Here is a 126,428-nt window from a genome sequence, read left to right as displayed (position 1 = left end):
GGCAAAAGGAAGAGGGTGCTGTTCTGGGTGGCTGTGCTGCACTGTGACACTGAACGTCTAGGGAAGAATCAAAAGATAGGCTGGGATGCAGCGTGGCTGGCAGAGGGCTGGCCTACTGTGCACAAAGCACTGGTGCGATTCCCCCGTGGGACCAGCAAACTGGGTGTGGCAGAGTGCCTGAATCCCAGCATTCCAGTGATAGTACAAGGTCATCTTTTGATACATAGCAAGTTTGAGGCTAGCCTGGGCTACATAAGATCCTAGCTGGAAAAAACAAAAAACAAAAAAAACAAAAAAACATGAGAAACTTACCAAAGCAGCTTACAAACATTCTCTGGAAAGAATGTTAATACTGAAGCAGGTGGGTGGTACATACCTATAATCCTGGCAACAAGACCCCAGTTCAAAGTCAGCCTAGCCTACACAGGAAGTCTGTGTGTGGAGAAAACAGGCCTTTTTATTTTTTTGGCAAACTTGGTTCAAGAGTGTCATCATTAAACAAGTTAAGTGCTGGGCATTGCACAGATGCCCACTAGTGTTTTAGTGTGGGGCATTTACCATTGTGATTTACTAACCCAACCTCCACCAGCTAGTACAACATACGGTAAGGACTAGTTCTGCACATGTGCAGACAGCATGGGAGCTGCAGGTACTGTATAACCAACTCTAACTGAAGAAAGCCTTCAACAGACACTGATTTGGGTAAAAGCACAAAACTCAGCTTAGGCTGCACCCAACATTAAAGCTTAGCTCTTGGATGGCTAAGCAGGACTAGGGAGTCAACAGCAAATTGATATTTGATTTAGATATTTACTTGTATTTCCTCACAATGGAACCTCCATATGCACAAATTCATGGTCTAGGTAGATGGTAGAATTGCCCTGTCATCTTCTGTGAGGATCAGCTGGAAAGCTGTTTGAAAGCGTTCTAGTTTTGCTTCCTCAAGAAGCTCTCAAGTGAGCACAAGGAATCTGCTAGCACAGCTGGCTCTCCCAGCCAGTCCATACACTGCAGAGCAACTTGATGCCAATCAGCTTGGTTTTCTCAGTGGGGTCTGAAGCAGCCAAAGGACCGCTGGGTCCTTTAAAAAATGGTTGATAACCCTCCCTCCCTCAGGTTGTACCAAGACTCAAACCCTGGGCCTCCAGCATGCTAGACAAGTGGTCCATCATCGAGTCACATCTACAGGCCCCTTCCTCACTGTTCTGTTTAAACAGGCTATGCACCTTGCTCTACCAAATCTACAGCAAAGTATTGCAATTCCTTGCAGCAATAGGTTTACTGAGCAAGGTTAAGACTGGGCAGGGCGGGGCCTGCCTCTGATCCCAGCACTTGGGAAGTGGGTTTCAGGCCAACTAGGGTTACATAGTGAGATAATAGCTCAACAAAACAAAACACAAAAACCAAAAGCTGGGCTATCTGCAAATAACTAAATTCTGTTTCTAGCTTTGTACCGGTTATGTGGGCAGGGCATAGAGCACCCTTCGCTGAAAGCATTTATAAGAAAGGGGAGTTTTGGGGGTTGGGGATTTAGCTTTGGAAAAAAAAAGGGGGGGGGGTTTGACCATCACACTGTATGAGCAAGGCAATGTCCGCTCTAAACAAGGCTGCATTTAGAATTTGTCTGAAGTAGCTAATCAGGTTTTACATAAAAGCTCATACCAGCAGTTCTGAAGATAAATGAAAACACAAAGCCTTTATTAAACTGCAGATTGTGAATAAGCCCCGTGGGATGGGGTGTGTTTGCATAGAAGTGCAATTTATAAACTTTCAAGGTAAACAACTGACATCTTTGAAGACACTGTGAGCTTAGAAAAAGCTTCCAGGTGTGAAATTCACTCAGTTCTCCATCACTGGTGCCCAGTCACATGGCCTCAGGAAATGTCGAGATTTCATAAACCATTTGTATCAAATCTCTTTCTGGTAAATTCCTTAGTGCCTCTGCTGCGGTAACTAGACAAGACTGGAGAGTTGAGGACTCAGACCTCCAGCACCTCATGGGCATCTGCGTTGCTTAACACTGAAGGCAATGCTATCGGAGAAGAAAATAAACAGAGCTGGTTAGACACAGACCCACCGCACCACACTTCTAAGCATGTGTCTACAGGATATACTACCGGAGAAAAATGTTGACCCTAGTGGCCTTTCCCACTCTATGTCCAGAAACAACACTATGTATCTTTCCCCTTTAAACAATGCACACAAGAGCAGCACCTCTTAACCGTCAGGAAAATGTGGAGAGTCGCAGAATTGCTGGGCTTTCAATGACTTGAAATTCAGTGTAATGTAACAGAGGGAATCTTAAAAGCCAGAGACGGGCTGCAGGGATAGTTTAGCAGTTAAGAGCACTGACTACTCTTCCAAAGGTCCTGAGTTAGTTCAACTCCCAGCAACCACATGGTGGCTTGCAACCATTTATAGTGGGATCTGATGCCCTCTTCTGGTATAAAGGTGTACATGCAGATAAAACACTCATATACACAAATAAATTAATTTTTAAAAAAAAGCCAGACACCAGGGTTAGAGACTAAGTTTCACAATCAACTGCAGCTACATGTAAAAGGTTAAAGTGATCTAGAAACCCAAGGAAAGAGGAAGTGGAGTTTGCACTTCAGTTCAAGAATGAGGCTGACAACTCAGGTTTGGGTACTAAGTCCTAGGAGACAAGCACTGCAACCCACTGGGTACTGGCTGCAGCGTGCTTCTCCAAGCCCTCCCCCTCCCACCTAGGAACAAGCATTATGAGCCCTACCACCTCCACAGCATTTCTGACATCAAGGTCCTCCAGAGTACCTAACAGAGACCTTCTCCATCAAGCTGCAGGAACACAGTCCAGGGGGTGACAGTGACAGGAATTGAATGGAAACGTAAGTCCGGCTCAGACAACAACAACAAAATCATTTCCCTTTTAAAAAGACTGAAATGTGAAAATAAAACCACCAACTACCAATAAACATATTCACCACAACCACACAAGCTTGGAGAACCCTCCTGCTCTGTCCCCCAAAGTGGAGAATAGACTTAAGCCTCACCATGGCAGCCAGCTGCGGCCACCTCTCTCTTGCCTCTTGTAGACCAGGGATTAGAACAAACTCAGTAGATCACTTAAGCAGATGCCAAGGCCAAGCACATTCTCAAAAACAACGAAGCTCTGATTAGAGTGAAATGAACAAGGTTTAAATAACCAGGCCATCTTAAGCAGGCTTCCATGGAAAATCTGTGTCAGGTCTGAGCTATGAGCAATACTGAAGGGCATCCCCAAGTATGCTTGTCAACATTTGCTCCACCCAGGAACACTTTGACAAAAGGGCAGGAAACTACTCTGGAGCTCTTGAGGTTCAGAAGAGGCAAGAGATAATATTCCCAAGGACCCTGCTCCCAAATGTGCACTGCATCTTCTCAGTATTCCACTAGATAACTGCTACTTGATGGAAATTACAACAGTGACTGTGACACGTGACATCCCCACTCAAGCAGCCCTACAGAAGCCTTGGCTCACAAACTGCTTCCTGTGGATGGTGCTTTCTAATTAAGACTGTTTCAATAGCCAGGCAGAGGCGCACACCTTTAGTCCCAGAACTCCGGTGGCAGAGACAGGAGGATCTCTGAGTTCGAGGCCAGCCTGATCTACCCTGTCTCAAAACAACACAAAGATTGTCTTAGGGGCTTGGAGATCACCAAGATAACATTTCAGTATCTATCAGTGAAACTGGGGACATCTACTATCTTATTCTTAAAGTGAATTATAGAAGAACCAATTCTCTATGAACATTCTTCATTTCTGGGCAACACACAAAGACCAAGCAAACAGGATGAGAGACCAGAGCAGCTCCAAATGGCTCACCAGCCAAACTCCAGGACTGCAAAGAATAACCCAGGAACACATCATAGTGGTAATTTCTAGACGGTACTCTTTCAGCATATCACCACTCATCAGGAAGGTTACCCAAAGAACACACACCACAGCATCAGGGTCCTGCACTGCCCATTTCTACCTTTCTTCTGAATCTCTTGCCTTTCTGAAAGCCCCAAGTACTAGCCCAAAGGCTACTACACACAATTCATACTCACTATAACACTGCAGGGAAGGAGAAGAGAACAGAGGACACTGAATACTCCAGAGCAAAGAGTCCATTAAAGATGCCCTTCCCAAACAGAGCAGTCACACACACCTGTAGTGCTAGGGTCTTGGGTATGAGGCCAGCTGGACTACAGCCTGTCTTAACTTCCCAGTTAGAAAGTCTAACTCCTCCCCCCGGACAGCACACCCCCATGATCCATGGCATTATCCAGGAATATCTGGGATGATTCTCACAACCTAAACGAGAGAAACTCCCAATTTAAACCAAAGTAAGATACCCTCAAAACAGGACAAACACCATGTGGTCAACTGCTCAAGACGGGAGAGAATGCACAAAAAAACCAACACTCTAGGGCTGGAATGATGACACAGCAGTTATAAGAGTGCTTACTGCTCTGGCAGAGGACCCACGTTCAGTTCCCAGCACCCACACAAACAGCCGCCACTCTAGCTCCAGGGCATCCATCACGCTCTTCTGGTCTCTGTGGGCACCTGCACTTACACAGTACACATAAATTCAAGCAGGTACTCACATATGCACATAATCTTCTAAAAACATTTTAAAAATTGAAGATCCTATAGCTGAAAGCTAGACTTGAGAACTAAGTGTAGGCTCCTCAAACTGGGCACACTGCAACTCCAGTGAACAGAAACTTTCTTTCAGGATCCATTTACCCAGAGCACCTTGGGTAAATGCCTCTCCACCCTCTACAGAGTGGTATTTAAATGTTCCTTATGACAGACACACAAACACGACCACCACAGAATGTCACCACTGGGAGGCAGTCTTTGTAAAATTCCCAAGAATGCCAATGACTACTACTAATGATCCATGGGTATGGAAGGACCGACAGAATGATGAAGATACATTTCTGAGATAACTACAAAAATCTTCATCAGAAGTACTGAAATTCAAAAAAGACAGATGGGAACCAATACAAAGATAAAACATACAAAACAAATGAGCAGGCAAACTAAAAGTTCTTGAAAGTATTTTACTTCAGATTGAAAACTGAACAGCTTCCATACTGTTCATTCCAGATACACAGTATTCACGAATACAATGCTGGTCATCTGAGGAAATGGATACACACCTCAATTCTCCTTCATGCTTTTTCTTTTAGAAAGATACTGTTTACCAAAAAGAAACGTCAGCAGTACAGGAAAAACTATTTTCCCAATAAATTTACGAAAACCTAAGATTCCCAATGGAATCAAGATTATCTTCCCGCTACCACCACCTTAATATAATCACATGCTTATTGGACACTAATATTCCCACCTAAGAGTACATTGACTTTCAACAATGAGGGTGACTCTTTAAAAAAACTTCAGTGTGGTAAATGTAACACAGATCTCTGCAGGTGTTAAGTGTCTGAAATAGGCAGCTAATACTGGATTTAATATTATTTTATAAATAATTGTTCCCTTAGCAGTAAACATAAGTCTACACATTCACAAGCCCTACAAAATAAATACTGTGATTATGCACAATATGTTATGACAAACTAGTTTCAAAACAACAAAACTTCAACATCTTGATAAAAATTCTGATCAGAATAAAATGTGACTCTAAAATTTAAAACAGTCAAAATAATATCACATTTAAAATCTTCCACAGTTTACATAGTACTGTGAGTTTCCAGTTGTGGAACACATTTTCCCATTGTAAATTAAAATATGAACATATTAAAAATCGTTAATTTCAGCAATGACACTGGTTTTGGTCTTATTTTGTAGCATTATTCTCATTACAGAAAGTTGCACTAAGTGTCCATGAATGGTCTGATTGGTCTTCAGTATTTCATAAGTGTATATAAAAGAAATCCCTAAAAGCCAACAGTACTTCACACATACACATATAAAGGAATCTCATCTCGGAAATGGCCGTACTGAACAGAGCCACACACACTGATGCTAGACATGAGGGCTTTTTCACCTCCCAAAACCACTCTGATGACGAGCGCATACAATCCATTATGTTAACTACCCCACCTGAGTCTCAGACTCAGCAGGCGATGAGTAACAGGATTACACATTTGCACTCACAGCTGATCACAGTCAAAGTTACCGGATGATTAAAACAAGCCTGTGTTTACAAAGTTGAATTAAAGACAGCAATTCCATTAACAGAGAGGAGAAAGAATGGGATGACAGAAGTATTTGGTCTTAATAAGGCAATACAAAATCGATCCATTATCAAAGACCATTTAATTTTTAAAGATCGACAATACGAAAAGCATAAAGTGGAGTATAAGAAAATAGTTTTGTATAAGTGTGATTTAATTAAAGCTGTTTACAGTTACTCTCTCCCACAGCAGTAAGCATGGACTTAGAAAGGATGAGAGATGTCACAAGCACAGAGCACACAGGGTCAGAGGAGCCAGCATGCGAGGTCTGTGGCTAGAGGTCACACTGACAGGAACAGCCCAGGCCCAGGGTGGCCCTTCTGTTTCCTAGAGGAAGAAGAGGGGAGGGAAGAGACTGCGGAGGAAACACACACAGCCCTGCTACTGCCCAGTGCCCAGGAAGACAGCAGCACTTAGAAAAAGAAGAGCTGAGTTAATTCTCGGGGAGGACGAGAGAATGTTCAGTGTATACACAAAGTACATAGCACACTTTTGTCTTTTTTACAAAATAAAATAAACATCATTTGCCACCATAAACCTGTTCTTTAGAGAGGAAAGAATTTCGCAGCAGGTCACACGGGTTCAATGAAGTCATTTCAATGCTGAGGAAAACAAATTGAGGAACAGAGCTAATCACTTCCCTGCGTATGAGTGTTAGAATATGACAACTCAGATTATTCTTCAAACTAATCCTGAGAAAAAATCTGTTTACAATTCAAACAGTAATGTTATGTAAAAAGTATTAACAAATCCACTATTACAAATATCAATTTCCTATATGGTCTTCTATATATACACACAATAAAATGGCAAATATATGCAAAATTATTTTAAAAAAAAACATGCACAAATCACTTCCCCTCTTGGAATCTGACTTCCTATGAGATGCTCTTGTTGGCCTTCCCACCCATCTCCTTGAAACTGCTTTTGGTTCCTCTCACCCTCCCCACACTGAGTACTAGTCCCTATAACTCTGCATAAAGCCAATGAGAAATGTATTTATTTTACATTCAAGCTTTAAATCTTAAAGTGACCCTGTTGTAGCACACGACTTATCAAATAAGCAGCTTTTCCCCTTTCTGCTTGCTTTTTGTTTTTGCAGTTGTCAATCTTCATGATCCATTCCGTGGCGAGCTGGGAAAAAACGCAGTTGCTAAATCAACGTCTGAACAGTGTGAGGCTCCTGCCGTCCCAGGAGTCCCTGTGCAACTGTCCTGAGCACGAGATCACTGCACACAGAAGACAGTCCGTCGCACAGCGCCGACTACCTACAAAGGTCTGAGAGGGGCGCGTCCCTCTTGTGTTTCCTCTTTTTGCCATGGTAACACTGGGTATTGGATTTGCCTGGATGCTGTTTGCTTGCCATCAAGGCACCATGGCTTGTTTGGGCTGTACCTTGGAAGCCTTTGCTGGAAGAACGGAAGAGCCTTGCTGATCCATGCTGCAGAAGAAGAAAGCAGTGAGAAATACAGCACGGCTATACACTGGCAAACCCGAAGGCAGGGGCAGCACTCAAAACTAGAAATGGGCATGCACACCACTTACCACCTTTCTATCCCCCACCTCGTGTCTGCCAATTAGACAGCCTCACTGTCACCCTGGCTGGCCTGGAGCTTCCTCTGTAGTGCAGCTGGCCTCGAACTCTCAGAGCTCTGCCTGCCTCTACCTCCTACATGCTGGGATTAAAGGGGTGTGGCACCACTCTCAGCGACTACAGACTTTTTCAGAGGCTAGAAAAGGAGGTGAACTCTAAAGAAGAGACCACTAACTTCTCTTCCTGACAGCATGTGCACAACATGAAAGCTTCACCCAAGGGTCCTACCACTCACACCACATGCTAAGCTTCACTACCAGAAGAGGCTGTCAGACCTACACAGTTTACAGGCAGGTCAGGGGCAATGGCTGGCTGCTCCTTTTCTGTTCCCGATATCGGCCCGTGGCTTCCTACTGGCATTCTCTTGGACAGCCCTGTCACTACTCACTGCATCTGCATTTGCTGCCCATGCTAAGGCTGTGGATGTACAGTGGATTGGCAAGTCAAATCACAATGATGGGAACAGTCACCTCTTCCACCAAGAAGCCTTTGCTCAGGGTCCCTGCTACATCTGAGGATGAAGAGAGAACTTAACACCAGAGACCAGTATCAAAAGCTTCTTCCCTTTGCCTGATTCATTACTTATGGCTAATTAGTAATACCGTTAGGCGACTAAAAATACTTAAGAGTATCTCTGTGGCCTGTTTAAGTCAAAGCTAATGTTAATCAACTGAACCTGTCTCCCAGCTACCTGCTAATTAGCATAAGTAACAAGTATCAAATAAGAACAAAGGACATGCTGTTTCTAGGGATGTGGTAGACATTCCAAGCCAGTGGACTTCAAGCACAGCCATGAGGACCATTTATCAGCCTGCTCTATGTTTAGCTACACCCTCAGACCCAACACAAATTTTTTATGCTCAATTTGTAAAAGGGGGCTTGGCTGGCACCAAGGTCTTAAAAAGTCCTGCAAAGATCTATGTTACAACGGTGTCATAAAAGGAACCTCAGGATATCTGATCCTAGAAGAACTGTCATGCTTTGGAGGCAAATGACAAAATAGTTTGTTCTTAAAGAGATTTCTTTAAGATCATGGTAGCCACTGTTCACATGTAAGAAATTCTAACTATATGACATGTAATATATGCTAGACCTTTTCTAAGTGTTCTAAGCATTTTTTGTAATAATTAGCATTCATTAGAAATTTAAAAGACATACCATTTTTGTCATCATTTTATATATAAGGTAGGTAAAGAACTATTCTGTAGACGGTAACACTCTGCAGATGTAACACACAGAGGGGTTAAATGGAATGTTCAAGGCCCTAGGCCCATAGCTGATGAGTAGGAATTTAAATTCAGGCCATCAAAAAACCTGACCCCATGCTATCAAACAGAGTATATATCTTCTGCCTTGTTATGATTTCTGCTTTTTCCAATTGTATTTCATTGTTTGCTCTTATTAGGCAAGAATTAAATTTTAGTTAATTAGGATACGTTTATGTGGCTTTAAATCCATAGAAACACAACTGTTATCTGATCTGTCCACATTCATCAGGATATGTTAACAAGTGTTGATAAAATATGCTCTGTGAAATATGAGTGTTTAGTAAAGACATGAGAATGTGTGGGTCTGATGGAGCTCTCTGACACAGAAAGAAGCAATGCCCTGGGAATTTTCAGTTTATCAACTGCAGCATGTATGGACAGGATATCCATCCCTGTTACAAATAATGCTTCAATAAATAATCATTTTAAAATTAGGGGGCGGGGGAGAAATTCTACCTGTCTGACACTGACCACTAATAAGGACAAACACACAGTCTGCTCACCTGTGATTTGTTGGTGTTGTTGGGTGTGTTAGTGGTTTGGGTGCTCTGCATTTTCCCAACTGTCTGTGAGACCTCCAAGGAGACATCCTGTGAACCTACCCGACTGCCAGTAGGTGGACGGCAGAGCAGCTGTTTTGGGGTTTTGCATGGCGTTGCATCAGAATCCTAATACAAGTCACATGGGTTATATAAAGCAATATATTAGTAATTTTCATATTCAGTACTTACGCTGGGTACTCCAACTCAGGCCCTCTTGCTTGTTCAGCAAGCACTCTCCCACTAAGTCACTTCCCCAGTCCCTTCTCCAAACATCTGAATTGGCTGATTTTACCAAGGGCTTTTATTTATGGCCAAGTCACTGACCACATCTAGCTAATTTGTTAATCAATTGTGAATGGATCTACTTAAGTCCCAGTTGATGTGAGCTTTTATTTATAGTGAGTTACAGAACTATGGAAGACCACAATAAAGAGGGAGGGACTTAGGACCCAGGCATGGCCCCACCTAGCTTCTTCTTGACTGCTTTATGCTGGCACCCTCCCTGACAGTCACGTCGCAGCTCAGTCCCTCCTCCCCTCTTCTCAAGGTGCTCTTCCACCTCTTGAAGACTTCTACTACCTTCCGCTCTTCTGCCTCAAGTCTGTACCTTGCTGTACCTCTCCCAAAGAACCACTCCAGAACCCACAGACACAGGGAGAGCCTGCACACGAATACTCATAATTCCATAATGATATGCCACCATCCATCAACAATGTGAAATGATACCTTTCTTTTGCATTTTTTTCTTTGAGACATAGTCTTATTTAGCCCAGGCTGGTGGCCTCCAACTCACTATGCATTGGAAGATCTCTTTTAACTCCTACTCCTGATTCTCTTGCCTCTACCCTCCCTAGTACTGGGATTATGTGGTCTTGTACCACCAATGCAGTGCTGGGGACTGAACCCAGAGAGCATGTAAGTAAGCACTGTACCTCCAAGACCCTTACAGAACTTTTGCAATCACATATTAAAGTCAAATTTCAAAGAAAAGGCAAACCCACCTTAAACTTTAATTAAGTAGACTTAAAATGTTCTTTGATAAAACAACAACAACAACAAAAAACTACCAGGCAGTGGTGGCTTGTGCCTTTAGTCCCAGCACTTGGGAGGCAGAGCCAGGCGGATCTCTGTGAGTTCGAGGCCAGTCTGGTCTACAGAGTGAGATCCAGAACAGGCACCAAAACTACACAGAGAAACCCTGTCTACAAAAACAAAATAAACATAAAATGTAATTCACCACAATGCAGACAGAAAGTGGATTAGAGGTTAGAGGAGAGGCTACTAAGTACCATGGGTATTAGGTTTTGTTTTGTTTTCTGAGATAGCATCTCTCTACATAGCCCTGGCTGTCCTCAAATTCATAAAAATCTGACTGCCTCAGGCTCCCAAGTGCTGGGAATGGCAGCATGTGCCACCACACATGGCTAGACATATCCTTGAATTAAGAGTGAAAACTGCTGGGTGGTGGCACACACCTTTAATCCCAGCACTCGGGAGACAGAGGCAGGCGGATCTCTGTGAGTTCGAGGCCAGCCTGGGCTACAGAGTGAGTTCCAGGACAGCCAGGGCTATATTACACAGAGAAACCCTGTCTTGAAAAAACAAAAAACAAAAAACAAAAAACAAAAAAACCTACTAAACTGTAATTTAAAAAATATTTTAAGTGTGTGTGTGTGTGTGTGTGTGTGTGTATGCACACATGCATATCCCGAGAAGCCAGAAGAGGACCCTGACCCCTGGGAGCTGGAGTTACAGGCAGCTGTGAGCTGCTTGACATTGTTGCTGGGAACCCTGAGTTGTACTCTTATTAAATGGTGAACTTTCTGACAGGCAAATTTTACCAATTAAAAATCCACTTAGGAAGCTTAAAAACAAGCTTAAGAAGGTGAAAGAATGGCGGTGGCGCAGGCCGTTAGTCCCAGCACTCGGGAGGCAGAAGTGGGTTGGTTCGAGGCCAGCCTGGTCTGCACAGTGAGCTCCAAGACAATACTGAGAAACGCTGTTTCGATAGAAAAAAATAACAAAAAAGTGAAAGACGAAGAACAGAAAAAGGAGTGTTTTATGCTGAGCAATGGGAAACCCTGTTTTAGAAAAACAAAAAATAAAAAAGTAAAAAAAGAACTCCTACAGTAAAGTATGTTGTTAGAAAATCCTTTAACAAGGGTGCCCTCTGGGGGTGAGACTGGGGACTGCTGGCTATGAGGCATCTCCTGGAGCGATGGGGACATTTTCTATCTACTATTTCTGGGGAACACATGAGTATGGGTGATAACTTAGTGAGAATATGACTAAGATTCCCTTTGAAACAGACACAGAGAATAACCGAATAATCTACAGTTAGTAATGCACAACAGTGAGGCTCGGGTGAAGGACGACACCTGCGATCCTCTTTGAGATGGGTCAAGAAGATGCACGAATTAATGCACAGAGGGGAGGAATATGATAAGTAAACTTTTTTTTAAACTTTATTTTATGTGCACAGATGTGAGGGTGTCAGATCCCCCGGAACTGGAGTTACAGACAGCTTTGAGCTGCCATGTGGGTGCTGGGAACTGAACCCAGGTCCTCTGGAAGAGCATCCAGTGTTCCTAACTGCTGAGCCATCTCTCCAGCCATAATAAGTAAATGTTAATGGAGCATATAGTGGCTAAAGATGACACTAAAGTGCTTCTACTTTCACTATATTTTGAATTTTGTTTTGTTTTGGTTTTTTTTTTTGAGACAGTGTAGTTTTGGTGCCTGTCCTGGATCTCACTCTGTAGCCCAGGCTGGCCTGGCTCTGCCTCCCGAGTGCTTGGACTGAAGACATGCACCACCACTACCTGGCTGAATTTTCTTGTTAAAAAACATTGAGAAAAAGTCCAAGAGCAGAAGCTATTGAAATTTCCCCTGGTAGGAAGGGAGCAATCCTCGCCTCTGAGTAGTTAACCCTACACAGAATAGGCAAGGCATCCAAGTGCGGGCTGCATGTGTCACACTTACCACGTCACTAGAGCTGGACTGCGTGGCGGAGGAGGAGGACACTGGACCTGATGAAGAGTTTGAAGAGTGTTTACTAAGAGTTTCCGAGGCTTTACTTCTACATTTTCCAAGGGCTTCATTTTCTTCAGACAGATTATTATTACACTTATCTAACTGCTGAGTATCTACTATCAAGGGAACACCATTTCCTGAAAAAGTGGCAAAAGATTGGAAAACGTTTCTTCCCATTAAATACAACACAGAAAAAGCCCTAAGCCCCAGTCCATCATCAAGGAAAAGGTCTTACTCACCATTGCATGATGGCTCAGACCTATTCTGCAAGCCCCACTGTTTGGATATCCAATCTCTATACGTGGCGACTTCATCCGTCACTCTAATTATTCTACCTAATATGCTGCATGGGGTTGAAAAAACAGAACAGGTATGTACATTAACTTGAAGACAAGAAGTGCCAACCACTTTTGACACAACGGGCTGATCCGGGCTAGTCTTTTACCTCTCTGTTTCGTTGTTGGGATAGTACTTTGCAATCGGTGACACAGCATGACTCAATACCACATAGGCATAATCAAAGGCCTGTTTCACCTGCATGGCCCCATAGGAACTCCTGCCAACATCATTACCTTTAAAAGGAATGGATGCAGAGAGAAGTGAGCCTGGCTGGTTAGTATGAACAAATGCTGTGAGCCTTCGTCAGAAGAGCAAGGGCACTGTCTGCCTGTATACACGTTAGCCCAACTAGGATTCTCCTGTCACATATACAAACAGTTGGCTAGTCTCTCCACAAAAGAGAGCCAAGCTAACCTGAAAACAGTGGGGTGGGAAGGCTGCTGTTTGCTTAGTTTTGTTTGGTTGTTCTTTGTCTACATTAGCTATACACATACTTCCCACATCATAAGCAAATACATGTGACTCCTTTTAAGCCACCCCCAAAGCTAGCAAAGTACAGAAGGGTTACACAAAGTAGAGAAGCAGTCAGAGGAATAGAAATAAAGAGCAATCTCTTGGCACCTTTCTGCCCATGCTCACTGCTACCTAAGGACTTCAGGCTTACCTCCCTTAAAGCCTGGCTGACAACTGGCTGGAATAACAGCCCACAGGTGTGAGAGGCTACAAACCCACCCCCAAAGTAGATCCCTCTTCTACCTGGCTTTAAAGGGGTCAAGTGGATTCTATCCACAACTTATCTGGAAGTCCGCAAAGTGTCCCTCACACTGGGGCGTGTTTGTTTATTTAGTATGGTAAGAAAATATTTTGAACAAAAAGTTAAGTATAATTAGAAATCATCCATTTTTCTTTTTGGTTGTTTCAAGACAGGGTTTCTCTGTGTAGCTCTGGCTGTCCTCAAACTCAGAGATCCACCTGCCTCTGTCTCCCAAGGGCTGGGATTAAGAGTGCACCATCACTGCCTGGCTATGACGCCCTCCCTCTCTGAAGCCCATCCAGTCACCTAATCTCAATACCTGGTTGTAAAGGATCTTCAATATAAAGCATTGATGGCCGGTAGCCATCAAGCATATTTTTCTGTACTTCATCTTTGGCCACATAGGAACCACCATCCTTTATCCGGATGCCAGTCTTTAAGTAATTGAAGTGCCGTCCATATAATTCAAAAAACTCTATTAAGAGAACACCATAGTTTGTATTGGGGATGCACGCATCTTCCCTGGGATGTAACTAGAACAGAAAAAAGAGAGAAATTGTGTTTGATTTTTCTCTGTAGAATGAGGACAGGGATCTAAGTGAGATCCTAACTTCTATGAGCACTATTATTATCAAGTCTTTGGTTTACAATTCCAGTTGACAGCTTTGCTGCTATAGAAACCACACAATGCCCTATGGGTACAGACCTGGCAGATAAGGCTGAACATGAACCATATCAGGGAATTCAACTTACTCAGCAACCTTTGCCAAGCAGGCAAAACTAGGACTCTTATCCAAATAACATGTCTCAATTATAGCTGAAATTCCATGGCTGTCTGCTTTTAAAAATATTCTTATTTTTGGTGTGTGTGTTGTACACATGCATAGTAAGGACAGTAATTGATGAGAAGTCAACTTCCTAAACTTCCCATAATACCTATTTATTTACTAATTTATTTTGGTTTTTAGGGGACAAAAATCTCACTATGTAGCCCTTGGCTGTCCTGGAACTCACTCTATAGACCAGGCTGGCCTTGAACTCACAGATCCATCTGCCACTACTCCCGCCCAGCAGAGCTATTTTTTGGGTGATAGTGCTAGGGAATTAAACCCAGACTTTATACACAGTAGGCAAGTATATCATCACTGAGTCATATCCCTAACTCTTTTCTAGCGCTTTTTGAAACAGGGTGTCACTGTACTTGGAGGTCACTTACTGGGCTACACTGGCTGTATAAGGTATATATGTATATGTATGCACGGTCAACTGCATGTCCAAGTGCAGGTGCATGTAGGGGGTCAAAGGTCTGACATCAGCTGTCTTCCTTAATCACCTTCCATCTTATATTCCGACATAGGTCTTTCACTGAACCCAGAGCTTGCAAACTGGCTAGTCTAACTGGCCAGTCTGCTCCAGACAGCCTGGTATTTTTGGTTGTTATTGTTATTATATTAGCATTCCCTTACAGAAACCAGGGCAAATATTGCATGTTAACACACCCAGTGAGAAGTCTCATCCTCTCTGCTGGGAACATTTAAATACTAATTTGTAAATTATACAAAGGCATCCAGTTTAAAGAGAAGCATTCTAAAAAAATACTGATTTAAAATTCTCTCCCCAATGTCTCTGCAAGTACTTTATCTTTTTTTTTTCAGTGTACACTGGTATAGCACACCCATACAACTTACCTGAAGGAAACTGACTGCCATTAAAAAGAGACTATAAGAACCAATTCCACCTGTAAATACTTCATTAAGGTCCCTCTGTAATAAGAACTGTTTCAATACTAAAACCAAGTATGGCAATACAGGATATTTCTGAAAGAGAAACAAAATTACATTTTCAATGAATTCCTATATTATAATAACCCAAAGCATCACCAGGGCATAAAATGGTCCTTACATTACAAAATTTAGTAGATATACATAATAGATTCAATTTTCAAAGTAATCTTTCTAAGTAATGAAAGGCTTTCTCCTCATGGTGACATAAATAATAGCGGCCACATGCTCTCTGGACAGACACACAAACCAACTAACCAGATGACCACGATCACAGGACAGTCTCTTGTAAACAAAGGCCAAAGCCCCTAAACACTGAAGGCCCCTAAACCAGTAGGAAATTCAACAAACTGTCTGTAGGTGGCTCTCCACTGCACAGCAAGGTCCTCAATTCATCCTTCAGCAGCCCAGAGCACAAACAGTCTGGCCTGCATCATCCACAGGGACAGATCACTGCCCGGGCTTTTTCTTCCTCCCTCTTTACAGATGGGTGGGGCTCTCGGAGCAGACAAATCTGATAGTTCACACACATCTCCAGAACTCTGAATGTTCCAGGCAGAGAACATAACACTTCCCAGAGCTGGTGGCTGCAACTTTTCACATCATCTTCTATTGCTTGTTATTAAGCAAATGATGTTCAACACCGAGTTTCTTTTCATGAAAAGCTAGGCACATATACACAACCTTCCAGAAAGGGCCACTTGTGTTCTTCCTATCCTCTGTGTCCGTATAAGCCCGACAAGGAAAAGAAAGGAGGCAGTGCCCACCAGCCGAGAGCCATGGTGGACACAACTGTGACCCCGCACTCCTAGAGGTGGAGGGAGAAGGGCTACACGCTTGAGGCCAGCTGCAGAGTGAGACCCTACCTCAAAATAACACATACACAGAAGAAATAACTAGGCCTAGAGAACTGCTAAAGAGCTGTGAGTGCAGAGACCAGATCCCAACACTTTTAGCTCTGGGGAAGCAGCAGCAGCAGCTGTCTGGATACAGAAAATGTTCTTAAGATGATGCTGGCAACTTCTTTAGTATGGAGCCAATTGAAAGAAACTAGCATTACCTCAAGAGAAAATAACAAAAACTCACAGGCACCTCCTGACAAAGAATTTAGGATTAAAATTGAGAAAAGGCTCCCTAGGGAGGGTCTTAAGATGAACTTGGAGATTAAAAACAAACAAGAATCACCGTGTAGCACCATCTTAGCCCCCATGTCACTCAGCCTAAGGATCCAGAGCAGTGGTGGTCTTTAGAACTATCTACAACCTTTCATAAGCCCACTAACCAGAAACACAAGAAATTTGAAGAGCCATCTGTCAGCAGCAGGCACACATAGAGCCAAGCTGAGGACAGAGCACAGCAGACGCCCAAGACGAACTGAGGTTTCTTAAGAGCTTCACTACACAGACCCCATCAAGGCTCTGACCTTGGTAAAGTCTTTAATGAGGTCCGCTGCTCTCACGCCATTCTGGACATTAAAGCTGATATCAACTTTCACTTCAGTAAAAGAATCTGTTAATTTAATAATAGGAACCTAGAAAAAGAAGACAGAAAAGTTTAAAATAGTCTAACAAATTAAGTGATAAAATCAGGAGACAGAACGTTACAGCTAGGTCTGTGCTCTCTACCCTTCTCAGGAGACTACAAAAACACCAAGTGTTTTCAGGACCAAGCACCAGCCAACAGAGTGGGTGAAAGTGCTGGACATCAAACTGGATTCCCATGGCCCACAAAAAGAGAGAACTAACTCCACCAAGTTGTCCTCTGAACCCCACACTTAACACGGAATATGAATGTACATGTGTGGGAGCACACACACCGTAGATAAAAGTAATGAATAAACTAATAAAAAGTATTAAGTACAATGAATTTTGTTTAAAAAAAATTGGTTATATTTTTGAGACAGAGTCTCTTTAGGTAGTTCTGATTGTCTTGGAACTTCTGTGTAGATCAGGATGGCTTCAAAGTCAGAGAGATCCTCCTGCCCTGCCTCCTAAATGCTGGGATTAAAAGCATGTGACATTATGACTCACCTCAATAAAGTTTTAAGTAAAAAATATGATAATTAATGTATGGTTTTAAGACTTTTTTTAAAAAATTAGTTAATTTAGTTTTTTGAGACAGGGTTTCTCTGTGTAGCCCTGGCTGTCCTAGAACTCGCTCTGTAGACCAGGCTGGCCTTGAACTCACAGAGATCTGCCTGCCTCTGCCTCCTGAGTGCTGGGATTAAAGATGTGTGCCACTGAAGCACTATCCAGGCACTAGGAACTAGGAACTGGGTCTCTAAATCAACAGCTTTCCATCAAGAAAAACTAGAACAGTCAGGCAGTGGTGGCCGAACTCTGTGAGTTCAAGGCCAGCCTGGTCTACAGAGCAAGTTCCAGGACAGCCAAGGCTACACAGAGAGACCCTGTCTCAAAAAAAAGAAAAAAAGAAAAAGAAAAAAAGGAAAAACTAGAACAAGTATTCTGCTCTAAGAAAACCTAATATGCAAAATTTCAGAACTTTTTTATACATATGTCTGTTTCTAGCTGAGCTTCCATGGAACTCTTTAAAAGCCAGTCTATCTCTGTCTAAAGCATGACTTCAGAGGCTTGCAGAGATGTCTCAATGGGTAACAGCAGTTGCTCAGAAAACCTGAGTTTGGTTCCCAGCCCCCCCATATTGTGGCTTACAACTGCCTATAACTCAGCTTCAGAGGATCTGAGGCCATCTGCTGGCTTCCTCCCACACATGGCGCGCGCACACACACAAAAATAAAAATAATCTTTAAAAGAGGCCTTGATTCACAAGATACTAAATACAAAATAAGAGATTATCATCTTTTGTGTAACTAGGAGCTACTTAACAGAAACCTGTATTTTAAAAAATAATTTATTATTATTATTTTATTTTACATGCATTAGTGTTTTGCCTGCATGTATGACTGTGGGAGAGTGTCAGATTCCCTGGAACTGGAGTTACAGACAGTTGTGAGCTGCTATGTGGGTGCTGGGAATTGAACCCGGGTCCTCTGAAAGAACAACCAGTGCTCTTAACTGCTGAGCCATCTCTCCAGCTCCCAGAATCCTTTCTTTACTTACGTATTTTTATACTGAAGTCTTGACAGTATTATGCATGAAAAATTGGCTATTATTTCTGAAAGAAATGTATAGCCAGGACAAGTTACTTCACAGTCACTGTGACATTCACAAAATGACCCAGTGAGTCACATCCCAACTGTTCTAAGTAGACTGGAGTTTAAGTTTCTGGTGTAGGTACAAGACTTACACAGACACAACGCTAAGAACTTACCGTTGCTTTGTCTAGAACTTTCACGGAATCCTCGTCAGCGACTTTGTGTTTCCGAAGGGCTTCTTCCAGGGTCCAGAGAGGCAGGTTCTCCCATTTCCCAAACACCACAAGATCGATGTCACTGCATTGTAGTGACACATGTGAGGTTTGGAAGCGTCAACCAGTTCCCATTTTAGCTGACAATCACGCCTGGCAACTGCACGTTGTTGGCGCAGTGAGAACCCATTCCCTCTGTCTCTGATGGCAACGGGTTTCCAAAGAAAACAGGGAGAGGAGTGGAGGGTGTGGAGTTTAGCAACCCCCCCTCTCAGCTATTTCTCCGAACTCCGGCCTCGGGACATGGGTAATGTTGACAGAAACAAAACCTCCAACATAGTAGTATCAGCACGTTTTCCCACACAGCTTTCTCATATTAAACATGAGGTGTGTTGTCTCAATGAGAATGGAACTTAAAAATAAACATTAAATTATATAAAATCTAGGTACCAAGCTTGCTCCCAAAGTGTAAATATACACACACTCACTTCCGATCTCCCTGCTTTTGTACTTTTTCCATATCTAAATTATGATAACTGTTCTAATCATATATATGTGTGTTTATTTAATTTTCTGGCTGGCCTGAAACTTGCTATGTGGACCAGGCTGGCCTCAACTCTCAGGAGATTCACCTCCCAAATGCTGGGATTAAGGACACGTACCACCACACCTGGCCATACCCCCCCCCTTTTTTTTTTCCATTTTTCTTTATTGAGAAATTTTCTACTCACTCTACATATCTCACAGAACCCCCTCCTCCCTCTGGCCATACTTTCTAAAGGAGTAATTATTTTAGGTTTTGTAGAAGCTTAGAGCCTAAATAAGGAAAAATATTAATGAACTGTAATATTTTATGGGTTTTAGAAGCCAAAAATAGCCCTAGAAAGAAGAGATATGGCTAAGATCCAACCACTGTAACACGATAACACACTCTAAGTTGAGGGAAGGTAGACTATATATCCACAGGGACAAGGGGGGTGTTTGTAGCCAATGTATTAAACAAGCCTTCTTTAGAAGGTCTGAGATGAATGGAACAAGGGCTCTAAGTTAAATTCTGTGGTGGGATGCTGAGATCACAGACTGATTGAGTTCTTCATTTTAAAAAAAAAGATCCCTCCCCCCTCATAGCACGTGACAACCAGACATTTATCATAACCCCTGGGACCCAGGCTAAGTCATGGGTTACATACTCATCTGCAGGGCTATCCATGTTAAACTACGGAACTAACTGATTTCACTGCTACATGCTTTCTGCACATCCCAGCCTAGACAAATGGCTGCAAGGGAAATTCTACTGTAAGGCAATTCAAATCAAGTATAAAATGATGAATTTGTTCCTAAGTATTCCCTATTTTGCCAGGTGTGGTTGCATATATTTTAATTCCAGCACTCAGGATGCAGCCTGGCCTACATAGCAAGCTCCAGAATAGCCAGGACTATGTAAAGAGACCCTGTCTCCAAAAAATAATTAAGTAAATCCCCATTTCTAATCTGACACATTCAATAGACAAAGTATACAGCAATCCTTTCAAAGTTTCATAAAAATACTAACCTAGTAGGTAAATACAGGCCAGTTTTAAAACTTCCAAATATCTGGACCTGGAACAGGGAAGGAAAAAAAGAGAAGAGAAAAATATCACATTAAGGTGCCTATAAAGAAATGTATGTTCTGCCCTCTACTGGTGGATTTTTAAAACTGCAAGAGCGACCCCCTCCACTCCCTCCCAATCTAGGCTTTCTTAGAGTGGGGACACTGTGACTCACAGGCAGTCATTTAAAACATGGCGTACAATCTAGAATAGAGACCTTGAGGCCATCAAGATGGTTCAGGAGTTAAGGAGGCTTGCCAGGCAAGCCTGATCTCCAGAACCTATGTAAAGGTAGAGGAAAACCAACTCTAGAAAACTGTCCTCTGACCTCCACACATATGTCTAAGCATATAAATATATGCATATGTACACATTATACACTTCAATAATAACGAAAAAAGTTTAACATAGAGAAGTTTCAAAAGTAATGTTCCAGAGGCTAGCATTCCCTTACAAAACAAGGATGGTCACAAATCCTTAATTCTGTTCTCTCTGCAGGAGTCCTCTCATGAATTCAGAATGTTTCAGTTGCTGGCAATGTGCTGGTGTGTAGGCCAGCGCAACAGAATACCAGGAGCAGTCTCTGCAAGATCCTGACATGCAATCAACTGAGAAAAAAGTCCATCTCGGCCTACAGAGCACAGTGGAACCCAGGCAATTTTACACGTGTCTGTAAGTCCAGCCAAGGAAAATGTTAAACCATTCTGGTGAAAAAGAGCTGGGAACCTAAGCACATCGTTCCTATTTGTATGAACACAATTGCCTACCTTTGAAAGAAAAGATTAAAAGACCAGGGCATCTTAACCTGGGCAAATCACTCCTTGCTGTAGGCACTGTGTTGCTCACCGCACGTTTAGTGGCCTATCTACCCACTAGGTGTCAGGAGTGCTTACCAAATCCTGCCAGTCAGAGCCGGCTCACTGCTTATGCCCCAGGAACACAACCAGCAGGGGAGAAGCAACCACCTAGCTACTCAGTGAAACACCCACACCTCCCCTTTATTCTCTCCCTACTGCCTCACATGTGAGCCTGTCTTTTACCCTGGCTTCTCCTGTCACCCAAGGAGGATCTAACAAAACTAAGACACACAAAGTAATAGAGTTACTCTTTGAACACATAAGAATTCTAGAACAGACTTGCAAAGAAACCATAAAAAGTGAAGTATGGGTGCCAATAACGGGGGATAAACACATGCGGAGACCCAGGCAAAAATTCTGTTCAGTGACTGGGGCATCACGAGAAGTTGGCCAGGGGAAGAAAGAAATGCATGCTCACTCGCCTGCATTTGCCTGAGACAGTCAACTCAAGCAGCACAAGAAATGCCTTCTGCTATAAGCAAACTGCAATGTTTATACTGACAGGAGAGAATGAAGACAAAAGCGGGGCTTTCGGAACCCTCATCCAAGAACCAACTACCCTAATGAGTTAGAGATAGCTTTTCCTTACGTTAACCATCTAAACGGAGTCTACTTTTAGTGGGTGCTACTCAGAACTCAGAGAAAAATAAAGGGAAAGAAGGCATGAGTGAAGAAAGGCACCCAAGCCCACATCTAACGGCCCCGGGGACTGTTGGCCTTTCAATGTCATTTGACCAAAGCGAGGCATGGTACATGTCTGGGAAGCAGAGACAGGCTATTGCTATGAGTTCAAGGCCAATCAGGGGTAAGACATGGCGAGACCTTGTTGCAAAGTGAAAAAGAGTAAGGTAGACTAACTCTACAAAAGCACTTACACTGTGGGTGAGGTCTTATGTGAGACTGATTCTGTGGCAGGGCTTTGCCTGAAGCCCCAGGTCCCAGGACAAGTACTCACGTCAGCACTGGGCCAGAGCTCCTTAATCACACTCTCGATCCTGCTCACCACCTCCATCCGCATCTTCTCCTCCTCAGGCCTGGGAGACATGTACTCATAAAAATCACTGATCTCTTCATGCAGACTGGAGAAAAAGCAGAAAGCAAATGTGGGCAGGCCAATCCAGTAGGAAGTCAGCTTCCTGAATAATCTTAACAGTCTTATAATTCAGCTGATAGCCTTATATTTGCAGATTTTTTTTACCTTCATTTTAATATTATAACTCATACTAAGACAAATGGTAAAGTACAGAGTTTAACTGAAACAAAGTTTACTGTGGGTGATGTTTTGCTTTCCTTTTCTTTTCTAAGTAAAAACAAAGTCATGCAAGTCTGGTCTCAGACTCTGCAGCCACAAAGTAGGAAAGGAGGCCCTACGCCCAGGCAACACAGGCAGCTTCCTAACCACCGCAGCTCTCCACAAGGAGAGGAAGAAATTCACTTCGATGGCATTTGTTTAACAAATGAGTGTCAAATGAACAAGCTGGTCAGTGAACACCAGTGCCTTGAGAAGAACATCCGGCAGAGGAGGGCTTTGAGAAGGAGCTGCAGGCTGCTAGAGACCACAGTGTGCGAGGCAGGAAACCAAATGAGCAAGCACAGAGTGGATGTGGCCAGAGGTGCATTTGAAGGGGAAGGCAAGCTCTGGCAAACTAGGAAGTTCTGGCTGGGCTCAGGTAGGGCTCTGCAGTAGAGAGTGTGCCCCTGGCTGTTCAATGGTCTAGGTCCATCCCACAAGAAAAGAGAAAGAAGGGGGAAGGGAAAAGAAAGAGAAAGAGGAAGACAGAGGAGATGGAAGAGAAAGGAGAGAGAAAGGAAAGGGAAATTAATTCAAGCTTCCCGCTGCAGCATCAGGGAAGTTGGGGAGGCCCTGACAGATGCATCACAAGGGGTGGTGGCAGGGCAGGAACTCTAGAAACACTGTCCATGCATCGACATCCGGCTGGGCCTTGTGGGGTAGGCAGGGGTGAGAGCTGAGGGTGAAGAAAGTACTGGACAGGACAAAGCGAGCTGGATGGCAGAACTGAATCCATGCTGTGCAGCAGAGGGCTCGGAAGCAGCACTCCCTGCTTTCAAGTCCCAGAGGCCCTAGAGAGTTAGTTACTCTGGAGAAGGGACGTGGGAAGAGACTCGGAGAGGCACCCACTCAGCTTTCTCTGGGATTCAGAGGCTGGAGGTGGCCAAGGGTACCCTTGGGGGATCTGCAATTAGAAAGCCCGTTTGGCTCCAGAGCAGAAAGACAGAAACTCAAGTAGACCAAAATTGGCTTTGAGGAAGGAAAAAAAGTCCCAACTTTTGCTGGCTGTAACTTTTACCTCATCAATATTGATGACTTTAAAAATGTCACCAATTGAGCAATCAATTTATTGTTCTTGTCTCTTTTGATGCCAAACAAACAAACAAACAAACGAACAAAAAAAAACCCAAGGGCTGGCTCAGAGGTAAGGATCAGTAGCTGTTTTTCCAGAGGTCCTGAGTTCAATTCCCAGCAACCACATGGTGGCTCACAACCATCTGTAATGAGATCTGGTGCCCTCTTCTGGCCTGCAGGGATACATGCAGGCAGAACACTGTATGTATAATAAATAAATCTTAAAAGAGAGAGAGAGAGAGAGAGAGAGAGAGAGAGAGAGAGAGAGAGAGAGCGCGCCGGGTAGTGGTGGCGCACGCCTGTAATCCCAGCACTTGGGAGGCAGAGGCAGGTGGATCTCTGTGAGTTTGAGGCCAGCCTGGTCTACAAAGCTAGTCCAGGACAGGCTCCAGAGAAACCCTGTCTCAAAAAAAAAAAAAAAAAGAATAGAATAAATCATAAAAAACTCAAACCCACCACCACCACCACCACCACCAAAACTAAGTCAAAAATTCTGAGTCTAGCGGAAGCTCTGCCCAAGAGCAGTTATGTCCCTGAACACATGGCTCCAGTGCTTGATGCTCCCCAGACCATGTGTTCACATGCAGGAGCCAGAAGGAATGATAAACATGACCACATACTGTTTGCCATGTAATACTAAGTAATGTCTTGATTTTAAAACTCCCAAGGCCCCAATGAGGCAGGTGGATTTCTTTAAGCTTGAGGCCAGCCAAAACTACATAGTGAAAATATGTCTCATAAAATAAGACAAAACTCCAAGTGAGATGGCTCAGCAGACAAGGGCATTTGCCACCCAGTCGGACAATTTAAAGTCTTGAATTTGAACTCTATGATCCTCATGGTGGAAGGAGAGAGCTGACTCCTGCAAGCTGTCCTCTAAGTTACACATGTGTATAATGGCAAGCACACAACTGTAATAAAACCATAAAACTCCCAGCTCCTGTGAGGGAATCCAGAAAGCTATGCACGGGAGCCCAGTCAGTGCTCCCTGGAGTGTTTCTGGAGGCCTTCGAACCTTCACCTTCTTTCAGGTTTACAGCTTTCTGTAGGTTATCAATGTCTACTACTTACAGACAACAGCTAGAAAGGAAAGCTCACACTGCTCCTCTACACAGGCCTTCAGCAAAAAGGAAGCCCAAAGATAAAGAGCAGAACACACAAGCTGCATCTCGGCTTACTCCACAGTGTGCTATAGATTATGAGTTTATCTGTAGCTCTGAGTGCTAAAGCAGTTAGTTCTTTGCAGAATACTAGCATCCTAGCCAATGTGGGGAGAACCCTGAAAATCAGACTACATCCACCCTCTAAAGGCTCCCTTACATATTTTCTAATTCAAATGCAGGCAAAAACATGAAGTCTACCTGCCAGTTCAAGTCTAAGTCAGAAGATGCCAGCCAGAATGGAGTCTGTTCTCTAAACACTTCTGAGTGTGTATACCACGGTATAGGATGAACAAGACTTGTCAACTCGAGCCTTGCCAAGCCATCTCCATCCAAGACCACAGAGAAAAACCTCGTGCAGGCAGCTTTGTAAAGAGTGCTAGTCGGCTGTTCTGCAATACTGCACAACAGACAGCTTTCAGACAGAGACCGGGGTCCCTGTCACTACACGTGAAAATAAACTAGACAAGCACGAGACAAAGGTCCCACAAAAGGGATTTCTGAACACAGTGAAAAGGTAGAGAAGATTCCAAAATTCACTTTCAGTGCTGGGATCCTGGGCTTTCTGCCAGTACATTAACTTGAAGGGAAGTTATTCAGGGTTCTACAAGTTTTAAGACAGGATTTCCCTGTGGGCTAGGCTGCAGTTGAGCGTGAAGTGTTTGCCTAGCACGTGATGTGCAAGGCCAGGATTGGATCCCAGCATTACAAAAGGAGAGACTGCCCAGTACTAAGAACTCCACGAACTATCTTCTCCCTCCAGCTGCTAGCAGTCTCTCTACTTAGTTAACTCTTTAGAGTGCTGAAAGAACCCAGGCCCTGCATGCTAGGCAAGAGCACTGAGCTGCATGCCCTGCCACAGCTTCTTTTTTTTCAAACAAGGTCTTGGTGTGCAGCCCAGGCAGGCCTTGAACTTGATATCCTGCTGTGTTAGCCTCCCAAGGGCTGGAATCATAGTCCTGTGCTGACACCCACCTGGATTTCTATTACTGATGTGTTTCTGCCACATCAGAACAGATGAGTAAAGGAAAAAGGCCAGGCTATTAGAGCAAAGTGCTCCTGAACAGTAAGAAAAGGAGACCCACTTCAGGCCTGCTAGGGTCTTTTTCTAGGCAACTAGTGACATGCACAATGCACACAGTACTAATCTTCATACATTTTTCATGACTTCCAAGGCAGACTTTTCAGTACTATTGAAAGGCTCCCGGGCCTGCATGATTTAGCTACCACAGAATCACATGTATCTAGGTGCTACTGACTAGGTACTGTAGGGACTAAATTCCATCTCTGAAGTACCTATTCTTGGTGGGTACAAGCTTGGTACTATGACAACATAATAAAGGGCAGAGCCAACAAAGTTCTGTAAGCTTTCTTTCCCATGCCAATGCAACTGCCTGCTTCTGGGACCATCCAACTACGCAGAGAAACTGCTCCTTGGTTTGGATCACAGTCACAACAGGAAGCACTGCAGAGCACCACATCAGTGCTGCAGCTCCTCACATACAATGATAAACTATGGCTCTTACAAGCTGAGCTCTGCAACCAAGACTATTAGGCAACACTGCCCTGGCTATGAGAATTACATATTTGGTCTCTGTCCCCGTTTCCTGAAATACAACCTTAGGATCTTTGGAATCATCCAAGTATTATGTGCTTTTTTGTACACTGATGACTGGCTGATGGTGGGCACCCTTTAGGTAGCATCATAGTGAGGACACTCACTGCAAAGACCAGGGTAACACAGGAGGCTCAGGGCTTCGTGTTCTACCCTGCCACCTGGACTTCAGGGAAAAGAGCAGAGTTGATCATGCCTCCTAGATAAAGCTTCTCACTCCCCAAAAGGCCTGGGTCTGGCAGTGCTTGCAGATAGAACTCACTGGGCCTTCCCAGAAGGTAAGCAAGAACCAGGAGGGTGCACATCTCAACTCCTCTGGTTCAGAAGCTGGGGAGCCTCCAGACCATCCTGTGCATCCTTCAAAGAGGCTTTTACAATAAAGACTACCTAGTAAGTGTGTCTTTGAGTTCTCAGAGCCGCTCTAGCACACTACACTAAAGGAAGTGGTCACAGGATCCCTAGTTTACAGTCAACAACCTGGAGCTTACAATTGGGCTGGGGCCGCCGGTGATAAGAGGCTCTGCTGCTATCCCTGGGTAAATAGTGTCAGCATGAACTTGAACGCAGGACGCCCAGCTGATGCCTGCTACAGAACTGGTAGTTTGCCTGGTGCAAATAGGAAACCCTACACATTTGGACACAAAGGTTTTGAGAGGCCAGGAGAAATCGGATCTAATGGTTCTACCCAAGTGTCATCCATTTGGTAACAGTATTTTCCTTGTACAAGTTAGAGTGGACAAAGAACCACACTCCTTTAGAAGGGCACAGAATGTGCCAACACTGCAATGAAATGAAGTCTGACACAAACACCAACCAGGCTTCTTAAGACAAGGACCTCATGCTACACGAAAGCACCCATTCTATCTACCCAAGAACTGTTAGTGACTAGGCTGACTTAAGTCTAGGCTCAGAGCCACACTTTTGAGATGGGCACATGGAAAAGCACACACACTGCAGTGGGAATATGAATTACCACAATCCCTCAGAGGCTCATATCTTTTCCAACCTCCCCAACCCCGACTCCTATCCTCCAGAAATATTCCACAGGGTTAAGGGTATCGGTACAAGGATGCAGAGCACAGCACTTATGATCAGAAAATGTTTTATTGATTTTTAACAAGGATCATGGTCTGCTAAGTGATATGAGTCCTAACACAATCATAAGATGTGTCTTTACAGTCCCCATGTGGTATATATGTATGCATGTGTATACGCATCTCTTGGATATGTGTGCATTTCCCTGTTCCCACGAGATCTGTAACCTGCTATTAACAGTGATTCAATTCAGCCAGTGACTTGGGAGAGAAGGGATTTACTTTTTTTAAATGTATACATTTATATGACCCATTTTTAAAAAAAAAAAATGTACATGTTAATGGCATTGTATATTTCTAAAACTAAATCTTTATAACAAGGAAATATATCTCTTAAAGAAAACATAGGAGAAAATCAAATTATTCTAATAATCTTACCCTGCAGACCAAAAGGTTACACCTGTGTAACTGGAGAGCCCGAGCAATTACAGAAGAGATTCTGTGGTCAGATGGTGGGCAGCATGGCCACCAGGGGGGCAGGGGACCCCAAACCCAGGCCTCAGTGACAGCACGTTGGTACAGACACCACTGGCTAAGAAGGTGTGGTCAGCCTCACGCATGTTCAATGAGTGTCTGCTGGTGTCGGTTTTACACAAACTCCAGACAACGTTCCAGAATTACTACAACTGCTGTAGTATTCTCCAAGGCGGAACTGAGAGCCAACGTCAGGGACTCACAGCTTTCTACACCATTTCATTTTTCTCAACTATCCCAAGACACTACAGAGAACTGAGCCATCAAGCCCTGCAGAAATCACAAAGCAATGTCAGTGACTCCAGCAGGCTCCCGAATTCATGGTTGAATCAGAAACATATTTAACCAACTCAGGAATTCCAGCTATCAGCTAGACATCTCTGCCAGGCTGTCACCTCAAATGCCACAGGACCTGAACCACAACTCATCTTACTTCCAGTCCCAGCTGTTCCAGAACTTCCTTCCCCAGTCCACCTTTCTCCACACACCCATCTGACAGCTAAAGGCAGGCTGGTTGGTTTTCAACAGAGGAATTTGGCCCGAGCACCTTGGGCCACATGTCCTAGGCCCTCTCTCTTCCTCAAAGTAGCAATTTAAAGAACCCGAGCTTTATGCAGCCAGCCTGTGCTGGGGCAAGCACTTTACATGGCCAGCCTAGGTCCCACCTGTAGAGTGAGGACAGCAAGAGTACAGATCTTGGGCAGCTTCTGACTGTACCTCTGTGTCAAATAAGACTTAACCCAAGGTTTACTGTTTACAGAGCACAAAGCAAACCCTCGGGAACTACGCTGTTACTATAACAGACAGTTTCCAAAGACAATTCAGCACAGGTGTAATTTAATGTGTGTACAGGTCTAATTCCAGTCACCATAATCTGTGGTTTGTTTTCTTCAGGTGTTTTGGTTTTTTTTGTTTGGTTGGTTTTTTTTTACTGTGTATGGGTATTTTGTCTGCATGTCTGTGCACCACATGCATACAGTGTACTCAAAGACCAGAAGAGGGCATCTCAGATCTCTGGGGACTGAAGTTACAGATGGTTGTGAGCCACCACGTAGGTGTCGGAGAACGCAGTCCTCTGGAAGAGCGGCCAGTGCTCTTAACCACAGAGCCACTGCTCTAGCCCCCACAATCTTTCTTTTTAAACTTTTGCTTGTTTCAAAGCTTTGGAAGAAGAAAAAAAATATTTAAAAGAATGAAAAATGGGAAAAATATTCAAGAGAATGAGAAGAAAAGCCACAGGCCAGGAGTGATGGTGTATGCTTTTAATCCCAACAGAGGCCAGTGGTTCTCTGTGAATTCCAGGTTAGGGCTAACACAGTGAGAATCTGCCTTTAAATAAACAAATAATTAAAAAACGGACATGCTCAAAGCATATAATACAGCAACCCAGGGAGCTAAAAACATGCCTATTCCAGAACATATACAGCAGGCTTTTCATGGCTGCCCAAACCTGGAAGCAGTCAACATGTCTGTCAGCAGATGAACTGTACAGTCCAGTACATCCACACAAAGGAGTACTACACAGCACTGGAAAGAAGTGAGCTATCAAGTCAGGAACACGGTGGAGGATTCCAACATAAGACATCTTGGGAAAAGTCAAACTGAAGACAGGGAAAGAAGAAGGACCAGTGGCTGCCAAGGGCTGAAAGACAGAGCAAAGAATGTTTTGGGCAATGAAAACAATTCTATCTGATACTGTTAACAGTAAATCCACCATTCCACAGAATGTGAAAAGTTCCCAGCAAATACTGACACATACCACAGCCCACTTGCTAACATGTCAATGCAGATTCAGTAACTGAACAAATGTGCCGTTCTGGTGAGGATGTCACGGTTTGGACATAGGAGGGGCCAGGCCAGGGTTATACAGGAAATCTCTCTACCTTCCACTCAATTTTGCTATGGACTTTGTAAAGCTAAATATAAATTCTACAGAAAAAATTTTAAACTATATTATCTTCCTTCCAATTATTCTTTCTTAACTAACACTCATTTGGGATTATTGTGAAAGGCAGGGACATACAATAATGTACTTCCATGGATCTATTCCAAGACCCCAGCAGATACCTAAAGCCACGGACGGGTGCATATGCCAAGTTTTGTCCTAGATACATACACACATGATAAAGCAACTTACAAATTAGGCATAGTCAAAAAGTCAAATGAAGTAATTATACTAACACAAGTTATATGATTACAGTTTTCCCTTCTCCCCACCTCTTTCTCTGGAAATTTCTTTACTTAGCTGGGCACAATGGCATATACCTACAATCCTCAAACTCAGGAGGCGGGGGCAGAGGAGTCATGAATTTAAGGTCAGGCAGGAGACAGTCCTCTTCTGTTTTGTTTTGTTTTTTTTGAGAGAGGGTCTCTCTATTATGTAGCTCTGGCTGACCTTGAACTCACAAAGTCTGCCTGCCTCTGCTTCCCAAGTGCAGACAGTCTTATTTAAGGAAAAAAAAAATGTTTGTAATTCTTACAAGGCTGAATTATAGCTTAGCAGAAGAACTAATCATAGCACGTTTAAGCCCCTCAGTTCAATTCCCAGAACTGAAAACAAAATCAGTAATGCTTTTTGTCTTTTCACTGCACGGTTTCTCTTCAGCACATCCAAACTGTCAGCATCATTCCTTTGCTGTGGCCATTTCTATAAAATAAAGGTTACTCAGGGTTGCCCTAAGAGTCTGTGACCCAGACATTTGATATGGCAGCTAACTGGCTATCTGCTGAGTAGTAAGCACAGTATGAACACACTGGACAAAGGCATGGTCCAAGTCCTGCCCAGACAGAGCAATTTCAACATGCTATCACAGCAACGTACAATTAAAAATGTAGAAATTATTTCTAACATTTCCCAGCAAATGTTTTCATCTTGGTGGACCACAGAAGAGAAAGCACAGAAGAGGGAGAATACTACCATCTTTTTTTCCTGGCTAAGTGTCTAGTACCCCATATAGAACTGTCCATCTGTTTCTCAGCTATTGGGCACACATTGTTCCTTCTACACACACAATGGCCTGTCCCCTACTTCCCTGATTCTACTACCAAACTCTTTCCTTAGGGAGACAGTTCTACTTCCAACTGGTCAACATGATGTTGACCAGACTATACAGCAAAACCTGCTGGAGGATCTAGACAGGAACAGTCATGGATGGTCCATTAGGGAAACATGCCTTGGTTGTGGCACAGGATAGGTCACAAATACATAAGCTAAAGAACCAACAGCTATCAGCAAAAGAAAGACCAGAAGAAGCAGAGCACATGAACTGCCTCTGGGGTCACCAAGGCAAGCTCACTCTCCACTCAGGAACTGCCACTAGTTTGCCTTTTTCTTCACTAGTTTGTCAGTTTCTTTCCCTTGTATCTGAGTATCTTGATTCATACACAAAACTTCTATTTATACATAACCTCATTTACACTCACTTATGGGTTAAATCTTGGATTTTCTTTCCAGTCTATGGCTATATGTGTTCTATATTCTAGGGCTTAAAGTATCCTTTAAAATTCTTATATAAATTGGGGCTTAGAGAGATGGCTCAGTGGTTAACAGCACTTGTTCCTCTTGCAGAGGGTTCAATTCCTAGTACCCACATGGTTCACAGATACCTCTAATTCCAGTTCCAGGGGATCCAACTCCTCTTTGGGCACCAGGTACTCAACATGGTATATATACATGCATGCAGGCAAACATTCATAACATAAAAATAAATGTATATATTAAAATAATTAAATAAAATTCCCATATAAATCTAGAGAGTTATCAATACAAAACCAATGAGCCCTGAGATCACCTTCAGTTCCCACAATATTATTCTTCCTGTTTCTTCTCCCAGATGCTCTTTATAGTCATCTTTTTTTTTGAGCTGAGGATTGAACCCAGGGCCTTGCGCTTGCTAGGCAAGCGCTCTACCACTGAGCTAAATCCCCAACCCTCTTTACAGTCATCTTAACAAGTTATTACCTATACTCCTGCACAAACTGGGATTTTGTTTATTTGAATTACATTAATAAATTCATGAGTTGGTTTGACATCTTCTGTTTTAATCATCTATTGTAAAGGTATTTTAATTTTAATTACAGTTACTTGGAGGGGGTTGTAGTAGCCAGTCCTTTCCTTCCATTATATAGGTGCCAGGAACTGGACTCAGCAGCAAGTGCCTTAACCTGCTAAGCCATCCCACCAGCCTTCCCGTGGACTTCCCTCACCTCCCAACCTCACTGCTAATTACCCAGGGCTGGAAGGTTAGTGCACGTGGAGAAAAGCTATGAACTTTCACATACGTCTTTTATAACCAGACAATTTTCCTGCTCTTTACACTGGTTAGATAACTAAAGTCAAATAGCAGTGGAGATAGCAGCACCCTTGTCCTTTAATAGCCTTGTCCTTTGATAGCAGTGTTGATAGCAGTGGTGATAGCCTTATCCTTTGATAGCAGTGGTGATAGCCTTGTCCTTTGATAGCAGTGTTGATAGCAGTGCTGATAGCCTTGTCCTTTGATAGCAGTGTTGATAGCAGTGCTGATAGCCTTGTCCTTTGATAGCAGTGGTGATAGCCTTGTCCTTTGATAGCAGTGGTGATAGCAGCACCCCTGTCCTCAGATAGCAGTTGTGCTGAAAAACTAAGGTTCACTCTCTAAGTGTGTGGCTTCCTCCAAAAGAAATTTTACAAACCACAAATTTATTAACAAAAATATTTAAACTAAAACAGTAACTCGCCGGGCGGTGGTGGCACACGCCTTTAATCCCAGCACTTGGGAGGCAGAGCCAGGCAGATCTCTGTGAGTTCGAGGCCTGCCTGGTCTACAAAGTGAGCTCCAGGAAAGGCTCAAAGCTACACAGAGAAACCCTGTCTTGGAAAAACAAACAAACAAACAAACAAAAAACAAAAAACAAACAACAAACAAAAACAGTAACCCACACTACATTAATATATCAAATTTTTCTTTCATATTCCCAATGAGATAGCATCCTTCCTTTTTTTTTTTTAAATAGGAACACAGCACTGGCTTCCTAGAACTCGCTCTGTAGACCAAGCTGGCCTCAAACTCAGAGATCTGCCCATTACTGCTTCCCGAACAAAGCGTGTGCCACCACAGCCCAGCTCAGACAGCATTCTTAACACAAAAATGGCAAACAAAATATAAATAAAAACAACATATCTGATACTTTAATTGAACAACCAAATATGCAGATGGGAGACATTTGTCCCCCTAAATATACACACTACTTAAAGACTTCCTACAATTCTGTGATTATCTTGAACCAAATTATCTTAAATAAGTATGTACATTTTACCATCTAATTTGTCTTAAAATCTTGCCTACAGAAGGATTTTTATCTATCCACAGTAACTTGTGAAGGCCTGCCTGCCTGCCTCCCTTCCGATCTCTTCCTCCCCCAGCACGCCTGGCAGGATTGGCACTGCAAAGGCTGTCTGCTGTGCCTGCATCCCACACACACTATACGACTATGCGACTCTTCCTCGGCAGCTCACAAAAACAGCCAGCAGTCATTCTAACCTGAAAACAGGCTTAGACCTTCGAAACCCATGGGCAAAGGAAGAGATGCCTAGACAGCTGTTACAGCTTCCTTCTGAAATCTCTCCCACAGGCTCATGTTTGAAATGCTTATTCCCCAGATGTGGCACTATTTGGGGTGGGTCTACCTAGCAGAAATGAGTACTAGGGCAGGCTTTTGTAGGCCCTGGAACCCTGCCGTGCACCCTGACAGAACTCTGCCATGCTTTTTCCTCCTTAGTTGTTTCTGTCAGGTTCTGTGGTCACAACAATGAAAAAATAACACAGCGTGCTAAATGGAGCTGGGGGGCTATATTTTATTTTATTCTAGGTTTTATTTTTGAAAACAGGGTCTTATGTAGCTTAGTGTCTTAGTTACTCTTCTACCGCTGTGAAGAGACACCACGACCAAGAAGAATTTATTAGGAGCTTGCTTCCAGTTCCAGAAAGTGAGTCCATGATCAGCATGGTGGGCAGCATGGTGGCCGGCAGGCAGGCACGGAACTGGAGCAGTAATTAAGGGCTTACATCTTACTGGCAAGACGGAGGGAGAGAGACTGGGCCTGGCATGTGCTTTTGAAACTTCAAAGCCTATCCCCAGTAACATACCTCCTACAACAAGGCCACATCTCCTAAACTTCCTAAACAGTCCACAAACTGGGAACCAAACATTCAAACCTATGGGCCTACAGAGGCCTTTCCCATTCAAACCACCAGACCGAGCTTCCAAGTGCTGAGAATACAAGCATGTGCCACCACACTTGGCTTTATTTTTTACTTTATACTTTTAATACATACATATACATACATGTATCTACACACATACGCAGGCATTATAAAATTCTGCAAACAATAACTGAAGACACCCATAATAATGGCCTCATTAAGTCTCAGTAGTAGAAAATAAAAAACTGACTTCTCTCCTTCATCTGCTGTTCTGCTCAATACCGTCACTAAAGGGACAACAAACTCACAGAGTATCTGAAGTTTTCACAGGAGAATGAAACCCATACTTCTGATGCGGACTCTCAGAGCTACGTGGAGAATGAGACAGATGCCTTTCACACTCCTGGAGGCTGTGCCTGGACGAAGACTCTAGCTATGGAGAAGACTTCAGATTGTGCGCGGGCTCTTACCTATTCTCTGGTTCAAGTACCCATAATGCTGTTAACATTAGGAAGACTCTGAAACAGTTCATTTCTTTTTTTTTTCCACGTGGAGAGTTTATTATAATAGAGAGATGAAGAGGCAGAAAGACAGAAGGGAGAAAGAAAGGGAGAGAGAGAAAGGGAGAGGGGGTGCACACCTCATGGGAGGAAAAGTAGGAGAGAGAAGAAGGGAGTAAACTTCTTTCTTTCTTTTTTCTTTTTCTTTTTCTGGTTTTTCCAGACAGGGTTTCTCTGCCTCCTGAGTGCTGGGATTAAAGGCGTGTGCCACCACTGCCCGGCACAAAAGTTAATTTCTAATCATAAGAACCTTTATGGGGACCAGTCCATTTCCTTAACACAAAAAGAATAAAAGAGAAACAGATCTTTAGAGATTTCCTCATAGCAACATAACTATTAGGCTTCTCTGCATCTCAGAAGCCCAGGTTCTCTGGCCTTTGAACTGCAAGATTTATAGCAGCAAACTCCTGAGCCTGCAAGGCCTTTGGTCTCAAAACGACAGCTGCATCATTGGTTCCCCAACAAAGACAAAAGAGTTATTGAGTATCCGCCTCCCAGCACCTCCAGCTGCTAGGCAGCCTGCTGTGGGATTTCTCAGCCTTCATAATCACACAAGCCAAATTTCCTAATACATCACTAGTCTGTCTTTGTCCTACTGGTTCTGCTCCATGGAAATCCTACTACAGATTTGGTACTGAGAGTGGGGTTGCTGCTATAAATCTGCATAGGTGCTGGAACCCAGTAATGGGCAGGGGCTGGCCGAGGCTGGAGGGTTAGAAAGCGCTTGGGCTGCTGCGAACCGAGCACTAAGAACAATTCTAGTGGGGCTTAGAGGGCAAGAGCAGCAAGCAGCCCCACATCTACACTTGCCCTTTGACTCTGGACTTCTCAGCTCCAGAGAAAATGAAAGAAACCTCTGTTCTTCGTAAATACCTGTCTCTAGTGTACTGTTATGGCATAAACAAGAAGACAACACCTCCCTTCATTTTCAGTCCCTGTGTGTGGAACAAAGCCGGGAGGCTACGTCTACTGCCTGTCACTCCGTATACTTTCCAGTCCTCAAATATCTTCCTGGGCTCACTCAGGCACAGGGCAATGAGAGTGTGTCTCCAAGACAGGTCCACCAAAGCAGCAATCATATAGCAAGGTAGCCCCCAACCATCCTCCTTGTCCTTACAGACAGCCTTCTTCCTCCTCCCCATCTATGTCCCACAAGGCACTTAATGGCAGGCAATGTGCTGAGCAATGTACCAGGTCTTGGTCCAATCGCTTAAGCTTTGTTTCATCAGATATACATCACAGCTGAAATTCCAGGGTCTTCTACTATGAACTTAGCACTTTTTTGCCATCAGCTTGACTACTTAAGTACTAGGCCCTTTGCCTTAACCAGAAAATAAATCTCCAGAAGTTTTAACAAACCACATTCCTCACCACCGCCAACATCCACTAATCCCTGTATAACAGAAGTCATACAGCCCACAAGTTAAAAATGCTTTTACATTGTTAAATGGTTGAAAGGAAGTCAGAATTACACCAGGGCACATGAAACGTATATCTAATTTGGGCTGGAGAGTTGGCTTAGTTGTTAGGAGCACTGTTGTTGTTGCAAAGGACCCAGGTTGGATTCCCAGCACCTACCCAGAGGCTCACCACCTCCTCTGGCACCAAGTATGAATGTGGTGCACAGACTCACATGCAGGCAAAACACTTACACATAAAACAGTAAAAATAAACTTTAAAAACATTTTTTAAAAAGTCTATATAATTCAACTCCAAGCACACATAAATAATGTCCCCCAGAATACAATGCCCCCGACTCCTTTTCATTCTGTCTGTAGCTGCTTGTCCCCAGTGCACCAGAGTGGAGCAGCTGACACAGAGACCACAGGCCCCATAGAGAGTAACTACTGCCTCTACAGGTGACATTAGCTGACCCTGCAAAAGTAAGCTGGCAGGTCAAGTTACCCTGTGTATACTGGGAGTAAAGATGGCCGAAGAGGGGAGTGACGGTTGTCAGAAGTACTAACCGACAACTGCCAACGCTCCCCACACTCCACACACTCCCAGGGGCTGTGGTACTGGTACACATTAGACCTAAGATGCATTTACATCTTATTAGTGGCGACTGGGATGATTTCTGAGAAAAGACAAAGCAGAAAAGAGTGTTGACAAGGATGTGACCAAACTGGAACCCTTGCATGCTGCTGGAGGGAACGTAAAATGGAACTGCAGCTGAAGACAAACTAACAAACAGAAATACACCTAAGTACACACCCTAAAGAACCGAACACAGGACCCCGAAGAGATCTGTTCACAGCAGCTTTATTCATGATAGCCAGAGGCAGAGCGACATCAAGTCAGACTGCAGATGATGAAAAGATGAATGAACCTTGAGGGCATTGCTATGCAAAGTGAAATGAGCTGGACTCAAAAGGATAAATACTGCTTAAGCCCATTTATATGAGGTCCCCAGAGTAGTCAACTCTCAGGAACAGAGGTAACCGACAGTCGCGGCTACTGGGGCAAGGATGGGAGAAAAAACAACTGTGTTCAATTGAAAACAGTGATTCAGTTGGGGAAGATAATTTCTGGAAATGAACAACGGTAACAACATAAACTGTATGCTTTCAAGTGGTTAGGTAATGGAATTTTGTATAGTAAGTATGTGGTGTTTAAATAGGAATGGCACCCATAGGCTCATAGATTTCAATGCTTGGTCATCAGGGAATGAAACTACTTGACAGGGATTAGGAAGCATGGCCTTGTTGGAGCAGGTGTGGCCTTACTGGAGGAAGTGTGTCACTGGGAGTGGGCTCTGGGGTTTCAAATACTCAAGCCAGGCTCAGTCTCGTCTCCTCTCCTCTCCTCTCCCTCCCCGCTGCTGCCCGGGGATCCAGATGTAGAACTCTCAGGTCCTCTCCAGCACCAGGCCTGCCTTTGTCCCACCATGCATCCCACTATGACAATCATGGACTAAACTTCTGAAGCTGTAGGCCAGCCCCAATTAAATGTTTCCCTTTATAAGAGTTGTTGTGGTCAGGCCAGGCGGTGGTGGTGCACACCTTTAGTCACAGCACTCAGGAGGCAGAGGCAGGCGGATCTCTGTGAGTTCGAGGCCACCCTGGGCTACAGAGTGAGTTCCAGGAAAGGCTCCAAAGCCACACAGAGAAGCCCTGTCTCAAAATAACAAACAAACAAACAAACAAACAAAAAAACCCCACAAAAACAACAACAATAACAAAAGGAGCTGCTGTGGTCATAGTGGCTCTTCGGAGTAATAGAGCACTAAGACGATATATTTTATACATTTTAATGTAATTAACTACAAGATTTGTCATTAATAAAGTGTGATTTGGACACCTCAAAAAGACATGCTACAACATCAATAAGACTTGAACACACAAAAGTCTACACACAATATGATTCTATTACATGAAATGTGAAGAACAAGGAAATCCACAGAGACAAAGAGCAGATTCTTGGTTGCCAGGGGCTGGAAAAGGGCAGAATTTCCATTTGGTGATAAATGTTCTGGAACTTGATAGTGGCAAGTGCCACACAACATTGTGATTGTTCTTAATGCCTCCCTGGTACTCCAGACTGAGACTAGCTTGGGCAACAAAGGCTCTATCTAAAATAATAAAAAATATAAAACATAATTTTATAACTTACACACAAAATTGCCATCTGACCTGACAATTTTACTCCTAGATATAAATCCGAAGGAGCTGAAAGCAGACGACTCAAATATCTGTACATCAATTATTCAGAACAATCAAACAGTAGAAACAACCCAAATAGTGGGATGTGGTAGCACCCATTGCCTTTAAATCATCACTTTGGAGGCAGAGGCAGGTGGATCTCTGTGAGTTCTAGGGCAGCCTGGTCTACAAAATGAGTTCCAGGACAGCCTGGGATACACACAAAAACCTTGCCTCAAAAGAAATTTAAAAAAAAAAAAAAGAAAGAAAGAAAAAATGAAAACAACCCAAATATTTAAAAAGTAATGGATAATGGTGGGGCTTTGATAGAGTATTTGCCTAGTGCATGCAAGGGTTCAGTCGGGCTGGAGAGAGCACTGGCTGCACTTCCAGAGGTCCTGAGTTCAATTCCCAGCACCCACATGGTGGCTCACCACTACCTGTAATAAGATGGATTCCCTCTTCTGGTGTGCGGAAGTACATGCAGATAGAGCACTGTATACAGCAAGGGTTCAATCCACAGCACTTAAAAACAACCAACCACCAAGGAAAAGAAAGAATACATCTTTATATACTCAATACTCAATGAGTTAGCATACTCATAAAAAGATAGGACATTCTGATACACATGAGCAAACCTTTAAGTCTTCATGCTAAGTGGGAAAAGCCAGACATAAAAGGATAAATATCACATGATTCCACTTCCATGACAGACCAAGAATAAGCACATTTTAGACACTGGGAGCAGGAGAAAGGACTGGAGAGGAATACTGTTCATTCAGTTTAACAGTTTCTATTGTGATGACAAAAAGTATTGTACGTAGACAGTGGTAAAAGGTGCATAATGGGGCTGGAGTTACGGCTAGCAGTTAAGAGCACTGGCTGCTCTTCCAGAGGACCCAGGTTCAATTCCCTATACCCACATGACAGCTCACTACCATCTGTAACTCCAACCCTCTTCGGGCACTGCACATTCATAGTGAACAACATACATGCAAGGAGAACACGCATACACATAAAAGACAATAAAGGTTAAAAAAACAAAAGAAAATAAAGTACATAATGATATAAATGTGATGAATGCCACTGGATGATATATTTAGCAAGTTAAAAACCAGGCTGTGGAGACGGCTTGGTAGGTAGAGTGCAAGCCATGCATGCATGAGAACCAGAGTCCAGACTCCCCAGCACCCACTTAAATGATCACTGAGACTTACATAATCCTACGCTGCCTTCCTGGAAGAACCAAGACCATTGACTACAGTCCCAAGATCACTGCAAAAGGAGCCTTGGCCTTGGATTCTAAACCTGCTTCTGACACACATCTGTACAGAAGGGTCCTTCCACCTCCTTCAGCCTCATCTTCTTCACCTTCACATGACGATATCTGTCTGCTGGAGAGCGAAGTGGCTTAAGACAAGCGGCAAATGTCAGCATTCTGACCCAACCTGCAGAAGACCTATAAGCACCTGCGACTCCATGCAGTCCACCAGGCCTGGCAATACATGGATTTTAAATTTCTATTCAGTAGTTCTATTTCTCAAATTAAGTTCTCATAAAACACAAAAATATCTAAGTGTTGACTCACATAAATAAATTCCCTCAAGTTGTCCTCTAAACCATGTATCTGTGGTATATGTACATGAGAGCGCTCTCTCTCTCTCTCTCTCTCTCTCTCTCTCTCTCTCTCTCTCACACACACACACACACACACACACACACACTCTCTCTCTCTCTCTCTCTCTCTCTCTCTCACACACACACACACACACACACATCCTCTCTCTCTCTCTCTCTCTCTCTCTCTCACACACACACACACACACACACACACACACACACACACACTTTTTTAAAGCAAGAGAAACCACTACTGTAATGTCTGTACAAGTCATGGCACATTCCTATGGAAAGGACCCCTGTTCTCCCTGTGCAACAATCACCTCCTGGAAAGCAACAGTGTACCACACAGTGTGTAAATAGATCTGAAAGCTGTAGTCCCTAAGGAGAGAAGGGGATGAGAAAGTATAAAAAGGAACGGGAGCTCCTTAAATTCAGTGGTAGGTGCTCAAAATCCAATATGTTACCCTGTATCCTCACCACATGCTTGAACATTTTATTTATTTATGTTTATACTTGTATGTGTAAGGGTGTCAGATCCCTTGGAACTGGAGTTATAAACAATTTTGAGCTGCAATGTGGGTGCTGGAAATTGAACCCAGGTCCTCCGGAAGAAAAGCCAGTGCTCTTAATCACTGAGCCATTGCTCCAGCCCCCTCACCACATGCTTGAAATAGCATAAGTAAAATTTTAAATGCAGCCTGATGAGATGGTACATGCCTGTAATCCCAGCACTTGGGAGACAGAGACAGGAAGATGTCTGTGAATCAAAGTCACCCTGATCTACAAAGCAAGTTTCAGGCCAGCCAGAGCTACATACTAAGACTCTTGTTGAAAAATAAACAGATTTTTTGAAATGACTAAAAATTAGACCAGTGAGATGATTCTCCAGGGCGCCTCCACCAAAGCTAACAACCTGAGGTTGCTGCTCCTGAGAGCCTACACTGTAGGAGAGAACTGACTTCAGAACCTGTTTTCCCATCTCCATACATTCATTAGACACACACAGGCAGGCAGGCAGGCAGGCAGACAGACACACACACACACACACACACACACACACACACAGAGTAAAAAAAGTAAAGTGTATTTTGAAAACTGACTGGGGCTGATGAGATGGCTCTGTGACTAAGAGCACTGGTGTTCTTGCACAGACTGAGGTTCGGTTCCCAGCAACCACATGGTGGTTCACACTTGTCTGTAACTCCAATTCCAGGGAATCCAGTGCCCTCTTCTGATCTCCAAAAACATCAGGCACACACACAGCACATTTACATACATTCAGGTAAAACATCCATACATAAACTAAAACAAATTAAAAAAAAAAAAGACTAAAGAAAAAAATTGAAAAAAAAAAGACTAAATATAAAGTTCATATAACAAGGAATGAAAACTGTTCTTGGAAAAAAACAAATAAACAAAACTAGAAGGAAAACAGAAAAAGACAAATCAATAAAATTTAAAAATAAAACTGCCCTCAGTCATTCTAGTCAGTGGTTCTCAACCTGTGGGTCACAACACCTGGCGTTCAAATAACCCTTTCACAGGGGTCACCTAAGACCATCGGAAAACACCAATATTACATTACGATTCATAGTTTCTTTCTTTCTTTAAAAGATTTATTTATTGTGTATACAGCATTCTGCCTGTATGTCTGCCTGCAGGCCAGAAGAGGGCACCAGATCTCGATACAGATGGTTGTGAGCCACCATGTGGTTGCTGGGAACTGAACTCAGGACCTCTGGGAGAGCAGACAGTGAGTGCTCTTAACCTCTGAGTCATCTCTCTATCCCCACCTCCCATCCCACCCCTTTTAATTAAAGCAGATGTGAGCATAGTGTATGTTAATATCATAAAGAATTCAAAAGAGTACCAAAAGCCAAAGCAGAAATATCAATACCCCAAGACACCAGCCCAAAATAACTGAAAACATACAGGAATGAAATCCTGAATGAGAATAATCACAGACCTGTTATTCCTAATAGTCAAGAACTGAAAACCTAAATATTGATCAGTCAATGAATAGATAAACAAAATGCAACATATCCAAATGATGGATTGTTCATGTGATACAGTAACCTGAGTGAACTTTGAAAACATCTTAAATAAAAGAAACTAGACACAGAAGCACATGTAAGTACAACTCCACTAAAGAGTCAAATTCATAGAGAAAGAACACTGACTAGTAGCTGGTTGCCTAGGGCTGGTGGTTTGGTGACAAATGGAGAAGTGATTTTTTTTAAAAAGGCTCATTTTGTAGGTGAGGGAAGTATTTCAAAACTTATTTTGGTGATGGTGGATAACTTATGAATATATTTATAAAGCCACTGGAACTAGCCAGGTGGAGGTGGCGCATGCCTTTAATCCCAGCACTTGGGAGGCAGAGGCAGGCAGATCTGAGTTTGAGACCAGCTTGGTCTACAGAGTGAGTTCAAGGACAGCCAGGGCTACACAGAGAAACCCTGTCTCAAAAAAAAAAAAAAAAAAAAAAAAAAAAAAACAAGTAAATAAATAAACCACTGGAACGGGAATACATAATATCTATTTCAATGCTATCATTTCAGGTGAATGAGCAGAGTAAGCTAGTGGTCTAGCCAGTAAACAGACAATGTGCAGACTACACCTTAACCTGCCACCTTGTGTGCCTAAGAAATCAGTAAGATCCCGTATGCTGACTAATTTATGTCAACTTTACACAAGGCTAGAGTCCTTTTAGAAGAGGAAACCTCAATTAAGAAAATGCACCCACCACACTGACCTCCAGGCAAGCCCATTGAACATCTTCTTAATGACTGATTGATGGGGGAGGGCCCAGCTCACGGTGGGTGGGGCCACCCCTAGGCTGGTGGTCCTGGGTGCTATAAAAAAGCACTCCTCCATGGTGTCTACATCAGCTCCTGCCTTTGCTCCCCACATTGTTTTTGGTCATCTTGTTTTATCACAGCAACAGAAACCCAAATCAAGACACCAGGACTCTGCCACTCAATTCAAAGATGTGTATGTGTCAAGGGAATGAAGTACTTACACAAAGTAAAATTAACTTATTTTATTTAACAGGCAAGTTGTTGCCGTTTCTGAAAACTTTTGCAAACAACTTTATGCTAAAGCCCATGAGGTACTTAGATATCCCAGGATCACCACTAACTTAGGGTGTTAAGAGCTTTATGGTAAGAACAACCTAATCAGAGTCCAGAAATTTCCCTCCAAGTCTCTAGGCAGCTGAGCCTCTCTCCTGCACACTGCAGCTTTCACGGGATAAGATTCAATCACCCTCACAAGCTCAAAGCACCTCTCAAACACTACCTCCCTCATCAATGTCACTTGCCGTCCTGACATTTACCCTGACCCCAAGAGCTCTGCTTCATTTTATGACAGATTATTCACTGAAAGTCAGGGCTGTTGGTTTTGGAATTAACAAGCTCCTCATTCACTCAATTCATTCATTCATGTTACCGAGGCCAGAACTCAGAGCCTGGTATACAGTAAACAAGCGTTCTACCACTGACCTATACCCACCACTTCTTATCTAATACCTATACATGGGATCTTCTTGCCAAGGACAATTTTCTAATTTGGTGGTACCAAGTACCCTATTCTTCACCTTCAAATAAGAGTGATTAATTAATGAGAAAATATACTAGTCAAACTTCTAAGTAGAATGAACAGCACAAGCAATTCATTCACACATTGAAATACATACACACCAACAGCCCAGAAAGTAAAATCCAACAAGCACTACCCCAAGGAACAGAAAAGTGAAATTCTACTCTTCATGGATGGACAAGAGGCTCACTCAGAACCCCGAGTGTCAGCCCCACTCAATCACTGCTAAGCCTCACAATTTTATGGCAACATTAAAAAAGAAACCAACAAGTTTATTCTCAGCAACACAGACGGAATAACTGAAAAGCAAATGTTTTGCATATTTCTAGAGCTGCATTTACAACAGACCAAAAAAAAAAAAAAAGCAACTTAGACGTCCAACTGTAGGGATGCTTAAAGAATGGCACACTCATGTAGGCAAAGATACACACTCAATATTAAAGTTTTTGCTTCATGCTTGTTGATGTTTTGACACAATCAGTCCAACTACCATGATCTGCCAACCATCTCCATATCACTATCCTAACCTAGCATTTTAATAAAGATTTCTAATCCCAGAACTTGGGAGGCAGAGGCAGGCGGATCTACAGTTCGAGGCCAGCCTGGTCTACAGAGTAAGTTCCAGAACAGCCATGGCTGTTACACAGAGAAACCCTGCTGTGGGATGTTCTGTATGTTAAATGTGTTGCTCTGATTGGTTAATAAATAAAACACTGGCCAGTAGCCAGACAGGAAGTATAGGCGGGATAAGGACAGAGGAGAATTCTGGAAAGTGGAAGGCTGAAGCAAAGACACTGCCAGCCACCCCCATGACCGGTAAGCCACAAGCCACGTGGCAAAGTATAGATTAAAAGAAATGGGTTAATTTAAGATAGAAGAACTAGATAGCAGGAAGCCTGCCACGGCCATACAGTTTGTAAGCAATGTAAGTCTCTGTGTGTTTACCTGGTTGGGTCTGAGCGGCCGTGGGACTGGCAGTTAAGAGAGATTTGTCCTGACTGTAGGCCAGGCAAGAAAACTCTTAACTGCAAAAACAAAAACCTCTAGCTACAAATGGCGCCCAACATGGGGCAGGAATTTCTTCTACTTAAAACCTGAGAAAGGTTAAAAAAAAGATTCTAAAAGAGGCTAAAACAGCTTTCTAGTTGTCTCTCTCAAGTCAGCGGCAGCCTGCAGCTTGAGCTACTATATGGCAGGTTCCTGGCAAGGGCACTTGACCAGCAGTATGGTGGGAATGAAGCACCTGCAAGTGGCCCATCATGTTGCCTGGTAGATTTATTAGCCTTTGCTAGTAAAAAAAAAAAAAGATTTTTGGCTACACGCTGCTTTGATAAAAGCATAGACCCACTGTTTCTAAGAGTTGATGACTCCCAGAGCTGGTGATACTTACCACCGCCATGTTGGGAAGCTGAGGTGGATGAAGCCACCAGCCACAGCGGTCAGTTTGGTTTTACAAATGCTGCAGTTTAAAGCAATAGTTACACAATAAAACAGATTAAGATAAAACAAGACTTTAAATGGTTTACAATGTGAGTAAAAATGTACGTAGGCTTGAAAGAGAAAAAAAGGAATATATGCCGTTACATAAACAAATAGACAGTTTTTAAAAATAAAGTCTTTAAAGAGACAGTAAAGGTAGCATAAAAAATAAGCCACATAAAGATGGATATTACACAGAGAATCTGGATTGCGTTGTTTTTTTTTTTTTTTTTTTTTTTTTTTTTTTTTTTTTGAGCTGAGGATCGAACCCAGGGCCTTGTAAGCGCTCTACCACTGAGCTAAATTCCCAACCCCGTCTTTGGGATTTTTAACTGCAGAAAAACATTTGATCATAAAAGCTGTTGAAGCCGGGCGGTGGTGGCGCACGCCTGTAATCCCAGCACTCAGGAGGCAGAGGCAGGTGGATCTCTGAGTTCGAGGCCAGCCTGCTCTACAAAGCGAGTTCCAGGACAGCCTCCAAAGCTACAGAGAAACCCTGTCTCAAAAAACCAATAAATAAATTTAAAAAAAAGCTGTTGAGTTAAGCCAATATGTGTGTTAAGCCAATTGAGTTAAACCAATATATATATCCCCCCACCACCACGGGCAGTTAGGTCCCACCAAGTCTTTTTTTAATCATTGATTTATATTTATTTTATATGCATTGGTGTTTTGCCTGCATGTGTGTCTGTGTGAGGGTGTCAGATTTCTTGGAACTGGAGTTACAGTGAGCTGCCATGTGAGTGCTGGGACTTGAACTCAGGTCCTCTGGAAGAACAGCCAGTGCTCTTAACCACTAAGCCATCTCTCCAGCCCCCCAATATGTATATTTTAATGGAACCTTGACTTCAAAATTTGAATGTAAGGATATGTTGCTTTGGAAAGGAGGAGCTGCTTTTGTTTGGGAGGTAGAGGCAGGTGGATCTACGGTTCGAGGCCAGCCTGGTCTACAGAGTGAGTTCCAGAACAGCCATGGCTGTTACACAGAGAAACCCTGTCTTGGAAAAACAATACACACACATACATACATACATACATACATACATACATACATTTCTAAACTAGTACCCAAACAATACACACACACACATACATACATACATACATACATACATACATACATACATACATACATACATTTCTAAACTAGTACCCAACAAACCTGTACTGGACCTGCAGACACAATTAGGATCTGAATGACCTGTCCTCCCCTTCCCCCCCCCCCAAAAAAAAATCAGTGAGCTCTAGCAATTCCTGAGTGTCCCCTCACCTTCATCATCTTTGGAGCACAGGACAGCTACCAGGCACTTAAGCTATTGAACATTTCGATGTTTAGCACTGTTCCAGAAGCACAGAATGACACAAGGAGGCACACAGAGTGGTCGCAGCAGCAGCAGCAGCAGCAGCAGCAGCAGCAGCAGCAGCAGCAGCAGCAGCAGGTTAGGAACACAGAAAGCACATTAGCCCTCGTCCACGGGAAAGTGGTTAAACAAAGTATAGTACCACAGGCCTCATCCACCCTGCCCCAGGACCTGCAGGGTTGCCTTTAGTGGTTTCAGTTATCCACGGTCAGCTATAGTTTCAAAACTAAACAAGAAATTCCAGAAATAGGCAATTCCTAATTTTTAAATGAGTTGGCATTCTAAGTAACCAGTATCACTTTCTATAGTGGAGCGAGGGACATGCAGATGCCCTGCCTCAGACTTGCACTCCAATAGCCACACTGGTTACAACAGAAGAGTAGATGTCCTCTCATAAAACAGCCTTTCAGTGAAAAAGTCTTTGGCTTTGGGAAAGAAAAGACTATCTGCTTGCCTAAGTTGCTAAGAGCTCTTGTCTGAAACTGTGAAGAAGAAAAGAAAATTTACATGGTAAGTACTTAGGTCAGGAAGGGGATTAGATTTGTGGGCAGAAGACGTGCCTAAGCAACATGTTCCCAGAGGATGGAGATGCAGCTCAATGGCAGAATGACTGCCTAGCATTCAGGAGGCCCAGGGTTCAACCCACTGCACCAGATACCAGGGATGGGAGTGAACACCTATAATCCAGCGCTGCAGCGGTAAAGCAGCAGCATCAGAAGTACAAAGTCATTTTCTGCTACACAGCAAGTTTGAGGCTAGCCTCGAAACCTGAGATCCTATCTCAAAGGAGAGAGAGAGAGAGAGAAAGAGATCTCGAAAGGAAGAAAGAAAAAAGGGAAAGGGGGGGGAGGAGTTGAGAAGAGGCCAAGAGAAGGGAAGAAAAAGAAGTTCCAAATGATGGCAACATGCTACATCAGAAAAGCGGAGACAGAGGGATTTCTACAAGAGACTCTCAGACAAGCCACTTACTGCAAGTGAGACATGGGTACAGAGATTCAGGAATAGGCTTGGACTGAGCACTGCCTCGTTTTGATTTTTAAATTGTGTGTGTAGAGAGTATACTCACAGGTGCCTACTGAGGCCAGAAGTGTTGATCCCCTTGGAGCTGGAATTACAGGCATCTGTGAGTCATGCTACATGGGCACTGGGAACCAAACTTAGACCTTCCTCCAGAGCAGCAAGCATTCCTAATCTCTGAGTTTTTTCTTAATCCCACTGTGCTATCCCGAAAGGCAGCATAACATGCGTGAGTACGTAGAGAAGAAAGCATGGAATATGGTATAGGTTCAGCCACCAACTGGGGTCTTGAAACATAACCCCATGGGGAGAACTACCGCACAGCCCTACATCTGAAGTCTACATAGCATTCATACAACTTCCACACAGAAAAAAGAGAAACTCTTTTAAGACAGGTTATAGTAAAGAAGTTTAAAAACACCACATACATGAATTACAAAATAATGCCTTTTCTTTGGATTCTGTTCAGTTTACCTGGCAAGGCTCCTCAGAACAATGGAAACAATTTCCACCTCCCACGAACAGGCCAGAACTTAGAACTCAGGTTATATAAGACTCCAATCTTTCCTTTTTCTGTTTTAAGTTTTTACAAAGACAATAAATTATAAAATGTATAAATTTAATAAACTTTAAGAAAAGTCTCCAGATCATCAACTATAGGTAACTTATCTAACAATCCATTATTAAGGAAATTCGAACCATGAGTGGAGATGGGTTGAACTGCTTAGTAAAGGAAGTCAAGGCACATGGTAGTCAAATGCAGACACCAGGCACAACCTCCTCCTCTAACACAGTGTCTCCCTTCAAAGCAAGCCCAGCCAAAAGGAACAAAAGACCCAAGCCTTTGACTGCAGGACCTTGTTTTATTTCATTTTTTGGACACATAATCTCACTAGGTAGCTTTGGCTGCTTAGGATTTGCTTTGCAGACCAGGTTGGTCTCAAAACTCAGGTATTGCCTACCTCTGTCTGTCAAGTGCTGGGATTAAGGCATGCCCTGCCTAGAGACCAAAATAAAGAGAAATTTCACAATATAATCTCAAATTCCTCAATAAGCATTTTTACTTTAATTTTAAAAACTACAATGTTAAGGTCTGAATCAATCCACTTCATTAAACCGGTCTCATTACCCACATAAGTTTTGAAGATGAAAATTGTTTATGCCAGATGGTAGTGGTGCACACCTTTAATCCCAGCACTTGGGAGGCAGAGGCAGGTGGATCTCTGTGAGTTTAAGGCCAGCCTGGTCTACAAAGTGAGTTCCAGGACAGCCAAGGCTGATACACAGAGAAACCCTGTCTCAAAAGAAAAAAAACATTTGTTGAGGTTTTTCAATACAGGGCTTCTTTGTGTAAGCTTGGCTGTCCTAGAACTAGCTCTGTAGACCAGGCTGGCCTCAAAAATTAAATTTTTAAATAGTTTCTTTAAACGCTTTCCACTCTCCATACCATCCCGATTGTAAATAAACAAATTAATGAAAGAAAGAAAGAAAGAAAGAAAGAAAGAAAGAAAGAAAGAAAGAAAGAAAGAAAGAATCTGTCCAGGCTGGAGAGAAGGTTCAGCAATTAAGATTACGTATTACAGACGACCTGAGTTCTGTTCCCAATACCCATATCAGTTGCCTGCCTGTAACACCATGAACACTAATACTCACGTACACAGACATAAGTCAAGAAACTTAAAAAAATTTCAATCTTTCCCATTTTCAAAAATTTTATATATAACATATAACAGAGTTTCCCACTACTTCACCCCAGTATTAGGACTTGAACACAGGACCCTGGGTATGCTGACCAAGTACTGTGCTAGGAGCAGCACCTCCAGCTGTCAGCCATTTTTAAGTATACAGTTCTATGGCATTAAGTACACTCACTCACCTTGGTTATAACTACTACCACTATCTACCTCCTGAACTTTTCAATGTTCCCCAAGTGAAATGCTACGGTTCACGATAAACTCTATTTCCTCCTTTGCCCCTGCCTTCGGCAACAGTCCTGATTCCTGTCTGTGGGCTCCACTGCCTAGGCGGTTCCTGTAATACGCCACACTGTGCAATACCTGGCCCTTTGCGTCTGGCTTTTTCATGCAGTATAATTTCCAGCAGCATGTGCCAGAATTTCTCTTCTTTTTCAGTCTGAATAATATCCCACTGTATATCTACACCACACTGTTTATTAATTCACCCATCAATGGACCCATGGGATGCATCATTCTGATTTTTTAATCATCTGGGATTTTGAAGCTACACAAACAAAAAAGAGAAACTGATGTTGCTAGTATTTCTCAAGGAAAAAAAAAAAAAGCCATTCAGGCTGGAGAGATGGTTCCAAAGGATCTAAAGCCCTCTTCTGGTCCCTGCAGACATTGCATGGGCATGGTGCACAAACATGTATACATGCAAACAAAACACCTACAGACATAAAATAAAAATAAATTTTAAAATACACATACGTTTTTATAAAAACAACAACAACATAAAAACAGTAAAATGCCTGCTCTTGAGCCATGGAATTAAACTTGAAATTGTAATAGAAACACAGCTGGAAAATCCCCAAATACATACCTGAAGATTAAACATACCTCTAAAGTAACAGACAGGTTATAGAAGTCCTAAGAAATGCTTCTAACTAAAAGTATATAACTAGAAGTTTGATACTTCTAACTAAAGGAAAATAAAACATCAAAAGTGTGGGGTCCTGAAAAAAAAAGAGAAAAATTTTACAGTATTAAAAGTATTAGAAGAGAGATCTAAATGAACATCACAAACTTTATGTTTTCACTCAGAAATCTAGGAAATAATAGAGAAAATCAATCTAAAGTAAGTGGTAGAAAATATATCTAGAGTAGAAATCAGCGTCACTTCAGCAGCACATACACTAAGAATTAGAATGGTACAGAAGAGTAAGACTCTATAAAAAATAATAAAGTAGCCGGGCAGTGGTGACACACACCTGTAATCCCAGCACTTGGGAGGCAGAGGCAGGTGGATCTCTGTGATTTCGAGGCCAGCCTGGTCTACAAAGCTAGTCCAGGACAGGCTCCAAAGCTACAGAGAAACCCTGTCTCAAAAAAATAAAATTAAATTTAAAAAAAAAAAAATAATAATAATAATAATAAAATAGAAATCAATGAAACTAAAAACAAGTACAAATCATGAAGGACAAAAGCCTGATGAAATCAAAACTTACTCCTTAAAAATATAAATAAAATCAATAAATTGAGCCAAGAGGATAGCTCAGTGGGGCTTGCTGCACAAGCCTGATGTCCTGAGTTCAAAGCCCAGACCCATGGTTGAAGGAGAAAACCAACTCCTATAAGTTGTCCTATGATCTTCACATGCATTGTATGACACGCATGCACGCACACACAAGCACATCATATATACACTATAATAATGGCTGCTATTAAAAAAAAAAAAAAAGCTGGTAAACTGGGGGGTGTGGGGTGGGTGGGTGGGTGGCGCACACCTTTAATCCCAGCACTCCGGAGGCAGAGGCAGGTAGATCTCTGTGAGTTCAAGGCCAGCCTGGTCTACAGAATGAGTTCTAGGACAGACTCCAAAGCTACACAGAGAAACCCTGTCTCAAAAAAACAAAAAAACAAAAAGCAAACAAACAAAAAACTGGTAAACATCTACCCAAATTAGTGGAGAGAAGATATAAAAACTATTAATATCAGGGGTTAGAGAGATGGATGTGAGGTTAAGAGGACGAGCTGATTTTGCAGAGGACCCTGGTTCTGTTCCCAGTACCTACATGGTTGACTCCAGGTCCAGGAGACCTGATGCCTTCTTCTGGCCTCAAACACCAGGCACTCATCTAGTGCACAAACATACTTGAAGGCAAAACATTCATATACATGAAAATATTAAATTACTAATATTAACAAAGAAAGGAGGCTGGAGACAGCTCAGCAGTTAAGAGCACATAGTGCTTTCAGTTTCCAGCACCAGGTAAGGTGACTCTGAATGTTTGTGACTCCAGCTCCAGGGAACCCAACACTGTCTTCTGGACTCTGCAGATACAATACCCATCTTCACAAACCCATATATAAACACACACTCATATACATGCAACTTAAAAATAAATAGACAAAATGAAATGCAACTGATCAGCACTGGTCCTACAGCCATTAGTAAGTGTGTCATGAAGAACACTACCCCACAGATTTATTAGGCCAAATGCAACATACTAATGCTACAAAGAAAACTTAAGTAAATGTAGGCATAGGGCTGCACACCTGCAATATCAGTACTTAAGAGGCTGAGGCAGGATAATTTATAATAAACATAACCTTACTCCAGATATGCAAAGTTAGTTCAAAATTCAAGAATAACATCCATTATAGCAACTAAGGAAGAAAAATTCTATAATTGTATTAATATGCAAAAAAAAAGGTTAAACTCTAATATACCTTCACACACACACACACACACACACACACAACCCAGCAAACTACAAAAGGGAAGTTCAACTTTATTTTTTTTTTTTAAAAATTAAGTGTTACATCAGATACTTTCCTGCAATTAAAATTAAGAACAAGATGCCAGGCAATAGTGACAAGCCTTTAATCCCAGCACTCAGGAGGCAGAGGCAGGTGAATCTCTGTGAGTTTGAGGCCAGCCTGGTCTACAGAGTGAGCTCCAGGACACAGAGAAACCCTGTCTCAAAAAACAAAGACAAATAAACAAAAAAGACAAAAGCCTCAAAAGCCAGCATAGTACTAAAGGAGAACAAAGTGGGAGTACTAATAGTTCCTCACCTCAGCCGTTAGTGACATTCAGGAGCTGAGGCTGGGACAGTGCAAAGCATTCAAGAGGCCATGAGCTCAGTCCCTAGCACCACTGAGCCCTATTATCCCAGCACCTGGGAAACTGGATCAGGAGGAGTAGAGTTCAGTCATATAGTGACTTCTAGGCTACCCTAGGATATTGATCCTGTTTCAATTTTTAAAAAAAGTACTGTGATATTACTAAAAAAGAAACAAAATATAGCCTAGAAATATACACACATATAGTCCACCAAAGTCTGACAAAAAAGCAAAGGCAATTCAGAGAACACAGGACAATCTTTCATTCCATCAAATAACAACAGAACAAGGGAGCCACACTAGAACGTGAGTCTGGAGTCGTTAAGACAGTACGGCAGGGAAAGACGCTTACCACCAAAAGTAACAACCAAACTTTGATCTCAGGACCTACAAGATGGAGAGATTCCTCCAAGTTATTCTCTGACCTCTACACATGTGCTCTGGCACATGGGCACACATGGGCACACACACATATATGCGCACACAATAAATTAAAAAAAAATTTTTTTTTAAGATTCTAGGGAGTTGAGGCTGGAGAGATGGCTCAGAGGTTAAGAGACTGCTCTTCCAGAGGTCCTGAGTTCAATTCCCTGCAACCACATGGTGGCTCACAACCATCTGTATTGAGATCTGGTGCCCTCTTCTGGCCTGCAGTCATACATGCTATATACATAGTAAATAAATAAATATATCTTTAAAAAAAAAAAGATTCTAGAGAGCTTGGCATGGTAGCAAATGCCTTTAATCTCAGCACTCAAGAGGCAGGAGCAGGTGGATTTCTGTGAGTTCAAAGCCAGCCCGGTCTACAAAGTGAGTTCCAGGACTGCTAGGGCTATACATTGAAACCCTGAGTTTAGAGACCTTATCCATCTTAGAGAGGCCTGGGTTTGATTCCCAGCACCCACACTAGGTGTAGTAACACCCACAACTCCAGTTCCAAGGGATGTGCATCCTCTTCTCACTTCCTCTGGCACCAGGCATACACATGGTGGGCATGTACACATGCAGGCAAAACACTCACACATATAACATCAAATAAATAAACCTAAACCAAGTTCCAATTCTAAACACATCTTATACCTACACACACAAACACATAAAACCTTATAATGGGGCCACATACCAAAATGTAAAACAAAAAAATTGTAAAATTCCAAAAAGGATGGGTACGATGTAGACACCAGTGGTCCTAACTGGAAGGCTATCAAGCCATGCAAAGACACCTCCTGCCAAGTGGAGGAATCCGATCTGAAAGCACCACACCCTGTATGAATTCACCTAGATGACATCCTGGAAAAAGCAAAACTGTGGAGATAGTGAGGTGGACAGTGTTGCTAGGGCTCAGGAAGAGAAGGGGAGTTTACCTGAGGATTCAGAGAACAGCCTGGACAACACAGTAAGACCTATTTAAGTCGGGTGGTGGTGGCGGCACACGTTTTTTAATCCCAGCACTTGGGAGACAAAGACAGGTAGATCTCTGTGAGTCCTAGGCCAACCTGGTCCAAAGAGGGAGTACCAGGACATCCTGGGCTACACAGAAAAACACTGTCTCAAAAGATCAAAAACCATCAGTATCTCATACCTGTAATCTAGCACTTGGGTTGAGGTAGCTTCAAGGCCAACCTGGACTAGCCTGGGCTAAATAGCACAACCTGTCTCTAAACAAACTAGTCAATCAATAAACAGAGCAACTCATAAATTATAAAAAAAAATCTAGATGTTCTTGGGTTTGGAGATGACCTTCTAGACATAATCCCAAAAGTACAAACCCTGAAAGAAATTATTTGTCTACACTGAAATTAAAAATTTTCCTTGGGCCCGGCAGTGGTGGCACACGCCTTTAATCCCAGCACTCGGGAGGCAGAGGCAGGCGGATCTCTGTGAGTTTTGAGGCCAGCCTGGTCTACAAAGCGAGATCTAGGAAAAGCACAAAGCTACACAGAGAAACCATGACTCGAAAAACAAACAAAAAAACAAACCTTTTTTGGGGTGAAGCAGTAATGTAAGCCACAGACTGCAAGAAAATATCTGCAAAATCCTTATCTGATAAAGAGCTGATATCCAAAATATGCAAAGAATTCTTAAAATTCAATAATAAAAAAAAAAACAAATAAATTATGGTCAATATACCAGAATAGATTCTTTTAGTAAATGTGTATGAGTGTGGGGCTGGGGAAGGGAAGGGTGAATGGGAGGGTGGGCAAAAGAAAAAAAAAATCAAATGCTCTTAGTCTATGTTTTATACACCTACAAGAGAATATCCTACCAGGTAACTTATAAACAATAAAAATGCACTTGGCTCATAGTTCTAGAAGCTGGAGGGCTAAAGAGGAGTCAGTGGTAGCACATGCCTGTAATCCCAGCACTGGACAGTCTGAGGCAAAAGTGAAGTACAAGGCCAACCTAGGCTACACAGCAAAAAACGATGCTTCACAAAAACAAGACAGAAAGAAAAACAGACAACTAAGCCTCATCTAGTGAGGCTTCTCCCGTGACAGAGGCACCCACCACATGGTTAAGACAGCGTATGAGAGGGAGAGCGTCCAACAAACCCGTTCTAGACAGCAGAGTGAGAACACTGAAGAGATGGTTCAGTGGGGCAGTGCTCGCCCTGCGAGGCTGAAGACCAGAGTCCCGATCCTCAGAACCCATGGAAATGCCATGTGGGCATGGTAGCCCGTATGGAATTACTGCCTCAGAAGCCAGAGGCCAGGGATCCCAGAGCAAACCTGCTAATGAGACTAGCTAAGGGTCTGACTGAGAGGCCCTGTACCAATAATGTGAGTCTCAGCATCAACCTCAGGCCTCCACATATATGTGCACATATGTGCATACACACACACACACACACACACACACACACACACACACACACACAAGCACACACACAAGCACACGCGTGCACACACACGCATACTATACAACATGAAAATGGAGAAAGGAAAAAAGAGAACAGTAACATCAACCTAGTCATGAGGGCAGAGCTCTCATAACAACATTGATTACTAATTTGCTGCATGTTGAGACAGAGCCTTGAGTGCTTGCCTAGCATGAGGCCTTGGGTTCAATCACTAGAACCCCCCTCCCAAAGGCAGGGTCTTGCTATGAAGCCCAGACTGGCCTTGAACTCACCACCTTCCTGTCTCAGCCTCCCCACATCTGGCTGTCAATCATCTCTTACAGGCCCCAGCTTTCAACATTGATGCATTCAGATTATGCTTCCAGCACATGGACTTATGAAGGAAATCAGAGAACCACAAATTATTGTTATCACTATTCATTTACTAGAATGGCAAAAAGCCAAAATAACCAGGGGGAAGACGTGAAATAACAAGAAACTCCATTTTCTGCTTTATGAATGAAAAGTGATACAGCCATTTTGGAAGACCCCTTGGCAGTATTTTTACAAACTAAACATAATCTTACCACATAATCCAACAATCCTGTTCCCTGGTATTTACTCGAAGGTGCTAAAAGTATGGCCATACAAAAATGGCACATGAATGTTTTCAGCAGCTTTGTGCACAAATGCCAAACTTGGAAGCAACAAGATAAGTAGATAAACAGACTGGTATATCTATACCATGGAGTGTTATTCAGCACTACAGGGAAATCAGCTACACCAAGACAGGAAGACATGAGGGCATCTCAAAAGCAGGCTGCCAAGTGAAAGGTAACATGAAAGACTTAATGAGGGGAGGGGCAAACTGTGGAGGCAAGGAAAAGACTACAGTCTGCCAGGTGTTTTGGAAGAGAAAAAGGGGACGAATGGATGGAGAAAAGAGAATGGGGGATGGGCACTAGAATCATCTTGTCACACATTTGCCCAAGCTCTACGATCTGTCGCACCAAGAATGAATCCTATTGCCAAACATGACTGTACTTAACAGCATCTGGTTCAGCACTCTACTTGAGACATTAGAAATGGAGGAAATCAGGAGCTGGGGGCACACAGAAACTGAACTTTCTACTCACTTTTTCCATACACCTAAAACTCCTTCCAACATCTACTGAAATAGAGATGCCTTGGGGAGCAGACAAAAAGGAAGAGAGATTCTTCAGACTGTAGGAGCCATCTTGCCCAAGACTGACTGCTACCTCCCTAAAGAAATTCCCGCACGCTCCAGAAGAAACCAAAACTGACTTAGGGTTGGGGACCTAGGGGCTGGGGGCCAGAGTCTCCTCAGAGTCTTGCTTCCCAAAGGCCGCCCTGCTGCCACACACCTTACTCTACTATTATAAGTAGTGGCCTTTAAAATGTCTGAGGGGCAAGGAGACACCTGACAACTTTACTTCCTGTAGGAATTCTAATGGGCTTATGGGTTCTATCAACCTGAAAATAAGAATGATTTGTTCCAAGGTTAAAAACATTAGCACTGACTGACAAGGAAGTATAAGGCTAATTTGAAGGAAAACAAACAAACAAGCAAACACTGCTTCTGAATACTGACTTGAGGCTGTGTGTATTTGTCTCATGGGCATAGGCTCACAGGCCATAGATTTCATATGGTTTTCCTTGACTACCACAGATCAAAAGCCAAGGCAGGGTGGTCATGGGCAAAGGGCCCTCATGCCATTTCAAATCACAGTGGGGGAAAACTTCCTTCTCTTCTCTTCTCTTCTTCTCTCCTCCCTTCCTCCCTCTCTCTCCCTCTCTCTCTCTCTCTCTCTCTCTCTCTCTCTCTCTCACACACACACACACACACACACACACACACACACACACACACACGTACCTTACACTTCTCCTCCCTCATACAGAAATCCTCCCACCCCCATCCTCACTCAAGCTGTATTCCAACAAAGAACTGCACCCTCATGATGACCAGAGTCAGCCAGCTATCAAGGGAAAGGGCCCTCAGTAGAACATGAGCTTACAATTCTAGTACATTAACACCACCAGCCAGCCATCATTAATGGCTGCTAACATCACAAAAGACAGCTAGCTATTCAGTCTTTTCGTTGTTGTTATTAAGACAGTCTCTCAACTTAGCCCTGGCCATCTGGAAACCAGGACATGTATAGGCCACACTAGCCTTGAATTCAGAGAGATCCACCTGATCTCCAGTGTTGGGATTGAAGGCCCACATTACTGGAATTTAGCTGGTGTCAGATCCCCCACTGGGACTGGAGGTACAGCCAGCTGTGAGCCACCATATGGTTGCAGGGAATTGAACCTGGGTCTTCTAGAAGAGTAACAGATGCTCTTAACCACTGAACCATCTCTCCAGCTCCTATCTGCCTTTTAAAAACATGTATCATTCACCTATAAAGCATTCATGAAAAAAACATTGAAACAAGTCTCTAATTCCAATTATGAATTTAAAGAAACTATAAGACCAAACCAACTAAAGTGGCATAATGGAAACGCAATCAGAAAAAGGCAGACATCAGGGAAGTTTACAGAAAGCAGTCACCGAGATGGCTGCCTAAGCATGAGAATATGAGTTCAGGACCCTAGCACCCATGTGAAAACCACATGGGACCCTGCTTGCATGCCGACAACCCCAGTGTCGACAAGGCAGAAGACCGACAAGACAGACGACCCCCCCCCACTTCGAACTAGCTGGCCTGCCGGCCTAGCCAAAAAATAAAAAGGGGGAGAGACTCCTATTTCAAAGGGATACAGTGGAAAGCAAAGGAGCAGGGCACCTTGTGTCCTCTCAGGCTTCCCTATTTGCACACACAGGCACACATGTCCATATAAATAAATGCACACACACAACGCATCCAAAAAACCTCAACTAAAGGGAAGAGAAAAACTAACCTAATTTCTTCCACAAATTTAATAGGGAGGAAAACAGATGGCAGAGAAATCTATAGATTAAAAGATTTAAATAGCAGAGAAAGAACCATATTTGGCTCCTGCTTTGAACAAGCTGTTTTAAAGAGGTTATTATAGGACAATTGGGGAGACAAACAGTGGATGTTTCGTTCCACTCCATGAGTAAAAGCAAGCAGTGGCCAACACTGGCAATTTCAACAATTAGAATGCTGAGGCAGGAGGATTGCCAGGTGTTCGAGGCCAGCCTGAGCTACATAGTGAGACTCTTACTTTCTCTGTTATTAATTTATTACAAAAATAAGGCCAACACTAGGGGTAGTGTTGTGGCATACAACTGGAGTTCTGGCTAGTCAAGAAGCCCAAGTGGAAAGACCACCGCCCCCACAAGACCAGTTAATCTGGCAGACAGACTTAGTAAGACCCCACTGAGAGGAGGGAGACCAGTATTTCAGACACCCCACACACACACATAAAATAAAATAAACTTTAAATGATACAACTAAGAGCAAAATCTGAGTAAGTCTTAGGAATTGAGGCTCTTTTCAATGCCAGGATGGAACAAAGGGCTTTGTGCATGTAAGGCAAAGGTTCTACAGCAAGCTGCAATCCCAGATAAGGAAAACTGAGATGGAAGGTGGGGAAATGGCTCACTAGGCAGAGTTATTCCTCCAAGTCTAGGATGACCACAGCACAATAAGCTGTCTGATATCACCTATTATAAGAACCGTACTACAGTGGCCATAGCAAGTGCTGGAGAGATGCAGGAATCCGGACCCCTCACACAGGAACTTGGCATGATGCAGCTGCTTTAGAAAATGGCTTAGTATCCTCTTGACTAAAATCAAGTGTACAAAGTAGAGGGAATCTAGGGAGATGTCTTAGTGGGTAATGTGATTGCTATGCAAGTATAAGGACCTGAGTTTAGCACCTAAATAAAAGGTAGATGGCAGTGGCTATCTGTAATCACAATGTCAGCAGGCACAGATGGATCCTGGGGGCTTAATGTTCAATCAGTCTAACCAAAATAGAGAATTCCAGATTCAGAGAGATCCTGTCTCAAAAATAAGGTAGAGAACAAAATGAAGATATACAGTGTTAACCTCTGACCTCCGAATGCACGTGCACATACCACATGTACACACACACAAAGAAAGTATAAAAAGTAGTTAGCAGCTCTTTAAACTAATCATGTACTTACCATATGGCATTGGGCATTTATTCCCCCAAAATGAAGCCTTATGTTCACATAAAAAATACACAAATGTTTATAGCAGCTTTATTTGTAACAGTCAAAAACTGGAAACCACTTTTCTGGAATATCCTTCAGCGGATGCATCCATACAATGGAATACTACCACGTAACAGAGGTACTACTGGCACGTAAGGCAAGCAACTATATATATATATAAAAAGAGGTTAATTATGGTAACAAGTAGAAAAGTTTTGTTAAAGTTTTTGAAACATGGTAATAATGGTTCCTATTTTCTTGAACACTTCTACTTAATAAACTAATAGGAAAGCAAATATTTCTGCACTAATTACAAACCACTATTTTAGGAGGGATTTGAACTAGAATTCCTGCGTTTTATTAATAAATACTAATGTAATCTCTGAGCAGTAAACACTAAGTAGCTCCATGTTCAACTTTTTCTTAAAATCTTCAACTCAATTTCCTATGTGGCCCAAAGTTCTGGTATATATAAGTCTTTGTAACATCAATTTATCAGAATTTAAAGGTGAATGCAAATTAATGAAAAGCCTAGCTTAAAGCCATCTTCAACTTAAATACATAATCACTTATAAGAAAATCATTACATGTAATCTTTTAGTGTAATAAATGTGAAGCCATTTTAATGTTCCAGAGCAGCTAAGTCCTTAGCAAATACTCTAAAGTTAAAAGAACATTCTAATGTCCTCTCTACTCCTCAGGAGGCTTTGAGCTGTCCAGTCAGCTCTATAGAAAAAAAGAGCACAACCAGCTGCTAATAAGTGAACCAACAGTCTTCAAAAACAGTGTCTTCCATGGCCCGATCACCCTAGCAAGAACACGCCACACCTATGTGTATGTGATTAGTAGTCTGTAGTGTTGTGGGTGTGATCCTGAAATAGTTTCCGCCACTAAATGCTAATCTACCAGTCAAGAGAGCAGAAGAGAAAGCTGTGTGAAAGCACACAACAGCCGGCTTTTCTAGTTCCCACAGAGGAAGTGCCGTGAGTTTTCTCAGCTTCAGAAGGTATAAGAATACCTACCTATTCATTGCCCTCATGTCTACCCCAGTTTTACAATTTCCAGTTTGTCTGAGAAAGAACTCATCAAGGAAGATGGCCACCTGCCCAGTCCAATGTCACCAAAGGAACTCGTAACGTTGCTTCCCAGAGCCTTCTGAGCTCCTATACTATGACAGGTAGCTGTTTCACAAAAGAAACTGAGATAGGGCCCCAGCAGACTAGGATCCAGACGTCTCCCTTACTGGTCTACTACCCTTTTTCTGCCTCTCTTTCCTCTTCTGTCCTAAACTACCCGTGGAAGCACAAGGTAGACTCTAGAAGGCTCTAGCTGTTTCCCTTTGCTTTTTAACAGCTAAAGATCCAAAAGGAGTTTTCAAAGACTACCCGTGCCAATGACGCTAAAAGCAACAGCACTCACCAGTCAGACCCTTCCTCAGGAGACAAAGTCATGCCATGACAGTAACTTAGGAATTAATATATCAAACTCTCAGCAATTCTCAACTGTGAATTACAGGTAGCATAGAATCCACAATATGTCATCATCATCTTTTTTTTTTTTTAAATTGGTTTTTCAAGACAAGGTTTCTCTATGTAACAGCCCTACCTGTCCTGGAACTCACTTTGTAGACCAGGCTGGCCTCAAACTCAGAGACCCACCTGCTGTGTGCCGCCGCCGCCACCACCATCCAGCAAGACTTCTAAATTCTTTCCTACTCAACCTGTGTTCATCTGTCTGATTGATCAGACGCCCAGCAGGAACACCAATCCCATGACAATATTGAAGAACAAGCCACAAGACCAACACTAAAGAGAAGCCATCAGCACTGGTACATAGTGAACTAGATGATGGTGCTGTGGGAAGAATGCTGTGGCCTGGGTAAAGAACACAGCCCTTAGCACCTAACACTCAAAGCTGGGTAGTTATCAAGCCCAGCACTGAGCCAGGATCTTCCTTAATCTGCTCCTCCCACTCACATTCTTACCTCCTTAGCTCAAAAGCTGATTCCTTAGACTTGGTTTTTAGGGTGCCGGAGTGCAGCTTGGTGATAGAGTGATAACTCCCTAGCTCATGATGAGAACCCAGGTCTAACTCCCAGAACTATCCAAACAGACAGAAGTAAAGTCTTTTCCCCTGAAGTCTCCTTGATATCTCTTTTGTTAATGCATAGTCCCCAAAACATGACTGAGAAAGTCACTGAAGCCTTGACAAACCAGAGACTTCCCAGGACAGCCACACAGCCTCATCGTCATGAAGGTAGGAAAGTATCAGGCAACTTCCACAGAAGTTTCTGAACACCAGGTCAGGAGCAAGGGCTCTGGCTCTTTATCATCCTTCCTTCTTTACCACAAGCACCCTTAAATCTCTAAGAAAAGAGCTTCTGGCCCCGCCTGGTGGCACATACCTTGGAAGGCAGAGGCAGGATGATCTCTGAGTTTGAGGCCAGCCTGGTCTACAAAGCAAGTTCCGGGACAGCCAGAGCTAGAGAAACCCTGTCTCAGAAATACAAACAAGATAAAAACAAAACAAAGAAAAGGGCTTCTGGCTCATTTCCATGGGCAAGAAAGTGCTGATGGGCAGCATCCTGCAGTACAGCGGTGGGACCAGGTACGTGGAAACAATTGGAAAAGTAAATACATAAAAATAAAAATAAAAAATAAAAGGAAGCCGGGCGGCGGTGGTGGCGGCGCAAGCCTTTAATCCCAGCACTCAGGAGGCAGAGGCAGGTGGATCTCTGTGAGTTCAAGGCCAGCCTGGGCTACCAAGTGAGTTCCAGGAAAGGTGCAAAGCTACACAGAGAAACCCTGTCTCGAAAAACCAATTAAAAAATAATAATAATAATAATAATAATAATAATAATAAATAAATAAATAAATAAATAAAAGGAAGCCAGGCCTGGTGGCTTAGGTATTATCCTCGATACTCGGGAGACTGAGGCAGGAAAAATATTAGGATTAAAACCTGCCTGGGCTACAGAGTGTATTCAAGGCCAGCCTGGGTAATTTGGTTGAGACCCTGTCTCAAACAGTAAAAAGGAAAGGGAAAAAGCTCTGGGGATATAGCTCATTGATAATAGGTTTTTGTATCACACACACACAAGGCTCAGGGGTGAATCTCTGGCACCTCCAAAATAAATAAATAACAGAGCAAATGTAAATACCCTCTGGGCTTGGATTTGTGGCTTCAGGGGACAAAGGCTGGAGCAGTACATCCGGAGTAGTTTCCTTTTGAAAAGAAGACTTTAGGGTAAGACCCAAGTACTCATTTGTTTTCTCCTCTCTCTTTTTTCTTTTGTGGCATTACTAAGGATCGAACCTAAGGTCCATACAAGTGTTCTACCACTGGGCTACACCCCCAGCCCTAGTATAGTACTCTACATGAAATGTTTCTATCCACTGAGTAGAAGGGAATTCATTCATAAGGGAAGGGTTAAACATAAGCTAGTCCTTAACATGAAGCATGTTAAGGAAGAACCAAGATTCACGAATTAGGCAATTTGAGGAGTCAGGGTTCAAACTCTTTAAGTCTTAGGGGCACTCAGGGAGTCTAGTCAATCACCGCCACAAGAAATACAAGACGTAAAGGAGAGCAGGGGACAGTCAGTCTCAGAGTTCTAATGCCCTGTCCACGTGCTGTGTGTCCCAAGTCCGCAGCTGGAGGGTCAACTAGAGTCCAGGAACCATAATGTGCTCATCTCCCAGCACAGTTAAATCCCAAGAACACAGAAAAAATGGTAAGAATAACACTAAATTTAATGTCAGAATAGTGTTCAGAGCTTCCTCTGACTGAAGAACTCCATCCTATAGGAAGCTCCTATAGCAGGAAGGTAAACATCTCAGAAGTCCCCGAAACTGACCAGATTCACTAGGCCCCTCCCGGCCAGAGTAAGCAATAAAAGCTGAGGGTCCCTCTCAGGGGAGCAGAACCCAGCTGCAAAGAAGACTCTCAGATGACTGTGAGACAGACCAGCCTCCTGGAAAAGATTTAGACCAACTGAGGCACCTGGGAAGGACACTGTCCAACCTGTTAACCTGCCTGCAGGCTGTGCAGTGGGCTCCAGGTTCTCAGCTTTGTGAGCTGTCTCCATACTGGGGTGGGCTTTGGTGACACAGCTGTCTTTGAGTCATTTCTACTTCTGTAAATAACCTTTCACCCACATTCCTTTAAGTCACCCCAATAAAACTCATAGTTCACCAAGTTGGACCTTGGTAATACCCATACTTTGATCTGTTGTAAGTATCTGGGGTGAGTAGACAAGTATGCTGTGCCTCCCCAGGGAAAGGTCTGTCACTTGATGAATAGCACAATACTGATAAGTCCACTCAGAAGTCCAACTGTTTAAATACCTGTATTTAAAAGCAAAAACGAGGCTGGCAAGATGGCTCAGGAGGTTAAAGTTGCTTGCCATCAGTCAAGATGAACAGACTTCAATCCCCAAGACCCAGAAGAACACCAGCTCCCAATATGTTGTCCTATGACTTCCACTCCCTTACCTTGGCATGTATGTGCACACATGCATACATGCAGGCACACACATACAAAATAAGTAAATGTAATGTTTTAAGTAATAAAAAAATAGCAAAACTCCCTTAACAGCTAAAAAATAAGGCCACATAAATCAAAACAAAAATCATTCGGAACCCAGAGTCTCTTAGTAAGCCTTCTTAGAACTGTTTGATATACCTCTCTCAACACTAGGAAGTCTCAGAATGGAAAAATTAACTACTAACTGCTGGTGTCTTCTTCTGGGAGCGGGAAAGAATAGAAAGTCTGATGGAGTGATAAGCCGCTTAACAAGTTTACAATCAGTTTTTAAGCAGTAATCCCTCAGGGAAATGAACATTCCTCCCTGATCCTTCTGAGGGCAATACAAATATCCAAAGCTTCTGTATGTGAACCTTTTCAGGATTTACTTTAAACAGTAAAGGAGAACAACTTCTCATCTGTCAGAAGCAGACAGCACTTTGGATTTATAGTATCTTTTCTAGGAACAAACAAGACTTCAGTAAAATGCAATTAGAGACCTACCAGCTATTAGCTGACAGATTACCTAACCAGAGCTCATTCCTGAAGACCAAACTACTAGAGCCCCTCAGCAGCAATCTGTTGTCACAAAACCACAAGTTTATATCAGCCTTGCAAAGGCGGACAGGATGGAACCACAAATCTTTAACAAAAGGTGGTGACCATGGAGAGCGCCCTTGAATCGGGCAGAAATGACTGAGCCATGGAGGATCTCCTCTGGAAAATGAGGGCAGCTGTGAGGCGTTCCCCAGCACCATCCTGAGCCACGTGACTGCACTTTTCCATAAAAGGTGGGAGTTGTAACAGTAGTGTACAGAGCAGACACCAGCCCACCCCACAGATGGAGCCCACCAGCTCATCTTACCAGACCTTCACACAACTCTCTCTCTTTGCCAACCAGGGCAGACCTGAATGAGTGAGCTAAGAAAGGTTCACACGGGATTACTAATTCATTTCCTGAGGCCTCACTACAGATCAGTACCTGAAAATGAGAAGCAATTTCCAGACTGGTTTTCCATGCTAGAGCTACACAAACCACACACCATACTTCTCACACATATCATAACACAGTCCAAAAGCTTCATTTTATCAAAATAATTAAAAAAAAAAAAAAAAAAGAAAAGAAAGAAAGAAAGAAAAGAGACTCAGTAACCTAATCCAGCCAACACAGGGGCTCTTCCCAAAGGGAAACCAGGCTGGAAACATTCCCAGATTATGCACATAATTCACTAGGGCTCAGGTAAGATTCCATTTTGTAAGAGATGAACTTTAAACACAAAGTCACTGGTGGTGCAACATTCACACCCTTAGCACCACCGTCACCCCGAAATGAGAACCACTGCTGCCTCTGCCACAGCGACAACCTCACAGCGAGAAGCTGCCAACCATGAACTCCTGGAAAGTTCTATCAGGGCTCAGAAGAGCTCACCATCTCTGCCAACCTGAACGTAGCTGTCACTCACTGCTTTCGTTCACTACAGTCCAGGCAACACAGACAGAATAATTTTTTTTTCCTTTTTATATAAACATAAAAGGTGGGCCAAAAGGTCAAGAGCAGGCAGTGTCTTTCAGGGCTGACAAGATTCTTGCCGGGGATTGGGGGAGGGGAAGGAGCATTCTGGATGTTTCTATTCTTGGCAAGAAAAGGACCATCCAAAGACGCTAAGGCAAGAAGAACGTTCTCAGGAAGTTAATACCAGCCCAGCGCTAAGGAATGAGCTTCATCTTGGGGTGTGGTGATGGGGACCAAGATGTGGAGGACAGGAAGGGATCAGCGGGCAGGCTGCACTCTAGGGCATGGGAGGAGGCGGCAGAAGAGCGGTGAGAATGCATGGGGAGGTATGGACAGTTAGGAGGGAAGGAAGGTGGATAGCTAGAGGGAATTCCTAAGACAGCTCCGCCGAGGATGAAGGAACGAGGAGCCACTGATGCTCCCCACCCGCCAGCCCCCTGTGGGCGTGTGCCCCGCTGCGCGTGTGTGTGTGCCGACCCTCCCCGGCGGCGCAGGCCGCAGCGCCAGCACTTACCCCACGACTCCCTGGTTGTAGTTCCTCCGCTTCCACGGGGTCCCGCTGTACACGCCCCCGCCACCGTCCGCCCGGCCGCCCCCGGCCGCGCGCCCTCCGCTGGGCTGCAGCAGGCTGTAGTTGAGTCCGTAGGTGCTGGCCTTGTTGTCGCGCTTCCTCTTGTTACTGCTGCCCGAGGCCGGGTCGGCGGGCTCGGAGGTGGGGAGCGCGGCCGTGGGACGCGGGGACGAGGGCGCCGACGGGACCGGCGACGCCGAGGGGCCTGCCGCTGCCCGCCGTGCCCAGGCCGCCGGCTGGTGGTGGTTGTTGTTGTTGTTGGTCGTCTCCAGGGGCAGGAAGTCCCGCTGCTCCGCGGGCACGGCGAGGCCGCCCAGCGGGCGCTCACCCGAGCGGAACATGCCGGCCGGAGCCGGGGCCGTGCCGCCGGGGCTACCGGGGCCGCTGCCGCTCCCGCCGCTGGCCGTGCCGCCGCTCGCGCTGCTCGCGCCGCTGCTGTGACAGTGGTGGTTGAAGTAGAGGTTCCTCAGCCCTTGGGTCGTCTCCCAGATCTGCATCCACAGACTGTTGGACGGTCCGAGCTGCTCTGGCTGGAACCAGGCGATCCTCGGATCCATCAAACGGCGGCGGCCGCTGCCCCCGCCCCTCCCGGCCGCCCGCAGGGCCGCCGCCGCCGCCGCCGCCTCAGGCGCACGCCCGGCCTCGGCCGCCGCCGCCGCCGCCACCCGGGTTCCGCCACGGGCGGCGCGGTCGCGCAGGGAGCCTGGCCGGCGCCGGCGGCGTCGCTCCCGCCCTCGGGGCTCGCAGGCCCTCCCCCCTCCCTCCGCCCCTCCGCCGAGCCCCTGTCACCGGGGTTCCCGTGCAAATGGCGGCGGCGGCGGCGGCGGCGGCTCCCGAGATGGGCGAGCGGCGGCGGCGGCGGCGGCAGCGGCGGCAGCGGCGGCGGCGGCGGCGGCGGCGGCAGCGGGACGCGCCTGCTCCGTAGCGTCCGCGCTGCTCGGCCCCGGGGCGGGGCCTCCTCCGGCTCCGCCCCTCGCTCCGCTCCGCCCCGCCCCGCCGCCGCGCTCGCCCCGCCCTGTCCCGCTGCCCGCCGACCGCGGGCGTCCCGAGGCCGCACAGCGCGTCACAGAGGCCGCGGCAGGCTGCGGGCAGCGGGGCCGCAACCGCCCGGTCAAACGTCCCGCGCTGGCCTAGTCAGGGTCGCACGTACCTGGGCCTCCGGGCACCTCGGACGCGCGCGACGACGCCCGGCTCCGGTCCCTCTGCCGCACCGCCGAGGGACACGAGGCGGCTGCCGACTCCGCGGAAAGTGACTGGTTTGCGCCGCCCCACCTCGATCCGGCCGGCCCGCTCCGCCCCTCGGTCCGGGCGCGGCCCCGGGGCTCCCGGCCGCGCGCCGCGCGCGCACTGAAAGGGCGGGCTTCCGCTCAGGGGCCGGGCCTGCACGCGGCTGCACGCGCACCTCGGTTCCGGAGCGGTCTCGGAGGCACCCTGTGTCGCGCGTCCTGGCACCGCTGCCCGACTCGAGGGCCACGCAGCGTGGTCGCTCCATGATGCGCTTACAGGCTCAAAGCCCCTTAACTTTCGTAACTAAGAAAACTCGAAAGCCTTTTAAGCCTAAAATGACTACTCTACCGAAGCGGTTAGTGATGCTCTCCATAGAGTGGTCATTTGTGTAGCTTTCGCGGGGCGCGAAAAATACCCCCGAAAAGGGGGAATTTTCAGTACTTTAAATCATCAAGTGACGAGTGGAACACTTGAAGCGTGCTCACGTTTCAAGCTTGCTGCAAATTCCAGAACAAGTCTCTGACACGGGTTTTGGCCCTGTGCCCAGCTCAAATGTCCTGCAAAGTTTGGGTGGTTGTTGTTGGTTTTGTTTACTTATTTTGCAAAGGATAAAACTTGTTTGTCACAGAATGAAGCATTGAGCTACGTTTTTTCTCGCTAAAAAAGAATACAATGTCTACTGGCTGGGCTAATTGTAACTCTCAGTTGGTAGAGTGCTTTTCCTAGCACACAAGAAGCCCTGACATTGATTCCAGATCGTCCAGCTATGAAGCAACTTGGAATACATTAAGACTCTAGCGACGAGGGAGGGGGGGAAGCCTACTATGAACACCCACTGTGAAGACATTGTTAAACATGCTTTCATTCTTCCCCAAATCTCTGTACAGGTCAAAATACAAGTGGGTATACTCAGCTATTCAGCACATTTCCCCGAATGTCTGATAACAATTTAAATGCCACCAGCCACTGATATCTTAAATTTTTGTATATTTTAATTTTTTTCAGTTACAATAGTACCTATCAAAAGTTACTATTTGTTGTGTTTAAGTGATTTCTTCTTTCAGAAAACATAAAGAACGACTACAGTGTTGCTAAAATAACCAAATGAGATAATACATAAAAGTACACTATACAGGCTGGAGAGATGGCTCAGCATTTATGAGCACTGGCTGCTCTTCCAGAGGACCCAGGTACAATTCCCAGCACCCACAGGGCAGCTCACAATTGTCCAGTTTCAGAAGATCCAACACTTTTACACAGACATACTTGTAGCCAAAACACCAGTATACATCAAATAAAAAATAAAATGTACTTTATAAAGTCAAGTGTGGCTGAGCTGCCATACTTATTTCATGAGGCAGTGAGGAATGCTGGCTGCTCACCCCTGCCTGGCCCTGCCCACCCCTGCCTGTAGCTTAGCCACTTCTCCAGGCTGTCATGTCTGTGTGTCTATCCTTCATGCAGAGCTAAGTTAAACGACCTTAGAGAAGTGAATCAACCAGGACATTTGTCAGCTTTGCATGAATTTACTGCCTGGTTTGAGGAAGCAAAACGAAGGAAATATTCAAACTCAAATGGTGATTCATTCAATTACTTCAACAAATATGCCTTGGGCAGTTGTATGCCAGGTTCTGAGGATACAGCAATGAACAGCGCTGATAAAGTCCTTGCCTTCACAGACCTTGTATTCCAGTATGTGGGGCATACAAAGTCAGATACTGGTCAATGCTGGGGGGGGGGGGGGCGCAGACTAAAGGGATAGTGAGAGCATGCTATTTTTAGATGAGCTAATCAGGGAAGACTGCTCTGAGGTAGTGATATTTGAGGAGGGACTTAAGTAAGAGACTAGGCCATGACCATCTCAGGAATGATTTATTAGATGGAGTAGCAAGTCCAAAGGCCCTGAGGCAGAAATCTGCTTTGTGTATAACATAATAAGGCAATTTAATATTGAATGTGTGGCATAGATTATATTCTAGAAGAGTCCTTAAATATCATCCAACCCAGAGATGGCTTGTTTGGTAAAGTGCTTCCCATGTAAGCATGAAGATTTAAATTTGATCCCCAACACCCACATAAAAAGACCAGGCATAGTGGTTTATGCTGATAATCCCAGCGCAGCACAGCTCAACCAACCTAGCCTACTTGGCAAGCTCTGTCTCAAAAAACAAGGTTGAGCTGGCAGGATGGTTCAGTGAAGTTGCTTGGATTCCCATGGTGGAAGGAAAGAAACCACCTCCCTGAGCTGATCTCTGATCTCCACCTGTGTGCAGTGGCATGTCTCTCTCTCTCTCTCTCTCTCTCTCTCTCTCTCTCTCTCTCTCTCTCTCTCTCTCTCACACACACACACACACACACACACACACACAGAGTAAAAGATGTTACAAACACATGAAATCATCCAGCCTACACTACTACTAGCTATAGCAACACAAGACTAATCCCAGATACTTGAGAGGCTATATTACTGAAACCACCTACTTTATATTGACAAGGAAAGGGAAACACACACAGCTATTACAAACCTGGGCATTTTTCTCCATGCTCCAGGATCCTGTTTGTTTTCAGTGCGCTCTTTCCTGTCGGGGGAGTGTTGAGCTGATTGTCTTAACTTGGAGGGTTTACTGAAGCACTAAAGTTCCACACAGTCCAAATCAAGTCAATAAATGAAAACTAGATGAGAATCACACAAATTTAAATGTTTTACTGACTTATCGAATAAAATGGGAAATCACATACAAACTGTCAAATGTCGATAATAATCGTCATTAGAACTAGTTCTATGACAGTATGTGATTAAATTACTCATCTCTGGTTAATAGAACTGTGAGTGACACCTATGTACTAATTAGTATATTCTGTGTTTAAGTTGTGAAGCATTTGCTTCAGGTATTAATAATCTGAGACTTACCCCCATTTACATAAATGCTGCCTTTAGAACAAAATATATACAATCATCACATGTCATTTTTCTCTTTCATAAATAAGAGGATTCCAAGCACAGAAATATTTTCCAATAGCTCTTTGAATAAGCAACATGAAAGCCTGAAGATAGTCAAAACACCTTCTACTATTCAAGAAACAAATCTTACGTTGCTGCTGCTCAGCGATCTTCAGTGTGTGGACATATTTCTGATGGTTAATTTTACATGTCAAATATTTCTGTGAGTGTGGCAGGGTGTTTCTCTCAATGGAATAAGCATTAGAATCAGTGACTAAGTAAAGCAGATGGCCCTCCCAATGTGGGCAAGTCTCCCTCATCCAGTCTCCATCCATTCATAAGACCTGAATAGAAAGAAAAGATTTTTTTTTTTAAAATCTGGGGGATTTAGCTCAGTGGTATAGCGCTTGCCTAGCAAGCGCAAGGCCCTGGGTTCAATCCTCAGCTTAAAAAAAAAAAATCTGAGGGAAAGGAAATTTGCTTTCTCTGCCTGATTGCTCCAGCTGGGACACCAGACTCCTGCTCTCAGCAGGGGCTAAGGCCATCAGCCCTCCAGTTCACAGGGATGTACCGCTAGCTCTCCTGGACCACCAGGGTGGAGATGGCAAACCATAAGTTTTTTCAGTCTTTCTAATCATATGAATCATTTCCCTATATGCAACAGTGTGTGTGTGTGTGTGTGTGTGTGTGTGTGTGTGTGTGTGTGTGTGTGTATCCTATTCTGTTTTTCTGGAGAACCACAACACAGACTTTGGTCCTAAAAATGGCCCCTGAGGAACATAATATATACAGTGGTCTCTAGTATTAGTGATGAAACCCTTAAAAGGTACAGACTTCTTAGAAGAAGTTGTATACCTGGGGACATGCTCTCAAAGGGGATATTGGATGTGAGTTGAGGAGGGAAGGACTTATTTAGTTCCTGATTTCAGAAGGCTCAGCACATCATGTCGAGAAAAGCTTGGTGGCAGGGTCCGCTCATCTTTGTCACTGAGAACTTGAGGCAGGTGGTCATGTCACAGATGAGCCAGGAAGCAGAGAACAAGCAGGCCAGAACCAGGAGACATAAACCTAAAGGTTCCATAACCTGCCAAAACAGCATCACCAGCTGGGGACCACGTAAATGTTGAAACCCATAATAAGCCTGTGATGGATATCCCACATTCAAACCATAATGGGCTCTGGCCCATTTGTCTCTGTCTTACTCTGTTTCCTGGTCACCAGTGAGTCAAGGGATGTGTTCAGCTGCATGTCCCCAGCATGATGTACTGCCTCATGAGAGGTTCACAAGCATTTGGCTAACTAGCAATGAATTGACCCCTCTGAAACTATGGGCCAAAGTCAATCTTTCCTTCTCGGAAGCTGATTATCTCAACTAATTTGTAACACTAATGCAACATTACAGATGAGTTCTAAATTGGATCCAGAATCTTTAGAATTAGTATTGTAATCTAATTAGATATAAACAACTCTATGTCTAGTACAGTGGTTCTCAACCTTCCTAACCTGCGACTCTTTATACAGTTCCTCATGTTGTAGTGATCCCCAACCATAAAATGATTTTCATTGCTATTTCATGACTGTAATTTTGCTAATTTGGTTTTTTGTTTGTTTGTTTGGTTGGTTGGTTGGTTGGTTAGTTGGTTTTGTTTTTGGTTTTTTGAGACAGGGTTTCTCTGTGTCATCCTGGCTGTCCTGGAACTCACTCTGTAGACCAGGCTGGCCTCGAATTCACAGAGATCTGCCTACCTCTGCCTCCCAAGTGCTGGGATTAAAGGCACTACCTCCTGTCTAAACTGAAAACTAAACCATATAATGTAGGGCTTTCCATGATGCTGGGATTAATAGTCTCATGCTCTACCAACTGAGCTAGCCAGGTAACTTTTCCTACTGTTGTTAATTGTAATGTAAATATCTGTGTTTTCCAATGGTCTTAGGCAACCCCTGTGAAAGGATCATTTGACCCCTAAAAGAAGTCAGGACCTACAGGTTGAAACCACAGGTCTAGTAGTAAGGAGAGTTCTTAGGGCCTATAGAGTAATCCAGCTGTGTATATATATAAGCATTTGACACTGCTAATCAAGTACTTTAAACAACAACAACATGAAGGGCTGGAGCTAGATCTCAGTGACAAAGTGCTTGCCCAGCATGCATGAGGTCATTGCTTAGCACCACATAAAGCAAGCATGGTGGCACATGCTTGTAACCCTAGCACACAGGAGAACCAGATGTTCAAGACCATCCTCAGCTGCATAGTAAGTTCAAAAGCAGCCTGGGCAGTAAGAGACCCTCTCAAAGAGATGTAGGGAGGGAAGGGAAAAGGAAATACAAAGTTGGATGTATATGGTACTTCCAAAACTTCAGAACGGAGCTGGAGAGATGGCTCAGCTATTGGATAAGAGTACTTGCTGTTCAGGCATGATGACTGGAGTTCAAATGCCCAGAACTCATCTTAAAAAGCTGGAGGCCGCTATACACACCTGTAAACCCTGACCTGGGAGGGTGAAGGAAATACCAGGCAAGAGAATTCCTGAGGCTTGCTGTAGTGGTATTTGCTCTGCCCATGACCTCGGGCTTTATGGTCCAAAGAAGGTGGTGCTTCCTGCCATTGTTCGTGACCTCTTATAAGGAGTTGGAGAAGGGTCACATGCCCCTTCTCTCTGCTCCTGCCTGCGTTGTGGATTTGCTCCCAATCAGATCAGAGAACAACTTCAGCTGTCTACTCCGTTCTATATTCGTGAGTATATTTCCTTAATTTATATCTTAATAAATTCTGTTACCCATTTAATAGACTCATGTGGATTGATTGTAATAGCTTGCTGCCCAACACAGTTCCAGGTTCAGTGAAACACTGGTTACTGCTAATATGGCTGGACAATGCAGTACAAGAAAAGGATGCTGTCATATAACAAAACTTCCTGGGAAGACAGAACACACACATCTACTCACCCCAGATAAGGACCGCACAATAGACAAAAGTTACCACCAAAGTTCAACTTGGTGAACCAATGAGTTTTATTGGGATTACTTATGGGAGCAGAAATGACTCGAAGACAGCTGCATCACCAAGGCCCACCTCAGCATGAGTGACAGCTCACAAAAGCTGGGAAACCTGGAGCACACCGCACAGCCTGCAGGCAGCTCAAGAGGTTGGACAGTGTCCTTTCTAAGTGACTCTGGTCTAAACTTCCAGGCAGCTCAGCTGATTTCTAGTTCTTCCAAGGAGCTGGTCTGGTCTCAGAATCATCTTTGCCACTGGGCTTGTCTGAGTCTTTTTTGTAGCTTGACTCTGTCCATCAGAGAGGAACTCTCAGTTTTTATTGCTTACTGTGGCAGGGCGGGGCCTAGTGAATCTGGTTGGTGTCAGGAACTTCCGGAAGCTATTTTGAGTAGTTTACCTTCCTAGTCAAAGTGCTTCCCTGCAGGATAGAATGTTTCAATCTCAGAAAATACTGTTACACCACACTCCACCCCTTTCTCTGGCTCTTTCATTTTTTTTTTTTCTTTTTTCTTTTGAGACAGGGTTTCTCTGTGTAGTTTTAGTGCCTGTCCTGGATCTCACTCTATAGATTAAAGGCATGCACTGCTGCCGGCTCGGCTCTTTCATTCTTTCTGCCCCCTCTTCTACAATGACCCCTGAGCCTTAGAGGTGGTGACCTTAGACATCCACCTCTGGCTAATAAGTAGACCACCGTGTCACAGTATTGTCATGTGTCCTCAGGAGCTTCACCAGTAGCTATGAATTGAGGCTGACAACAACAGCGATCTATGACACTGGGCGGTGGTGGCGCACGCCTTTAATCCCAGGAGAGATGGCTCAGGGGTTAAACACACTGCCTGCTCTTCCAGAGGTCCTGAGTTCAATTCCCAGCAACCACATGGTAGCTTACAATCATCTGTAATGACATCTGGGTCTTCTTCTGGCATGCAGGAATACATGCAGGCAGAACACTGTATACATTATAAATAAATAAATCTTTTTTTAAAAAACTTGAAAAAAAAAGAAGATAGTAAAGTGGAGCACAAGCACTGTCCAACACCGTGGGGAAAGACTCCATCCACGTGTATCGATTGCCCCTCCACAGATAGATCATGGTTGGTTCAGAGCAGGGATAGGCAGTGCTAACTCAGTTAGCTTCCTGTAATCTTTGATCATTCTTTCTGAACCATATGTTTCCATATCCTAGAGCTCTTTCACTGGGTCTCCCTGTATTTCTCCACACCTGAGAAACTCAGTGGGCCTGGCTTACTCTGCTCAGATCTGCTCAGGGACAAAGGTGAATGTGGCCCTGCTTCCCCTGCTGCAGTTGCTGGCTCCCTGGGTCAGAGTGGCTCTGAGTTGGCATGGAGGCTGTAGCCTCCTCATTCACCACACCTGGCTGCTACAGTAGTTCCTGAGTGAGCAAACAACCTCCCCAGCACAACCATTTTCTGGAGGGAAATGCCCCCATCTGCAGGTTGTATTTTCCTCTTTTTCTACTAAAGGTTGGACTTAAAGGCTCTCTTCTATTGCTTTTAACATCTCTTTCTTATTCTCTCATTTATCTAATACACCTGCCAAGTCAGAAGCTAACTGGGAGGATGCTAGTCTCATCTCCCTTTCTGGTTGTAATTGTTCCTTTACATTAGCGAGTTTCTGCTTGGCCACCATCTTGGCCTCAGATGTATTTCTAACCACACACAATGGAGGCCAGGCAACCTTGCTTGCTGACAGTCTTGATCCTTGTGTGTGCTGATCCAAAGACTGCAAGATTCCCTCTAAACCTTCAACTGTTTTCAGGGGATCTCCATATTCAGTTGGGGGACCCCACTCATCAAGCAGGCATGCCACTCCACACCACACGGACAACTGCCCCCCTGGGATTCCTCCCACAGACACTGCTAACCTGCTGGCTCAGCCTTAGTTAAATGTCTCACCAACATAGCATGAACTATGCAACCACTGACTGGACAAAGACACACTAACACACACTATACAGGAAGGGACAACTCTATAGGAATTTCTTCCATGGATGCTTCCCACCAACCTTGGGCTTCTCAGCCTTTGTTGCATGCCTTGCTACCCATATCCATAATCATGCACTCACTCCTCCCCAGCTCATCTCTGATTCTGTCATGTCCCTGGTCAGGAGCCAATTATGTTGTGTGACAAAACTTTTCCAGGGGAGACACAACACATACATCTACTCACCCCAGACAGGGAGTCCATGACAGACTGAAATATGGATCTTGCCAGAGTACAACTTAGTGAACCAATGAGTTTCATTGGAGTTACATGAATATGGCTGAGGGGTCACTTACAGGAGTAGAAGAAACAACTCAAAGACAGCTGCATCACCAAAGACCACCCCAGCATGGGGGACTGCTCACAAAATCTGGGAAACCTGGAACACACTACACAGCCTGCAAATAGCTTAACAGGTTGGACTGTGTCCTTTCAAGGAGCCTCAGTTGGTCTAAACCTCCTCCAGAAAGCTTACCTGGTTTCTGCTTCTTCTAGGCAGCTAGTCTGGTCTCAAAGTCATCTTTTTAGCTTGACTTGTCTGAGTCTTTTTGCCACTTATGTTCTTTGTGTCTAAGAGGGACTCTCAAGCTTCAGCTGCTTACTGTGGCAGGGAGGCGCCTAGTGAATCTGATCAGTTTCAGGGACTTCCTGAAGCTATTTTAAATGGTTTACCTCTCTGCTTAAAGAGCTTCCCTGCAGGATAGAATGTTTCAATCTTGTAGAAAACCGTTACACAACAGATGTCCTCAAGAACTCAAATTAACAGTTCCCAGGATAAATGACTTAGCAGGGGTTCTCAACCTTCCTAATGTTGCAACCCTTTAATAGAGTTCCTCAAGTTGTGGTGACTGCCTGCTGCCAGCATAAAATTATCTTTGTTGCTACTTACTGTAATTTTGCTACTGTTATGAATATCTGATATGCAATCTTCATGAAAGGGTCTTTCAACTCCTACAAAAGGGGTTGGGATGCACATGTTGAGAACCACAGACCTACCCTGAAGAAGACTTACCTTCTGTTGGTATAAGCCTGACCTGAGACTACTGCAGATCAAATGCTGGACAAATCTTGTGACTGGCTGAATTCTGAGGCAAACTGAATTCCCAGCCTCCCAGTGCCTCTGCTGTTAAAGTGAGGTGACAGGTTAGGGAAAGAACAGGATGCTGTAATGTGTTTGTGTGGAAGGATCTGGAGCAGGAACGTTGACCCTGAAACACTGATGAGTCTTCATACCAGAGGCCTTTCTACCCAAAGTAGAAAAGAGTCCTCCAGCCCTACTGGCCTCTCTACCAATCTCCTCACCCTCAGTTCAGGTGAGTAACTGAGAACTGTTTGAGAGAAACTGGCCTCCCTTGAGGCAGATTCTGTACAGAACCTTACTCACTCTCCTCAGGAACTACTCGTACCTTCCTCTTTGCTTCTAGGCTATAACTAGATTAACATCCCAGCAGGCCACTAAAGGTGAAGTGCAACTTACAAACCGTGAAGAGGTGTGCTGCATTTCCAACAAAACAAAACAAAACATTTGTGCTTACTAATAAGCTGTACACAGACCAGAAACGGAGGTGTGTGTATGACAATGCATACTGAGAGTGTGAGACAAGGCCATGAGGGACAGGGAGCTGAATGTATTGATAAGGACTCACCACATAGAGACTCTGCCACCTTTCTCTTCCTCCTCATCTTAGTTAGGGTTTCCATTGCTGTGAAGAGACACCATGACCACAGCAACTTTTTTTTTTTTTTTTCCAGAGCTGAGGACCGAACCCAGGGCCTTGTGCTTGCCCAGCGCTCTACCACTGAGCTAAATCCCCAACCCCCACAGCAAATCTTATAAGGAAAAATATTTAATTGGGTGGCTTACTGTTCAGAGATTTAGTCCATGACCATCATGGTGGGACATTGCAGCGTGCAGGCAGACATGGTGCTGGAGAAGTAGCTGAGAGTTCTACATCTTGACTTGCAAGCAACAGGAAGTGGTCTGAGACACTGGGCATGGCTTCAGCATATATGAGACCTCAAAGCCTGCCTCTACCGTGACACACTTCCTCCAACAAGGCCACACCTATTCCAACAAGACCACACCTCCTAATAGTGCCACTCCCTTTGGGGGCTGTTTTCTTTCAAACCACCACTGCCCCCTTCTTCCCCTTTTTCTTCTTTTTACATGTGCATAAGTGAATACATGAATGTATTAGGGATTAGATCCAGGACTTTACACTTGCTAGAAACGTTCTCTGCCACCAGTATATACCCTCCAAATCCACCCTACCTTCAGTGTTATAGTTTGAGGAATTAGAAAATGCCGTTTACTTGGGTGGCTCAAACATGGACCAAAATGAGACCCAGATGGAGCAAGCTGAAAAAAAAAATGCCCTGCCTCAGTTTACCATAAAGGAAAACACTGAAAGACTTAGAGAGATTGGAATGTGTGGCACAGGCATGTTTCACAGGTTTCAAATGACACCCATACTGTAACAGCACAAAAGAGTATGCCAGTACTGGATGGAATACAGTTGTGCAGACAGCCTAGCCTCCTTGAAGGACTCTGTATTTGCTCTTCTCTACAAACCAGAGCTTCTAAACAGGGCTGTCATCACAGAATTGGGAATCTTAAACACAGTGAGCACAGTTGAATTCCTCCTTCCTACCCAGGTGGCAGTCTGGACACTTGACCACCAAAGGTGGAGTGGTTATGGTTTCCATAGTAAAAAAAACCAACAAGACATTTATCAGGATGTTGGAACTCACACAGACCTTTGGTGTTGGCTGGTAGATCACGGTGTTCCTCGAGGTAAATCAGGTGGAACTACCATGTCCTGCACATATGTCCTGCACATCATATGTCCTGCGCATATGTCCTGCACATCATATGTCCTGCACATATGTCCTGCACATCATATGTCCTGCGCATATGTCCTGCACATCATATGTCCTGCGCATATGTCCTGCACATCATATGTCCTGCGCATATGTCCTGCACATCATATGTCCTGCGCATATGTCCTGCACATCATATGTCCTGCGCATATGTCCTGCACATCATATGTCCTGCGCATATGTCCTGCACATCATATGTCCTGCACATCATATGTCCTGCACATCATATGTCCTGCACATCATATGTCCTGCACATATGTCCTGCACATCATATGTCCTGCGCATATGTCCTGCGCATATGTCCTGCACATATGTCCTGCACATCATATGTCCTGCACATCATATGTCCTGCGCATATGTCCTGCACATCATATGTCCTGCACATATGTCCTGCACATCATATGTCCTGCGCATATGTCCTGCACATCATATGTCCTGCACATATGTCCTGCACATCATATGTCCTGCACATCATATGTCCTGCGCAGCTCTAGAGATTGATTTCACTGGGACTGCAAGGGAAGAAAGAAAAGGTAGACCCAGGGACACACATGAAAGCTGGGATAGGATGGACTGGGCTGTCTGATGAAGAAGTTGCAGTACTGTGGGTGCTCAGCATGCTTATTGCATACAGAGGGGAACAAGGAGGCAGGTCTAGCGCATCCTGGCAGGAACAGACTCAGTAGGGAGCAGTCTTCAGGATGTGAACAACCTGGGGGAGAAGCCTACTGAGGACATTTCTACACACACTACCAACATTTGTACTTCAACCAGAGGAAGGCCTCACCTCAGGAAGGCTGTGACACTCTCTTGGGGCTGAGGCCTGGGGGTCCTGGTTACGGCTGTGCCCATGTTAACAGTACATGTACACTCTGGATTTCACGTCTCCCTACATGGATGACTAGTTGTTAGAGTCTCTTTTGATCTGTATAAGCAGAAATGTTCTAGGTGAAATAACCACCAGTCTCACTTGAATCAAAAGGACATGAAGTATAGCCCCTCAATGAATCTTGGACATCAGCAGACCCAGAGCCCCCTTGAGCAAAATGGAGAGCTGGTCCCTTTAAGGAAGGACCCATTTCAACTGATAATTTGGGGGCTGGAGAGATGGCCCAGAAGTTAAGAACACTTGTTGTTCTTTCAGGGGACCGGGGTTCGATTCCTGACACCACTAAGGCAGGTCACAGACAGCAGTCACCCCAGTTCCAAGGCATCTGACACTTCTTCAGACCTCCAAAGGCACCAGGCCTACAGGTGGTCCACATATATACATGCACACAAAACACTTACACATATAGAATAAAATATAAGTGAACCGAAATTTTATAATGTAATTTTTTCTCCAGTCTTCCTCGAAAAGACCTATGGTCTTTTACCAGGGAATAATTACAAAGATGAAATACATCGATATTTCTGGATTGATTGAATAAAATAAATAAACAAATAGTTTTGGACTGACTGGACCTGGCTATCAGCTGACTCTGTTCCAGCATGCCAATGTATTACCGTGGCCACCAGTGAAGGGAAGAGCTACCAGAGGCCAGGTCATCAGTGGAATCTTAGCTGACATCTGCCTCATAGCCAGCCTGGTTGGGCCCTTAACCCATCTTATTATTTGCCAGTTCTAGAATGCAAAGTTAAAATAGACATAATCAGTACTACCAGGATCCTCACATTGGTTCCCATTCCTATACAATAATGGTGGTTAGGGCAGGAAAAGCCAAGCAGAGGCCATTAGAACTGCCTCAAATTAAGAAAGCAGCAGTTTAAAAACAAAACAAAGCAAAAACAGCTCTGGGCTGGAGAGGTGGCTCAGAAGTTAAGAGCACTGGCTGATCTTCCAGAGGTCCTGAGTTCAATTCTCAGCAACCATATGGTGGCTCACAACCATCTGTAATGAGATCTAGTGCCCTCTTCTGGCATGCAGGCATACATGCAGGCAGAACACTGTATACATATTAAATAAATAAATCTTAAAAACAAGACCAAAAAAAAAAAAAAAAAAAAACCAACAAAAAACCCAAAACCAAAAAATAGCTTTAAGCCTACTATTGACCTTGGTAGAGACTGATCTCTTAGCCAGGTCCTTGAAGGTTCCTCAAGAACTGAGTGTGTTTGAGCCACCAACACAGTTGAACAGATAAAGTCACCTTTGTTGCCAAGCCTAACAGATTGAACCCACAGGGTAGAAAGAGAAATTTAATTTCTCTCAAGTTGTCCTCTGAACTCTACATGCATGCTGTGGAGTTCATCTTGCACCCACACACATAAACATGGATACAAAATAAATAAAATGTAGTTTTAAAATTATTTTAGGGCTGGAGAGATGGCTCAGAGGTTAAGAGCACTGGCTGCTCTTCCCGAGGTCCTGAGTTCAAGTCCCAGCAACCACATGGTGGCTCACAACCATCTGTAATGAGATCTGGTGCCCTCTTCTAACATGCAGGCAGAACACTGTATACATAATAAATAAATAAAATCTTTAAAAAATTATTTTAGGCTGGTCAGTGGTGGCACACACCTTTAATCCCAGCACTCGGGAGGCAGAGCCAGGCAGATCTCTGTGAGTTCAAGGCAAGCCTGGTCTACAGAGCAAGATCTAAGACAGCCTCCAAAGCTACACAGAGAAACCATGTCTCAAAAAAAAAATTATTTTAGAGGCTGGAGAGACAGTTCAGAGTTTTAGAGTACTAGTTGCTCTTGTGGAGGATCCAGATTCGATTCTCAGCACCCACATGGTGGCTCATAACCTTCAGTAATTTCAGTTCCAAGGGATCTGACACCCTCTTCTCTCCTCCAAGCACTGCAGAAAATGGTGCATTTTCTTTTCTTTTCTTTTTTTTTTTTTTTTTGAGCTGAGGATTGAACTCAGGGCCTTGTGCTTGCTAGGCAAGCGTTCTACCACTGAGCTAAATCCCCAACCTGAAAATGGTGCATTTTCATACATGCAGGTAAAACATTTATACACATGCTATAAAATAAATACACCATTTCCCAAAAGATATTGTTGAAACGAACATGAAAAAAAATCTAGCTATGGGCTGGAGAGGCAGCTCAGTGGGTAGAGGTACTGACAACCTGAGTGCTGAGATTACAAGACTGTGGTAATGTCTGACAGGAAATAAAACTCCTTTCAAGAAAAGACACGGAAAACGTCGTCTTCTAGATTCTTCCAGACTTAGTTTAACTTGTGATTTAAGGTGAAATGTGGAGACCTAAAGTGAAAGTTTTCCATCCCTTTCACACAGCTTTACCAGTTGGGTAATTTATAGTTTGTTAAATTATAAGTTAATGTACATATTTGACTTTTAAAAAAAGATTTATTTATCTATTATACATAGTGTTCTTACCTGCATGTATCCCTGCAGGCCAGAAGAGGGCACTAGATCTCATTTCAGGTGGTTATAAGCCACCATGTGGTTACTGGGAATTGAACTCAGGACCTCTGGAAGAACATTTAACCTCTGAGTCATCTCTCCAGCCTAATGTACTAATTTTAATGAAAATATTGCATGATATGGTGTTATCCCTTCCTTCCTTTTTTTTTTTTTTTTTTTTTGTTTGTTTGTTTGTTTGTTTGGTGGGACAAGATCACATATCCTAGGCTGGCCTCGACCTCACTAAGCAGCTGAGGATGACTTTGAGCTCCTAATCCTTGTGGATTATGATTTGTTTTATTTTGTTATGCTGGGGACTGAAGCAGGGCTTTATGCTTGCTAGGCAAGACACTCCACCATTGAGACAAATCCCCAAACCCCAGCCTCAGTGTGGGGATTACAAGGATGCACGACCATGCGGAGTTTTCAACTGTCTATGTTGTTGAAGGATGTAATGTTTTGAAAGACTGTTATAACTTTAAACTTAATATCCATTTTTTTACATTCTTGAGAGAAAAGAAAGGGGAGCATGAAGATGACTCTTTGAGACAGCCTTGTGAAAATCTTTTCTGCTTCCTGTCTAGAGCTGCTCTGGGAATCTCAAAAATGAATTGGTTATTCCTTTACTTTAACAACATTCATTCAAAAGCAACAACTGGATTCTTCCTATTTTACTTAAATGGCTTGAATTGTGTTTGTGCAAAGCAAACTTAAGAAAGTTAGAGAAGGGACTGTGTTTCCTGCTTCCATTCCTAGTAAACGGAAGTAATTGGAGTCAGTGGCTCCTTAATCCAAAAAGAATTTGTTCGTTTCATGAATATTGCAGAAAACATCAAAATTTTGGGTGACTGTGTTCTTGTAATTAAGATTCCTAAGCAAGATTAGAGAGGATAAAAATACATTTAAGCAAGTACTGGAAAGTACTTGCTTGTAAGTTTTTACTGCATTAAAAAGGGGAGGGGAGGGCTCAATTAAGTGGACCAAACAGTTCCATTAAAGTCATTAGCTCTCTCTCTTATTCGATAAAAGTTGAGGACATTCCCCTCTATGAAGACATGACTTAAGTTGGGTGTGGTGTTGACTATAATGCTGTCACTCAGAAGTGGAGGTAGAAGGATCTGCCAGCCTTGGTTATTTAGCAAGTTCAAGGCCAGTGTGGGCTACAGGAGTCTCTGTCTCAAACAAACATACAAACAAAAATGAATGACTTTTTGTAAGGTAGTTAAATAGTATGTGCTTTTAATTCAAGGAGGCAGTAAGTGAAAACAGCATTAATGTCCAATGTAGTGTGTGGTAGCCCCTTTTCAGGTTCCTCGTGGCTTTACCCAGCAAGTCTGCATAGAGAGGATGATTAGGACCACAGGCCTGAGTACAGGTGTCTGAGATGGTCTGCACTTGGCTGTGCTGGGGGAAGGTCTTTTGCTCCACCCCTTGGCATCTCTATAAATACACTGGGGCAGAGACAGTCGGGGCTCATTGGAAAAGGTTCCAGGCTCTCTGGATGCTATCCTTTATTTTCTGTCTGTTCATCTCCACAATCTAAATCCTCTATCTAATATTTCCTGCTGCTCTCACTCAAGAAAACTCTGGGAAGCTGTGGGGTTGGTGGGTAAACGCCACCCCCCCCCCCCCCGCAATAGTGACACATGCCTTTAATCCCAGCACTTGGGAGGCAGAAGCAGGATGATCTCTGTGAGTTTGAGGCCAGCCTGGTCTACATAGAGAGTTCCTGGACAGCCAGGGCTACACAGTGAAACCTTGTCTTGAAAAAACAAACAAACAAAAACAAACAGAAGCTGGAGAGATGGCTCAGCCATTGAGCAGTTGCTGTCCTTTAGAGGACACAGGTTCAGTTCCCAACATCCACGTGGTGGCTCACAATCATCAGTAACTCTAATTCTAGGGTACCTGACACCTTTTTCTGACATATGTAGTGTATTTACATAGAAACAGTCAAAACACTCATATACAGAAAAGTTTTTTAGGGAAATTAAGATTTTGTATGCAGGGCTAGAGAGCTGGCTCAGCAGTTAAGAACACACACTGCTCTCACAGAGGACCTAAATTGAATTTTCAGCACCCATGTCTGATGGCTCATAGCCACCTCTAACTCTCGTTCTGGGGGTTCAATGTCTTCATCTGGCCTCTAAGGGCACATGTACATTTCCAATCCTGCCTCCACATCCACATATTAAAAATAAATCTTAAATCAGGCGTTATGGCACATGCCTTTAATCCCAGCACTCTGGAGGCAGAGGCAGGAGGACCTCTGTGAGTTCAAGGCCAGCCTAGTGTACAGGGTGAATTCCAGAACACTCAGAGCTAGATAAAAAGACCCTGCCTGGGGCTGAAGAAATGGCTCAGAGGTTAAAAGCACTGGCTGCTCTTCCAGAGGATCTGGGTTCAATTCCTAGCACCCACATGGCAGCTCACAACTGTCTGTAACTCCAGTTCCAGGGGACTTGATACCTTCACACCAATGCACGTAAAATAAGGTTAAATAAATTATTTAAAAAAAAAATAAAGACCCTGCCTTAAAAAACTAAAATAAAATTGCTATGCCTGTGTCATGAGCCCCCCAGAGACCACCAGGAGTCCGAGTTTGTATGCAAAAGCAAAGAGACTCAGTTATGGCAGGTTTTTAAGGAGTAAAGGATTGTGGGGGCAGGGGAATTCTAGATTCAGATGGGGATTGAACTCCTGATTGGGCAGGAGTGAGGCAACAGAAGTCTTGCCAAACAGGGATCGGTACTGACCTTGCTGCAAGGAAATTGGCAACTTACATACAAGTGATGTAAGCTATCCTTATAGTTCTAGAGCATCTAGTACTTGTTTGTCTCAATTCTGATGGGTCCCCCACAGGGTGCAGCTTGTGGCTTTTTCTGGTTATTGCAGTGGTGAGGCCTAGTCCCAGTATTGTTAGTCTGCAGCCTGTCATGGCTGGACTAATATTAAGGTAGGCCTCTTCAACAAGGAATACTTAAAAAATGATTTTGTTCGTGACTCTTCTTTATGTGAACTACAGGCTAGCTCTAACTGTAGCCTGTTTCTTATCTTAGAGAATAGACCACTGTCCAACTAGTGTCATACACTGGGAACCCAGGAGCCATCTGGAGATCTCTCCACCCCTCCTCCATAAGCAGGGCATTATGGACTCACTCACGCTTTAGTGAGAGAGGATGAACAGTACCACTCCTTCCTGCACCCACGACTTGGGCTTTTCTCTCTAACTTTCTCTGAAGACTGGTCTGTCCACCTGTTCTGTCTCCTCACCTCTCACATACCAACTCCCTTCAGCCTGATTTCCCAGCTGGTAACAGCTCTTGCTGAATTACCAGGGACATCCCATAGAGACTTTCCATCTCTCCTCCTGTCTTTAGCCTACACTTCACATTGTGTGAGTTTTCTGCCATTGTGACAAAATACCTATGCCAATCAGCTGAAAGAGAGGAACAGTTTATTCAGGTGCACGACCTTAGACATTCAGCCTAAGACATGGTGTGGTGGCTCCATCGCTCCTCTGTAAGGTAGAACACCATGCAGGGAAAGTATGCTGGAGCAGAGCCACACACATCATGGGGACCAAGAATTGAAAAGGAAAGACAAGAAGAAGTCAGGCCCCCAGTACCCCCTCATAGGTCACTCCCTCAGTAACTCCCACTGAGACCCACCCCAGAGGTTCTGCCTCCTCCCAGAGTGCTATGGCTGGGATCATGGTGTCAGCATGTGGACTTTGGAGGACATTCTCACGTCATTGGTACCTTCCACCTCTGAGAACATTCCCTCTCGAGCCTCACACCGATGCTTTCTCTCATGCTGTCACTGTGTTTATCTCAGGTGCCTCCCCCAGGCCATTAAACACTAAATTCCTTAAGGCTTAGACCCCATTCTTCCTTAAACTTCTTTCCTCAGGGCGGTGGTGGAGCACACCTTTAATCCCAGCACTCAGGAGGCAGAGACAGGTAGATCTCTGTGAGTTTGAGGCCAGCCTGGTCTACAGAACCAGTTCTAGGACAGCCAGGGCTACACAGAGACACCCTGTCTCAACCCCCCCCCCCAAAAAAAAACCCAAAAAAACTTTGTTCCTCTCGCTACACAAGTGGTTTAAATGTGTCCTACAGACCTTTCTAGGGAACACATGGTCCAGATAAGTTTCCAAGACATTTTAAAAGAATGTGACTTGCCTTTCTTGACTGTTTTTGGGCATCAAAATGGCAAAGAGTAAAATGTCCAAGACATTTTAAAAGAATGTGACTTGCCTTTCTTGACTGTTTTTGGGCATCAAAATGGCAAAGAGTAAAATGTCCAGGAGCTGGTATGAATCAAGGCTTTTGCACAATCTACACTAGCAGTCACTGTAGTTCCCCCTCAGTGTGTAGTAGGCATCACTGAAGTATGTTGGGCGCCCTTAGAAAGAGCTTAATGAATTAGGGACTGGAGTGTAGCTCAGTGGTAGTAATATATGCTTAGTATATATGAGGCTCTGGGTTCAATCCTTAGTACTATCTCAAAAAGTTAATTTGGGGAGAAAAAGTTAATTTGGGGCTAGGAATGCAGGTCAGGTAGAGGGTTCTCCTAGCATGCACAAGGCCTTAGATTTAAGCTTTAGTACAATAATCATAATAACAACAATAATAATAATAACAATTGATTATAGTGGCAGTTATATGGACATGTGCATCTGCAATCCTATTATTTGGGAGACTGAGGCAGGAGGATTACAAGTTGTTGCTGTGGGATGTCTTTTTGTACGCTGTGAATATATATTGCTCTCATTGGTTGATAAATAAAGCTGTTTGGCCAATGGTGAGGCAGAATAAGTTTAGGTGGTATATTCCAACTGAAGATGGAGATGAAGAAGGGTGGAGTCAGGCGATGCTGCAAGCCACCACCACCAGGAAAAGCAAGATATGAGAGAAAAGGTAATGCCACAAAGCCACGTAGCAAAACATAGATTAATAGGAATGGGTTGAGTTAAGATGTAAGGATTAGCTAGCAAGAAGCCTGAGCCATAGGCCATACAGTTTGTAACTAATATAAGCCTCTGTGTATTTACTTGGGACTGAGCAGCTGTGGACCGATCAGAACACAGGAAAACTTCACCTACAAGTTGGAGATCAAACTAGACCATAAATTCTATCTTCAAAACAAAAATAAATCAATGCAAATAAAAAACAAAATTCTTCGTTCTTGAGAACATAGATGTTGTTTCTATTACATTTATTTATTTAAGTGTGTTATGAAACAGCGAGAGAGAGGCCTTGGTGGGTGGAGTCAAGGTGCCTCATGGTGGGTGAGAGACAGAGACACCATGCAGACAGTGCTCAGTGGAGAGTTTATTTGGTGGGGGGAAGAGAGAGTGGAGAGATAAAGAGAGAGATGGGGGGAAGAGAAGGAGAAGGAATAGGGGGAGGTTTGCACTACCTCATGGTGAGAGGAGGAAGAGAGAGAGAGTGAAGGAGTCAGAGTCCTTTCTTAAAGGGAATGGGAATGTAGGATGACATCAGGATGCTGGGTGGGCCAGGGCATTGTCTGCTTACTGGCCAGGATTCTAAGAAATGGGTCTGAATGCTAACAATGTGTGGATGAATAGATTTTCAGAGGACAATCTGTGGAAGTCAGTTCTCTAATTCTACCATGTGGGTCTCAGGGATCAAATGCAGCCCATCAGACTTGGTGGCACGCACCCTTACCCACTGAGCCATCTCTCCAACCCTACCTGTTTTACTACCATTTACTGAAAAGAGTTATTTCTCTGCTTGCACCTTAGTGGAAAATCAACTGACTATATAATCACTGGTCTATTTCTGGACTCAGTTTTGTTCCATTTATCTATATTACTTTCCTTACATTAAGGCCACATGGACCTGTGGCTTTATAGGAAGCTTGTAGATCATGGTGTGGCCATGCACACAGCCAACAGGATTGACTTAGGCTCACCTCTTTTTTGATCCCACCTGCAGAGCATGATTATAGAAGCTTCATGTATCTCTGGGTGTTTTTCCTACTCTTCACTGGAATGTGTATATATATAGACAGTTGCCAATCAGTCTCCAATAAGGGCCTCCCACCCCAGAGGACCTGTGTAGCTCTGGCCTCCCACCTTACTGCCCTTGTCTCTGGCAAACCACAAGCCATAACCTTCCCTGAGATTCTCTACCATCTGTCCACTTTCCAGATCAAGCAAGAGTGAGCTGGAGGTTCCAGCTGAGCACTCACTGAACACCATCTCTCTCTCTCTCTCTCTCTCTCTCTCTCTCTCTCTCTCTCTCTCTCTCTAAACCACTCCCTCTCAGAATCTCTGAACAAAGAGAAGGCACCAAAAAGCCCAGTTCTGCATTCTTGGTGATTACAGTAGCTCTTCCCCTGAAGTTGTCAGCAGCCCAAGTTCCCACCAAGCATTTGAGTTTTTTACCATACTTGGGCACAAACCCATCTTGAGGACATGCCATCACTCCTTGCCTACAGGGTATATAAGCTCCCCGCTTTGGTTCAGGCATGTGACTTCTTCTGCCCCCATCTCTGGGGCTGGAGGACTCACCCAGGAGTTGCTTTGCTCCAATAAACCTGTTCTTTTACTTTTCAATTTGGCTTGATCTGGCTAACCTTGTTGGTAGAAAAATCTATTATCAGGGTCCAGAAAACCTATTACCCAGGTACCGAAACTTGGGAGGAGTCGAGCCTTCTTGCTGGGGAGACCAGGTCCCCAGCCATTTGAAGGTCCACTCCTCTTCCTTTATCTTCCTCTCCACCGGACATGATGGGGACTCAGGGTAATTTCCATTTCCCAGCTACTACTTCCAGAGGTACTGGGTACTTCTCTCCAAGTCCAGGATCCCTCAGATCCCCGCAGTCCCCTGCCAAGCCATGGCCACACTAAGGCAAGCCCAATACATTTCTAGAGCAAGGGCAGTCTTTGCTCTGGGGGACCTTTGTGTGTGGGGGGACCTTTGTGCAAGGAGATGTCCTTCCCAAAGGCTACCCCATCATTCATCCCCAGGCTATTGTGGTGGACACCTCGCCCAAGTCTTCAGTCTCTGGCACAGTCTTGGAAATGGGCAATGTGGGTTCTAAACCCAACCCTTGGTCACCCCTAGGGTGTCTGCAGCAAATTTGATTCAAATTGGGGCTATCTCACACCATACACCCATAACAAATGGTTTGAGCTCCCTCATCCAGGGTTTGTGAGCTCCGCACTCCCGGCCCTCCCTCTGTAGCCAGTGCCCAATGGCCCAGGTTTTGTTGGCCAAGGTTGTGGCAGCTCCAGAAGCCTTTTCAGCCAGGGACTCCCCCTAAACCCTCTGCCCCGACTGAGCTGCCCAAGTCACTCACCTCTCTTCTTCCTCTTGGCTTTCTTGGCTCATCCCTGTTCTGTCTGTCTGTCTGTCTGTCTGTCTGCCTCTCTCACGTCCCCACTCAGACAGTCTTTCACTCTTGTACTCTCTTCATCCTCCCCATAATCCTCTTGCACTAGCTCTGTTGCATGTGGTGTGTTCTCGTAGTGGCATGCCTTGGCAGGGCCTCCTGAAAGCTACCTACCACTTGGCCTTTTTGAAAAATCTTTTCATAGTTGCCAAAACCTCCCTAGGCTCTCCTAGTGTTTGGTCTGGCCATGGTGGGATCCTACCTGCCCACTCCACCTGCAGTAGATCCTCTCTCCCTGTTGCTCCTGTCTGCTCTCCCACCCCAAACTGCATACACGTCCTGACCTTACATTTGTTACAACGTGGGAGTCAGAGCTGGAGAGACCAGCTGCTTTGTGCCCAGCACATGCCTGTTTTCCCTCACAGTGTCCCCTGATCTAAACCTCAATAAGATATGTACGGATCATTGAGTCATTACCATGCATGTGGACATGTGTGATTGTCTGGCCCCTGCAGCCTCTGCACCCATGGGGACATCTCCTCTCCTGCTCTCTCCCCTCTCCCAGCCACCTGGGAGCTTCACGGCTTAAACTCCAGGCAACTGTATTCTGCATGGCTCTAGCTCTTTTGGCCTATTGACCCACATGGACACCTCTCTTTTCTTCTCCTTCCTGGTTTCCTCTTGCCTTGCAGCCAGCCTGACCACCCCAACAATGTTCTACTTTGATAACCTCTCTGTCTTCCTCCACATACTCTGATTTCATTTTATCAGCTTGGCCTCAATGCAAATCAATGGCCAAAATTGGCAAACTTGATTTCCAAATTCTCACAAATTATTAACTGCTACTGCCACAAAGGATCCCCAAATACCTAATAACCTAAACTTACTCTGCCACATTTCCAAAGTCCCTTACCTCTAAAGCTCTCCTTCCTCACTCCTAAAAATCTTTTATTCCTATGATTTCTTTGCATGCTGCTTTATATCTTAAGATTATATTATAAACTCTTATCTCAGGATTTGTAAGTTGCTCATCTGGCATGGTTTAAAATCTATATAATTTGTAACAAAGTCTGTTTCCCAAGGAAAGTTTTGTCTGACTGATAGAAAAGTTTTGTCTATTTTTGTATGTGTGGATGGATCTGTGGCTGTAAGTCTTTTTGTAGATATGGAGCCACGCAAAATTGTGTCAGGCTCAATTAAGTGTGTAAACGTGGCCACTGCATGTTTGCTTCTGACTGGTCTTGGATGTAGAGTTTACTATGCTCCCTGTCTTGGTGATAGCCCAGCTGTTACTGTCAAAACTAGCTGCCTGGGCTCAGAATTTGTCTCTGGGCTTTCTGGCCACTAAAACTGATGTAATGACAGAGATTTGTATGTCATTTGGGTACAAATAATATTAAAGTTATTTTATGCTGTTCTACATTATTCAAAAAGCAGCTAAGGGATTTGGGTATGGTTAAAAATCTGTAACAAAAAGTTAACTTAAAATCTGTAACTCCAGGGCTGGAGAGATGGCTCAGAGGTTAAGAGTACTGACTGCTCTTCCAGAGGTCCTAAGTTCAATTTCCAGCAACCACATGGTGGCTCACAACCATCTGTAATGAGATCTGGTGCCCTCTTCTGTATGCATAATAAATAAATAAATCTTTTTTAAAAAATCTGTAACTCCAAATTGGAGCTACAACAACACGTGGTTTGCCATCACCTTAATTAAGTGCAGCCACATGGGCAGTCACCATTTTGACTGGTGAAAAGGGATGTCATGTGACTTTACCACCATCTTAATTCAAGGTGACCACATGGAATGGGCCTATCAAGAAGACAACAGGTCTCTAGAATATTTTGGATTAGGATGGATTTTGTATGATAATACTTGTCCTGTCCTGAAAACAAGGTTTATGAAAGATCGGATTTAAAACAATGCTTGTTTATTGAGGTATTAAAGCTGCACCTCCATGCATTCATGTTCAGGGACAGACCTTGTTGGCAGCCAGATTTTGTAGTGTAAGAGTAATCCACCTGGGATCCCCCACCCATGGCAGTCCCAGTCGCAGGCCAGCAGCAGGACTCCTGCAGGCAGGCCTGACCACCCCACCACCACCAGACCCTGTAACCTACAAGCCCCCACCCACCCCCAAACCCACCCATCCTCTGAGACCACTGCTGTCCCTGAGACACAGACTCCGACAGCTCCAATTGGACCAAGAGAGCCTTCATCCAATAACTAATGGAAGCAGATGCAGAGATCCACAACCATGCACCAAGCCGAGCTCCAGGAGTCCAGTCAAAGAGAGGGAAGAGGGATTATGTGAGCAAGGGGGTCAAGATCATGGTGGGGAAATCTACAGAGACAACTGAACCAAGCTCAAAGGAACTCACGAACTTCAGACCGACAGCTGTGGAACCTGCATGAGACCAGACTAGGCCCTCTGCAGACAGGAGACAGTTGTGTAGCTGGGTCCGTTTGAGGGGCCCCTGGCAGTGTGTTCAAGATCTATCCCTGGTGCATGAGCCAGCTTTCTGGATCTCATTACCTGTGGTTGGACACCTTGCTCACCCCTGATAAAGCAGGGAGGGGCTTCGTCCGGCCTCAACTGAATGTACCAGACTTAGCTGCTCCTCATGGGAGAACTTACCCTGTTGAAGGATGAGAGGGGAATCTGTGGTTGGTATGTAAAAGAAAATTTTAAAAAAGAGTATTCCATTCGGTGTTGACTTTAGAGACACTGTTGAAACTTGGTTTTGCTTTCTACAAATTTTAGTTGTGTTCTATTCTTCATTCTTGAAATAAGAAGACCACAGCTAGACACCAGAGCCCGAGGTATTCCTGTCTTAGGATGCAGTGAGACAGTGACCTAAGCAGTCCAGCAAAGGGTCTCTCCTTACCTAAGGTCTAGTCAGGCTAACTAACAGAGACTGATTTAGGAATGCATGTCTAACCTACTTGCTTTTATTAACATTGTTAAGCTGTAGCTAGTTTGGTAAACTAAGCCATACAGAAAACTGTTGTGTTCTATAATGGTGTACTATAACAAGGATCAGGAAAGATCCCAGTCTCTTTGTGGACTGTGTTTATGAGTTAAAAGTCTTATCTTGATATTAAGGGAGCTTCCATTCAGAAAGTGTTATTTTTTAAGGCTAATCTTAACAGGGATAAAGTTACAAAATCCTAATCTCCCCCCCCCCCCCCCCCCCCCCCCCCACCCCGACAGGGCTTCTCTGTGTAGCTTTGGAGCCTGTCCTGGAACTCACTTTGTAGACCAGGCTGGTCTCAAACTCAGAGATCCACCTGCTTCTGCCTCCCAAGTGCTGGGATTAAAGGCATGCGCCACCACCGCCTGGCTTCTCCTATGTTTTCAAAGTTAAGTCTAAAACAAGTAACTAAAAATAAACAACATTTGTCTAGTTTAGATATACTTAACAGATAATGATCCTCAAACACTTCAGAGATCTGAGAATATGGCATTTAAAATGTTTAATAAAAAAGCTTTTCATGATAGAGAGACATATCAGCTCCTGGCAGTACCCCTGTCTCCTCCAAAGAAGAGGGGTGACCACAGAACTTCTACCTGGAGCTTGCTTTAAATGTAACAATCCAGTCATGGAGCTGAAAAATACTGCCTTTCACCTCAATTGCTGCCAAGACCTTGTCCAGACTGTGGATAAGCAGGACACTGGGAGTTGATTGCCCTGATGTGCTGAGACAAGGTAGGCCGGTCCCCCCAAGTTCCTACTCCACAGAAAAGCCATTCTGGACTTGGCAGCTGAAGACTGATACTGCCCTGGGACCTCTGTCCCCAATGACCACGGGAACTTGGGGTAGCTGTCTAGGTAGCCAATAAGTTCCTGTCTTTTTTGTTTGTTTGTTTGTTTGGTTGGTTTTGTTTTATGTTTTGTTTTTAGAGACAGGGTTTCTCTGTGTAGTTTTGGTGTCTATCCTGGATCTCACTCTGTAAACCAAGTTGGTCTCAAACTCACAGAGATCTGCCTGGCTCTGCTCCCAAGTGCTGGGATTAAAGGCATGTGCCACCAACCACCTTAATAAACTCTTTTTTGTTTTTTTGGTTTTTTGAGACAGGGTTTCTCTGAAGCTTTGGAGGATGCCCGGGAACTCGCTTTGTAGACCAGGCTGGCCTCAAACTCACGGAGATCCACCTGACTCTGCCTCCTGAGTGCTGGGATTACAGGCGTGCGCCACCACCACCTGGCCTTAATAAACTCTTATAGTGGGCTTTGTTGTACTTTGTGGCTTTTCTGGCAAGGTAAACAGTGCCACTTAATGAATAACATTGCGCTGCTTAATAATACCTGCATGTTCCTGGGGAAAGAGTGCTGCTACTGTATCAACAAATCTGGCCCAGTGGAAACTAATATTGAATCACTCCACAAATTGTCTGAAGAACTTCGTCAATACAACCAGGGCACACACCTCCATTCCATTCTTTCTGGCAATCTTCACTCTTCCCATGGGCAGCCCCTTTCATAGAGCCAGTGGTTAAAAATCTGTCTATTTTTTCTCCTAGCAACTTGCCTTCTCTGCTTCCTCCAGGAACAGACTCATGGGGTCTCCAGGATGGCGGTTAACCGAATGCTTCTTTACCCATACCTCCCACTGAGCATGAGCCCACTGACTCCAGACTCCCACTACCCATGTTGTTCTTTACCAACAGGAAGTAGCCAGATTTGAACAGGCCCCAATATACCCAAAAAGGTTGGGATGTTTGGTTGGAACCTCCGGCTCACTCCTGCTCATTTCAGAAAGCCCTGTTCTCCTCCAAACCATGCCCACTCAGAATCTCTGAACAAAGGGAAGGCACCAAAAGCCCAGTTCTGCATTCTTGGTGGCTACGGCAGCTTCTCCCCTGAAGTTGCCAGCAGCCCACCGCATTCGAGCTTTTGACCATACTTGGGCACAAACCCAGCTTGTGGAGGACACGGCATCACCCTTCACCTACAGGGTATATAAGCTCCCAGCTTTAGTTGGGCCATGTGACTTCTGCCTCAATCTCTGGGGTTGGAGGACTCACCCAGGAGTTGCTTTGCTGGAATAAACCTGTTCTTTTACTTTTTCCATTTGGCTTGATTTGGTTTGCTGTGTCAGTGGAGAAACCTATTATTGTGTTACAGAAAACCTATTACTCACTTCTAGTTTTTTCCAAGTGAAATACACTATAAAGTGAGCACCTTCTCTCTGTCAACCACCAGAAGATACTTATTCTGTTCTCTTCAACCATTTTATGAGCATTCTGTTTGGCAAGTTCTTTCAAGATATTTTTCTTTTCATTTCCTTTCTCTCTCTCTTGAGACGGGGTTTCTCTGTGTAGCCCTGGCTGTCCTAGACCTCACTCTGGAGACCAGGTTGGCCTCAAACTCAAGAGATCTGTCTGCCTCTGCCTCCTGAGTGCTGGCATTAAAGATGTGTGTTACCATGCCTAGCTTTGAGATGTATTTCTTAGTAATAGGTTCTCTGTAATGTGATAATAACTTTCTCTGCTGACATAGCCAGATCAAGCTGAATTGAAAAAGTAAATAGGTTTATTTAAGCAAAGAAACTCCTGGGTAAGCACCTTTGGCCTCAGAAGTCACATGCCCAAATTAAAGCAGTTTATATGCCCTGTAGGCGAGGGGTGATTACATGTTCTCCACAAGTTGGGTTTGTGCCCAAGTATGGTCAAAAGCTGACCAACCACTTTAGGTGGGGACTTGGGCTGCTGGCAACTTCACGGGGGAAACTGGTGCCTTTTCTTTGTTGATTATCTGAGAGGGTGGAGTTTGGAGAGAGGAATGGGGCTCTCTGGAACAAGCAGGAGTAATCTGGAGGTTCCAGCCAAATACTTAGAAGCTATTCTGTCCAGCTGATAATGTCCTGCTTTTCTAAAATGTGTGAGTTCTTCTGGATGTGTGGGATTGGGCTGGGGAGTTGGCTTAGCAGTTGAGAGCATTGACTGTTCTTCCAGACAACTCAGGCTCTATACCCGGTACCTGCATGGTGATACACATTGTCTGTAACTCCAGCTCCAGGGCTTTGATGCCTTCTTCTGGCCCATGAAGGCACCAGGCATGCACGTGGCACACCTACATACACATGTAGGCAAAATACCCATATACATAAAACAAAATATAATGATGATGATGAAATTATGTGTGGGGTCTTGAAGCTGCTCTGTGCTTGCCGCTTTACTACCACAGGTTTCAAAGCACGAAAGAGGATCTTTGAGCTCTTTGTTGCAGGAACAAAATCTTAGAAGCAGAGCCTACATTTCTTGATTTGCTCTCTAATTTCATTAAAGAGAACATCAGGCAGATCAAGAGGGCAGCAGCTTTCACACTGAGTCTTTCTTCTTTGGCAACGGTTCCAGGGATGAGTCAGTAGTGCTATTTTATTTTATTTTTTGGTTTTTCGAGACAGGGTTTCTCTGTGTAGCTTTGTGCCTTTCCTGGAACTCACTCTGTAGACCAAGCTGGCCTCGAACTCACAAAAATCTGCCTGCCTCTGCCTCCCGAGTGCCGGCACCTTTCTCTTTCTTAACAAAATCAAGCAGGACACTGACATGCTCTTCTGCAATTCTTCCCAAGCCATTGCTGAGCGCCAGAACTTGCATGGGCCTTGGTTCCGTTCGCCATGCGCCTCTACGTTTTCTTGTTTCTCTCTTGGCTCCTCCTCGGCTTCTTCTCCAGTGTGGGACCACTGACTCTGTCTCCATCCTTTCTATTTTACTTTTTCTTCTTTCCTGTACCATTTTCACTATTCTCAGGTTGGATCGGAATAGTGAATTGAAGGGTTTTGTGTGTCAAGCCTCAAGAGCCACAGGCTTTGTAGGAACCACTTATTGCTTGCTTCTTGGGATTGACATACAGAAGTGTTATGGGATTCTCATTATGTATGTGTGTGTGACATATACGTATGAGTGTGAACCTGGAGATGTCCTGTCATTTGTGGAGGTCAGAGGACAACCTCTGGGAGTCAGTTCCTTCCCATCATGGGTTATGAGGATTAAACTTAGACCATCAAACAGCAAACATCCCCACCCACTGAGCCATATCTCCAGCCTAAGGAAAATTACTTTTCTTAATTAAAACATTTGATTTAGCTGGGTGATGGTGGCACACACACATTAAATCCCAGCACTCGGTAGGCAGAGGCAGGTGGATATCTCTGAGTTTGAAGCCAGCCTGGTCCACAGACCAAGTTCCAGGACAGCCAAGCTACACAGTGAAACCCTGTCTTGGGGGAAAAAAAAGATGAACTTGCTGCCAACACCACAAATGATGATGAAGATTTGAACACACTATGACTGGTACTCATGGTGATTTTCTGAATAAAATGAAGGGCTCTTTGATGGCAACTTTTTCATGTCTTCTGTCTAGGGGAAATATTACATTGCTGTAAGAGCTCTGTCTCTGACAGGAAAAGGTTCTCCCAAGGCTGTAAACTTCTTGATTGCATGTTGCATTTCTCTAATACAGGTGTTAATGACCAGCAACAGATTGTTTTCGTAAAATAAAAACATAAATTTGGAAGGTGGCTCAGTAGGTAAAAAGAGCTAGATATATTACTTTCTCATTGCTGTGATAAAACACCTGGACCCAGGCCACTTCAGAACTTTTTCTTTTGGTTTATAGTTTTAGAGGGTCAGGGTCTATAATAGTGGTGACAGAGGAGGCAGATTTGGCATCTAGAGCTGGAAGCCGAAAGCTCACATGTGAAATGTAATCAGGAAGCAGAGAGAGCTAACTGGGAATGGTATGTGGCTTTTGATAATTTAAAGCTTGCTCCTAGTGACTCATTTCCTCTGGAAAGGCCCCTGTAGTGTTGGTAATTGGCCCTAATAAGCTAATAGGGAGTGGCACTATTAGGAGGTGTGGCATTGTTGGAGTAGATATGGCCTTGTTGGAGGAAGTGTGTCATTGTGAGGGTGGGCTTTGAGGTCTCATATATGCTCAAGCCACGCACAGTATTTCAGACTACTTCCTCTTGCCTTAGGGATCAAGATGAAGCTCCTTCTCCAGCACTGTGTCTGTCTGCACATTGCTATGTCCCACCATGATGATAATGGACTAAATCTCTGAACTGTAAGCTACTCCAATCAAATGTTTTCTTTCATAAGAGTTGCTGTGGTCATGGTGTCTCCTCACAGCAATAGAAATCCCAAGATAGGCACACCTCCTAAGCCTCCCCTCAAAGTATCACCAACTAGAACTGAATATTCAAATGCCTGAGACTTAGGGAGGCACATCACATTCAAAACACTACATTGTGCATCTCTGATGACCTGAGTTCAAATCCCCTGATGCCACAGTGGAAAGAGAGAACCAGACTCCTGAAACTTGTCTTTTGACCTCCATGTATGCACCTATCCATGTAGTAATAATAATAACAATAATAAAAATGTATTTATTAAGCTGGGCATGGTGGCACATACCATTAGTTCAGCACTTGGGAGGCAGAGGCAGGTGGATCTATGAGAGTTCAAGGACAGCCAGGGCTACACAGAAAAACCCTGTCTCAAAAAACAAAACAATCAAAACAAAATATTTGTTAAAACCTCATGAACCCAATTCTGTTTGCAGGGAATGGGAGGCAGAGGTGCTGGAACCATTCTGAAGCAGCCAGGCTGGTATGGTAAGAGGCTGCTGATGCCTGTTCATAATAATCACAGTGCTGAGCCTGGTTACCTTTGGGATGTAGATTCTACTGTAGATATAGCTTATCTCCTATGATTTTACTCCTACAAACTTTTGGATGTGACTGAAGCATAATTACCATCTTAGTAATTTCCTTTTTGGATTGTTCATCGCTGTCTTAGACACTGTCCTAATGCTGGGAAGACACACCATGACCAAGGCAACAATCATGAAAATGAATTTAATTGGGTGACTGCTTACAGTTTCAGAGGTTTAGTCCATTATCTTCATGGTAGAGGGCATGGTGGCATGCAGGCAGGTACTGGAGCAGTAGCTGAGAGCTACATTGTAATCCATAGACAGAGAGAGGCACTGGGTCTGATGTGCATTTTTGAAACTTCAAAGCCTACACTCATTGACACACTTCCTCCAACAAGGCCACACCTCCCAATCCTTCTGATCCTTTCAAACAGTGCCACTCCCTGGTAACTAAGCATCAAATATACGAGCCTATGGGGCCATTCGTGTTCAAACCACAATTGCTAGTGTACTAAATAAAACTAATTTTTGGTAGTGCGATTGTGTTTCCTGTGGTCCTACTGGATGCACTTTCTGGTTCTAACGGCTTTCTTTAGTGTCCTCCTAGACTTTCTGCTTCTGTATCAACATCAAATGAAGGCATTCTTTTTTTTTCCCCAAATTGTTTGTGGGGTTTTTTTTTTGTTGTCCTTTGTTTGTTTGTTTGTTTTTAAAGACAAGGTCTTGCTGTGCAGCCTTGGCTGGCCTCAAACTCTTGGCAATCCTGCTTAGCTTCTAGAGTCTGGGGTTATAGGTATGTACCACCATATCCAGCTGGGTGTTTTTTTTTGTTCTTGTTGTTTTGTTTTTTTTAACTGGGGGCCTCACTATGTTGTCCAGGTTGGCCTGGGTGTCATTATTTATTTATTTAGCCTTTTTGTTTTGTTTTTTTTGAGACAGGGTTTATCTGTTAGCCTTGGCTGTCCTGGAACTCACTCTGTAGACCAGGCCAGCCTTGAACTCAGAGATCTGCCTGTCTCTGCCTCCTGAGTGCTGAGATTAAAGGCATGTGCCACCACCACCTGGCTAGCCTTATTTGTAATGTGTGGGATACAATATCAATTCTGATATTAACTGAATGTGGTAATAATGGTAATTCTTTTCCTTTTTTTTTTTTCCAGGGCTGAGGAAGCCTGGACATAAGACATACTAGTGCTCCATTACTGAGCTATATTCCCAGCCCAGAAATCCTTTTCTTGATAGTCTCAAGCAGAAATAACTCAATATTTGACCAGATGTGGTGGCACACACCTGCAATTTTTTTTTTCTGCATAGCCCTGGCTGTCCTAGAATTCACTCTGTAGACCAAGGTTGGGCTCAAACTCAGAGATCTGCCTGTTTCTGCTTCCAGAGTGCTGGGATTAAAGGTGTGTGCAGCCACTACCTGGTTTAAGGCCCTTTTTCAACACCTCCCCCGCCCTCTAACACACACAAAAAAACCCCTGAAAAGTAACCGGTCTTTCAGGTTAGCATTTTTTGGAGACTTGTCTTTAATATGTTAAGAAAGTGGGTGCCACAGCACTTGCCACTCAAGCCTGAGGACCTACGCTCTAGCCTCAGAATGCAGACAGGAGAATCTAGTCCTGCAAATTGTCTTCTGACTCCCACGAGTGCTGTGCCATGCTATGGCAGGAAAACAGACACGTGCACACATAATAATAAATACAGAATTTAAATGGAACAAGTTGGGCCTTCAAGATGGCTCAGCAGGTACAGTGCCGGCAACACAAACCTGGTGACTAGAGTTTAATTTCTGGGACCTATGTAAACGTGGAAAGAAAAAGTTAACCTTACAAGGTTGTCCTCTGGGTACCACACACATGCTGGGACATGCGCTCAAATACAAACACACTATACATACATACAATTATAATACATTTTTAAAGCTTAAAAAATGCAAAAGGGGGCTGCAGAGATGGCTCAGAGGTTAAGAGCACTGGCTGTTCTTCCAGAGGTCCTGAGTTCAATTCCCAGCAACCACATGGTAGCTCACAACCATCTGTAATGAGATCTGGCGCCCTCTTCTGTATACATAATAAATAAATAAATCTTTAAAAAAAATGCAAAAGGTTATGGCACATTCTTTTAATCCCAGCACTTGGGAGGCAGAGGCAGGAGGATCTCTGTGAGTTTGAGGCCAGACTGTTGTACAAAGTGAGTTCCAGGGCAGCCAAGATTGTTATACAAAGAAACCCTGTTGCAAAAATCCAAAAAAAAAAAAAAAAAAAGGTCAGTATGCATTATATACATATAGCTGAAGTTCTCCTATATCCCACTTGGCCCATGGTCAGGACAAATCCCTCTCTCTCCAGTCCTGCAGCCACTTGGACCCAAGTAAACACACAGAGGCCTATATTAATTAAAACTGTATGACCTAATGGCTCAGGCTTATTGCTATCTAGTTCTTATATTCTTTTTTCTTTTTTTGGTTTTCTGAGACAGGGTTTCTCTGTGTAGCTTTGCGCCTTTCCTGGAACTCATTCTGTAGACCAGGCTGGCCTCGAACTCACAGAGATCTGTCTGCTTCTGCCTCCCTAGCTCTTATATCTTAAATTAACCAATTTCTATAAATCTATACTTTGCCACATGGCTCGTGGCTTACCAGTATCTTTACATCTTGCTTCTCATGGTGGCAGTTGGCAGTGTCTCCTGACTCAGCCTTCCTGTTCCCAGAATTCTCCTTTCTGCTTATCCCACCTATATTATACTTCAACCAAATCAGAGCAACACATTCACAGCATACATGTATAAAACTATAAAAATGTTTGAAATTTTCAGTGAATGAATTTAATTAATAAAAGTAAATCTTTTGGGGAAACCCACAGAGACAGCTGACCGGTCCTAGTTGGAGCTCACTGACTTTGGACTGACAGCTCAGGAACCTGCATGAGACCTAACTAGGCCTGCTGCATGTGGGTGACAGTTGTGTGGCTTGATCTGTTTGTGGGGTCCCTGGTAGCAGGACCAGGACTTACCCCAGGTACATGAACTGACTTTCTGGAGCCCATTCCCTGTGGTGGGATACCTTGCTCAGACTTGATACAATGGGGAGGGGCTAGGCTCTCCTTCAACTTGGTATGCCAGGCTTTGTTGACTACCATGGGAAGCCTTACCCACTCTGAGGAGTGTATGGGGGTAGAATGGGAGGGAAGTGAGGAGGTGGGAGAAGGGAAGGGAGGGGGAACTGGGGTTAGTATGTAAAATGAAAAAATTTTTTAATAAATAAATAAATGTATTTTTTAAAAAAAGTAAATCTTTGAGCTGGGTGATGGTGGCGCACACCTTTAATCCCAGCACTCAGGAGGCAGAGCCAGGTGGATCTCTGTGAGTTTGAGGTCAGCCTGGTCTAGAGCGAGATCCAGGACAGGCACCAAAACTACACAGAGAAACCCTGTCTCAAAAGACCGAAAAAAAAAAACCAACCAACCAACCAACCAATCAACCAACCAACCAATCTTTGGCCAAGTGCAGAGGTAAGTAAGTGCCTATAGTGTTAGCCACATATATTTTTTTCTGCAAATGTGCATACACAGAGAAGTCAGATGTTGTTGTCTTCTTCAATCACTCTCTATTTTTTTTTACTGAGTCAGTCTCTCTGGAGCTCACTGGGACATCTAGTCTCACTAGCCAGCTTGGCTCAAGGATCTGCTCTCTCTGTCTCTTGAGTACTGGGATTACAGGACTACCACACCTGTTAAGCCTTTGATGTGGGTCCTGGGGCCCCAAACTCTGGTCCTCAAGTTTGTGTAGAAAATGCCTTATCCCTTGAGCCACCTTCCCAGCACTAGTGCCAACTACAAGAGAGGCCATAGCAGAAGGATTATTTAAGCCCAGGTGTCAGAAAAAAGTAGGAAGACTCTTTAAATCCTAAAACCAGGGCTGGAGAGATGGCTCAGCAGAGGACCTGCATTCAGATCACATTACACAATACATTTGAGGCTAGCCTGGGCTAAATGAGATCCTATCTCAAAAGAACAGAAACAAAAAAAATCTTCTAAAATGAGGAATCCTGTATGGCTTTATATTCAAACACTTAAAAGTTTGTAGTTCTGGTGTACAATTCTAGATTTTTGTCTTTTTTTTTTTTTTAGACAGAGTTTTTGTTTTGCCTTAGCTATCCCTGGAATTTGTTCTGTAGACCAGGTTAACCTTGAACTTAGAGATCTGCCTGTCCCTGTCTCCAGAGTGCTGAGAATCAAAGGTATGCGCCACTACACCTGACTTCCAGAAGATTTTCAAATAAATTATTTATGGATTTTCTTTTTCTTTAGGCAACAGGGGTCTTGCTATGAAACCTAGACAGGCTTTCAACTCACAATCCTCTAGCATTAGCCTCCTGAGTGCTAGGATTACAGGTGTGTGCCATCACCCCTGCTAAATATTTCTCGATTACACTGTTCCATGAACAACACTTGCACAAACTACTTAGCTATTATGTAAAAAGCTACAACTAGGGAGTGTATTCAGGGCTTTCCCATTTTCCTGTTGCTACAGTGGCAAAGCTGAATGGGAGCCACTGAGGCTCAATCACTCCTGCCTTAGAGTCTAGGTTTTAGCACGCATGTTTTCAATGCACCACCTCACCCTGTGCTGTGTTGCCTTACAGCTTCAAAAGACAAACTCCTAAAACTCATTCACTCAGACACCCCGTGTGCCTGTGCTTGTCTCTCTACTCCAAGCCTGGGAAATGTGAGAGAGGACAGAACCAGAAACATTATTCTCTTTGAAATAGGTATGACAAACATCTAAGGCAGATCTCTGAAACGAACTTACTCTTTAGCCTTGAACTCACATATAAAGCTATTCCTCACTGAGGGGGAAATCCTTTTCACAAACACATGCTATAAAAAATCTGAGCCAAAGACTTGACTGCAGTGGTCATGAAACACACACAGACATACACTTTATCCAGGAGAATAAAGTAAAAGAGTGTTGTGTATGGCAGACCATGTCCACTTCCCATCCCACTGGAAAACCCAGTCATCTCTACTTGCAGAGTCTCATGAACTCAGTGACTCCTCAGAGCTGATAAACAAAAACAAAAACAAAAACAAAAAACCAAAACAACAACAACAACAAAAAAACACCTTGCTTTTCAACAACCTATACTGGACAGGAAAAAATGTTTATCAGGCCACAGTGCACATGAAATGCAATACTAGTAGGTGATTCATGCAGCTACAGAACTAGAGGGAAATTACAGCCTACATTGTTTTGAGCTTTTCATCATGGCAACTGAGATCTTCTGTTGAACATCCTGATCAGTCAAATGGATGGGATGAGAGATGAGAGAGCAGCCCAGGGGTAAGTCCCAGCCTGAGTACTATCTTCAAGGGTAACAAGAGGTGGTACCAGAAAGTCATGCTGTCATCTTTTGTAAGCTCTGATGTGACATGAACTACCCAAGAATGTGTATACTTATGGTTACAAAAACAAAAACAAACAACAACAAAAAACTGTAAGACAAAAAACATCCAGTTAAAAGTTATTTATTCAAAAAATATTTTCTACTAATTCTTTTTCTTTTCTTTCTTCCTTCCTTTTTTTTCTTTCTTTTCTTTTTGAGAGAGTGTTTCTCTGTGTAGTCCTGGCCAATCTGGAACTTGCTCTTTAGACCAGGCTGGCCTTGAACTCAGAGATCCACCTGCCTTGCCTCCTAAGAGCTGAGATTAAAGGTGTGCGCCACCAGGCCTGGCTTTTTCTACTAATTCTGATTCTATATCAAATTAAGACAAGGAGTGGTATTACACAGAATAACTGCTCAGACATCCTGTACAGAATGCAATCCCCTCATTAGCTCATCATCTACTGAGACTGACAGATTCAAGTCATTTATTTCACAAGAGTCATAATAGGAATACAGTACTCTATACCAAAATATTTTATAAAGGTTATATTCATATTTCAGTTAAAATTTAGCAAATATAAAATGATACTGGCTTTAAAGAACATCCAAACAATGACTTAATTTCTTTTCTTACAAAACTCAAGGACATAACTGCCTCAAGTCTTTTTACTGCCCACAAAGTAGTTAAGAACCACTTGAGGGCTGGGGGCGTAGTCAGTGCTGGAGTGCTGGCCTAGCAGGAACAAGGTCCTGAATGCTGTCCCCGGCACCGAGAAGAAGACCTCCTGAGACTGTAGTGCGTTTCCACTCTTCATTTCCAGTGGCTAAAATAAGCTGGAGATAGAACAGCGGGCCAGAGATTTCTGGCCTTAACACATATTTCCTACAGGTTCTCAACTACTATCTAAAACAGAGGCTTTAAAAAATGGCTTTTTGAGGCCAGGTGTGGTGTCGAATACTTTAAATCTCAGCAATTAGGAAACTGAGGCCTGTAGACTCTGTGAGTTCTTGGCCAGGCAGGGCTACCTAGGGAGAACCTGTCTCAAAAAAGAAACAATAGGCTCCGGAAGCCTGTACATTCAGAGGAAACCCTTTAGTATTCTTAGAGTTAAATCCACCGGCAAAAGCAGTCTCTCTCTCATTCTATTTTCTCAAGAGCTTTGTTGGGCTTTGAGAAAAGCTAGGCATGCAGCTGCTGAGCCAGCCCCAGCTCTGGTCCTCCTGATGGCTTAAGAAGTCAGTCTTTTCTCAACAGCTTCCTGGTAAGCAACAAACCGTCTCAAATTCATCTTCACGTTGTCAAGAACACACAGCTGATCTGGACTGTATTTGCCCCTCCCTTCTTTCCGTATCTGATAAGAGACAGAATGAGATTATGTCATCTAATTTATCATTTAAATAAAGTAACTATTTTATTAACAAATATAAAGTTTTACTTCCAGATTAAATAGAATATGGTACATGAAAATGAGAAAAATGAAAGTATGTCCATTTTTTTCCTTTTTCCATTTTCACTGAGGCAGGATCCCTCAATCAAACCCGAGCATGCTGATTTGGCTAGTCTCACTAGCCAGCTTGTTCTTGGGATCATCTATCTCTACTTTTTCAGGGTGGAATTCCACCCAGCATTTTGGTGGGTAAATGCTGACCTAGTTTTCACAGTTGCATGGTAAGTACTCTAACCACTACACTATCGCCCCAATCTGAATACACACATTAAAATAACAGCTACAAGCCAACTGCATGTCTTTGATCCCAATACTCTGGAGGCAGTGGCAGAGGGATCTTTGTGAGTTTGAGGCCAAACTCACAAATTCAAATGAATTTCTCAAATGAAATTCATACATAAAAAGATTGAAATTTATGGAACGAAAGTCATAACTCACCCCTAGTCTTTTAAAAAAATTTTATGAAAATTTTTATTTGTATGGACATTTTGCTTGCATGTTTATGTGTACCACCTGAGTGCCTGGTGCCCAGGGAGGTCAGAATAGGACAATGGAGTCCTGAAACTGGAGTTAAGATGGTTGTGAGCCACCATGTGGATCCTAGGAATCAAAGCTGGGTCCCTACAGAGGCAACAAATGCTCTAAATCACTGAGCCAGCTCTCCAGCCCCTTTAGTTTAGGTGCATGGACATTTACAGACATGCATGTCCATGCACCAAATGCCTGCAGTGCCTACAAAGGCCAGAAGAGGGTGTCAGATCCCCTGGAATTACAGCTAAGTGGCCATGTGGGGTGCTGAGAATTGAACCAAACTCCTCTGGAAGAGCAACAGTGACTATCTCTCCAGCCCTTATCTCTAGTCTTAAGTGCTAGTTTTCAAGTTTTAGTACACCACCTAGAAGATTTCCCACAGAATGGGCTGGTGAGGCCCCTACTGGTGCCCTTATTAACTTTCTGATTCAGAAGCCAGGAGCTGGGGCTAAGAATTCACATTTATAACAAGAACAGGTGATGCTGTGAGTACTGGGAGGGAAGGACCTTTTGAGAAGCATGGCTTTAGACAAATTCTTTAGTCCACCACATGCAGTTGTATTTAAATGCAACTTGAGCCCCCCCCCACCCCCAGCCTCCATTTTACACAAACATGTCTCCAATTTTACACAAATGGGCCTCATTTTAAAACTGTAGGTTAAGTATCGACAAGGTCCTGGATTCCATCTCCAGTAATACACACCAAAACCAAAATTTAAAAAACCCCTCCCACCCCAAGATAAAGCAATTTCACTGGGGCTTAGTGTACAGAAAAACAAAAACCCAGCAGTGAGACATTATCACTATAGCAACGCATACTAAACAGGAAAGTCAACCCCATCAACAGCTTCCAATGTCCAGGTTGTTCCCAGTTCTGGGCTTACAGCAAGCTTTAAAGCACTGCTGCGTCTGAGTTTCAGTTTGGTCTATTTCGGTGCTAGGGATTAAACCCAGGTCTCATGAATGCTAAAACATATGCCACCATGAGTGACATTTCCAGCCCTTATTCATTTATCTTTTGAGATAGGATCTTACTGTGCAGTCCAGGCTGGCCTGGGAGTCATGATTCACCTCCAGGTTCTGGGATTAGCGGCTAGCACCACCACATCCGTCTGGAGGCTTTGATGACTTTGCCTAATCTGCTTTGCTGGCAGCAGAAACGGAGTAAACTTTGTTCTCCTTACCTCAAAGGTTCCTTTGCAGAAATCTAAAGGGCTTTTATGAACAATGTAGACACTGTGACTGGTATGAAAACAGGTCTTAGACAGAATTAAGCAAAAACAGACAAAAAAAAAAAAAAAGCAGAAATGTGGTTATGTTATGCTTTTTTTTTTTTTTTTTTTTTTTTTTTTTTATAGCAAAGTAAGAAATCCCAGGTACATTTGTCTCTGCCTAAAGAAACACTTCTCTGTGGGACTGGAGAGATGATTAAAAGGCACTGGCTGTAATTCATAGCACCTACCTGGTGGTTCAGAGCCATCTGTAACTCCAGTTACAGGGGACCTGACACCACCTCTGGTTTTCATGAGCATGGCACATACACGGTGTACAAACATATGTGCAGGCAAAAGCATCCATATAAAAATAAATACATGTCAAAAGGAAAATAACTTATTTTTGGGTGCTGGGGATGTAGCTCAGAGGTAGAATGCTTGCCTAGCATGTGATTCCTAAAAGGAAGGATGGACAGAAGGAAGGAAAAGAAAACAAACAAAAAGCCGTCTAAAAAGGAAAGATTCAAGTTTGTTCCTATTTCTTAGGCATTGGGTGTAACTCAGGTAGAGCACACAGACAACACAAGTAAGGCCCTGGGCTCAATCCCCAGCACCAAACAAAAAACAAACAAAAAATCAAAGCCCTTGGCTGCTCTCTTATTCAGCATGAATGAATGAATGAATGAATGAATGAATGAACAAATGAAGGAACAAACTGAAGCTCTTGGCTGCTTGCTCTTTTCTCTAGCTAATACAGGGCAGCTCTGTTCCCCAGGACAGAACACCCTGTAGATCCCTCTTTCCCCAAGGGACATACCCACAACAATGAAGCCAACATATAGTACCTTACACCATATAAAACAAGTTTAAAGTATACCAAGTGCTTTTGAAGCTACAGACAGTATTCCTGTATAACAAAGCTGTTAACACCATGAAGACCTGGTCAAGATGCCACGTTGGTTCCAATGACTGCAACCCAGCACTACTCTGTGGAACCAGGACTCAACCAACAAGCATTTCACTGAGTGCTTTGGATGGAAGGACTAGGTTAATCACCAAGACTTAACAGGAGTTCCTTACACACCCTCTAAGCTGCATGGTCCTTCTCCCCAGAGCTGCTGAGACCTGGGCGTTTATAAAGAAAGCAACTACAAACCTTCGTCTTGAAGACTGGCTGGAATTCTTTCAAAGCTGATAACAATTTAATTTGAACTGAGGCCTTTTCAGCTTCTTCACCATCTGCAAAAACATCAAAGAGGGCATCCAAAGCCTCTCCTGTTACCACGAGGGAAGGGTCTTTGGTGGCAACTTCCAGCAGAAAGCACCCAATAGTCTACAAAAACCAAACACAGGATAATGAAGGTCAGTCTCCAAGATGAGCACTGAGAAATGTGCCAACTGCTCCAGCATTGTACTTAATGGAAAAATACCAGGGAAGAATGAAAACTTCAAAGGTCTGGAGACGTCACACACAACTGACTACATCAATCATAGTATGATCAACATAAGCTAAATGTACTATAGTTTGTATTACCAAATAAAGTTAACTGAGGTCCATAGATGATATGAAAAATGTATTTTAGAAATTACTAAAGTTTCCCTTCTGCTTTCCTCAGAAGGCTTCTTATTTATAACAACCACTACCACCCTTGATCCCAGCAATAAGGAGGCAGAGGCAGGCAGAGCTCTGTGAGTTCGAGGCCTACATAGTGAATTCCCGAACAACCAGAGCTACAGAGTGAGAACCTGTCTTGAAAAAAAGAAAGAAATCACAAAATTAAAACGAGTGACACTCTCACTTTACTTCACTCACTTGTTTTCTTTTTCTTTTTCTTTTTTTTTTTTTTTTGAGACAGGGTTTCTCCATGTAGTTTTGGTGCCTGTCTTGGATCTCGCTCTGTAGACCAGGCTGGCCTCGAACTCACAGAGATCCGCCTGCCTCTGCCTCCCCAGTGAAGGGATTAAAGGTGAGTGCCACTGCCACCTTGCTTTTTGTCTTGTTTATGACACATGGTCTCATGTCACTTAGGCTAGCCCCAAATTCATCATTCCAGTGGGGGATGGTATTAAATTTCTGATCCTCCTGCTTCTACCTCCCATGTGCTGGGAATACAGACATGTGCCACCAAGCCTGACTACTATATGCTCTTCTTTCCCCTCCACAATTAGTTATCTTATGAGGATGTAGCACGAATCTTAAATGGTCTTATTAATAAAATCAAACCTTGGAGCCAGGTATTAGGTGAATGCTGGAAGATCAGAGAAGCAAAACAAGCCACAGCCACTTCACCTTGCCAATTCCTCAGCTGATCCTGTTTTCTCAGAGTGGAAGCCTCTGAGTTCTTATCCAAATGGATCTCAGCTGAACTGCTGCTCAAAAGCCTAAAAGCTTAACCAGCCAAATGCTTCTAGTTTCTGGTTTTCACGCCTTATATACCTTTCTGCTTTCTACCATCACTCCCTGGGATTAAAGGCTCACTTTCTTGGATTAAAGGTGTGAGTCACCAAGCTTGGCTGTATCCTTGAACACACAGAGATCCAGGTAGATCTCAGCCTCTGGAATGCTAGGATTAAAGGCGTGTGCAACCACTGCCTAACCTCTATGTTTAATATTGTGGCTGTTCTGTTCTCTGACTCCAGATAAGTTTATTAGCATGCACAATATTTCGGGGAACACAATAGCACCACATGAGAAGAACATTCTCAGTCTGCAAAGGCCTCTTCCAGAATAATCTGATTATAGTCTGGCTGTTCTGTAACCTGGTATGGGGACAGGGATAGAGGCTGTCAGAATATGGGGTCCAAAGTCCAGCTGTACCATGCTAGTCAGTTAATCTCTCTGGGCTCCAATTTTCTCATTTTAATGTTAACAGTACAGAAAACCTCTATGACAGTATTAGGTTTAATATCCTAGAATATACTATGAATCATACACTACCATATAAGAAGTCTCATTAAAAAAGGATGGACCATGGGGGAGGGGAGGGGTAGCTGGAGAGGAAGTGGGGGAGTATGATCAAGAATCGTTGTACACATGGACAAAATTTCCAAAGGAAAAAAAAAGATGCAATCACATCCAGGCTTGGGAGCAAACTTCTAGTCTACAGGAAATGCAGTGGACGGGTAAGCAAGACAGGAAGCAACAGACACAGTCTATTTGGCTGCTGCATGAGGTGTAGAGTTGGTGCTAAGGTAACTGTTCTAGATCAAGAGAGATTAAGATCCCAAGTGAAACATAACTTAGGGGCTTTATTTGCAAAAAACAAACTATAAGGATTATCTTTCAGACAATAGGAAAATGATAAATATGGAACAGGTATTAGACTGTTAACTGCAGAATGCTCAATAATGGCAGTTACAGAAAGAACTGTCCCTATTTGTAACAGATACATATTGAACGAACAGGTGCAAATCCCATGATGCCTTTTATTTACTTTAACACACCCAAAGAAACTATATGACATACTATGATAGAACAGGAATTTAAATCTGCTTATGGGTATAAAAAATCCACTATACTTTTTATTTTCATGCTTGGAAATTAGACTAGATAAAATATACTTTCAGCCGGGCAGTGGTGGTGCACCCCTTTAATTCCAGCATTCAGGAGGCAAAGGCAGGTGGATCTGAGGTCAAAGCCAGCTTGATCTACAAAACAAGTTCCAGGACAGCCAAGGCTACATAGAGAAACCCTGTCTCCAAACAAACAAACAAACAAAATCAAAACAAAACAAAAAACAAAACAAAACAAAACCTTTCAAACTTGAGTTTCATTAAAATGGTCCTTGGCAATTTGAACTGTAAAGAAAAGGAAGTAATTACACATAAAAATGTTCATCTATACACAGAGATGCCTTGTAGCCAAATGCAATCATTTATGACTGTATTTATTAAAAACATCCTGAACAAGCCCTCGAGGCAGCTCATCAGATACAGTGTAGATAACAGTAAAGCAGGACCCAAACATATACAACATCTATACTCACTGAACCTGAGTTCAGTATCTGGAACCCATAGAGGAAGGTCCGAACCAAGTCCTGAAAGTGGTCCCCTGAACTATATATACACACCCTATAGTGTGTATGCATCTGTCCTTATACCCACAATAACAGTAAATAAAATCAAAGCTGTAAAAGCTCCCAAAGCAGTGCAGAATGGAGCAGCAATGGGGTCTACACCTCAGAGACAAAGGAGCAGGAAGCCTAGGATGGAGGCAAACAGTATCACTCACACTTCATTGTTCTGCTTTTCTATGTTTTGCTAAGTGCACGAACTATTCTCCAACTTTTTAAAGTTTCACTATCGTTGTTTTTTAATTATGTATATGTCTGCATGTGGGTTTGTGTCATGAGTACCAGTAACTGTTAAGGCCAGAGATACCAGATGTGGTATTGTGTTCCCCCAAAATATTGTGTACCCTAATAAATTTATCTGGGGTCAGAGAAAAGACAGCCACTAGATACAGAGGCTAGAAAATGGTGGCACTCACACCTTTAATCCTAGCATTCCAGAGACAGAAATACCTCTGGATCTCTGAGTTCAAGGCCACATTAGAAACAGCCAGGCATGGTGACACACTCCTTTAATCCCAGGGAGTGAAGGCAGAAAGTAGAAAGATATATAAGGCATGAAGACCAGAAACTAGAAGCATTTGGCTGGTTCAGCATTTGTCTGGTTAAGCTTTCAGGCTTTGGAGCAGCACAGTTCTGCTGAGAGCCATTGGGATGAGGACACAGAAGCTTGCAGTCTGAGGAAATAAGACCAGCTGAGGAACTGGCAAGGTGAGGAAGCTGTGGCTTGTTCTGCTTCTCTGATCTTCCAGCATTCACCCCAATAACTGGTCTCAGGTTTGTTCTTATTAATAAGAACTTCTAACAATTCTGCTACAATCAGATCCCTTGGAACTGGAATTACACAGTTGTGATTTGCCTGGTCTGGATGCTGGGAGTTCAAATGTAGTCCTCTTAACTGATGAGCCATCCCCAGCCCTCCAACATAGTTTTTAAAGATATTACAAATCACTATAGGGTTTCAGTAGGTTAAGAAGTACTTTAGAGCCCGACTTGGTGGCTCAACTCTTTTAATCCCAACACTCGGGAGGCAATGGCAGGCGGATCTGAGTTTGAAGCCAGCCTGGTCTACAGAGTGAGTTCCAGGGCAGCGAGGGTTACACAGAGAAATCCTGTCTTGAAAAACAAAACAAAAAAAATTCCATATTTGGCCTTATGCTGAAGACAAATTTATTTTTCAGAAAGCACATGTGGAGAAAAGTTAAATAAGAACAAGGCTTGCCATTTCAAGCACCCCCCACCCCTCAGGGTTTCTCTGTGTAACAGTCCTGGCTGTCCTGGAACTTGCTTGGTAGACCAGGCTGGCCTTGAACTCATGGAGATCCGCCTGCCTCTGCCTCCCAAGTGCTTGGATTAAAGGCATGCGCCACCACGGGGTGGTTCAAGTACTCATTTAATACACCATTTTATTAAAGCCGTAGGGCACACTCTATGTTTCTTTATACAGTATCTTATCATGAACTCCTCCCCATTTCTACTTACTCTGTTTAGGTCAGAAACAACCGTTTACCTTAAGAGTTTCAAGTGTGCCATCTTCTTTGGCTAGGACGCTGCCCGTGATTCCCAAAATACTGACCACATTCACTCTTACCCCGATGCTGCTACTATGAATGCCTGCTCTGCATAGCGTCATCAGCTGCTCAGGTGTCATACACTGTTGAGAGAAAAGAAATAATTCCAGGTATTTATTTACTTATTTCATGTGTATATGAGTGTTCACATGTGTGTGGGTGTTGTGTGACTGTTTCCTCTGAGACTGAAACATTCCATCCAGAAGGGAAGCTCTTTAAACTGGAAGGCAAACACTCAAAATAGCTTTAGGAAGTACCTGAAACTGATCAAATTCACTAGACCCCTCCCTGCCTGAGTTCTCAGATGGAAGGAAAGCAAGTTGCAAAGAAGATACTCAGGTAAGCTGAGCTGCAAAGACTCTCAGAGGAGAAAAGCTGCAAAGGAGACTCTTGAGCCTAGACCAGCTGCCTGGAAGAAGCAGGAACCAGCTGAGCTGCCTGGAAGAGGTTTAGACCAATGGACTAAAGCTTGCTCTAGGTGCTGGGGTGGGCTTTGGTGATATAGCTGTCTCCTGTCCTTTAAGTACCCCCTCACCCATATTCCAATAAGTACCACCAATATAACTCATTGGTTCACCAAGTTGGACTTTGTAGGTAACTGTGTTTTGGGTCTGTGGTAAGAACCCTATTTGGGTTGAGTAGAAATGTGTGTTGTACCTCCCCAGAAAGAATTTTGTCACACAACAGTGGGCATATATGTGCAGGTGTTTGTGCACCTATGTGTAATTTGTGGAGGCCCCAGGTTGATGTTGGGAGCCTTTCCTGATTACACTCTACCTTACTCATTGAGGCCACACCTCTCAATTGAACCAGAGCTTACCAATACAGCTAGTCTGACTAATTTGCTCCAGGGACCCCATCCCTACTCTCAGAGCTCTAGACTTACAGACAGACAGGCCACCCACCCACACAACATTTATATAGATTCCAGAGATCTTGTATGGTAAGCATTTTAATCATTAAGCTATCAAACTAGTCTTTCTAGGTTTTAAGGAGAAAAATTAAAACAACTTGAGCATGGGCCTTTTTTTTTTTTTTTTTTTAGCAAAAAGCAATCAGAGACTTAAGAGTTTGGGGGCAGAGGTATAGGTCACAGGTAGAGCACAAGTACAGGGGGCTCAGACATAGGGTCCACATCAGAGAAAAGGAACCAACCTGAAGAAATTACTATTAATATGTATCAATTTTTGCATCAAAAATAGTAACTAGCCAGGTGGTTGTGGCATATGCCTTTAATCCCAGCACTTAGGAGGTAAAGACAGGTGGATTTCTGGTCTACAAAGCAAGTTCCAGGACAGTCTCCAAAGCTACAGAGAAGTCCTGTCTCACTGCCCCCTTCCAAAAAAGAATAACTAGGTTGGTGTGGTAGCCAAGACTACAGACCTGCAAATAATCCCAGCACTAAGACTGGGACAGTAGGATCAGTAGTTTGAGGCAGTCTAGGATACATAATGAAATCCTATCTCAAAATAAATAAACGTGTATAAAACTCTGAGCACACAATGAGACTAAAAAGCATGGGTGGAGCCCTGGGTTCAGTCTCAGCAACAAACAAACAAAACAAGATGCAGGAAGGAAAAAAGGAAGAAAGAGAGAGAAAACGATACAGGTTGTATTTAGAGATTACTAGAGTATCTATTCCTTATGGGCGATAAAGGGTCAGGGTACAAACTGTGCCAAAATTATTAAATGACCAATGAAACAATATCTTATCTGCAGAAGAATCCTAGCTAATAGCACTACACAAAGAAGACAAAGCTGGGTGTCTCCAATGTGCAGCCTCATGAAAGGATCTGGGCAGGTATGATCCCCATTGGCTAAAACCTTTGAGTGAACACACTAAGACATGATCTGTGATTTAAAGTATAAAATATATAAAGCAATACAAATTTTTCTTCCCAAAAATTTCTGAACCTGAATCTAATTAGATGTAGGTCTTAATATAGGTCTTAACATTGCTAAGGCAGTCTAGAGAAAATGAATGCTACATAATAAAAATGATCTGCTATATTTTGGATCTAGAGTGATGATATTGGGATTTTGGCTTTTAAAAACACAGCTTACTGCCAGGCATAAATAATAAGATCAAGCCGGGCGCGGTGGTGGCACACGCCTGTAATCCCAGCACTCGGGAGGCAGAGGCAGGTGGATCTCTGTGAGTTTGAGGCCAGCGTGGTCTACAAAGCGAGTTCCAGGACAGGCTCCAAAGCTACAGAGAAACCCTGTCTCGAAAAACAAGAAACAAAAAAACCAAACAACAAAAAAAATCATTTATTGGTGAAATGATGTAATATGCCTAAAAATACTCCAAGATAGAAGATTTAAAACGCAGGGCAAGCGAATGAAACAAGGAGGCAGGATGCTGCACTGCTGGAGGCTTAATGTAGGTGTGTATGGGCTTTCAGCAACATCTGGAATCCCCTTGAAGACAGCTGCCAGGAGAGGACTCAGGAGGCCCCAGCGTCTAGTCTAGAGAAAGCATCACGTAAGGTATAGGCATTAACTGAGAAGCATCCCAGGAAGGCAGCCACATGGTGCTGCAGGCTTGGGGAGGTAGAAGCACTTTTCTTCCTTTCTTTTTTCTTTTTCCAGAGCTGAGGACCGAACCCAGGGCCTTGCACTTGCTGGCAAGCGCTCTACCACTGAGCTAAATCCCTAATCCCTTCCTTTGGTTTCTTGAGATAGGGTTTCACTGTGTAACAGTCCTGGCTGTCCTGGAACTCGCTCTGTAGCCCAGGCTGGCCTTGAATGCAGAGATCCACCTGCCTCTGCCTCCCGAGTGCTGGGACTACATGTGTGGACCGCCACTTCAGGTTGTTTTTTTCTATTTCAAGCACTTCCCTTGCCTTTTCACGAAGCTCAACTATAACTCTAACAGTTTGGTTTTTTTCTGGTAATGTGCTTGCAAAACACAGAATCTTCTCAAGTTTCACCTAAGAAGTTTTTAATATCTTACCTGTGGAATGTTCTTGGCAGCCATTGCTTTGCAAAAGGGCCCTCAAAGCACTACTTATGGCTTCTAGAAAATCAGCATGTTTAGTAAAATCTAAAACACACAAAAAAATTCCACAAAACACAAAGATGAAGTGCAAGTTTTCTCCAAGACAAACTATTTTATAGAAAAAGAAACAGGATTAAAACAAAGCATACAAGTGTTAGCTTACACTGTTATTAACAAAAGCAATTTTTCTCAGTTTATCTTATTTTAGGTGGGTGAGTATTTTGCCTTTCTGTCTCTTTCCACCATGAGTGCAATGCACAGGGAGGCCAGAAGAGGGCATCAGACACACTAGAACTAGAGTTAGGGGGTATGTGTGGGTTCTAGGAACTGAGCTGGGATCTTATGCAAGAGAAGTAACTGAGCCATCTCTCCAGCCTCTAACAAAAGTATTTTTGACATTTAAGCCAAATATTTGCCTAACAGTGTGTCCAGCGTCCAGTGAGTCTGAAGGATGACTGCCGTAGGAACAGGCAGTGACCTGCCTGCAGAGGTCCTGACTTAAGATGTTGGGTTTTCACTAGACTAACACTTAGCCCAGGATACACCTGAGCCAGTGGTTGTGGCTCTCATTTTCCAGAGGTCTCCACTGTGATGTGGGCAGACCTGTGGGGGAGTCATCTCCTATACCAGTGCTCATGACATACAAACGCATGGCTCAAAGCTTCCCTGGTGTCTGTTCCATGACTCACCTTGCTCTTTTCCTACTGTACTTACTTATGTATGATTAACAGAACAGCAGCAATAAACAACTGAGCTAGTTCAGCCACAGGCAAGAACAAATGAGAGCCAGCAAGGCGAGTGATCCAATCATAATTCTAAAAACGCACAGTAAGTAGGTCCAGTCCTGCACCATCTTCTGACACCTGCCCATTTACTTCCTACGTGCAGACTCTGAATTCTTCTTCTTAAACATGGGTGTGACTTTTATCTTTTTTAACCACATCCATGACAGGCTAGGTCATAACTAGCAGTGTGATTTACAGGTGACTCACAAGTGTGTGCTTTTCCTGGTCTTCCAACCTAGGAACCCAGTCATTGTTGTGAAGAGGCGCAGGCCATGTATGAGTGTTCTGCTGGAATCATCCAGCCAAAAGTGTTTAATGTAAGTGAATAAAAATCTCAAATGATTCTGGCTCACAGCCTTTAAGTTCTTCAGAAGAGACACTAATCTAGGCAAGATTCCACCTCAGCAATAGTGACACTGAGCAGATAATTCTGTTACGTATGTGTATACAGGGAGCTCCTGTGCAGTTCCTGTGGTATCTCCTAGCATCCCTGCTGCATACCAGGAGCAACCAACAAGACAGTAACCACTGAAAATATCTTCAGACATTGCCTCTAGTGGAGAATCACTGCCTAGACATTGTGGAATGGAGACAAGTCACCCTCACCATTCTCCCTATGTTCCAGGCACAGAGAGACTCTGAGAATAAGGGTGAAGACAGGGTATCATGTGGTGCTCAGGCTGCTTTAGAACTCATGGGTTCAAGCAATCCTCCTGCCTCAGGCTCCTGCGAGGCAGAGACTGAAGCTATACCTAATCATATGGAGCTTACTGCTTCAGCCATAAAGCTTGGGGCAGATTTGTTAAAAAGCAGCAGATGCCATGTTTTGTTGCCCTGTGTGCGTGGGACATTGTCTCATTTCTGGTATCTCCTTATGTTGCCTGGGGAAAAGACAGGTAGCTTTCCACAATTTTCTTAAGACAGAGTCTTCCTATAGTACAGACTGGCCTCAAACTCTCAATTCTCCCTCAGCCTCATAAGCACTGGGATTACAAAAGATGCAATCCATACCAGGTGCATAATTTTTAAATTTTTATTTTATTTATAATTACTGTGTGCATGTAAGTGCAGGAGCACATGTGCTACAACACACCCATGGAGGTCAAAGGACACACTCAGAAATATACTGGGATGTATCCAGGAATCTAATTCAGGTCCTCAGGCTTGCATATGAAGTGCTTTTTTTTTTTTTTTTTTTTTTAACATGTTGAGTAGTTCTACCAGCCCCCCAAAAATTACAATCAAGGTGTCTATCATTTGGGCTTTCCATTTTCAGATATTGTATATACCAAAGAAGGGAATTCCTGTAATTATGGAAGGACAGACAACAGGCTAACTTTAGGATCAGACACACCTTGGACAAAATCCTGCAGGACATGTCATCTGTCTCAGTTCATTTTGATCCTAGTTCAAATGCTCTCTCTTCAGAGAGCCCCTTTATATTTAACACACCACCTCACACCATTCTGTCCTTATTAAGCAGGAGAAAATAAGCTCCATGGACCAGTAACCCCCATGCTTATCTGTTTACTTCAGTATTCCTAGGACCTAAGTGGTATGTGACATAGTCAGGTCAAGCACCTGCTAAACAATGGCCTTACTAGAGTTCCCCCCATTTCCTAATGCCTGGTGTCCAATAGACACCCCAAAATTGACTTGAAGGTGTTCCTATTAGCCTTTAAATGTTTCTACATTGTATAATTCACATTTTATCTTGATTAAAGAAAACATTTAAGCTGGGTGCAGTAGTATATACCGTTAATCCCAGCACTTGGGAGGCAGAGGCAGGTAGATCTCTCAGTTTGAGGCCAGCCTGGTTTACATAGTAAGTTCCAGGGCAACCAAGGATATACAGAAAGATATTGTCTCTCTGGGTGGTGGTGGCGCACGCCTTTAATCCCAGCACTCGGGAGGCAGAGCCAGGTGGATCTCTGTGAGTTCGAGGCCAGCCTGGTATACAGACACACACACATACACAAACTAAAACCCCTCAACAGCACAATAATGGTACTTGCATCTTGGGATAACCAATAGCTGTCTAATTGGACACAAAGCCTAATCAATTGGAGGGTGCTATGCCTAGTACTGTAAACCTAGCCAAGAACCCATGGCTGGAGAGGACATAGGCCCTAGAGGTGAACCTACTCCTACCATATTACTAAAGTAATAGTTTCCACCTGCCTTCTAAATGCTTATCCTTATACGCATAAGTAAGTGCTGATCTCATATCTCATTAAAGCTTCTTTTTGCAGCAGGCAGAAACTAGTAGAGATCTACAACTGGTCAAAAATGCAAAGAATAAATAACCATGGAGTGCTCAGCTGTCAATGGGAGGGACATCTATAACCCAACTCCCACACCTAAAGCTCAGGCAACATTACAGGGGGAAGGAAAGACTATAAGAGACTGAGGAGCAGGATGACTGCTGCAAGATAGTTTCTTCTAGAGAAGACAGGGATGTTGCTCCTATGAACTCTCAGCAAAATACTGCCAGCACAAGACCAGCAAACACCAGTTGATGTGCCAACAAGAACGGAGGAAAATTTCACAAGGCCCTACCTTTAGCTGAGAAGCTACAGCTAATGGCTGCTGACAGAGGGAGAAACAGTTCTCTCTTCTGTTTGTTTGGTTTTTCAAGGATAAGAGCACAGTCCTCTCTGGTCAGCCCTTAGTACATGCAGGTGGTTCAGCACTGACTAGACCAGTGCATTGTGTCTATGTTCTTGTGTATGTTTGTAGTAGGAATAAACATAGAAGGGGTCATGAATTTAAGAGAGGGCAATAGGGGGAACACAGGTGGAGTTGGGGATAGAAACAAATGCATGCATGAAATCCTCAAATTAAAAAAAAAAAAAAAAAAAAAAAAAAAAAGAGCTCTCTGCTCTGCTCTCTCAATAGGGTCCCCCACTCACTTCCTCCTAATAAAACTCTCAAATACCCTAATGAAGACCTGATACCTATGACTCATTTTAAATTGGCTTGACATTAATTTAATTATTTATTCTGTTTTTTTGAGACAGCTTTGTGTGTGTGTATGTGTAGTCCTGGTTGTCCTGGAACTCACTCTATAGACCAGGCTGGCCTGGAACTCAGGAGATCCTCTGCCTCTCTGCCTTCCAAATGCTGGGGTTAAAGGTGTGGGTTGCCACTGCTCAGACTGACATTAATTTTAAAATACACAAACACACACACACACACACACACACACACACACACACCCTACTGGCACCTCCTGACTGTCATTGGCAATAATACATGACTGAAAGTGTCTGGGAAAGGTTTCTGCAGGTTAACTATGATAACACTCCATTTACAGAGTTCAAGTTCTGATCCTTCAAAGTTCTGCTATGTTCAAGTAGTCTTTCACAGTAATGTTTAATATTTACCTGGCTGAGAAAAAAGAAGTTGTGACAGGTGCTGTGCAAGTGTCTGAAGAGCTGGGGCTCCTCCAAGATGGTCCAGGTCCAGGAGAGACACAAGACTCTGGAGACACGTAAGGGCTCTACACTGAATAGTGTTCAATCTGCAAAGAGAGTGGACAGTGTGTTTCTGTAAAGCTAATGTACTGGAATTCTATGGGTCTAGCGATTTGTACTTTCGTTCATTATGGCACAGCATCTGCTTTGTGCCCCAGGCTACCCTAGAGCCCACTATGAAGTCTAGGTAGGCTTTGAATTTGTGATCCTCTTGAATACTGGGATTAGAGTTATGCCCTCCATGTCTGGCTCAGTGCCAATTTTTAACCTAAGCTTCAGACTCTAATTAAGAGTACCTACCAATTCAAGAGGGTCTGGGGCAGGTCACAAAGAATAATGTGAACTGCTAATCTGCCAATCAAGGTGCCTGAGCACTCACGTGCTATGACACAACTCACTGTGCGTGGTAAGTCTCTATTCAGCCTTCGACAGCAAACTCCTTGCTTTTATGTTTTCATTTTTATTTACAGTTTGCTGTCCAAGGGACTGATACCAGGTACCACTCATGCTAGACAAGCACTCTACCCTGAACTCAGCCACTTTTGACTTTTAAAAAACCTGAGGACAGGCTCTCAACAGGCTTCCCAGGCAGAGCTTGAACTTGTCACCCTCCCACTTCAGCCTCAGGTAGCTGAGGTTACAGACCCGCACCCCAGGCCTGCTTTCTTCCTTGCTTTTTCACAGGAGAGTCATTTGGTATACGTCCATAGTGTCGCCAGATGTGTGCTCTGTGTCTCACTCGTGCTGCTCAACACAGTAAGTTCTGCTGTGTTGTGAGAGGTTCCAGTTCAGATCCTCTTCACTGCTGAATGTCAACTTCTTACACATATGACCATGACAGACATCAAGGCTGTTTCCAAGCTGGGGCAACGATGACGCACACTGCTGTGAATATTCATTCTCACCCTGGTATCCCAGCACACAGGGGCACAAACTTCTCCAGTGTACAAACCACGGCTGTCTTGGGCATTTTCTATTCAATATTCCAACATTTCACTTAATGATAAAATGATAAATGTTTGAAATGGAAAGTAGGTTCTTACTTCCTAATCAAAGGTTTCCAAGTAGGATTCCTAGAACATATGTCAATGGCAACACTGTTTGGTGAAGCGGTTTTCTCAAAAACCTAGGTTGGAAAGGGAAACAGAAAAAGATAAAAGGGAGATCATCTTAAAGAGGACTTCTCTATAAAGTCAGACTTACTGTTTACAAGTTAGCGTGGTCAGAACGTGTGCATTTCTAGATCTGTCAGTTCTGCTTTACATCCAAGCCGCCAGCTCCCGCTCACCCCGCCCTGAGGCCAGGCTGAAGCTAGATTACCTTCTTTGGGATGAGGCAGGTGGTGAGGGCTGTGTGAATCTCATGGGACAGGCACAACGGGGACAGCAGCTGCCCGCTGCACTCACTGAGGGAGTTCTCCATGAAGGCCTCACTTTCATCACTACTAGAAAGTTCTTCCCACTCCTCATCTGAGGGGTCTGAGGAGAGAGCAAACCAGATACAACTGGGGCATCAAAAACGCCCATGGAAGCTCCCCTTGGGGTGGGGGACGGCCAGTGTAAGCAGGGAGCAAACCTTCACTGCAGCACATGTTGACAATGACTTCCAGAGCCGTCTGCTGAGCTGTCAGCAATGCCATGGTCTCTCGAAGCTCCTTGTCAGTAGGCTAAAAAATAAAAATAAAGGGTTGGGGGTTTAGCTCAGTGGTAGAGCGTTTGCCTAGCAAGCGCAAGGCTCTGGGTTCGATCCTCAGCTCAAAAATAAATAAATAAATAAATAGAAAATAAATAAAAAAATAAATAAAAATCAAGTATCGGCCGGGCGGTGGTGGCGCACACCTTTAATCCCAGCACTCGGGAGGCAGAGGCAGGCGGATCTCTGGGAGTTCGAGGCCAGCCTGGGCTACAGAGGGAGATCCAGGAAAGGTGCAAAGCTACACAGAGAAACCCTGTTTTGAAAAACCAAAAAAAAAAAAAAAAAAAGTCAAGTATCAGTTTTGTATCAATTTCCTTAATGGAAGTCTACTGGATAATTTCTGCATGTGGAATAGGGTATACAGGGGCTGAAGTAGGTTGAAAAAAACTACAGGGGCACAAGTGAGCACTGTGATTTCCTCTTGGTCCAATAGAGCAAGTCTTTGTTAACTGGGTTCCATCTATCACAGGCTTCATAAGAGAGAACAAAAATATTCACCTTGAATCTTGACTTATGTGCTAAGAAGTAGCTGAACTTGGGAGGCAGAAGCAGGCAGATCTCTGAGTTCAAGGTCAGCCTGGTCTACAAAGTGAGTTCCAGGACAGCCAGGACTATTACACAGATAAACCCCGTCTCAAAAAAAGACCAAACCAAAAAAAAAAAGAGAGAGAAAATTAAGACATTTTTCTCTAAAAACATAAATTTTATCAATTAATTTTTTAAAATGATCAATATAAACTTACTATAAACCTTAATTCTTAAATTGCTTGTAAAAAGTCAATCAGCCACACTGATATCCTATTGTGAGTGGAATAACCTTGAAAATAACATGTACTTTATTTTTTACAAATTCAAACTATTTTTTTTTCAGAGCTGAGGACCAAACCCAGAGCCTTCAAGTGCTCTACCACTGACCTAAATCCCCAACCCCTCAAACTGTCTTTTTTAATGACTAAACAAAATTTCACTAAGTGGATCTACTATAATCACATGATGTGAGTATTTTGGATTATAGCCAGTCTCCCATACCTCTAGTCTTTGTATTCATGGAGTTAATGAATTTCCATCTTTTTTCTTCCTTGCTAAAAACTCTTGCTATATTATATGTTGGGAGAGGAAGAGCTCAAATTCTGGGGCTCAACCTTTCCGTCTCAGCCTAAGACCGAAAATACCTGGGGAAAACTGCATCTGTACTTATCAGTATTCTATAAGTAATAGAACTATATATATAGCAATTACATTTTACTAAAAGGGCTGGAGGTATAACTCAGTGGAAAAGTGTTTGCAAAGAATGTGCAAAGCCCTGGGTCTGATCCTTAGCACTAAATGCAATTAAGTAAGCTAGCAAAACAAAATCCCTTCTTATCCCACACTGTATTACATATTGTTAAGAATTCAAAGATGGGGCCTGGAGACATGGCTCAGAGCTTTAGATCATTGACTGCTCTTCCAGAGGTCCTGAGTTCAATTCCCAGCAACCACATGGTGGCTTCAGCCATCTGTAATGAGATCTGGTGCCCTCTTCTGGCCTGCAGTCATACATGCTATATGCATAATAAATAAATCTTTAAAAAAAAAAAAGAATTCAAAGATGGCCAAGCATATAGCTCAGTTGGTAGAATGCCTGCCTATTATGCACAAAGCCTTGGGTAAGATCTCCAAGACTATACAACCTGGGCATGGTGACATATGCCTATAATCATAGCACTTGGAAAGTGAAGACAAGATTAGAAATAACAGGTCATCCTCTGGCTACACAGAAAATTTGAGACTGGCCTGGGATATATGAGGCCCTATATTAAAACAAAACAAAACCAACAAGCAAAAACCTAATCTAAAGATGACTGAAAGCTGTGTGAGGATGTGTATAAGTGGATGTAAATAACATGCAATTTGATATGAAGAACTAAACAGCTGAGGATTTGGAACCTGGGGTAGGGTGGAACCTGAGTTAGAGCCAATTCCCTGTGGATATGTATAAATTCCCTTTGGATATATACATATATGTATCTTATTTCCTCATACTTACTGGGTCCAAAGTTAAAAATACTACTATATGTCTTATGATGCATTACCATTTTCCTTTCCAGAATGTTTGTGCTCATTTAAAATGCAACTAATGAGCCAGGCATGGTGGCACACACCTTTGATCCCAGCACTCAGGAAGCAGAGGCAAATGGATCTCTGTGAGCTTGAGGCCAGCCTGGTTTACACAGCAAGTTCCAGGTCAGCCAGAACTACATAGTGACACTGTCTCAAAAATAAAACCTCACCAACAAATGCTTTGTCTAAAAACTTAACTATAACTTTAGCCTATATTATCTAACAAAAATGAAGGACGGCTGATAGAATGCATTTTGTGTGTGTGTGTGTGTGTGTGTGTGTGTGTGTGAGAGAGAGAGAGAGAGAGAGAGAGAGAGAGAGAGAGAGAGAGAGAGAGAGAGAGAGAGAGATAGGTTCAGTCCCTAGCACCCTCCCCCCACAAAAATAAAAAACAGGGGCTGGAGAGATGGCTCTGTGGTTAGGAGCACTGGCTACTCTTCCAGAGGACCCAGGTTCAATTCCCAGCACCCACATGTCAGCTTACAACTGTTTATAACTCCAGTTCCAGAGGATCTAACACCCTCACAGATAAATGTGCACATAAAATAAAGTATATTTTTAAAAAATCAAAAACAGACTGCTAATCTAACAGCAATCCCTGAATTTATATTCCATATTTCTTCTACTCACACTGTGTATAAAAACCATTTCTATGTGTGTGATGTTCAGCTAAGCTAAGAATAGACTGTCACTAAATAGATTTGCTTTGGATCTTTGGATTCTCTTACTTAAAATGTATACAGATCCATGTTAGAAGAAAGTCTGAGATTAGCTTCCCTTTTATGTAATTTCTGCTGAGAGCATTCTTTTACTCTGTTTTTTTTTTTTGTTTGTTTGTTTGTTTTTGTTTGTTTGTTTGGTTTTTGGTTTTTTTGAGACAGGGTTTTTCTGTGTAGCTTTGGTGCCTGTCTTAGAACTCGCTCTGTAGACCAGGCTGGCCTGGAACTCACAGAGATCCACCTCTGCCTCCTGAATGCTGGGGTTAAAGGTATGCGGCACCTCCGCCCGGCTCCTCTACTTCTTACTGTTAACAACTGACATAAAGAATACCTTACAGCATCCAGGAGCAGAAGGGGCAACTGAATGTTGAGGTACACATGAAATAAAACACCAGACTGCATAAATGACAAGCCTGGGAGCTAAGGAGGGACTATTCCTGTGTGTATTAAAAATTGCTCTTTTCGGAGTTGGGGATTTGGGGATTTAGCTCAGTGGTAGAGTGCTTGCCTAGCAAGCGCAAGGCCCTGGTTTGATCCTCAGCTAAAAAAAAAAAAAAAAAAAAATCGCTCTTTTCACAGCATAGTGGTGGTGCACACCTTTAATCCCAGCACTTGGGAGGCAGAGGCAGAAGGATCTTGGTGAATTCCAGGTCAGCCTGGTCAACAAAGTGAGTTCCAGGACAGCTAGGGTTGTTACATAGAGAAACCCTGTCTCAAAAACCAGAAAACAAAATTGTCCTTTTCTTTACATATCTGTGTTATGCCTTCTTAAGTTTAATGATGCAATTGAAGGTTTCAAATTGACAGGACTCCAGCAGACCTACAGGCAGTCTGAAGGATCTCAGCTTACTGAGAGTTGGTGCTCCTAGACCGTTAGAGTCTGACACCTAGCACTCTACTGGCACCTAAATGCTGGCTGGCTACCTACTTGCATGTTAATTATCTAAGGTAATGAGTTAAGGCTTTAAAAGCAATTTTTGCTTTGAGAAAACAATGTACTTTATTGAGCTCAAAATTTTATTTCTCTCTAACTGTGCCAATATTAAACCTAGGGACTTAAACATAGTTAGTATGCATTCTACTACTGACACTATCCTCAGCCCCTCTGTGTGCATGTCATATGTAAATAGTGAAGGCACATGAGTGTACAGTACTCACACACAGGGTGAAGCTGGCTTCCTCTATCATGCCCTACCTCATTGCCTTGAGACAGGGTGTAGGAGCAGAGAAAGTCCTGAGTGAGTGAATGTATAATTTTGATATAGGCAAAGGACCTCAGAACCTCAGACCCACAGAGAAATGGCAAAGTCTTTCCTTCTAACCCATGTGTAGATATTGACAGTGTGTACAGAACATGTCCACCATAGCTTTCTGCCCTTGGATGTTTATGGCCTGAAATTGCTAAGCTACAGAGACTGATCCTACCAGAATTAAACTTGTCTCCTTGTTTATCTGGATGTAATAACTCCACCTCTTTATTCAGCTGTATGTAATAATACATAATATGTATGTATGTAATAACTCCTCTGTACAACTCTATATAACAAACATAATGAGATTCGAGGGTCCTGCAGTTTCTTCAGCTGAGAGTCCAGACTACTGGATCCTTCCTTGTCATTCCCTCACCACTCCAATACACAAGCCTACTGTTTTGGCTAGACTTGCTGGCTACTGAGTTCTGAGGAGCCATCTGTCTGCACCCCTAAGACTGGAATTACAAGCACATGTAGCCATGCTTGGCTTTCTACATAAGTTCTGGGTATTTGAGCTTAAGTCTTCATGCTTACAGAGCAAGTGCTCACACCCACTGAGTAAGCTCCCCCCACCCACAGTCCCTCCATTTTAAAATAATACTTAAGGAAATACATCTGGCTAACATGAATGGTCAGATCTGTAATCCCAGGAGGGCAGTACGTTAAACTGAATCACCAGTTATGTTTTAAGCCGTGATGTTCTACCTCCATCTTGGCAGAGGGAGGGTTTCTCCTTCCCTTACTCCTTTTAGAGCCTCCTGGAAGCCAGACAAGGAGTCACACGTGAATGACACCAACTCCTAGCAAGAATTCCAGATCCTTCAGGGTTCCTTGACAAGCTAACAGCAATTTCCATTTCTGAAGATAAGTGTCGTGGAAATCCAACATTCCAGAGGTGAAGACTTAAGAGTTTGAAGTCAGCCACAGGCAGACTGTCTCAGAACAACGTCAACCTCTGGTGGGCAGACAGAGTAGAAAAGCAGCACACCTGGATCCATCAGGACAGCAGAGAATACCACAGCGCCAGCTGAAAGCACAATGCATCGCACCCCCACTCTCCACACACAAGCACATTCCAGGTCTACCCTTCAACCAACCCATGACATTCCAAGAAACTCTACTAGGTTCCTCAGACATGCCTCCCTCTGGACAAGGTGTTCGGCTGTGCTTCCCTCCACTGTTGCTGGTTTTCAATAATGCTGACGCAAAGTGAGACAAGGATTAAATCTGAGGCTCCAATACATGTGCTGTGTTCAAAGAGGAGGTGCTATGATTTTTAGGGCATCTTCTGGTCTATAAGCAACTTGAGGATAAAATGGCCTTCTCACTTAACACAATGCTTTGGTTGTTCATGTAACTGTTCTATATATAAAAAGCTTGATTTCTTTAAAACACTAAGATTAAATTATGCAGGTGAGACAAATGGTTCAGTGGTTAAAGACTCCTGCTGCCAAGCCTCATTACCTGTGTTTAAACCCAGGTACCACATGGTAGAAAAAAGAACTGATTCCTACAAGTTGTCCTCTGACTTCCACACATGTTCTATGGCATGCATGTGCCTTCTCCTTTCCAATAAAACATAATAATTTTTAAAAAACCATAAAACTATGCTTCATAAGTCTTCAAGAATGTAAGAGTTGGACACTTGTAATCCCACCTAGTAGGGCAGCTAAAACAAAATAAAATAAACAAGCAAACCATCTATAAGAAAATACTTTGAGCTATATTTGATTTAAAGAATTCTACATATAAACTCATCAGAACTGTATGATGTTGACTCAAGACAATTAATTTCAACTCATTTCATGTGAATCAAGACAAGCCGG

General features: G+C 43.6%; 2 protein-coding genes across 4 annotated transcripts in view; both read right to left on the bottom strand.

The window, feature by feature from the left end:
* Positions 1 to 5,056: 5,056 nt before the first annotated feature.
* Positions 5,057 to 67,204, bottom strand: Tent4b (terminal nucleotidyltransferase 4B). 3 transcript variants are annotated; one of them, XM_036187766.1, is made up of 13 exons: positions 67,045 to 67,204; positions 65,838 to 66,424; positions 22,250 to 22,373; positions 20,401 to 20,447; positions 18,813 to 18,933; positions 16,945 to 17,052; positions 15,429 to 15,557; positions 14,060 to 14,273; positions 13,093 to 13,219; positions 12,887 to 12,990; positions 12,597 to 12,784; positions 9,576 to 9,740; positions 5,057 to 7,651 (listed from the first exon to the last, which is right to left on the bottom strand). In XM_036187766.1, exons 2-13 carry the CDS (start codon positions 66,389 to 66,391, stop codon positions 7,475 to 7,477), a joined length of 2,058 nt encoding a protein of 685 aa, XP_036043659.1. In that variant the 5' UTR covers positions 66,392 to 66,424; positions 67,045 to 67,204; the 3' UTR covers positions 5,057 to 7,474. The 3 variants fall into 3 exon arrangements, with proteins under 3 accessions (XP_036043659.1, XP_036043658.1, XP_036043660.1); XM_036187765.1 differs by lacking the exon at positions 67,045 to 67,204 and having other exon boundaries at positions 65,838 to 66,509; XM_036187767.1 differs by lacking the exon at positions 67,045 to 67,204 and having other exon boundaries at positions 12,597 to 12,643; positions 65,838 to 66,509.
* A 36,003-nt stretch (positions 67,205 to 103,207) lies between these two features.
* Heatr3 (HEAT repeat containing 3) overlaps positions 103,208 to 126,428 on the bottom strand; it is a 37,622-nt gene continuing 14,401 nt past the window's right edge. Inside the window, 9 exon segments of the mRNA XM_036188147.1 lie at positions 103,208 to 104,088; positions 107,086 to 107,262; positions 111,510 to 111,653; positions 114,527 to 114,550; positions 114,552 to 114,616; positions 118,743 to 118,879; positions 119,876 to 119,958; positions 120,153 to 120,310; positions 120,408 to 120,498. Coding sequence (XP_036044040.1) covers positions 103,966 to 104,088; positions 107,086 to 107,262; positions 111,510 to 111,653; positions 114,527 to 114,550; positions 114,552 to 114,616; positions 118,743 to 118,879; positions 119,876 to 119,958; positions 120,153 to 120,310; positions 120,408 to 120,498 — 1,002 coding nt within the window. The 3' untranslated portion in view covers positions 103,208 to 103,965.

Source organism: Onychomys torridus, chromosome 5 (assembly GCF_903995425.1).
Source record: "Onychomys torridus chromosome 5, mOncTor1.1, whole genome shotgun sequence".
Classification (NCBI taxonomy): domain Eukaryota; kingdom Metazoa; phylum Chordata; class Mammalia; order Rodentia; family Cricetidae; genus Onychomys; species Onychomys torridus.
The sequence above is the reverse complement of the archived record's forward strand: the minus strand, read 5'-3'. Positions and strand labels throughout refer to the sequence as shown.

Bases quoted from the DNA above. Each gene is read 5' to 3' on its own strand.
- Tent4b (XM_036187765.1), bottom strand. From the start codon at position 66,451: ATGGATCCGAGGATCGCCTGGTTCCAGCCAGAGCAGCTCGGACCGTCC. The intron at 18,934-20,400 runs GTTAGTATTTTT...ACTACAATGCAG, and splicing joins GGCCTGTATTTACCTACTAG to TGACATCGATCTTGTGGTGT. The intron at 13,220-14,059 runs GTATTGAGATTA...TTCCTTTTAAAG, and splicing joins TGAAGATCCTTTACAACCAG to GTAATGATGTTGGCAGGAGT.